This window comes from Perognathus longimembris, chromosome 1, assembly GCF_023159225.1.
Source record: "Perognathus longimembris pacificus isolate PPM17 chromosome 1, ASM2315922v1, whole genome shotgun sequence".
Lineage (NCBI taxonomy): Eukaryota > Metazoa > Chordata > Mammalia > Rodentia > Heteromyidae > Perognathus > Perognathus longimembris.
Window position 1 is genome coordinate 44,903,398 of NC_063161.1, and position 125,098 is coordinate 45,028,495.

General features: G+C 43.5%; 5 protein-coding genes and 1 pseudogene across 15 annotated transcripts; 4 read left to right on the plus strand and 2 right to left on the minus strand.

The window, feature by feature from the left end:
- Window positions 1–7,966: 7,966 nt before the first annotated feature.
- Sdr9c7 (short chain dehydrogenase/reductase family 9C member 7) lies at window positions 7,967–14,627 on the plus strand. Its single transcript, XM_048349965.1, has 4 exons — window positions 7,967–8,267; window positions 10,668–10,926; window positions 11,526–11,689; window positions 14,410–14,627. Exons 1-4 carry the CDS (start codon window positions 7,967–7,969, stop codon window positions 14,625–14,627), a joined length of 942 nt encoding a protein of 313 aa, XP_048205922.1.
- A 10,656-nt stretch (window positions 14,628–25,283) lies between these two features.
- On the minus strand, window positions 25,284–25,802 carry LOC125354373 (annotated as a pseudogene).
- A 34,092-nt stretch (window positions 25,803–59,894) lies between these two features.
- Window positions 59,895–74,721, minus strand: Hsd17b6 (hydroxysteroid 17-beta dehydrogenase 6). Its single transcript, XM_048361344.1, has 5 exons — window positions 74,575–74,721; window positions 70,232–70,560; window positions 64,360–64,618; window positions 63,033–63,196; window positions 59,895–60,371 (listed from the first exon to the last, which is right to left on the minus strand). Exons 2-5 carry the CDS (start codon window positions 70,542–70,544, stop codon window positions 60,154–60,156), a joined length of 954 nt encoding a protein of 317 aa, XP_048217301.1. The 5' UTR covers window positions 70,545–70,560; window positions 74,575–74,721; the 3' UTR covers window positions 59,895–60,153.
- A 7,311-nt stretch (window positions 74,722–82,032) lies between these two features.
- Prim1 (DNA primase subunit 1) lies at window positions 82,033–102,280 on the plus strand. 2 transcript variants are annotated; one of them, XM_048361353.1, is made up of 13 exons: window positions 82,033–82,211; window positions 82,738–82,895; window positions 86,315–86,421; window positions 86,492–86,565; window positions 88,504–88,640; window positions 89,292–89,350; window positions 91,363–91,472; window positions 92,634–92,725; window positions 92,895–93,024; window positions 94,508–94,577; window positions 96,250–96,341; window positions 99,424–99,522; window positions 102,125–102,280. In XM_048361353.1, the coding sequence occupies exons 1-13, from the start codon at window positions 82,109–82,111 to the stop codon at window positions 102,142–102,144; spliced, it is 1,251 nt and encodes a 416-aa protein (XP_048217310.1). In that variant the 5' UTR covers window positions 82,033–82,108; the 3' UTR covers window positions 102,145–102,280. The 2 variants fall into 2 exon arrangements, with proteins under 2 accessions (XP_048217310.1, XP_048217315.1); XM_048361358.1 differs by lacking the exons at window positions 89,292–89,350; window positions 91,363–91,472; window positions 92,634–92,725.
- A 3,834-nt stretch (window positions 102,281–106,114) lies between these two features.
- LOC125362606 (nascent polypeptide-associated complex subunit alpha) lies at window positions 106,115–119,739 on the plus strand. 2 transcript variants are annotated; one of them, XM_048361427.1, is made up of 8 exons: window positions 106,115–106,258; window positions 106,929–107,000; window positions 117,231–117,316; window positions 117,852–117,929; window positions 118,185–118,331; window positions 118,673–118,801; window positions 119,145–119,267; window positions 119,606–119,739. In XM_048361427.1, the coding sequence occupies exons 2-8, from the start codon at window positions 106,931–106,933 to the stop codon at window positions 119,618–119,620; spliced, it is 648 nt and encodes a 215-aa protein (XP_048217384.1). In that variant the 5' UTR covers window positions 106,115–106,258; window positions 106,929–106,930; the 3' UTR covers window positions 119,621–119,739. The 2 variants fall into 2 exon arrangements, with proteins under 2 accessions (XP_048217384.1, XP_048217388.1); XM_048361431.1 differs by having other exon boundaries at window positions 106,224–106,345.
- Window positions 107,007–117,224, plus strand: LOC125362542 (nascent polypeptide-associated complex subunit alpha, muscle-specific form-like). 9 transcript variants are annotated; one of them, XM_048361385.1, is made up of 3 exons: window positions 107,007–113,248; window positions 113,405–113,465; window positions 113,508–117,224. In XM_048361385.1, the coding sequence occupies exons 1-3, from the start codon at window positions 109,280–109,282 to the stop codon at window positions 116,099–116,101; spliced, it is 6,624 nt and encodes a 2,207-aa protein (XP_048217342.1). In that variant the 5' UTR covers window positions 107,007–109,279; the 3' UTR covers window positions 116,102–117,224. The 9 variants fall into 9 exon arrangements, with proteins under 9 accessions (XP_048217342.1, XP_048217363.1, XP_048217328.1 ...); XM_048361406.1 differs by having other exon boundaries at window positions 107,007–113,079; window positions 113,422–113,465; XM_048361371.1 differs by having other exon boundaries at window positions 107,007–114,022; window positions 114,104–117,224.
- Window positions 119,740–125,098: the final 5,359 nt, after the last annotated feature.

A 125,098-nucleotide genomic window follows, 5' to 3' on the forward strand; every position in this document is an offset into this window, starting at 1 on the left:
AGACCAGCTCACTAAAGACAAGAAGAAAAAAAAAGAGGAAAAAACAGCCCAACAAGAAAATGGAAGGAGAAAAAACACCCTTATCCTTGATCTCTTTAAATATAAATGGCTTAAACTCCCCGATTAAGAGGAGCAGACTGGCAGAATGGATTCGCAAACAAAAAGTTGACATCTGCTGCCTACAAGAGACCCACCTTACAGCAAGGGACAAAAACAGGCTTCGAATGAAAGGATGGAGCAAGATCTACCAAGCAAATGCACCCACCAAAACGGCAGGTGTAGCCATTCTGATCTCAGACAAGCTGGACTTCTCTTTAAAGTCCACTCAAAATGACAAAGAAGGACACTACATATTAATACAAGGAAAAATCCAGAATCAAGAAATCACGGTGATAAATGTATACTCACCGAACAAAAGAGGCCCGACATATATCAAGCAAATTCTCACAGAATTACAGAGCAAGATAGACGCAAACACAATTATAGTGGGTGACTTTAATACTCTCTCTCCAAGAGACAGATCCAACACCCAGAGGATTAGTAAGGGAGCTGAGGACCTAAATAACACCATTTCCCAAATGGATCTAACAGACCTATATAGAACCTTTCACCCTACAGAGACCCAATACACCTTCTTTTCAGCAGCCCATGGATCATATTCCAAAATAGACCACGTTATAGCCCACACAAAGAACCTCAGCAAATACAAAAGTATTGACGTCATCCCATGTATTATATCTGATCACAGTGGATTAAAGGTAACCCTCAACAACAAAGGAAACCACAGACACTATGCACACTCTTGGAGGCTAAACCCCACTCTGCTATCCAACACTTGGGCCACAGACCAAATTAAAGATGAAATCAACGAATTCATAAGCCACAATGACAAAGAAAACACATCACAAAGAAACCTATGGGACACAGCTAAGGCAGTACTTAGGGGCAAGATCATTGCACTCAGCACCCACATTAAAAGAATGGAAGCAGAGCAGGTGAATAACCTCACGATGAAACAAAAACAACTGGAGAAACAAGAAATGACAGAATCTAAAACGACTAGGAGGGGAGAGATCACAAAGATTAAAGAAGAGATAAATCTGATTGAAAATAGAAAGACCATTCAACAAATAAATAAGACTAAAAGCTGGTTCTTTGAGAAAATAAACAAAATTGACAGACCCCTTGCAAGACTTACCAAAAAAAGAAGAGAAGAGCCTCATATACGCAAAATCAGGGACTCCACCGGAAAAATTACAACAAGTACACACGATATTCAAACAATCATAAGGAGCTATTTCCAAAACCTCTACTCAGCAAAAAACAATAATTTTACAGAAATGGATCAATTCTTAGAGAAGTACAAACTGCCCAAACTGAACCAAGAAGAAATAAATCAACTAAATAAACCAATAACTTGCGGTGAGATACAGGAGGTAATCAAGAACCTCCCAACAAAGAAAAGCCCAGGCCCAGATGGATTCACCAACGAATTCTACTAAACCTTTAGTGATGAGCTAATACCAGTACTCCTCAAACTCTTCCGTGAAATAGAAACAGAGGGAGAAATCCCAAACTCATTCTATGAAGCTAATATCATACTCATTCCCAAACCAGGCAAAGACCCAACCAAAAGAGAGAACTACAGACCAATATCACTAATGAACACAGACGCAAAGCTCCTCAATAAAATATTAGCTAACAGGATCCAGAAACTGATCAAGAAAATCATACATCATGACCAAGTAGGCTTCATCCCTCAGTCACAAGGATGGTTCAACATCCGTAAATCAATCAACGTAATTCACCACATAAACAGATCTAAAACTAAGAATTACATTGTTATCTCAGTCGATGCCTAAAAAGCCTTTGACAAAATACAACATCCATACCTATTAAAAGCTTTGGAGAGAACAGGAATAGATGGAACATTCCTCAAAACAATAAAAGCCATATACAACAGACCAACTGCTAATATCATATTAAATGGAGAGAAACTTAAATCATTCCCCCTAAACTCAGGAACAAGACAAGGATGCCCACTCTCCCCACTTCTGTTCAACATAGTGCTGGAATCCCTAGCCATAGCAATAAGGCAAGAGGAGGACATCAAAGGGATCCACATCGGCAAGGAAGAAATCAAGTTATCCCTATTCGCAAACAACATGATCTTATATCTGAAGGACCCAAAAAACTCAGTACCCAAACTCCTACACCTAATAAACCAATTTGGCAAAGTAGCAGGATACAAAATCAATCCACAAAAGTCATCAGCTTTTCTGTACACCAGCAATAGACAAACAGAAAAGGAAATTATGGAAACAATTCCACTTACAGTAGCCAAAAAAAGAATAAAGTACCTAGGGATCAACTTAACCAAGGATGTGACGGACCTATTCAATGAAAACTACAAAAATCTAATAAGGGAAATCAAAGAAGACACAAGGAGATGGAAAGACCTCCCATGCTCATGGGTAGGCAGAATCAATATAGTGAAAATGGCCATATTGCCCAAATTGTTATACAAATTCAATACAATACCTATCAAAATCCCAGCCACATTCTTCACTGAAATAGAGAAACCAATCCATAAATTCATATGGAACAGCAAAAAACCTAGAATAGCCAAAGCAATTCTAGGCAAAAAAAATAGTGCAGGAGGTATCACACTACCAGACTTCAAGCTCTACTACAAGGCCATCATAACAAAAACAGCATGGTATTGGTATAAAAACAGATTGGAAGACCAGTGGATTAGAATTGAAGACCCAGAAATAAAACCGCACTCTTACAGCCAACTGATATTCGACAAAGGAGCTAAAGACATACAATGGAATAAACATAGCCTCTTCAACTACTGGTGCTGGGAGAACTGGGCAGCCATATGCAGAAAACTCAAAGTAGACCCAAGCCTATCACCATGCACCAAGATCAACTCAAAATGGATCAAGGACCTCAACATCAGACCTGAATCCTTGAAACTACTGAAGGACAGAGTAGGAAAGACACTAGAACTTATCGGCACAGGAAGGAACTTCCTGAATAGAGTCCCAGGGGCACAACAAATAGGGGAAAGACTCAACAAATGGGACTACTACAAATTAAAAAGTTTCTGCACAGCTAAGGACATAGCCACCAAACAGAAAGACAGCCAACGATATGGGAAAGGATATTTACCAGCACAGCAACAGACAAAGGCCTGATATCTGTCATCTACAGAGAACTCAAAAAACTAAGCCCCTCCAAGCCCAATAAGCCTATTAGGAAATGGGCAAAAGAGCTAAAGAGAGACTTCACAAGAGAAGATATAAAAATGGCAAAGAAACACATGAGGAAATGCTCAACATCCCTGGTAGTAAAGGAAATGCAAATAAAAACAACCCTGAGATACCACCTCACCCCAGTTAGAATGGCCTATACTCTGAACTCAGGAAACAACAAATGCTGGAGGGGCTGTGAGGAAAGAAGAACCCTTCTCCATTGTTGGTGGGAGTGCAAATTAGTACAACCACTTTGGAGAACAGTATGGAGGTTTCTCAAAAAGCTCAATATAGGGGCTGGGGATATAGCCTAGTGGCAAGAGTGCCTGCCTCGGATACACGAGGCCCTAGGTTCGATTCCCCAGCACCACATATACAGAAAAAACGGCCAGAAGCGGCACTGTGGCTCACGTGGCAGAGTGCTAGCCTTGAGCGGGAAGAAGCCAGGGACAGTGCTCAGGCCCTGAGTCCAAGGCCCAGGACTGGCCAAAAAAAAAAAAAAAAAGCTCAATATAGACCTACCCTATGACCCAGCCATACCACTCCTAGGCATCTATCCTAAACAGCAAAACCCAAGATATCAAAAAGACGTTTGTACTTCCATGTTTATCGCAGCACAATTCACAATAGCCAAAATATGGAAACAACCCAGATGCCCCTCCACAGATGAATGGACCAAAAAAATATGGTACTTATACACAATGGAATACTACATAGTGATTAGGAATGGTGAAATATTGTTATTCGCAGGGAAATGGTCAGAACTCGAACAAATAATGTTGAGTGAGACAAGCCTAGAACACAGAAAACAAAGGGGCATGATCTCCCTGATATATGACTGTTAACAAAGGGAGACGGAGAGACAGTAGAGACCAAGTCTGTGAACACTGTATATGTGCTTGATACATTGTATATTGCATATGTGTCTACCTGACCTAGACAAGGGATGGAAAAACAGGTTGTAAGATATCACAAGAAATGTACACACTGCCCTACTATGTAACTGCACCCTCTTTGCACAACACCTTGTAAAAAATTTATGTTCAATTAATAATAAAAAAAAAAAAAAGAAGAAGAAACTAAAGCCAGAAAGGTAAGACTCTCAGCTCTTTGCGAACTGTAATGTCTGGGGCCTGCCTTGAGGAACATGAATAGATTAGATTTGGGGTGTATTGCTGTGGGGCCCAGGGAATCTTAGAAACTTTCCTCCTAATTTGGAATTGTTACTAGAAGTAGAAAAATTACATTCAACATTTTGTTATCCTAAATAGAGTTCAATCTATACGAAAACATTTTGTAAAGACACAAGAGAATCTTCCAGAAACAATAGACTGCACAGACTGTGGAATATTTACCTCTGGTAATCATCTGGCTGGAACACCTGCCCCCTTGAGCTATATACCTCCCTTCCTGGTAGAAGCTATAGTCTACTGGAATGCCCGAAGGCCAGTCCGGGGCTCTGAGAAGTCAAAACTGGGATGTGCCTGTAGGGCTGGTGGAATGCTAGGGGAAAGACAATGTGTTGTGGGAAGGGAATCTCTGAAGTCTCTAGGGTTTTGTAGGCCTCCTACCTCCTCCCCTCTGTCCCTATTTTTTCCTGGGACACGAGGGCAGGGGATGGGGACTTAGGTCACACAGGCTATACCCTGTCCGCCTCCTCAGGGGAAACCTTGTGGCCATTCACACTCTCCCACAAAATGGAAACATCCTGGAGCAGAGAGAAAGGACTCTGTCCTTTGAAGATGCTTGCAAATAGAGAGTGGGGAGTAGAGGGGCACCCATAGCCTGATCACTCAGGCTTCAAATGCCAACTGAGTGGGGAGAATGTTATTTCATGGTGTGTACGTTGGGGGGCTTCCCAGACCTGCAGGAGACCCCCACATTCCTGCTTCCATGGCCTGAATTTTTATATTTGAGCTCAGAACACTGTGTTGGCCAGACTCAACAGAGAGGCCCAGGAGGTAGCTCATCTTGGCCCAGATCTATGTTGGATCATTTCTGAGTCATCTTTCTCTAGAGTCAGAGCCAATCCCTAGATCTCACCTGTGACCTCAAGAACGGAGGGGCCCACTGCCCCTGGGCCTGTTCAGCCCTTTAGGGTCATTGATTTCTCTCAGTCACAACTTCCTTGTTTTCATATCCAAGAGGCCCAAGACATGAGGGCTGCCTCTCAATCCAGGACAGGATGTGCTGAACCTCAGGGAAGGAATGAGGGCCATGTGTTTACCTTGCACAATTCAGAGACGGGCTCATGATCTCATAACCCCCCCCCCCACCGCCACCGGCCTGCTTGCAATACCTCATCATGTAATGACCCTCTCTGAAGCGACAAGTGCTTATCTGATTCTAGAGAGTTAATAAATAAATGGGCAAGGTAATGCAACCTTTGCCCATCCGTGTAGGAAACTTTTGTGACCTCAATTGTGTGTGTGTATGCACACGTGTGTGCCCATGTGCTGCTACTAGGGCTGCTACTAGAACTCTAGGCCTGGGCATTGTCCCTGTGCTTTTTGGCTCAAGGTTAGTGCTTTACCACTGAACTGCAGCACCACTTCTGGCTTTTTTGGTGGTTAATTGGAGTTAAGAGTCCCGTGGACTGGATTCCTGCCTGGGAGTGGCTTCAAACTATGATCCTCAGATCTCAGTTTCCTGAGAAGCTGGGAATACAGGTGTGAGCCACCAGTGCCCAGCTGTGACCCTATTTCTATGTCAGACCCTTTAAACAGGAAAGCTATAATCTGGTGAGGAGACTCATCCTGAGGAATGGTGACTCTGGAAGTTAAGCCACAGACCCACCCTACATCCCAGCATCATTCTGTCCCTGTCATGTTATGTAATCCTGGGTGAGGTCCCTCATAACTCACACTTGGCTTATTTTCCTATGCTTTAGCAGGTCCCTCCTACCTTCTGTGAGTTATCTGCCCGTCACCTGGAATCTCTACTTCCTTGCAAGTCCTAACTCTGACATTTTCCAAGTCTTGGCCCTCAAATGCAGTAGCCTCTCCCACTCCTACATTTCATCCTTTTCAATGCTTAGGGCTCTGCCCATGTCTTCCCTTCCTCAGATGCATGAACTCACCATCACTGGGCTGGACCCCAGTCTTAGTGATATTCAGACTAAAGCCATCTACTCCCTGCCTTCTTTTTTTCCCCCTCTAGTCCTGGGGCTTGGACTCAGGGCCTAGGCACTGTCCATGAGCTTCTTTTGCTCAAGGCTAGCATTCTACCACTTGAGTCATAGCACCATGTCCAGCCTTTTCTGTTATGTGGTACTGAGGAATGGAACCCAGGGCTTCAAGCATGCTAGGCAAGCACTCTACCACTAAGCCACATTCCCAGTCCCACTTGCGCTGCCTTCTTGCCTGATGAATACCAAAGTTTCCTGCCTCTTGATTTCGCTTACTACCTGTACTTTCTGTCTCTCCTTGGCTCTGTACCTTCAAGTCACTGACTGCTAGCCTTTCTTCCCTCTGTGAATCCAATTAGTCACAGCATCAGAGGCTTCAATAATCCCTTCCTCCCAGGTTTCCACTTCCCTCCAGGCTGCTTAGCTGGTGTCCACTCAGAATGTGCCTGGTCCCTAAGATGGAAGGAAGATGCTCTGCTTGGGACTCTATCTGAGAAGCTGTGGGCTTTTAGCCTGGTGGTGTCTCCCTATTGACCTGGTCACCAAGAGCTGCGGGATGGGTAAAAAGTTGAAATAGTTTGGACTAGAGAACCTTTGTTGATGACCTAAGGATCCAGGTCCTGATTGCCTCAAGTCTTTCTGTTTCCTGGAGGTTGGGCCTTTTTTTTTTTCCAGAGTTCCTTGTAGAAGGCTCCTCCTGCCTCTGACCTCAAGACAAGAGAGACACACCCAGTCTGGTGAAATCTGTGTTTTCTTCACCTCTCCTAATGGAGAGACTCACTTCAAATCTCCCAAGAGCTGACCATCTGGGCTGTCTTTCCTCTTGGGGGCATGGAGGACATAGTCTGATTTTTATTTGTTTTTGCATTGATGGATTCATCTTAATTTTCCCCTCATAATAGAAATCACTTTTAAGTGCCTACAATGATGACCAGGGGTGGGTTTTTTTTTTCTTTTTTTTTTTTTTTTTTTTTTTTTTTTTTGGCCAGTCCTGGGCCTTGGACTCAGGGCCTGAGCACTGTCCCTGGCTTCCTTTTGCTCAAGGCTAGCACTCTGCCACTTGAGCCACAGTGCCACTTCTGGCCGTTTTCTGTATATGTGGTGCTGGGGAATCGAACCCAGGGCCTCATGTATACGAGGCAAGCTCTCTTGCCACTAGGCCATATCCCCAGCCCTTTTTTTTTTCTTGTTTGTTTGGTTGGGTTTTTTTTTTTTTCAGTGTGGACTGAATCCTCTTCTCATTCAACCTCTCTTGCCACTTGAGTGAATGACCACCTTGCATGATCTTTCCCAGTTTGAGTCCCTTCACCCATCAGAGCAAAGGATGAGAAAGAAGTAGTCCCCAGGACTGTCAGAGGTGACAAGGCTTCAGGTTGGACTTGAATTTCTCGTATCTGGGCTAATTGGTGTGGTGATGCATCCACCTATAAAATTATAGAGTGGCTCACCCAGGGCCTTGCTTGCATCTGTTGCAAAGACTAGAAACTCTCCTCTCTCGTGGGTTCCAGCACCCTGTCAGCGGGCTCCCAAGGACCATCCTTTCTGGCTGTCTCTTGAACTATCAGCTCCCCGCTAATCAATGGCGGCACTCACGGACTTCTCTTTTATGTATCGCTGGTTTAAGAACTGTAACCTGGTTCGCAATCTGTCAGAGAAGTATGTTCTCATCACTGGCTGTGACTCGGGCTTTGGGAACCTGCTGGCTAAACAGCTGGTTGATCGGGGCATGCGAGTGCTGGCTGCTTGCTTAACTGAAGAGGGGGCTCAGAAACTTCAGCAGGATACTTCCTACCAGCTACAGACCATCATCCTGGACGTCACCAAGACTGAGAGCGTCAATGCAGCGGCCCAGTGGGTGAGGGACCAAGTGGGCGAACAAGGTGGGGTGAACTGCATTCTTTGGCTTTTTCTATTTATTCTCTTTCTACATGGTGTGGTGAATTGCATTCTTTGGCTTTTCCCATTTATTCTCCTCCTCCTCCTCCTCCTCCTCCTCCTCCTCCTCCTCCTCCTCCTCCTCCTCCTCCTCCTCCTCCTCCTCCTCCTCTTCCTCTTCCTCTCTCTCTTTCTCTCTTTCTCTCTCTCTCTCTTTTTCCCTCCCTCTTTCTCTCTCTCTCAGCATCTGACAACACCAGAGCCATGGATGTCCAAATGAGGTGGCAGAGGTGATGTAGGGAACGGGCAATGGGCTGGGAGGCCGGGCCAGTGGGATTGGAAACCACTGCATGGCTTGGCATTTTCCCATGCAGAGGTGATTATGAAAGAAAGGTATTTCTCCCAGACATTCAGAGGGACAGAGCAGAAGTCTCAGTAGGAATTGAGGCTGGGAAGATATGTTCTGGATGTCCAAACCCTTGAAGATGAAGTGTCTCTCAGAGACTTAAGTCCTACTATCAAACTGTGGTGGCTTGAATGTGTATAGCTAGTTACTCAGGATGCTGAGATCAGTAGGATCACAGTTTGAGGCCAGCTGGGGCAAAAAAGTTCATAAGGCCCTATCTCAGCCATAAAAAAGCTGGGTGTGGTGATGTGTGCCTGAATCCCAGCAACACAGGAAGGATAAATTTGAAGATCATGATCCAGGCTGGCTTGGGCATAATTGTGAGATTCTTTAAAACAAAAATAAATAAATAAATAAAGGAGAAAGGACTAGGAATGTGGCTCACATGGTAGAGAGCCCAGCTAGTAAATACAAGGCCCTGAGTTTAAATCTCAGTATTTATTTAAAAAAAAAAAAAAAAGCAAAATATCAGCACTAAAGAAGTACAAATATATCCTTCTTTCTGGGCTGGGGATATAGCCTAGTGGCAAGAGTGCCTGCCTCGGATACACGAGGCCCTAGGTTCGATTCCCCAGCACCACATATGCAGAAAACGGCCAGAAGCGGCGCTGTGGCTCAAGTGGCAGAGTGCTAGCCTTGAGCAGGAAGAAGCCAGGGACAGTGCTCAGGCCCTGAGTCCAAGGCCCAGGACTGGCCAAAAAAAAAAAAAAAAACAAAACCTTCTTTCTTCCTTTCCTCCTTCCTTCTTTCCTTTCTTTTGTTGGACCTGGGGCTTAAACTCAGGGCCTGGGCTCCTTTCCTGAGCCTCTCTGTGCTCAAGGCTAGCACTCTACTACTTGAGCCACAGCACCACTTTTAGCTTTTTCTGAGTAGTTTATTAGAGATAAGAGTGTCACAGACTTTCCTGCCTGGGCTGACTTTGAACCACAATCCTCAGATCTTAGCCTCCTGAGTAGCTAGGATTTTAGCTGTGAGCCACTAGTGCCTCACACAAATACATTTCTTATAGGGATCAGGCTAGGGGCAGGCGCAAGGGAACAAGAGGCTGGATCCAAGAGTAGGGTAAGGGAGAGGCAGATCTCTTCCTAATGTCACTGTGGATGCTAGCACCCCCATCTAAGTGACTGTTGCCATTGGGAGCTGAGATCTGAGGGTCGCGGTTAAAAACTGGCCTGGGTGGGAAAGTCTGTGAGACTCATCTCTAAGATAAGAGTAGAGCTGTGGCTCAAAGTGGTAGAGTGCCAGCCTTGAGCAAAAGAGCTCAGGGGACAGTGGCCAGACCCTGAGTTCAAGCCCCAGGACTGACTAAAAAAAAAGTGGGGGGTGGGGGCGGGGAACAACCTATGGGATGGGGCCAGAGCAAGATTGTGTGAGGACCAGAAGACTTCTAGCATACAAGGTGTGGGCAAAGGATAGGAAAGAACAGGTGTCCAGAAGGAGCCAAACAGTAGCTCTTTGCCTTTTTTTCTTCCTTAGCATTTATCCTTTTCCAATATATTATACATTAAACCTATTTTTAAATTTTTTATTATGTGTTTTCTCTACTGGAATAAAACTTCCACCTAGGAAACTCAATATATAGTTGTTGAATGAACTAATTAAGAAATAATTCCTGGGGCTGGGGATATGGCCTAGTGGCAAGAGTGCTTGCCTCGCATACATGAAGCCCTGGGTTCGATTCCCCAGCACCACATATATAGAAAACGGCCAGAAGTGGCGCTTGGCTCAAGTGGCAGAGTGCTAGCCTTGAGCAGAAAGAAGCCAGGGACAGTGCTCAGGCCCTGAGTCCAAGCCCCAGGACTGGCAAAAAAAAAAAAAAAAAAAAAAGAATTCCTCAAGGGGGAACCCCTCCTCTTTCCACCTGCTTTCCCAGCCTGTTCCCTGCATTCAGCCCAGACCATTCTTGGTGGCCCTGAGCTAGTATGTAATGGTCCCTTGTGTTTTTCTAGAGATGCTGCTGATTTCTGTGTGGTTCTTTCTCTCTCTATCTCACCCCCAGGCCTCTGGGCCCTAGTGAATAATGCTGGTGTGGGCCTGCCCAGTGGTCCCAATGAATGGCTAACCAAGGAAGACTTCGTAAAAGTGATCAATGTGAATCTGGTGGGACTCATCGATGTCACTCTTCACATGCTGCCTCTCATCAAGAAAGCCCGGGGCAGGGTGGTCAATATGTCCAGCTCTGGTGGTCGTATAGCTCTCATTGGCGGTGGCTATTGTGTCTCCAAGTTTGGTGTCGAGGCCTTTTCTGACAGCATCAGGTGATTGGGCCCTGGTACTGCACTGTCTGGGTAGTGATCTTGAGGGGAGGGGCTGGGGGGCCAGCTCAGAAAAAGAGGGCTGAGGGGGTCATCATACAAGTACAGCAGCTCTGGAGAGGAAAATTCAAACCGTAGAAGGAAGATAGACCTCAGTGAGCTTTCGCCAAGGACCAAAAGCTGAAGGGATGAGGAGAGAAGGTGGGATGGATGGGCCCACTTTTGATCCGGTGTAGAATGAAGGAAACTGCCTTCTTCCCCCAAGAATAAGGGAGACACATTCCCTAAACAGAAACTATGGTCTCGGGCATAGGTGCCCGATGTAGATGGAGCTGAATGGGAAGAAACCTGTGGGAGGCAATACCTTGGACTAGATTTGCACTGATTGTCTCTTTGCTGAGTCTGCCTAATCTAGATTACACAAATTACTGGATCTGCCTGGGCAAAGAGACTGAGCCCCAAAGGCACGGTTGTTTGCATGAAACAGCTACCCGAGGGGGAGAGGTACCTTCCAAGTTCCTGGAGAGACAGGTCCCTTCCAGAGTGACTTCCTGGTGACTGTCATATTGATGCCTGGACTGAGTGCCCCTCTAACTTCCCAGGCGTGAGCTCCATTTCTTTGGGGTGAAGGTGAGCATCATTGAACCAGGGAACTATCGGACATCCATCCTGGGCACGGAGGGCATGGAGTCACGCATGCGTAAGCTCTGGGATCGGCTGCCTCAGGAGACCCGGGACAGCTATGGAGAGGAGTATTTCCGTGCCTGTGAGTCCCTGGACGGGAGCGGGGGCTATCAGAGGGCCAAAGTTCAGGAGGCTGAGATCTGTGCATCACAGTTGAAAGCCAACCCAGGCAGACAAATCCAAGAGACATTTATTTCCAATTAACCACCCAAAAGGTAGAAGTGGAGCTATGGCTCAAGAGGTAGAGCACCAGCCCTGAGCCAAATAGCTAAGGGGCAGCATTCAAATCCTGAGTTCAAGACAAATGTCAGTTCAGAAAAAAAGAAGTGAGAGCAAGAAGATCTTGGGGTCGTTGACTGGCATTCAGCTCACAGCTGACAGAGCAGAGGCTCCTAGGGTGTCAGTACCTGAGGCCATAGAGCAGTGAGCAGAGCAGGACTGAGGTTTGAGACTTAGAAGCCAAGAGGTAGAACAATGGCTACTGGAGTGATGAGGAGGGTCTGTAGAGAATCTGTTTCTGCCGGGCACCTGCTCCCAAACACCATGAGCAGGTGAGCCAGGTGAAAATATACAGTGATAGTATAGAGACGTGATCACATTCATGGCAGATGGAGCCAGAATGCTTGGGTTCAAGTCTTAACTCTGCTGCTTATTTGCTGGTCTCCCTATGCTTCCATTTTCTAGTCTGTTAATGGAGTTACTAATGGTGCCTGCTTTACAGGTTACTGCGAGGATTAATGTGTGAAGCTTTTAGCACTGCACGCTTGTTAAATACCAAGGAAAGTAAATACACAGGTCCCTTGGCAGCTTGCTTCCTTTCCCTGAACAGATGATTGCCTGTGAAAGTTGGGGTCTTGGAGGCTGAAGGAGGGGTGACTCAGCTATTTATGGAGCTGCGTAGACTGTGCTACACAGTTTGAGGATCACTGGAATGTCTACCCAATGGGAAACATGAGAAGACAGGGCCAGAGGGGCAGTGGGGAAGGATGGCCAGCGGCTAGACACATCCTCAGGAGAGAGACGGCCACACTGAGGACCAAAAGGTCTGGCATTCCTTTGGAGTATCTACCACTTTAAGCTACTCCTCCACTTCTGGGTTTTTTTTTTGTTGTTTGTTGTTTTGTTTTGGTTTTTTGGTGCTTAATTGGAGTTTCATGGACTTTCCTGCTTGGGTTGGCTTCAAACTGAGATCCTCAGATCTCAGCCTCCTGAGTAGCTAGGATTACAGGCACGAGCCACCAGTAAGCACCCAGCTTCACTAGGTCTTTTTGAGTCATCATTCCTGGGGCCTGAGGAACCTCTAGAAGCCTCCTCTGTGGTGGCAGAAACCAGCTCTGGCACAATTAGCCAAGATAACCTTGGTGGGCATCTTTCTTCTCCTGTTGCCTATCTAGTGGGGAATGTAGAACTTGCACTGTGCTTGTCTAATACTTTCTCTTTCTCCAGAGCAAAACAACTGCACACCCAGCTTACCCCTCCTCCCTCCAGGCCTCAGTAGCCTACTCCTGAATTTCTCTAACACAGTTTTCTTTATCTATCTTCCTTGCCTGCATAAACATGTCCAAGAAGCAAGTTTCAGCCATGGCTAAGCTAGCTCTAGGCTGCCCAGGTATAGCTTATCTACTAGCTTTGGGCAAATTACACAACCTTTCCATTTTCTCATCAGCAATTAGTTATGAGAAGTAAATATAAGTCCCCAGAAGAACAATTGGAATGGCAAGTTTGTGGCGGTGGTGCCAAGCAATCTTTTTTTGGGGGGTGAAGTTGGCTGTTATCAATTTCAGGTTCTTCAAAAGACTGGTAAGTTGGGCACAGGTAGCTCATGCCTGTAATTCTAACTCAAGAGGCTGAGATCTGAGCATCAAGGTTTGAAGCCTGCTCAAGCAAAAAAAAAAGAAAAAAAAAAGTCTGTGAAACTCTTATCTCCAATTAACCACTAAATATACAGAAGTAGAGCTGAGGCTCAAGTGGTAGAACACTAGCCATGAGCAATAGTGCTCAGGGACAGCACCCAGGCCCTCCGTTCAAGCCCCAGTATTGGCATGTGCATATGTACGCACACACAGTGTTTTGTAGTGCCTGTCATGATTGAGATTCTTCCACCCACTACCTGGGAGACTCCTCTCCATCCTCCTGGCCCCAAGGAGTGCCAGAGCCCTAAATACCCTGAGCCTGACCTTGCTGGTGAAGAACTCACTCCACGTTCAAGGTCAAAGGCATCCTAGGACATTGTCACTTATAGACAACTCTGGCTTTTGACAGTGTGACTATTTTGAGGACCTCAAAGTATAGCTTAGTGTTATCACTCCAATGATTATTCTCTCCAAGAAGAAACAGGGGATTCCTCAGAATCGGAATGTTAGCATGTGAGTGCCTCTGTCCTGTCCTCTCCCAGTCCCAGAAGGTTCTGGACCCTGAGGATATGAGTTCACTGCCTGCCTGGACCACTCCATCCAGGACAGCTTCTACTCCCAGTCTTAATTCTTTGTCAGGGAGGTCTGCCTCTCAGGATCTCACTGAAATCTGAGTCCCCCCAACATGTCCCAGAGTCCCAGGGTGGGTCCTGGTGAGGGGTTGTATGGCCTGTGAATCCTGGCAGGCTTGTACCACCAGCATACTCTACCCTCAAGGGTCTCCACCTGGGAGTACACTGTAAGCTCATCTGTTGGACCCCCAAGTGGGTTTGCATCTGTGATGTCCTTATGACCGAGGACTGGGTGGAAAGGGGAAAATTCAAAAGAAACCATCTTTTATGAAGACTAACAGGCTCTCCTTTCTCTCCCCATCTGTACTCTGAAACAGACACCGACAACTTAGTAAACTTTGCCCGTCAGTCACAACCAAGAATCAGCGATGTTACCAATAGCATGGAGCACGCCGTCGTTTCCCGGAGTCCCCGTATCCGCTACAACCCTGGCCTGGATGTCAAACTCCTCTACCTCCCACTGGCTAAACTGCCAACTGCTGTGACAGATTTCTTCCTCTCCCGATACCTCCCAAGGCCAGCGGACAGTGTCTGAACCTGGGAGGCTCAATAGGTGATCAGCAGGGGGGGTGGGAGGAAGGATTGTGGAGTCACAAGAGGTAAAATCAGACCTCCCAAGGGTATTGACTGTGAAGGATGCTGTTCTTGGCTGATACCCACAGGGACAATGCCTCTTCCACCCACTGGAACCCCCAGAAACTTGAGATGGCCTTTACAGCTTTAAAGACCAGTGGCCTAGCCCCAACTGTCACCCAGGCAGGGTGTGAATTTTTTCTGGACTTAAAAAAATCAAGGAGGGCCAGGTGCTGGTGGCTCACACCTGTAATCCTAGCTCCTCGAGAGGCTGAGATCTGGGGATCAGGGTTTGAAGCCAGCCCAGACCAAAAAGTCCCTGTGAGACTCTTATCTCTAATAAACCATTTAAAAAACAGAAGTGGAGTTGCAGCTCAACATAGGAGAGCACTGGCCTTGAGCAAAAGAGCTCAGGAACAGTGCCTAGGTCCTGAGTTCAAGCCCCACAAATGACAAAAAAATAAATTAAAAAACAGGAAGAAGGAAAAATCAAGGAGGGGAAAACTGGCTTCTGATGAATCACAGTTGTTGCCCTCTGGGAAACTCCCTGGAGAGTCTAATTCATGAGGGAACCTCACCCCTTCCCACAGGCCTCTCAGACACTAACTTTATGCACACGACTACTATGAAGCACATAGTAGGACATCCAGAAGTAAGCACATATCTGGCAAATCTAAAATCCTTTTTTCCTCTTTACATTTTTCTATTGTAGGTGACTGGGATCCACTTGAAATAATATTCACTTATTTAATCGCCATTGATTAATAATTCTTCAAATATTTATTGGGTGATAACTACCTACCAGGCACTATGAAAGTTCTGGGGGTAGATGAAGATGATAAAACCATGGTCTTGGCTTTTTTATTGTTTGTTTTGTGTGGTTTTGTTTTAGCATAATGTGTAGCCTCTGAGATTAGGTACTACTGGTAGAAAGAACAGAAATCAGCAAACAAATTTTAAACAGAGCTGGGGTGCACAAGTAGGCTGCACAACATAGGCACCCAATTAGTGCAAAGTATCTATGGGACCCAATGACAGAAATCCAATTCAAGTAACCTGAGATAGGGCCCAGAACTAGGTATTGGTTTCAAGGACCTAAATGATTATGATTACACCTGGGCACCTGGAAGTCATGGATAGTTCTATAGGAGAAGTAACTAATACTCAGAGGGAGAAATGATCTACCCACCCCATTTCACTATTGTATCTGTGGCCAAAACAGAGGCGGAAGTCAAATATTCTCAGGACAGAGTTATTTTTTAGTTCCAGGAGAGTAAATTAACAAAGTTACTAATATCTTCAAGTAATCATGGAACTAACTGATGTGCGTGTGTGTATGTGTGCGCACGCGCACATGCACACGTGCACACACTTGTCCTGGGACTTAAACTCGGGGCCTGGGTGCTGTCTCTTAGTTTTTTCACACAAGGCTGGTATTCTACCACTTGAGCTACAACTCTACTTCTAGTTTTGTTTGTTTGTTGATGGATAATTGGGCTTTTCTGCCCAAGCTGGCTTTGCACTGCGATCCTCAAAGCTCAGTCTGAACAATCCTCCCATCTCAGTTTCCTGAGCAGCTAGGATTATAAGTGTAAGTCTTGGCACTGGCTGGAGCTTTTTTTTTTTTTGTCAGCGATGGGTTTGAACTCTGGGCGTGGGCACTGAACTCTGGGCATGGGCACTGTCCCTGATCTAGCTCTTCAGCTCAAGGCTAGCGCTCTGCCACTTGAGCCACAGTGCCACGTTAGGTTTTCTGGTAGTTAACTGGGGATACGAGCCTCATGGATTTTTCCTGCCCAGGTTGGCTTTGCACTGCGATCCTCAAAGCTCAGTCTGCTTAGTAGCTAGGATTATAGGCATAAGCCACTGACACCTGTCCTATTTTTTTTTTTAATTAAACTTCTGGGTCATATAAAGTTCTGTTAAAAAATTTTTTTTCAGTGGTGCTGGAAATCCAGAACTGTAAGCATGCTAGGTAAGCACTTTATCAATGAAATATAACTACAGCCCTTGTTTGTTTGTCTGTTTTAGGTAGCTTAGGCTGTCCTGGACTTTACTATGTAGCCTAGGCTGGCCTCACACTTAAGTTCCTCTTGCCTCTGCCTTCTAAGGGCTAGAATTATGGGTATGTACCACAATGCCCCATGGGAAAAAAATTATTTGGGGTGTGTGTGTGTGTGTGTGTGTGTACACTTAAGGCCTTAGGCATTCACTCAGCTTTTTTACTAACAACTGGCTCTATTCCTCTTGAGGCACATCTCCAGTCTGGCATTTTGCTGGTTATTTTGGAAATAGAGTCTCACGGGCTTTTTTTCCCCAGGCTGGCTTTGAATTGCAATCCTTAGTTCTCAGCCTCCTGGGTAGCTAGGATGACAGGCATGAGCCACTGGTGCCCAGAAAATTATTTGATCTTGATAAGTGGTCATATAATAAAGGTCAAATATATTTTTAATTAAAATGTCTATAGCTCTGCAACATCTGGCTGAATCTGAGAATAGTAAAATGTAACTTAATTATATCTGTAAACATACAAGGTAATTTCATTGGTTGCAGGGCCCAGCATGCAAGTGACTAGGCTGTTTGCAGCACTTCTGTTCATGGTGCCAAATTTGAATCAAGTAGAATGCACTGAGCAATGTGTAATGGAAAACCACACTCCCTTTGGCTTCAGCAATACTGAGGGAGGCAAAGCCCAAAGTCTGAATGATGATCTCAAGTGTGGAGGCTCTCTGCTCTGCGATTTAGAGTTTGGCAATGGCAATAGAAATCTTAGGCTTCCTCATTCCCCAGAGCCTTTTTAGCATTCATGATAGAGAAAGGAGCCAGAATCAAGGCTCATGCTTGTAATCCTAGCTAATTGAGAGATAGAGGTCAAGAGGATCACAGTTTGAGGCCAACCTGGGCATTATAAGAGAAGCTCATCTCAATCAACAGATGGATGTGGTGGTGTGTACCTGTTATCTTAGCTATGTTGGGAAGTGTAAATAAGTGGATCATGGTCCAGCTGGCCTGAGTGTACATTCAAGACTCTAGTCAACAAATAATAAAGGCCAAAATGCTGGGTATATGGCTCAGGTGGTAGAATGAGTATCTAGCAAGGGAAAGGTCTGAGTTCAAACCCTTATACCGAGGCTCATAAAAAGAAGAGACAGAGGAAGGTGTTTTCCCAGAGCCCTCATCTAGACTCTCCTTGAATCCTACAGACCTACATTGGCTGAGGCATGTCCTTCTCTCAACCAATCACTGACAAGGGTTGGAGGTTGCCATGAATTGCTTTAATTTATCATGGAACAAAATAAGGATGTGGAAGCACCAGTCACAAAGCTTACTGATCAAGCAAATGAATTTTAAAATAATAATAAAAATCCTCAGATATAAGTGGGTACTGATGGCTCATTCCTTTAATCCTAGTTACTCAAGAGGCTGAGACATGAGACTCAAGGTTCAAAGCTAGCTCAGGCAGAAAAGTCCATGAGACTCTTAAATTGACCACTAAAAATCTAGAAGAGGAGCTATGGCTCAAGTGCTACAATGTTAGACAAAGGAGATTGTCCTGATCCTGAATTCAAGCCCAGTACTCAAACGTGTATGCTATGGCAAGAGTTGAACAAAAGTTAAAAATAAATTTGAAGCCACACACCATTGGTTCATGCCTACAAGCCTAGCTACTCAGAAAGCTGAGATCTGAGAATTATAGTTTGAAGCCAGCCTGGGCAGAAAAGTCTCTAAGACTCTTACCTCCAATTAATCATCAAAAGTCTGTAAGTAGAGCTCTGGCTCAAGTGGTATAGAGCAGCCTTGAGCAAAAAAAATCAGGGACAGTGTCCAGATCTTGTGTTCAAACCCAAGGACTGGCATAAATAAATAAATAAATATTTTTATTTGCGGAGAACATAATACTTTTTCTAGGGGAAATTATAGGTAGGTAATATTCTAAAATATCTGTTTATACTTTTCTTTTGCTCCTTGCTTTTCCATTCCCCTTTTCTCTATTCAAGTAGGTAGCTGACTCAACACTTTCCCTAGAGTGAAATGTTTAACAGGTGGTTCTGAGAATGATAAAATGGATCACATTAGCATACCATTTGGAGCTATAGCCATTGATAAATTTTATTTTCCTTTTTGGCTGTATTGGGGTCTGAACTTGGGGGTCTCACACTTGCTAGGCAGGCACTCTACAGCTGAGCTACACCTCCAGTCTCCTGCTGATGGATTTTAATCAGTGATGGATTTAATCAAGTCTGTCAAGAGAATTTATGGTGATCATTCTATGTGTCAGACATGAGTATTAGTCACTTTTGTTGATATAACAAAATTCCTGACAAAATCAGCTTGAAGGAAGAAGGATTTATTTGTGCTCATGATTTCAGAGGTTTTAGTACATGGCCAGCTGGCTTTGTTCTGTTGGGAGGCAGAGCATACTGTGTGACAGGAGAGGCTGCTCACTTCACTGCTGCCAAGAAGCAGAGAAGAAAGATCTGGGAACAAGATACATTCTTCAAAGGCATACCCCCAGTAACCCATTTCCTCTTACTAGGCTCCATCTCCCAATAGTCCACTAGTGATGAACTAACTCAGCAATGAATCAATCCAGTAAATGCACACTCTTGTGATCTAATCACCTCTCAGTTAGTCAGGAGACCAGGACTTTGACCCCTGTGGAGCCTGTGAGGTCACTTCATATCCAACTCAAAGAGCACAGTTCTAGATTCTGGTGTTACACTAGGAGATAGCACAGAGCCCTTGTCCTTACAGTTTATATTTTAATGAAGGGAGGAATTGGGCAACAGACATGTGGACATGACAGAGATAACTTTATCTGTTCATCCTAGCCAAGGGAAAAACTCAGAATAGCAAAGAAAAGGTTCCTTTGGGAATTTCTGACCTGGATCAGGAGATGAAAACGTACTTCAAGGGAAAATTCTGAAAGCAGAATTGAGGGCTTTGTATTAAGAGATGAGAACTACTGACTCCTCCATCATTTGTCAGGGAAAGGAAAGATCTGAGCTTGTCTCCCTACTGAAGGGAAGGAAGAAGCACCTGCATGACACTCTTTTACCTCCTATTCCAGGAGAGGCAAGTGATGGCTGAGCCATCTCTGAGTCAAGGACAACTTAAGAGATGTGACTCAGCCCTTGAGTACCTGCTGATCAGATGTTGGCCTGTGTGGCTTGAGATGCTGGCTGCATGTCCATGGGTGGAACTGATGAGGGGTCAGATGTCACACAGGCTGGGAAGAGTGACCAGTGTCACCAAAACAGTGAGCATCCTTGTGGCCACCCAGTGGGTGAAGGAATATGTTGGGGGACAGAATTATGACTTAGATTTATTTCTCTCAATCTGGATGTCTTCTTGCTAACTTTTCAAATAAGAGAGAGAGACATCCACTTACAATGTTTTGTTTTGCTTTGCTTTTTATTTTATTTCATTCTCAATACCAGCAATTGAACTCAGGGCCTCCAGCTTGCTAGGCAGTTTTTTTTTTTCCTTTTTTTGGTGGGGAGAGGGGCAGTCCTGGGGCTTGAACTCAGGGCCTGCTCAGGGCCTGGGCCCTGTCCCTGTGCCTCTTTTGCTCAAGGCTAGCACTCTACCACTTCAGCCACAGCACCACTTCCAGCTTTTTCAGAGTACTTCTTTAGAAATGAGTATCAAGAACTTTTCTGCCTGGGCTGGCTTTGAACCACAATCTTCAGAGCTCATTCACCACTTTGATGCAGCAGCTAAGTCTATTTGGACATGCCCTGTGGTATATAGCCTGAGGCATATGCCTGATACAAGTGTAAGCTATTCAGTAACCAAATAATCTTCGTATCACATATCACATCTTTACAAAGTTTTCATACATAGATCACCCCAAGTCTTGTTGACTGAAATCTGGTTTCACCCCAGATTGCATGAACCTATTTAGATATTTATTATTGTTCTGGTGTTGGAACTTGAATTCAGGGCCTGAATGCTGTCCCTTAGGTTTTCTGTTCAAAGCTAGTCCTCTACCACCTGAGCCATAGCTCCTCTTCCAGATTTTTGGTAGTTAATTAGAGATAAGAATCTCATGGACTTTCCTTCCCAGGCTGGCTTTGAACCCTGATCCTTAGGTCTCAGCCTTCTGAGTAGCTAGGATTCCAGGTTTGAGCCACCAGAGTCTGGCCACTTGAGCATTTTTGACTGGGTTCTGCCATCCCTTCAGCTCTTTACCTATAGCTCTGACTCACTGGTGCTATGGGACATGGGAGCTGGAATCTAGATACCTGAGGTACAGTTCTGGCTCCACCCTTCGTGACCTTGGGCAAGTCATCTAATCTGTCATGATTTAGAGTCATTCCCGATAAAGTGGGAATAAATAATGCTTCCCCAAGAGATTATGGTAAATTGTACATGAGCTAACACACATGCCAAGGAGAAGTAGAGACAAACAATGGAAGTGGAGACTCTAGGCCAACGTAGAAAATTCGAACTTTTGACTTTGATGCATTAGAGTCACTGCATTAATCTCCCAAATTTCTTCTGTCCATTCTGAATCCACCTAATTTCTAGGATTCTAGTTCTTTGTGTATTGATGAGTAATTCAAAGAGAAAATAAGTTGTTGACAAGTAGCTGCAAACACCTCAATGGTCTCAGACTTTTTCAGAGGAGGGACACATGAAAGGCAATTAGGTTGGATTGTGTGACTACATACTTATTTTGGTGCTGCTTTTGCATGACAAGCCTTATTTGCCTTTCAAAGGATGGTTGAGGGGGTGGATAGGATAGATAGGCAGATAGATGGGGGGGAGGACAGTTAAAAATCATAGATCTGGAATCAGACTTCCTAGAGTTAGATTTCCCTATGCCATTTATTTAACTGTGTGACCTGGAACGAGCAATGTTTTAATCCTTTTGTGCCTAATTTTCTTCAGATGAAAAATAGAGATAATAATATTATCCATTTCATAGAATTGTTATGAAGAGTAAATGACAATATGAGTAAATTACATAGATTAAGGCCTTGACCTTAGTAAATGCTACACAAATTGTTATGTCATTATTGTTTTAGTGCTGTTTTCTATTGACTTGGAGTGGCTTAAATCCCAGCTTATGTTTAGCTTTTTGAGAAATCTCCAAACTGCCACCCAGAGTCATTGTACTAGTTTACATTCCTACTACTAATGCAATAGGATTCCTTTTTCCTGTATCCCACTATCATTTGTTAATCGTTCAAATTATCAATGTTGACCAATCTAAGTGGGATGAGATGGAATCTTGGTATTGTTTTGATTTGCATTTCCTTATGGCCAGGGATGTTTAGCATTCCCTCATGTGTTTATTTTCCATTCTTACTTCTTCTTCTGAGAAGTCTCTCTTTAGCTCCTTTGGCCATTTATTGATTGACTTATTAAGGTTGGGGAGGAGGTTAACTTCTTGAGTTCCATGTATGTTTTGAAGAAAAGTAACATGTTAAAGTTGTTACAAACCAACAGATGAATTAAAATAGTATACTAAAAAGTGTTTGAACATAGGAGTTATCAGTTAACAAGAGCAAAAGGCATATAAGATTTATAGAAAACATAGCAAAACTGGAAGAGATAAGCTAACCACACTGATAATTTTACTGCTTTAAATAGACTAAACATCCTAATGAAAAGTTAGAAATCTTGGGCATGGATATAAGACCAAGACCCAACTGTATACCATGTATAAAAGACTTTGTTTAGATCCAAAGACACAGACTTCAATCCAAGGTATTACAAAAGATACATTATAGGGGGCTGGGAATATGGCCTAGTGGCAAGAGTGCTTGCCTTGCATACATGAAGTTCTGGGTTCAATTCCTCAGCACCACATATATAGAAAAGGCCAGAAGTGGCAGGGTGCTAGCCTTAAACAAAAGGAAGCCAGGGATAGTGCTCAGGCCCTGAGTTCAAGGCCCAGGACTGGCAAAAACAACAACAACAAAAAGATACATTATAAAAACAGGAATTGTCAAAGAGCTTCATCTGATATATTAATGGATCTTATGAAAAGAAATATTGCTAGAGACATTCTCTGATGATGTCAAGGCCAGCTGTCAGAAAGACACACCTGTAATCCTAGCTACTCAGGAGGCTGAGATCTGGGGATTATGGTTTGAAGCTGGGAGTGGAGGCATGGTTCAAGTGGTAGAGTACTCAAGCAAAAAATCTGTGCATACAAAAAACTGTTAATATTCACAAAATTATAAAAATTATCATGTAGCCAGGCACAAGTGGCTCATACCTGTAATCCTAGCTACTCAGGAGGCTGAGATCTGAGGATTGTGGTTCAAAGCCAGCTTATGCAGGACAATCTTCTATTAACCACTAGAAAACAGGAAGTGATGCTGTGGCTCAAAGTAGTAGAGTGCTAGCCTTGAAAAAAAAAACTCAGGGACAGTACCTAGATTTTGAGTTCAAGCACTACAAACCATATATATATATACATATATAATGTATAGGCACCTAATGATAACACCCCAAATTGCATAAACTAAAATGAACAGAATTATAAGGAAAATAGATATAACAATAAATATGTACAGGGGCTAGGAATATGGCCTAGTGGTAAAGTGCTTACCTTGCATACATGAAGCCCTGGGTTCCATTCCTCAGCACCACATATGTAGAAAAAAAGCCAGAAATGGCACTGTGGCTCAAGAGGTAGAGTGCTAGCCTTGAGCAAAACGAAGCCAGGGACAGTGCTCAGGTGCTGAGTTCAAGCCCCAGGACTGGCAAAAAATAATAAAAATAAATATGTACAGAGATATCAATATTCCTCTCTTGAGTAGTGATAAAAAACAATTAGATAATTAACAAAGACATAGCAGACTGGACTGGAACATCAACCACTTTGATCTGATATAGAACTCTTTACCCAGAAGCATTTCATTCTCTAGAGCTGATGATATGCCAGGCTTTAAAAGAGTCTCAATAAATTTTAAAAGATTAAAAGGATAGCCAGGGGCTGGGGATATAGCCTAGTGGCAAGAGTGCCTGCCTCGGATACACGAGGCCCTAGGTTCGATTCCCCAGCACCACATATACAGAAAACGGCCAGAAGCGGCGCTGTGGCTCAAGTGGCAGAGTGCTAGCCTTGAGCGGGAAGAAGCCAGGGACAGTGCTCAGGCCCTGAGTCCAAGGCCCAGGACTGGCAAAAAAAAAAAAAAAAAGGATAGCCAGGCATAAGTGGCTGACACCTGTAATCCTTGCTACTCAGAAGGCTGAGATCTGAAGATCACTGTCTGAAGCCAGCCTAGTCAGAAAAGTCTGTGGGACTCTTATCTCCAACAAAATACTCAGAAAGCTGGAAGTGGTGTTGTGTCTCAAGTGATAAGAGTGCTAACCTTGAGCATGAAGAGCTCAGAAAGTGCACCCAGGCCCAGAGTTCAAGACTCAGGGCTAGCAAAAAAAAAAGATTAAAAGCATATAAAGATTATTTTAGAAATTAAATTAGAATTTAATAAGGAGAAATAACCAAACTCCCAAAACTGATTTTTTTCAAAGTTGAAAATTAAGCAACATATATCTAAATAATTGGAGTTTGTGTGTGTGTGTGTGTGTGAGCGCGCGCGAGCGCTTGGGCTCAAACTCAGGGCCTGAGCTCCATCCCTTAGGCTTTCTGCTCAAGGCTGGTGCCCTACCACTTAAGCCACACCTCCACTTTGGTGGCATTTTGGTGGTTAATTGGAAACAAGAGTCTCACAGACTTTACAATCCTCAGATATCAGCTTCTTGAGTAGCCACCAAGTGAGCTACCAGTGCCTGGCTTAGGACTCCACTCTTATGAATGGATTATTCCATTCATATGACTGATGGATGAATGAATGGGTGGATGGGTGGATGGAATGGGTTATACTGAGAGTAGGTCTGCTGTTAAAAGTTTCTTGCCATGTGATATTCTGCACTAGCTTGGGACTCTTGAGAAAGACATCACCGGATAGCTTTTGACCTAAGTTGTTTTGGTTTGTTTTTGAGACAGAGGTATCCTTATATATCCCAAGGCTAGTTTCAAATTTGTAATCCTCCTCTTTCAGGTTCTCTTTTTTTTTTTGGCCAGTCCTGGGCCTTGGACTCAGGGCCTGAGCACTGTCCCTGGCTTCTTCCAGTTCAAGGCTAGCACTCTGCCACCTGAGCCACAGTGCCCCTTCTGGCCGTTTTCCATATATGTGGTGCTGGGGAATCGAACCGAGAGCTTCATGTGTAGGAGGCAAGCACTCTTGCCACTAGGCCATATTCCCAGCCCCTGTTTCAGGTTCCCAAGGGCTGGGATTACACCCATACACCCATACACCATCATGCTCAGCTTCTAGAAGTTCCTGAATATGTATAGACTGTCTTCTCTCAACAATCAGTGAAATGGATTTTTGCTGTTGTTTTGTTTTTTAAGCTGAAGAAGAAATAAACAGCATTTACTGCCTTGGTATATCATAGTGATCTTGTTGTTGTTGTTCCTTCACACATTTACGTGGTTTTGTCGCCCTCATTCCTCCCAACCTGGCTATACTGTACATCCTTGAATGGTTAGCCCACATGGTTAGCCCACAGCAATAACGGCTAATTTCCATATTTCTGACACCATTCATTCAGAGTCAAGGTTCTGGTCCACAAACATGCCCCAACAGGAAGTTCAATGCTTGAGGAAGGATTTGTAATAAACCAGGCCTCCCAGGATGGCTGTCTCCAACAAGATAACAATGGAAAGCAGCAGCATGTTGGTTGTCACTTTTCTGGACAATGAACGAGGTTTTCGACTTTTGCTCAAATGTTCATTTGTATTTACCGATCTGTCCTTGGTTCGTTCCAACTGCTCTAGTTGCTCCCCCAGCTCTTCTGTGATTACAGAGCCAATCTGATCAGTCTCCGTGGCAATCCAATGAGAACGCCCAGTAGTTCGGGTGGCCTGATCAGGCTCTCAGTGCCTTGCAGAACCAATGCCCTTTGAGATTGTAGCATGTGTGGCATATTTTATGTCTCCTTGGGCCCCAGGTGTGCTGTCAAAGGTGTCGCCCTCACCTCTCGAAGGAGTTTGGCACTATCCTTCCGGAAGTTTAGACATTGTGGGGTTACGCAAAGACAGGGGCGCACACCACGGTTCCTCCTCCATTTCTACCAGCGTTTCGTCCGCTTCCTGTTGCTTTTCATCCCAATCTCTTGGATCCCGGCCGTCGCCAGTAGCAGCTCGGGCACTGCTCGTGTGTCTTCGTGCAGCCTCGGGAAGCGCTCCGAGAAGGCGGCGCAGGTGGCCTTGTTGCGCCGGGGCCGCACCGGGGCCGCGCCGGGGCAGCGCTGGGGCAGCGCTGGGGCCCACTCCTAGCCTAGAGGTCAGCCGCCCAGTCCAGGTTGCCGCGCCCAGAAAAGTGTTTTTGACCTTCATTCAGAACAAGTTCCAAACCCCAAACAGAACTCTGATCCTGGGGACACCTCCCCAGAAAGGTGTCATGCTGTAGTAGCTGCTTCCAGGAGCACAGTCTCCATTGCCTGGCCACACCGTACTGGCCTTCATGCACACACTGCAATTTGCTTTGTAGATTCTGGATAGAAGCTACCGCTGATATTTGCCATCAAGTGCCAAAATTTAGGGGCCATCTTTCATCCATTCATTCACCTGAGGGTTGGGTGGGTTGAAGGGAGGCACTTGCTGTGAATCCACACCAACGGAAGCCCCGCCTCTCACCCTACAGGAATTTCTAGTTCCCAGGAAGACAGGCCCAAATGAGCACTGAGAATGAAGTGTGGTAAGCTCTCGGGCAAGTGCAGAACAGGCTGTTACCGGACAGGGGTGGGTGGTTAGTCTAGACTTGGAGGAATCAAAGACTTCTTGAAAGCAGCCATGACTAAAGCAACGCTGAGGGAGGAGTTAAGAGTTCAATGGGCCACTAGCTGTTTTACACTGTGCATTCTTCACAAATGGCCAGTGTTCAGCAGATTTACCTCAACCCCTTACTACCTCACCTTATGGCATCTCCTCTATCTGTGTCCACACCTCCCCTACCCATGTTATTTGCTATATGGTATTCCAGGAAGATTACTGTTTTTTTTTTTTTTTGGTCAGTTGTGAGGCTTGAACTCAGGGCCTGAGGGCTGTCTCTGAGCCTCTTTGTGCTCAAGACTAGAGCTCTACCACTTGAGCCACAGCACCACCTCCAGTTTTTGAGTGGTTAATTGGAAATGAGAGTCACTTGGGACTTTCCTGTCCAGGCTGGCTTTGAACCATGATCCTCAGATGTCAGCCTCCTGAGTAGCTAGGATTATAGGCGTGAGCCTCCAGGACCATGCTTAGACTAGCTTATTTTTGTAATCAATTCAGCCACATAGATTTAGAAGGGTGAGTCTCAGTAATAATAATAACAATAATCACTGACTTGATGATAAAGAAATAGTATCCTAAAGTTCCTAGCAGCTTCCGAGTATGGTCTGTAAAACCGGTCAGCTGAGTTTCTCTAGAGGATAACCCAGAATTTCTAATCCTGGGTCACCATTGAGGGTATAAGCACTTAATCATGTTGTATTTTTAACTCTTCAGGCTCTGTCACTTCTTCTCATTGTTATTATTACCAGCAAGCAATCATGAGAGAAGCACAAGCTAGCCTCTAGGTCCTTCCTCCTGTAGTATAAAGAGAATAAGGCCTGGTGCTGGTGGCGCATCCCTGTGATCCTAGCTACTCAGGAGGCTGAGATCTGAGGATCACAGTTCAAAACCAGAATGGGCAGGAAAATCTATCAGACTTTTATCTCCAATTAACCACCAGAAACTAGAAGTGGCACTGTGGCTCAAAGTGGCAGAGCACTAGCCTTGACAAAAGAGCTCAGAGACAGTGCCCGGGGCCTGAGTTTAAGCCCCATAACTCACCAGAAAAAGAACAGAGAGGGGAAGAGAGAATGAGAATCAGGAGCCAGAGGCCTGTGGCTGCTTGTTACTCTGGAGGCTTAGATCTGAGAATGGAGGTTTAAAGCTAGCTTGGGCAGGAAAAGTCTGTGGTTCAAGTGGTAGAGAGGCAGCCTTGAGTGAAAAAGCTAAGGAACAGTGTCCAGGCCCCAAGTTAAAGCCCCAGTACTAGCACACGCATGCACATGCGCACGCACACACACACACACACACAAAGTATAAAATAAAATAATAAAGAGAATTTGGTTTTCTTCAAAGCTAAGAGGAAACGATTCTCAATTGTGGGGTATGTAAAAAGTGAGCTGAGATTCTCACTACAATGAGCTGAGGTTCTACCTAATGCCACATGGAGATTTAGAAACAGAGATGGGGTGGGGTGGGGGAAATCTTACACCTGCCACAGGCTCAAATGTACTCTGCCTTCTCTTTGAGTTCTTTTTCCTCCATACCATGTATCTATGACTAGTAAAGCTATACTTAACATCTGTTATTGACAGAGATGGATCAGATCTGTCTCTAGAACAGACACACAGCAAGAGATAGTTATTGGCTTTTTCTATTTCTCTTGCTTCTCTACCAAAGTATGTTCTATTCCTCTCTTACTAACTAGATTTCCCTGAACAAACCCTTGCTTCTCAGTGAGTCTAGGTAAACCCTGCCTGCTCCTGGGTCCCACTCCAGGTGTCTGATGCTAGTGGTACCCAACATACTTGGTGACCACATCCTTTTCTAACAAGTCCCACAACAAAGTGCATGTGATCTGTGGATAGGTGGTATGTGTGTAGAGTGGGTTTCATTTCATTTGGTGAAATGTGAATGTAAATGATGAGCTATTCCTATCTGGTACAGGTATGCTTATGGGAGTGCTTACCAGGGATCCCTCTCAATTGTGGATGGTGTCTTTTACTATAAAGTAAATGGCAGGAGGGAGGCTTTCCTATTGCCTTAATTTGGAAAGCCACTACTCTCTAGACTACGCACTTGTATACATGTATTAAATACATTATTATGGGCTGGGAATATGGCCTGGTGGCAAGAGTGCTTGCCTTGTATACATGAAGCCCTGGGTTCGATTCCCCAGCACCACATATATAGAAAACGGCCAGAAGTGGCGCTGTGGCTCAAGTGGCAGAGTGCTAACCTTGAGCAAAAAGAAGCCAGGGACAGTGCTCAGGCCCTGAGTCCAAGGCCCAGGACTGGCCAAAAATAAATAAATAAATAAGTAAATACATTATTACTTGTAAATTTATGCACAATATTTTCTCTATTTTGTATAAGAGGAACAGGCTCAGAGAAGCAATGCAATTTGGTCCAAATCACAAAGCCAGTGGCTCTGATCTGAGCCAGCTTGCCTCAAGCAACTCTGGCGGCACTGTATGCTGTCTCCATGAGCAGATACTCGGTGGCGGGGAGCAGGTGGAGGGGCACCCTAACCTTTCAGTCTATGGGACTGGCCCTTCCATGTGGGGACAGAAAGTCAAATAGCAGCTATGCAATGTCATGAAAGCGCATGTCATTTCCCAAATATCACAGGGGAACACGAGGACAGTGATGATGTTTTGTCTCCTCACATTGCGGTGAGGTCAAGTGAAATGAAGTCGTGTGTGTGTGTGTGTGTGTGTGTGTTCTGGTACTGGTGCTTGAACTCAAGGCCTCATGATCTTGCTTGACTTTTTCACTCAAGGCTTGTACTCTACCACTTGAGCCCTATCTCCACTTCTGGCTTTTTGGTGGTTAATTAGGGATAAGAGTTTCACAGACTTTTCTCCTTGAGAAAGCCTTGAACCTTGATAACCTTGATTCTCAAATCTCAGCCTCCTGAATAGCTAGGATTATAGACATGAGTCATCAGTGCCCAGTCCAGGCAGGATGATCTTCCAGACTCTGCCCTCTCAGTACTAGGGGCTTGAATTCAGGGCCTGGGTGCTGTCCCTGAACTCTTTTGCTCATGGCTAGTGCTGTCATGTACCAGATACACAGGTGGGCCTCGAACCCACGACAATAGTCACCAGCACTCAGTCAGCTGGGCTAGGAGTCTTTATTTAGCTGTGCACAGCGTCTGCTTGCCACCACTGGGATGGTAACAAACTGCACTGGGGCTCAATAGGGCTGGGCTTTTAAAGGCAATCATCACATGTACCACACGCAGGTTGTCATGGCTAAGAATCACGTTTACCACACATAGGTGGTCATGGGGTAAGAATCACATTTACCACACACAGGTGATCTGGCAAGTTAGGCAAAGCAAGACAGCAAACATACAGAAGCAGAATTGCTGTTAGTGATTATAATTCCAGTAAACGCCAGTAAACAAAGCAATCAAAGCAATACGATTCCAGTAAACTCCGGTAAACAAAGCAATTCGATTCCAGTAAGCTCCGGTAAGCAAAGCAATACAATTCTTGGTTCTAGATGTGACTGGGCTTAACCTTAAATCTTTCTCTTTCTAGAACTTCCCCTAAACTGAGTGGTCGGCTTTTGGCTCCTGTTATTCGGCTTATGTCTAAGTCTGCTGTTTCTAGGGACTCAAAAAAAAGGGGGTTTTCCCCTACACCTTTCACTTGGTTTCCACAGAGCCACAACGCATTTGGTTTCCACAGAGCCACAACATCTTCCGGTTTTTTGGTGGTTAATTAGAGCTAAGAGTCTCACTGGGACTTTCCTGCCTTGGCTGTTTTTGAACTGGTATCCTCAGATCTCAGTCAGAATTCTGAGTAGCGGGGCTGGAAATGTGGCCTAGTGGCAAGAGTGCTTGCCTCGTATATATGAGGCCCTGGGTTCGATTCCCCAGCACCACATATATAGAAAACGGCCAGAAGTGGCGCTGTGGCTCAAGTGGCAGAGTGCTAGCCTTGAGCAAAAAGGAAGCCAGGGATAGTGCTCAGGCCCTGAGTCCAAGCCCCAGGACTGGCCCAAAAAAAAGAAAGAAAAGAAAAAGAAAAAGAATTCTGAGTAGCTAGGATTATAGATGTGAGCCACTACTCCAGCCCTTCTCTTTTCTTTAAGTATCATCTACTCCAGAAGTACTCCAGAGCCCCTCCCAGGTGAGGTAGCTGACCTCTCACCTCCCACAGCCTGCATGCTGATCATCTGACTGCTGTCAGCCCCATCTTCTGCACCCTTATTGCTGGAGAGAGGGGTGTTGTTTTTCATTGTGCTAATGGCACAATGCTCTGCTCACAGCAAGCGCTCAGTCATGTCTGTGGGATGAATGAATGTCACAGACTAACTTGCTTCCAGAAGAAAGAGGGCATTAATCAACATATCTTCCCATACACAGATCTAGTTTTTTTGTTTGTTTGTTTTTGTGTTTTTTTTGGGTTTTTTTTTTGCCAGTCCTGGGCCTTGGACTCAGGGCCTGAGCACTGTCCCTGGCTTCTTTTTGCTCAAGGCTAGCACTCTGCCACTTGAGCCACAGCGCCACTTCTGGCCGTTTTCTGTATATGTGGTACTGGGGAATCGAACCTAGGGCTTCATGTATTCGAGGCAGGCACTCTTGCCACTAGGCCATATCCCCAGCCCACAGATCTAGTTTATGTTGTTCCTGAGCAGACAGATTAAAGGTAGGACTTGATTCTCATTTTAGTAAACTTCATTGGTAAAAATAAAACCTAGAATCTCCTCTGCTTTATCCATGTTAGCCTTTACTTTATAACTAATGAACAAAGATTAGAGTGAAAATTAAATGGTAGCATGCCTGCCTAACAAGCTTGAGGCCTTGAGTTCATATGTGTGTATGTATATACACATATTACACAAGTAACACAAATAATAATGAACTTAATTCTCCCACTAAGAGGGAAGCACTATTTATACTTTTGTGACAATAATACAAAATTTTCCTTTTTTCTGTCAAATGTGAGGCTTGAACTCAGAGCCTGGACACTGTGCTTCAGTGTTTTCACTCAAGGCTAGAGCTCTACCACTTTTAGCCACAGCGCCACTTCCGGTGGAGATAAGAGTCTCCACTGGAATGTGGCTTAGTGGTAGAGGGCTTACCTAGCATGCATAAAGCCCTGGGTTCAATTCCTCAGCACCACATATATAGAAAAAGCCAGAAGTGGAGCTATGGCTCAAGTGGTAGACTGCTAGCCTTGAGCGAAAAGAAGCTAGGGACAGTGCTCAGGCTCTGAGTTCAAGCCCCAGGACTGGCAAAAAGCAAAACAAAAATGGGTTGGAGCTGGGCGCTGGTGGCTCATACATATAATCCTAGCTTCTCAGGAGGCAGAGAAAGCCAGCTCAGACAGAAAACTCTATGAGATTCCTATCTCCAATTAATCACAGAAAAAGCAAGAAGTAGTTCTGTAGCTCAAGTGGTAGAGTGCTAGCTTTGAGCAAAAGGAGCTTAGGGGACAGCACGTAGGCCCGTAGTTTAAGGCATAGGACTGGCAAAAAAAAAAAAAAAAAAAAGGAAGGGGGAGGGGGAGATTGGACACAGGGGCTTATTCCTGTAATCCTAGATACTCAGGAGGCTGAAATCTTAGGTCAGAGACTCAAAGCCACCCTAGGCACATAAATCCAAGAAATGTTTATCTCTAGTTAACCAGCAAACAAGCAAGAAACTGGAAGGAGAGGATTGGCTCAAGTGGTAGTGTCAACCTTGAGGGGAAAAAGCTAAGCAAGTGTGCAAAAAAAATGGGTTATAGTGTTCATATGATTTTGTTCTTCATGTATATTTAAATATATTTTATGTATTTTATATCATGTTTAGAACATCTTGTTTTTATTGTATGAAAGTACTGCATTTTGTGTATTTTGGCTGGCTGGATTGTTTCCAATTTTTAGCAATTATCCACACAGCACTGTGAGGATACTTATAAATTAGGATACATTTATGAAAATTAAAATACTAATATAGCATATATGGCTTATTTTATGATTTTAAAACTTTTCTTTTTTCTTTTTTTTGCCAGTCCTGGGCCTTGAACTCAGGGCCTAAGCACTGTCCCTGGCTTCTTTTTGCTCAAGGCTAGCACTCTGCCACTTGAGCCACAGCGCCACCTCTGGCCATTTTCTATATATGTGGTGCTGGGGAATCGAACCCAGGGTTTCATGTATATGAGTCAAGCACTCTTGCCACTAGGCCATATTCCCAGCCCCAAACTTTTCTTTTTTGTGCAAGTCCTAAGGCTTGAAGTCTGGGCCTGGATGCTGTTCCCTGAGCTTTTTTGCTCAAGGCTAGCATGCTTGGTGCCACAGTTCTACTGGCTCTTTTCTTAGTGGTTAGTTGGAGATAAAAGTCTTATGGCCTGGGCTGGCTTTAAACCTCAGATCTCAGCTTCTGGAGTAGCTAAGATTACAGGTATGAACCACCAGTGCCTGGTTTAAACCTTTTTTTTTTAAGCTCTTGGGCCTCTAATGACAGGAAAAAAAGAGGTCTTTTTTCTGTCCATTACAAAGGTTCCTGGCCAATACTCCTATTAGATTAACGAGAGAAAAACCATACATTTATTTGATCATAGCCTTACATGGTGGTAATTTTCCATGGGGAGCCTAAAGCCCCACAGCCTCTGGGGGACTATGTGTTTGTTTGCTTAAGTCTAGTGAAGGAGAACAGTCATGTTGAACTTGGCACATGCAATTGGAGCAGAAGAAGGGTCTGAAGCAGTGCAGACAGATTGAGGGGACACCCAGCCAGGTCTGTCCAGATTCTTCAGGCTTCAAGACTTTTATCTCAAGCCAGGAGAGCTGGACATGAGTATTTGTATGATAGGAAACCTATTATACCCAGATCACAGCTCAGGTACACCTTGGCAGGAAGTGAAACCTTATATCAAAATTAACCACAGGAAAACGAGGCTGGAAGTATGGCTCAACTGTAGAGCACCCGCCTACCAAACACCAGTCTCTAACTTCAAGCCCTAGTATAACAAACACACACACACACACACACACACACACACACACACACACACACATACACACACACAATCAAGAAACAAAAATCAAGGTAGGTGATGGGAGGCTCAGGCCAGAGAGAGGATCATTGTCTGAGGCTGGCCCCAAGCAAATCTGAAAAATAGACTAAAGTAAAAAGGGCTGGAGATATGACTCAAAGATAAAGCATTGCAGATAAAACCTGCATGCACAGATGTTGGGGATTTAGTTTGGCCTTAATGGGGGATGGGCGACAAGAGCCAGACGCTGCCCTTCCCTCCCCAGCCCTGGGGCAGTGTGGGAGGGAGCCCCTCCCACCTTCCGGCCTCAACTGGAAAAGAAGCCCCCCGCCCCTGGGGGGCGAACATGTGCGTGCCACCATGATAGGGATTGTCCAGCCCACAAAGGAAGTTTCATGACATCACCTGATGGGCAGCCCAGCTTAGCCAATGGCCCAAGTCCCTCCTTTCCCGCCATTACCGCTATATAAACCCCCCTCCCAATTAAATCCTTTGAGACTCATTCAACCATCCAACCGTCTCCCTGTTATCTTTGTTCTGCGGCTCCTGACACATTATGGGGGGCCGAGGAAGGGATTTCGGCATCCCACTTCAGCTTAGAGCAGTCCAGTAAGGACACGCCTTACTCCTTCTGCCGGTATAAGGGGTAGGGCGGAGTTTCTTTCATAATTGAGGTTCAGGCATTCCCCCGGGTGATAGGGGAGGAAAGGGGTCCTCAGAGGCCCCGACACACAGAGCCTTGAGTTCAAACTCTAGTGAAAAAAAAGAAGAAGGAGGAGGGAGAGAGAGAGACAGAGACAGAGAGACAGAGACAGAGAGAGAGAGACAGAGACAGACAGAGAGAGAGAGGTGTGTGCTGGGTTGGGTTTTTGGTTTTGGGGGGTTTTTTGCTTGTTTTTGTTTGGCTTTGGGAATTTTTTTGTTTTGTTTTGTTTTGTTTTTTTGCCAGTCCTGGGGCTTGAACTTGGGGACTGAGCACTGTCCCTGGCTTCTTTTTGCTCAAGGCTAGCACTCTGCCACTTGAGCCACAGCGCCACTTCTGGCCTTTTTTATATATGTGGTGCTGAGGAATCAAGCCCAGGGCTTCATGTATATGAGGCAAGTACTCTTGCCACTAGGTCACATTCCCAGCCCTTGGGAGTTTTTTTGGCAACAGTTTCTCCCTACATAACTCAGGCTGATCTAGAACTTACTATACAGCGTAGGTTGGTCATGAGTATCCAGCCTCTGCCTGGGCCTCATAAATGCTGGGACTATAGGCTTCAGTGACCACACCCAGTGCACATTCGAGTTTTAAAAATCCTCTCTAGGCCAGGAAGCCAGGCCAAGGGATTGCCATCAGACTGTGCCTGTAAAACTGTCGCTCCTGTAAAACTGGATCACTTCTTGGTCTTCTCAAGTGCCCCAAATATCTTGGGGTTCTAGGTCTTTTTATTTATTTATTTTTGTTTTATTTATTTATTTATTTATTTTTTGTACTGGGGATTGAACCCAGGACATTGCACTTGCTAGGCAAGTGCTTTGCTACTGAGCTACATCCCAGCCCCCTATCTTGAGGTTCTTAGGCCTACCGGGAAGTGACTGGAATCCTGCAAGAGCACCACCTTTCACAGATAGCAGCACAGTGTCCCCAAGGATGAAGCAGGGGGCTCACCTCTTAAATGCAATATAGTCAGATCTGAAAACAGGACATCCAATTAAAGTTTGGAGATGTAACCAGTGCTTCCAACTGTTTTGTTACAAAGAGGACAGACTCTTGAGCAAAAAACCATCTTGCTGCAACAATAAGAACTTTTAGGGCTGGGAATGTGGCTTAGCAGTAGAGTGCTTACCTAGCATGCATGAAGCCCTGGGTTCGATTCCTCAGCACCACATAAACAAAAAAATCCAGAAGTGGCGCTGTGGCTCAAAGTAGTTGAGTGCTAGCCTTGAGCAAAAAGATGCCAGGGGGTCTGGGGATATGGCCTAGTGGCAAGAGTACTTGCCTCGTATACATGAGGCCTTGGGTTCAATTCCCCAGCACCACATATACAGAAAATGGCCAGAAGTGGCGCTGTGGCTCAAGTAGCAGAGTGCTAACCTTGAGCAAAAAGAAGCCAGGGACAGTGCTCAGGCCCTGAGTCCAAGGCCCAGGACTGGCCAAAAAAAAAAAAAATGTACGTTTAGAACTTTGGAGAAACTGAAGTAAAGGAAAGGGGAGAGTCTCATGGACTTTAGCCCAGACTAGCTTTGAACTCCAATTCTCAGCTCTCAGCTGAGGCACCAGGCTTTTCCTTTCTATTTTTATTTTATCTTATTTTTCAGGGCAAAGGTACTCCCTAGGTGACACAGAACCAAAATCAGTAAGTGTGTCTCAGCTAAGACTACATGGAGCTGCACAGGGACACAGCCACACCTGCTGAGGAAACAGAAGGAGGACCAAGTCCCTGAAGTTTTGCCAGCCCCGGACTCTTGTGAAAACCAGGACAAAGCAAACCAACCACTTGCTATTACAAAGTCATTCTTGTTTTCTTTAGAATTTCTTTAATCAGTGGGGAGGTTAAATTTCATGCTTTCTGATTTTTTTTCTCTTTTGTACAGTAAATATTCCAATTGTGCATGTTTTCCTTTTTATTTATTTGTTTGTTTATTGCCAATCCTGGGACTGGAACTCTGGGCTTGGGTGCTGTCCCAGACCTCCTTTTGCTCAAGGATAGTACTCTACCACTTAAGCCACAGTGCCATTTCTGGCTTCTTATGTGATTAATTAGAGATAAGAGTTTCAAGGACTTCCTTGCTCACATTGGCTTTGAATCGTGATCCTCAGATCTCAGCCTCTAAGTAGCTAGGATTTTAGGTGTGATCCACCAGTGCCCAGCTGCTCCATAGTTTTGAGTATTGTTTTCAATTTTTTTCCAGAGATTTAATAAAAGATTAATTTTCCTTGCAGAAAAGTTAGCTATCATTACAAAATTGCCACCTTGCTAACCAAACTACTACCATGCACTGATTTCTTCCAATGAAACTTCTTGCCATAAAGCTGGTAACTCTCTACTTACCATAGACTCTGGGAAGTCTCTCAGGACACTAAATCTCTCCTCTTACCTGGGACCATTTTCAGAAGAAAAAGCTGGTTTCAACAAAACATTTAATATTATTTATTTATTTATTCACTCATTCATTTATTGCTTGCCAGTCCAGGGGCTTGAACTCAGGGCCTGAGCACTGTTCCTGGCTTCTTTTTGCTCAAGGCTAGCACTCTACCTCTTGAGCCACAGCACCACTTCTGGCTTTTTCTCTTTAGGTAGTGCTGAGGAATTTAACCTAGGGCTTCATGCATGCTAGGCAAGCACTCTTCCGCTAAACTACATTCACAATTTACACTTTACTTTTAACTCTGGGTCAAGGTGCTGTCTCTGAGCTTTTTCACTCAAGGCTAGTGTTCTACCACTTGCACCACAGCGCCACTTGCAGCTTTTTGGTGGTTAATTGGAGATGAGAATCTCAGGAGCTTTGCTGCCTCTGCTAGCTTAGAACCATGATCCTTGAATCTCAGCTTTCTGAGTAGCTAGGATTACAGGCATGAGCCACGGACACCCAACTAAACTCTCTTATTTTGTTCCTTCTCGTGCACTAACTCTGGAGTGAAGGCGAAACGTGTTGTTACTTTATAAAACTAAGATCTATACACTCACCCCCTTGTATGAGTGACAAGTATGAAACATCGAAACAGCAAAAAAAGATGGCTTTGAAATGCTGCCTCTGACAGGAAGTGAATTGAATGTTGCTATATGATTGTACTGCTTATCATATGCAAAATATAAGATTAATAAAGGCCTGGAACTAATAAGCAAGGATTCAAAGGGGGAAAGATTCATCTAGACAGAAGCCTTGGCCCAGACCAAATTGAGTGTTTTAGGATTCTGTTTAGTTTTGGCAAATTCCCTGCCCAGTCGCTATTTTCCTTAATGCAGCAGGTCCCTAGTGATCTATTCTCTCTGAGACCCAAATATACTTTTCTATGTGTTTTGTGTTGCCAAACCTGGACTCTGCAAACCATATTTCCCCCATTGCTAGTACTCCTCAGAATCTTCTAATATGGGCTTCAAAGGAAGACTAGTAGGCTGAAAGAGGTGAGGGATTTCTGTTCCTGTCAGTGTCACCCAAGCAACCATTCTTTTGAGTGTGTGCGTTTGCCAGTACCAGGGCTTGAATGCAGGGACTTATATCCTAACCTGGCTTTTTCCCTTAAGGCTGGAGCTCTACCACCTGAGTCACAGCTCTATTTCTGGCTTTTTAATGGTTAATTGAAGATAAGAGTCTCACAGACTTTCTTGCCTGGACTGCCTTCAAACTGGAATGTTTAGCTTTCTACCTCCTCAACAGTTAGGATTACATATGTGAGCCACCAGCAATGGTGAGCCAGCATTTCTTCACTCTGGCTTCTCTCTATACTTGGTTCCAATGGAAAACCTGATTGCAAGCTGGAGTACCTGTCTACACATATCCCCAGGTAGCACCACCTCCTTCCCAAAGGCCTAAGTCACACTGTCTCCAGGGAGTTCCTAAAGTTCCAGCACCAATCAGCCAGTGTCTCATTCTAGTGGTCAAATTCCAATTCTCTTGCAGGGGATCTCAACTTGAAGCATATAGATTCAAATAACCCCAGTCCTGAGTGGAAATTCTCCTTGTAGTCTCTACCTCCATAAAATTGGGCTTTTAAAAAAATCTTTTCTGGGGGCTGGGGATATGGCCTAGTGGCAAGAGTGCTTGCTTCGTATACGTGAGGCCCTGGGTTCAATTCCCCAGCACCACATATACAGAAAATGGCCAGAAGTGGCGCTGTGGCTCAAGTGGCAGAGTGCTAGCCTTGAGCAAAAAGAAGCCAGGGACAGTGCTCAGGCCCTGAGTCCAAGCCCCAGGACTGGCAAAAAAAAAAAAAAAAAATCTTTTCTGGGGCTGGAAATACGGCCTAGTGGCAAGAGTGCTTGCCTCATATACATGAAGCCCTGGGTTCGATTCCCCAGCACCACATATATAGGAAATGGCCAGAAGTGGCGCTGTGGCTCAAGTGGCAGAGGGCTAGCCTTGAGCAAAAAGAAGCCAGAGACAGTGTTCAGGCTGAGTCCAAGGCCCAGAACTGGCCAAAAAAAAAAAAAAGTCTTTTCTGTGCTGGGAATGTGGCTTAGTGGAAGAGTGCTTGCTTTGCATACACGAAGCCCTGGGCTGGATTCCTCAGCCCCACATAAATAGAAAAAGCTCGAAGTGGTGCTGTGGCTCAAGAGGTAGAGTGCTAGCCTTGAGCAAAAAGAAGCCAGGGACGGTGCCCAGGCCCTGAGTTCAAGCCCCAGGATTGGCAAAAAAAAAAAAAAAAAAAATCTTTTCTGTTCTTCTAGTTACTGGTTTTAAGAATTCCTTAAATTCTTTCCATTAAAATGCTTGTGTGGTTTTCTGATTCTCCACTTAGATACTAACTGATCATTATACCCTTGGACATTCTGATATACTTACAAACTCTTGGGAAATTAGACTTTTTCCCTAGATGAGAATTGCTGCAGTAATTAGGGCAACCATATTGTTAGCAGTTAAGTGTGACAGACACCTTAGGGACAAACTCCTATATTAACTCACTCTCAAAATGTCCTTTGCCTTGGCTGCAGCTAAAACTTTTTTGAGGTAAAGGCAGCTGAGCATGCTGGGAATTATTCCCCATCAGCTATCTATAACATTAGCTAAATGTATCCAGAAGAGTTCCTGTCCACCATCTTTTCTTCTTGAACTATGACCTTAAATTGAGCATTCTTGGGAATGTGCCCAACTCCAAAGTGTTTTCCTATATGAAAATGTATAAGTTTCTTGAATAAAATCCCCGTGCTTTATTTGTTCTCTCCTTACCTACTACAGGTAGTAAATCTCTTTATCATATAGCAGAACACAATGTTGCCCTCAAATATTAAACTCAGAATAGGTTACTTGGTACAATTTCTTAAAATGAACATACCAAAATTTAAAAAAGAATCCAATCATAGAAAAATATCAAAGTAATTCGTTAACTATTATCTAGTTAGGAATGAAATCCAAAGCCAAAGAATGACTTTACTGACAAAAATAAATAAATACTACAAACATATGTAATGTTATAAGATTTGGCTCAAATACTATATACAGTAAAGTTAATGGAGCCAAATGACACAGGTGCTTTGGAAAATCAATTGGTAGAATTTCCCAAAAAGTTAAACGTAGACTTATTATATAGTTGAGCACTCCTGGGTCTTGAAAGAGGATCAAAAACATGTTTATGCAAAACCTGTGCACAAATATTCACAGTGGCACTACTCATAATGGCAAAAAAGAGCAACCAAGATGTCCAGTAACTGATGAGTGCATAAGCAAAATGTCCTATGTCTAAATAACCCACATGATTCAGACAAAAATAAGTGGAACAATAAGCCAGGCATAGTGGTTGACACCTGTAATCTCAGCACTTGAGAGGCTGAAGCAGGAGACTCTGTGTCATTCAAGAACCAGCATGAATTATACAGTTCCAGATCAACCTGGGATACAAAATGATACCCTGTCTCAAAAAAGAAAAAAAGGCTGGGCACTGGTGGCTCAAGGCTATAATCCCAGCTACTTAGGAGGCTGAGATCTGAGATCTGGCAGTTCAAAGTCAGTCTGGGCAGGAAAGTCCAGGAGACTCTTATCTCCATTTAACCACCAGAAAATGTGAAGTGAGCTGTGGCTCAAAGTGATAGAGCACTAGTCTTGAGCAAAGAAACCTCAGGGACAGTGCCCAGGCCCTTAGTTCAAGCCCCATGACTGACCAAACAAAAAAAAAGAATGAAACAATGATCTATACTGTAACATGGATGGATTTTGAAAATACACTAAGTGAAAGAAACCAGATACAAAAGGTCAATTTTCATTCTTCCATTTATATGAAATGTAAATGAAATTCAAGGCCATAGTAATAAAAAGTAAGTTAATATTTGTCTAGGGCTAGGGCAAAGAATAAAGAGTGACTGTTAATAAGTATAGAGTTCTCTCCTGGGTAGAGAGAATGAGCTTGTGCCAGATGATTATAATGTTTCCTCAACCTTGTAATAAACTAAAAACAAGTGAACTATATACGTTCAAGATTGGATTTTACAGTATGTGCAACAGATATCAGTTTAAAAAGTAAACAGAAAGTGGGGTGGGAATGTGACTTAGTGATAGAGTGATTGCCTATCATGTGAGATGCCCGGGATTCAACCTCCAGCAATACATGTACATACCAAATAGTTACTTTAGAAGTAAACACAAAGCATAACAATAAATAAATACTTGCCAACTGCCAGTGGTTTGCTCCTGCAATCCTAGCTACTTAGGATGGTAAGATCTAAGAATCAAAACTCAAAGCTAGCCTGGGCAGGAAAGTCTGTGAGACCCTTATCTCCAATTAAGCACTCAAAAAAAGCCAGAAGTAGAGCTGTCTGTCACTCAAGTGGCAGAACACTATAGCCTTGAGGCAAAGAAACCAAAAACCCTCAGGAATAGTGCCAAAACCCTGAGTTCAAGCCCCTGGGCTGGCACCAAAAAAAAAAGGAAGGAATTTAAGGAAGGAAGGAAGGAAGGAAGGAAGGAAGGAAGGAAGGAAGGAAGGAAGGAAGGAAGGAAGGAAGGAAGGAAGGAAGGAAGAAAGAAAGGAAGGAAGGAAAGAAGGAAGGAAGGAAGGGAGGGAAGAGGGAGGGAAAGAAAGCTCCAGTACCAGCACGCATGAACACACAAATTTTTCCAACAATTCCTTCTCTAAATCTATGCACCCAAGTTGTATATTGAGGCTGTTTCTGGGTCAAAATGACTCAGCGTCAACAGTGGGATATTTGTGCTTACTGATACACTGAAGGATTTCATAGTTTGTGTTGCTAAAGAACACAAAGTTTCAGTGTTGGGGATGTAGCTAGGTAGAGTATTTATCAAGAAAGCACAAGGTCCTGATTATATGATTATATCTAAAGCAGTGAGAGAAAGAAGGTCCAAAGAAAAGTCAATGAAGGTCAAACAAAGAGGTCCAAACAATTTATAGACACAGCATGCATTGGAGACACACACACAAAAAGTCTTTGACCAGAATTTCAATTCTGTACTCATAGTAAATTCTCTCTCTCTCTCTCTCTCACTCTCTCTCTCTCTCTCTCTCTCTCTCTCTCTCTCTCACTCTCTCTCTCTCTCTCTCTCTCTCTCTTTTTCTCCAAGTCCTGGGGCTTGAACTCTGGGCCTGTGCGCTGTCCCTGAGCCTCTTTGTGCTCAAGGCTACTGCTCTACCACTTGAGCCACAGCACCACTTCCAGCTTTGTCTGAGTAGTTTATTGGAGATAAGAGTTTCAGACTTTTCTGCCCTGGATGGCTTTGAACCATAATCCTCACATCTCAGCCTCCTGAGTAGCTAGGATTATAGGCATGAACCACTGGCATCTTGCTTAATATTTACTATCTAAAGGAATAAAGCAGGACATGCCAGAACAAAGCTGTGGTTGGCAACAGGAACAAGACTTGGTTAAATTGTGGTTTTCTTTGTAATTCAATCTTATAAACTACCTTTTATTTTCCTTACTTTCCATCCCTCCAGTCCTATGTTTGGAAGGGAAACAAATAGAGAGTTACTATTGTCTGTCTGAGCCCACAGAGCTCCATCCTCAATGGCCTTGGGCCCCAGCTAATAGGATAGGAACTATTTTAGTTCTGCAGCTCGTACTGTTTGAGGAAAGTGAAATGTCTTGACCTTTGCCTAAAACATCATGGGCATCTCATAGTGCAAAAATGTACTTAATCCATTGCCAAGTGTCCCCAAAGTCTTCACAATTCCAACACTGTTCAAAAGTTCGAGCTCAGGGCTGGGGATATGGCCTAGTGGCAAGAGTGCCTGCCTCGGATACACGAGGCCCTAGGTTCGATTCCCCAGCACCACATATACAGAAAACGGCCAGAAGCGGTGCTGTGGCTCAAGCGGCAGAGTGCTAGCCTTGAACGGGAAGAAGCCAGGGACAGTGCTCAGGCCCTGAGTCCAAGGTCCAGGACTGGAAAAAAAAAAAAAAAGTTCGAGCTCAAAGTCTCCTTTGAGACTCAGGGCACACTTGTAGCTGTGAGCCCCACAAAATCAAGAACAAGCTTCATATTTCCAACATACAATGACATAGAGTAATTACTCCCATTCCAAAAGTAGGGAAGGGAGCATAGAAAGAAGAAGGGAGACCAAAACTCAGCAGAGCAAACAGAACATCCTATAGCACCATGCCCAGCATGCAGGACACGTGTTGTGGTGATGTGAGCTCCGCAGAGCTTGGGCAGCCCTGGCCCACTGTCCTTTCCAGCTGCAACTAATCTGGCCTCTCACTTGTTGAGAACCAAACAGTCAATACCTAAGTCTGTGGAGGACATTTCATATTCAAACAATAATAATCACTATAATGAGACCCAGAGATGAAGAACTTCTATAGAAATGGTTTACTCTTTATCACAGTTTTGGAGGCTCCAGATTGGGCAGACCCATTTCTTTGGGACTTTGATGTGAGTGCTATATGGCAGTTGTGGAGAGCATGTGGTGGACTGCTTACAAGTCAAGTGCTAGTGGCTCATGCTTGTAATCATAGCTACTCCAGAGGGTGAGGTCTGAGAATCATGGTTCAAAGGCAGCCTGAACAGAAAAGTAAATGAAACTCATATCTCCAATTAACCACCCCAAACCTGGAAGTGGAGGGGTAGCTCAAATGACACAAGTGACTGAAAAAGCTAAGAGACAGCACTGAGTTCAAGCCCCAGTACTAGCTCCACCCCACCCCCAAAGCCATCTGCTTATATTGTTATGCCAAGTCGCGAAAATGACCACCAAGAAGGCCACCAAGACTCAGACGTTCTGAAATGCAAAAGCAAGGCAAGGCTTTATTCAAGCAGGCCGCAGCCCGGGCCTCTTCCTACCCACCGACACAGCGGAGGTTAGCCGGAAACCCCGAGCTGCGAATCCACAGAGCTTATAAAGGCAAAAAAACAAAGTTACAGCAATCAGGTGTTCAAGCAAGCAAGATTAGTAAAAATCTGATTGACTCAGGGCTCAAGGCATTCTGGGGGCAGTTAGAGTTAAGCATTCCCAGGCGGTTAGAGTTCTTCACCAGCTGGGCCCTAATAAACTTGCCCTGGGTTTGCTCATAGTTTCATTCCCCCCTTCAATTATACAAGCCAGAAGAGAAGATAAATGAGGAAAAAGGAAAGCTCTCACAACTCCTTTTAAGGATATTACCCTAATGACCTAAAGACCTCTCATTAGGCACCACCTTCCAATAGTCTAACACCTCCTAATAGTGCCATTCTGGGAACTCAATCTTTAACCATGGGCCTTTAGGAGACATTTATTCAAACTATAGCACTCTCTAATCATGAACAAGTGATTTACTTGTTTAATATACACTTCATCTTGAGTAAGTTATAAACACTTTGTGACAAGTGCTGTGGTCTGGAACAGAGTGTTGTGAGAACTGGTGGTTGATAATTTATTGGTCATAACACACTTGTAAATTTTGAAAATATCTTAGTTACTATTAGTACCTTTGAACTTGAAGTAGGAGGAGAGAGACTCGGTAAATTTAGGGGTAATCAACCTTGCATTATCAGTTTCAGGCTAACATTTCTTAAATGATTAACATATCTATTTACAGAGCTGAGCAGAAATCCACCCTGAAGTTTAAAGTACAAATTACTCAGCTATGTGGCAACTAAAATGAGTGAATTTTCACCTGTTTGTATTTTTGAAACCAGGTCTTTTTAGATAGCTCAAGCTAAACTAATTATCTAAGTTAAACTATTATCTCAAATTAATTATCCTCCACCCCATCAAGTGCTAGGATTACAAGCAAGTTCCAAAATGTCTGGCATAGAGCTAGTGACTTTTGTGTATGTATGTACAGATTCTGGGGCCTGGACTCAGGGCCTGGGCACTGTCCCTGAGCTTTTTGGCTCAAGGCTAGTGTTTTACCACTTGCCACAATTCCACTTGACTTTTTTGGTGGTTATTTGGATATAATAGTTTGCAGACTTTACTGCCTAGGCTGGCTTCTAACCACAATCCTCAGATCTCAGGTACCTGCATAGCTAAGAATTACAGATGTGAGCCACTAATGAGCAACCAACTAAAGTAATGATTTTTAAGGTCAACTAAAAGCAAGAGTTGGGCTGGGAATGTGGCTTCGCAGTAGAGTGCTTGCCTAGCATTCATGAAGCCCTGGGATTGACTCCTCCGCACCACATAAACAGAAAAAGTGGGAAGTAGCGCTGTGGCTCAAGTGGTAGAGTGCTGGCCTTGAGCAAAAAGAAGCCAGGAACAGAGCTCAGGCCCTGAATTCAAGCCCCAGGACTGACAAAAAAAGAAAAGTAAGACTTTTCTTTAGTTCAGGTTAGCTACAGGTCAGAAATCAAAGCAAAACTCAGCTATAGAGTGATTTAATAACAATCATTTGTCCTGTTTCCCAGACCAGCACCCTGTGTTGTCTTCTCCAGATGCAAGAGGTTTAAAGAGAAGATTCTGGGAGCTGGGAATATGGCCTAATGGCAAGAGTGCTTGCCTCATATACATGAAGGCCTGGGTTTGATTCCTCAGCACCACATATTTAGAAAAGGCCAGAACTAGTGCTGTGGCTCAAGTGGCAGAATGCTGGCCTTGAGCAAAAAAGAAGCCAGGGACAGTGCTCAGGCCCTGAGTTCAAGCCCCAGGACTGGCAAAAAATAAAAAATAAAATAAAGAGAAGCCTCTGAAAGTACCAGGATGTGCCACACCCAATTGGTAGAATATCAAGACATTAGTTAATAAAGTCATTATTGTATCAAGCCTAAGAGCATCAATCTCATTTGATCTTTTTTGGGAAGGAAGGAGGAGGGAGGAAGAGGGAAATGGGGGGAGAGAAAAGGCTGCAAGAACACTAACTGGTTATGGCTGGTGATGTTACGACCAGAGGCCCAACTCTAGAGTTCCCAGTGGGCCACATCCAGCCACTTGCTCCAACAGGCCAGTCAAAGAAATGAATACCAGTAAAGTCAGGAAAGGAATTTATTCTCCATGTACCCAGAGGGAAAGAAAAACAGCAATCTAATGACAAAGTTTCTCTCTCCCAGAGGCTAATCAGTAGTGTGGGGTTGTGTGGCAAGTGTCAGGGCCTTGTACTGATTACTATCTCGGGATGTACCAACCAGACCTTGTCGATAATGAGAATGTTACTGCTGCCTGAAGGGTAGTTTTGACTCTTGTCACAAGATATTTATCCTTCAGACCTGTTGTCTCCAAAATTGATGTGACTGTAGGAAAGAATGACTCAGACCAAAGAACAAGTCAGGAAATCAAGATGGATGCACATCCACACATAGAGTTGAACAGGAATCTGACCCAAGGTTGAAGATAGAAAAAGGAGACGTGATAGAAAGCAGAGATGTCAAATTTTTGTCTTGTTTATTTGTTACCCATCAGATATTTGTATGCCTCAGAGGAGTCAGTGCTTTTAGCAAACCTGCTTTTAAGTCCCTGTAATCCTGATAGCCTCCTCTCCCATAGTTTAGCATGCTCCTTTCCTAAGCAACACTAGGCCCATCTAGTAACGGCAGTAATTAATTAGCCTCCACCCCCTCTTCCTTGAGATTGTATCCCTTTAGGGCAATTATGATCATAGAAAGCAACAAGATCCCCTTAGAGTGACCTCCAGGCCTGGGCAGTTGCTGGACCCCCCTTATCTACCACTTGACAGCAGCCATCAATCATAGCCAGACATGGTGAAGCCCCTGGTTCCCACATCCACACCGAGGTCCCCACCTCCAAGACCTCCTAGATTATATATGTCACCTCAGACAATAGATCACACTTCTCACTTCTGGTGAGAAGGGGTCTTGCCGGCCCCTTTGCTGACAATAAACCTTTCCTTTGTTCTTCTGTACCTGGATGTCTGTGTGGCTTCTGGCAATGTCTAATATATTCTAACAGTCCCTATTACAGTCACATTGCCTGGAATTATGCAAAGATGAATGTATACAGCATGTGTGGCCACTGCCTTTCAGAAAAGGACAAGTTAAGATTCAAAGGTTAGGGCTGGGAATGTGGCTTAGTGGTAGAGTGCTTGCCTAGCATGCATGAAGCCCTGGGTTCAATTCCGTAGTACCACATATGCAGAAAGAGCCAGAAGTGGTGCTGTGGCTCAAGTGGTAGAGTGCTACTCTTGAGCACAAAGAAGTTCAAGGACAGTGCCCAGGCCCTGAGTTCAAGGTCTAGGACTGCCAAAAATAATAAATAAATAAATAAATAGACTTTTCTGCCTAGTTTGGCTTTGATCTGGGATCCTCCAGGTCTTATCTTCCCACATAGCTAAGATTAAAGGTGTGAGTCACCAGCACCAATCACTCTGCTTACTAACCCAAGGGAAAATCTGAATCAGCCCTCTAACTTCACTCAGTTTTCAGTTACTTGGTTTTGTCACCAATTTTAGAGGTCAGGTGGCTAATCAGTATACTCCTATTGACTTTGCTGTTGATAACACCTCTGTCACAATGTCACAGTTGTGTAAGCTGTTTTTCAGGAGCTTAGATTTGATTTTGTCTATCTCAAACCAGTCAAAAGTCAACCTTTCACTTGAGTGTGTGCCAGTGCAGAGACCAACATTTCTATCTTATTAGAGCTATGACGTTCCATAATCGTATAGGAATTTCAATGTCATTTGATGTCACTGGGCTCTTACTGCTTTAGAATGCCTGGTATTCAACTGGACATTTGGGAAATGATTATTATATTCATCTATTTAGCTGTCTGAGGCCCATATAAAGGTGATAGGGTGGGCCACCTGTAAAATATCATTGTCTGCATCCACTTGAGTTTGAGGCTCAGCAAACAAGACCTGAGACTCAGAAGCTAACTTTGCCTTGTGCAAACTAATGATTAGTCACTGAAATCACATCTCTGAGGAAGCAACAATAACTTTCCCTAGAAGCTGGCCCAAGGCCTGGCCCAAGTGTCCAACAAATGCCTGTGGGAGAAAGGAAGATGAATGTGTGTTGAGGATCAGTGAGAAAGCCACTTCAACTCCCTTTGTCAGTGCATCATCAAAGGGCTCCCAGAACAGCTAAGCTGCAAACAGAGAAGTGGGTAATAAGGGGTTCTGATATTCTAGGCAGAGAGAACAGCCTGTGCAAACACACAGAAGAAGCATTTAAATAAAAGAGTTGAACATGCATAGCAAGTAGCTATGACACGGCTGCAGAAGAGGTATGCAAAGCTGGGAAAGCAAGAGGCAGCCCAGTACCAGCCTCTGCCTGCACTTCCTTCAGATCTGGAATGGAAGCCCATTGCTGGTCTTGTGCCTTTGAATATTTCCTAACGCATCTTCTCCAGTTGCCTAGACTTTGTTCTTTTGTTGTGCCAAGTTGCAAGACCACCCCCAAGAAGACCACCGAGATTCAGACACTCCGAAATGCAAAAGCAAGGCAAGGCTTTATTTAACGAGCTGCCAACTCGGGCCTCGTCCTACCCACCGACACAGCGGAGGTTAGGAGGAAGCCCGGAGCCATGATTACATAGGGCTTATAAAGGCAAAGAACAAGGTTACAACAATCAGCTGTGCAAGCAAGATTAGAACACAGGTACAAATCTGATTGGCTTAGGGTTCGATTCTAAAATGGGGTTCACGTGGTGGGGCCTGACTTCAAAGTCTGGCACCTCATTTCCCCCTTTTTCTTTTTGGTAGCTTGGGAGCCAATCATGGCTCCATTCTGTCCATTTCAATGGCTTGCATGTCTAGGGGATGATATAGAGGTAAGGCATGGGCCAGTAGGGCCAAAAGTAGTATCCAAAAATAACTCTGGTCCCTCGGTTTTAAAGGGGGGCTGATGGGTGAAGATCATCTATCTTCTGTAATTTCTTCAGGCTGACTCAGGGGCGTTGACCTTACCTAGCCAGGAACCTATAACCTTAGTCTACTTTACCAAGGGACTGCAGGATTCACCTCACTTTGGAGTGAGCTGCCAAAATAACATTAACACCAGCCAGGGTAGTAAGGAAAGAAGGCAAAAAGAAAATTATAACAATATTCAGTCTAACTTTCTTTTCTTGAGGCGAAGGCGAAGCGGCTGAGTTGGGTGCTTGGAGACCTCCCATGTTCCACCACGGTAGTTATCCAGGGCAAAGGGGTCAGCTGGCCTGGCGTGGAAGCAATGAACCCAAGTGGCGATGCCATCTAGGGTTCCTTCCACCGTGGTTCTTAGGATTTCAGTCCCCTGGTCTGAATAAATGGGGGGTAGGGACAGAAGCAGAATCATATCTTTTAGAGTCCAATTCATTTTCTCTACCTGTCCTGCACTCTGGGGTCTATAAGCACAATGCAATTTCCAATCCGTCCCCAGTGCTGCAGCTATTCCCTGACTTACTTTTGAGACGAAAGCCTGTCCGTTGTCTGACCCAATGGTGGATGGGAAGCCATACCTGGGTAGGATTTCTTCCAGGATCTTCTTAGCCACTACATTCGCAGTCTCATGCTTTGTTGGATAGGCTTCAACCCATCCTGAAAAGGTGTCTACAAAAACTAGCAAATATTTGTAATTTCTGTGAAATCTACTTCCCAATACACACCTGGCCTATTCCCACAGAGGCAAGCTCCTTTAGTAATCTGTTGATTGGGGGCATTGGCAAGCTGACAGGCCTTTAACAGATCTCAATAAGGACACAATCTCAGGTCTACAAGCTTTCTTTACTAAACAGATGTATGAGCTTAAAATTCTCACTGCCAGTCAGGGCTTTGAGTAAATGCGGGGGGTGAGATTTTAATCTATCCTCTCATTTGACAAACTTACCCTTACTAACCACTATCACAGATGACTGGTAAATTCCTGCCCAGTAGACAGACATGGGCATTGGAAAGGCATGCTTATGAACTATTCTTCTAGGACTTCCCGGCTTTAACTTTTGAAAGGCCAACAGTAGTGACTCTAGGATCTGACACCATCTCTGCCATCCAAGCAGTGGCTTACTGCCTCTGGATGCTCCATCACTTTTGTCCCAGGAAGAGTGACTTTCCACTGGACTTGGACTCAGGGCCTGAGTGCTGTCCCTCAGCTCTCCAGCTCAAGACTAGCACCGTACCACTTTTGAGCTCCACACCACTCCGTTCCCAGCACTCTGCTGGCTGATTAGAGACAAGTCTCTCACAGGGACCTTTCTTTGCCCGGGCTGGCTTCGAACCGCAGATTCAGATCAATGAGTCTTATAAGGGCCACTTTACTCCAATTATAAGCAACAAGGTGGTCCACATAGAAGTAGTTTTTAAGCATGCTCTCTTACCTGGAACTTAAGGGTCAGTATTAGATCTTGACAAACTTGTAGGAATCACCTGTGCTTCTCTGTGGGCCTGCTGGAAACTGTTACAAAAAACCTACAAAGAAGCTGGAATGGCAATTAAACATTTTGGTAGCCATAATTCTCCCTTTCTCACTTTGCAATAATTATTTAGGACAATTTTACTTCCAAATTTCTTATCTAGAAATGTATTCTTGATTTCCAAAGCCTTTTTAACACTAACACAACACTTTAGCTTTTATCTGCATCGGAAAAACTGAAGCTCACAGGCAATCTGAAACCAGGTGCCGCCCTTTGCTTACGGGCTGCTTGTTTCAAAAGAGCCTTTTTTTTTTTTTCTTCAGTCCCAGTTACTGCATGGCATGAAGACCTTTGAATTTAAACTTAGTTTTGCATCATACTGCAGTCTTGAACATGTTCACACTCACACATGCACACACACATTTTCAAAAGATCTTAAAGCACGCTGAATAAGCATCGGCCGTACATTTTAAGACAAAAACCTTTAACAAATGATTTTAGCATTCTCCAGCCTCATTTTCCAGGGCTTGATAGTTTTAGTAAAACATTTTAGTGCACCAAACAATTTTCTGCTTAAGAAGGCTGGGTGGGGGTCCCCCTAGAGTTCTTTCTGTGGACATTCTCACTGATTGACTGATTGTGGGCTGTCACCTGTACATCTTTCCAATGAGCTATGCAGGTTTGACACAAAAGAGACTGTTAGACTTACAAACAACACAGAGATGACAACGCAGCATGGTGAGGTCACTCCCTGCCACCTGTGGGTGGCTTGGGCTGGCCCTACATCCACCCCGTCGGCGGCTGCGGGTCAGGACTTGGACTTGGGGCTGATGTGTCTGTGTCCTGGGCTGTCGGCAACGGCGAGTTGACTGGGCAGGACCCTCCGGAGCGGAGGGCACAGCTGAAACATTTTCCTCAGAGTCCTCCTCTTGTAGAGTTAACTGGGATGGGGAGTATGGAGCGGGAAACATTTCCTCCTCCGTGCTTCCTCCCTATGTCAAAGCTCCCTCAATTTCCTCAAAGGTGGACCATTCTGACTTGCACAGGGTGATCCACTTTTCCTTTTTAAGGGCCACACCTTGGTTAACCTCCCTCCAGTGAGCTAGGATCAAGTCTAGGGGGCTAGATGGAGGTCCTCAAGATAATACAAAAAGAGGAAAACACACAGGCCTAAGAAAAGCTACGAGTTGGAGATATCCCAAGCTGGCCCACAACCTCCTACAAGGGTGCAGAAGGAATGGACCCGAGTTGGCCCACAACCTCCTGCAAGAAGGAGTGGACCCGAGTTGGCCCACAACCTCCTGCAAGGGTGCAGAAGGAGTGGACCCGAGTTACGAGTTGGAGATCTCCCAAGTTGGCCCACAACCTCCTGCCAGGGTACAGGAGGAGTGGACCCAAGTTGGCCCACAACCTCCTGCCAGATAAGCAGAAGGAGCAGACCCAAGTACAAGGTGGGCGGGTTGAGTCTCGTTTAGGAGGCCCTCCTGGTCAGTTCCAGCCAAAAACCAAACTGACTCGCGCCCTACAAGTATAAGCAAAAGCAAAACAGACAAACAGACAAATTACAGGACAAGACAAGTGAACAGCGCTGTTTTCTTACCTTCGGAGTCTGGGGTCTCGGGGTCTCTGGGGCCATCCCGGACGAAACCCCAAATGTTGTGCCAAGTTGCAAGACCACCCCCAAGAAGACCACCGAGATTCAGACACTCCGAAATGCAAAAGCAAGGCAAGGCTTTATTTAACGAGCTGCCAACTCGGGCCTCGTCCTACCCACCGACACAGCGGAGGTTAGGAGGAAGCCCGGAGCCATGATTACATAGGGCTTATAAAGGCAAAGAACAAGGTTACAACAATCAGCTGTGCAAGCAAGATTAGAACACAGGTACAAATCTGATTGGCTTAGGGTTCGATTCTAAAATGGGGTTCACGTGGTGGGGCCTGACTTCAAAGTCTGGCACCTCACTTTCAGTCTATTTCCCAGAGTTCTCTGCCTTGAGCATCTTTGGGAGGACAGGGCAGGATTGTCAGGAGTTATTGCCTTGTTCTGCAAAGGAAGAGAAATTATGCAGGCAACTAACCACGTGTAGCTTGGATTGATTACTTGATATCCTTCCCTCAGATCTTCAGGGAAGTCTTTGATTCATTTACTTAAAAGTAGAACAACTTCATATCTACAACCCTAGCTCTCAGATGGCCCAGATAGGAGGCGATTGCAGGTTCAAAGTCAGTCTGAGCTACCTAGTAAGGTCCTGTTTCAAAAAAACAACTATAAAGCAGGCACCACTGCTCCTAGCTACTCAACAGGCAGAAATCAAGAGGATAATGGTTTAGGGCAGAAATAAGCAAAACATCTATGAGTATGATGGGGTTCAAGGGAGGTGATTCCCCATCCCTTCAAGAATCTATCACAGAGACAGTCTCAAGCAAAAAGATGGATTTATTTGGGAAGTAAAAAGCAAACTGACTGGCCAGGTTTGCAGCACAGACTCGGGAGCTCAAATGCAACAGTGCAAAAGTGGGCTGACTGGCCAGGGACACAGTGCAGACTTGGGAGCTGTCACCATAACCCCAAGATGTCCTCAATTGTGGCTTATAAAGGTAAAAGCATAGCACAGATGTAGGGGGTTGACGCATGGGGTAGAGCAAGCAACAAACAAGTTAATCAAGCCATTTACAGAAGCAGAATTTTGGAGTCAGGTTGACCTAATCTATTCCCCCCCACCATTTCCTACCATGTTTCCCTAGTCAAGATGGAGTCAGCTGGGCTGGGGATATAGCGGCAAGAGTGCCTGCCTCGGATACACGAGGCCCTAGGTTCGATTCCCCAGCACCACATATACGGAAAACGGCCAGAAGCGGCGCTGTGGCTCAAGTGGCAGAGTGCTAGCCTTGAGCGGGAAGAAGCCAGGGACAGTGCTCAGGCCCTGAGTCCAAGGCCCAGGACTGGCAAAAAAAAAAAAAAAGATGGAGTCAGCTGTACTCCCTACAACAATGAGGACTTGTCTCAACAGGAAAAACCTAGGTACAGTGATGCCTGCCTGTTATCCCAGGTATGGTAGAAAGAATAAACAGGAAGCTCATGGTCCAGGTTTGCCTGGCCAAGAAGTGAGAATTTATCTTAAATATAACCAGAGCAGAAAGGCTGGACGAGTGGCTCAAGTGATAGAGTGTCTACTTAGCAAGTGTGAACTCTTAAATTCAAATCCCAATACAGACAAACAAAATAATAAAGAACAACAAAAATATGAACTACCATACACAATAAGGGTTTTTTTTAATAGATCTATTTTTTACTTTAGTAATAAGGTATTTAAATACATTAGTTTTCTGCAGTCAAATTATCAGGTATGTTTAAAATCACTCCATATTTTAAATGTTTATACCTTATAACAGCTTATTATTCAGATACATTATCTGATTTATCTGTTGGGTTATATTTTTAAACTCTGAAGGATCCTAATTCTGTAATTTTTAAAGTCATAGATGTGTATGTTTGCAAAAAATATGAAGATGTATGTGTTTTTACAAATTTTTCTTTATTGATCTAATTAAAGGTTAAAGATTTAAAAAAACTATAATAATCAAACAACTTAGTAATCAGTTTAACAACAACAAAACCACCTTAAAACCATTCCACAATACTGTGTCCTCACTAAACCCAAGACTGGAACCATCCCAAGCAAAACCCAGAGAGCAGTCAAACCATGCAAGACATCACCAGCTGGAATTCCAAAGAGAGAAGTACTAAGTTCCAAAGAAAGAAGCACTAAATGCCTGGTGCTTTCTCCAAGTGTATTACTGGAACACACCCTGAGGCCTCAGCAGTCCTTCCCAAGGACAGGAAGAAAAAGCCATCTTCTACCTAGATCTGCTCACAGCAATCAGGGCAGAGTCAGGCAATTGAGCTCACAAGAGGCTTTAAGGAATTTGGCTTAGGGCCAAAACTAAAAACATCTGCATCTCCAAATACCTACAAATGTTTCAAGTTCAGGGTTGAATTCAAGCCCAGCCCCTGAAAATATCTAGCCAAGGACAGGTGGTGAAAACCCTCTATTCCTCCATCAGGGCAGAGAAAAAAGTGAGAGAAACCGGAACATTTTACCAAAACATAGGTGGAAATGGATGCAAAGCCTTCATGTGAGAAATTACTTGTTTGTTGTTGCTGTTTGCCAGTCCTGGGGCTTGAACCAGGGCCTGAGCACTGTCTCTGGCTTCTTTTTTGCTCAAGGCTAGCACTCTACCTCTTGAGCCACAGCGCCACTTCTGGCCATTTTCTATATATATGGTGCTGGGGAATCAAACCTAGGGCTTCATGTATATGAGGCAAGCACTCTTGCCACTAGGCCATATTCCCAGCCCTTCCAGCTCTTTCTGTTTATGTGGGGCTGAGGAATTGAACCCAGGGCTTAATGCATGCTAGGCAAGCACTCTACCCCTAAGCCACATTTCCAGCCTTCACTTGTTTTGCTTTTTGTTTGGTTTTTGTTTTGTGGAGCTTACTTAACCTAAGTTCTATTTCCTTAAAAAGCAGTCACCTCACAATCAGTGTTGTTATCTTAATTACCTGGCATATCTTTCCTCTATTCTTCCCTCTAATCTGTGCCCTCCCAAGTCTCTCCCTCCCACCCAGCCTACCTCATTTCATAGAAATGAGAAAAGGATTATGATTTTGCTTTCACTCTATAGGTTAGGCAAAAAGTTCTCTAAGTTCCCATCAACTCTGGATTTTTGTCAAGGACGTATGCTGATCATTCTCTTAAATCCCATCCTAGGTTGCACTAATGGCCATGGTGGCAGAACTAGGACACTGAGCTCGGTAGAAGAAAGAGGTAGACTTTGGGAGTGGGCCCAAGGCTGCTGTAGGAGAATTATACTTTGCCCTGGGTTAGAAAGCAATAGATTGCATAAAAGCAGCTTTAGCTGGACAGTGGTGCCTCATGCCTGTACTCGAGATCTGAGTACTGTGCTTCAAAGCCAACCTGGGGAGAAAACTTCATGAGATTCTTTTCTCCAGTTAGCCAGCAAAAAGCCAGAAGTAGAGGTGTGGCTCGAGTGGTTGAACACCAGCCTTGAGTGAAAAATCCAAGTAAGAACTCAAGTTCAATCCCCAACATTTGAGACTCTCCTCTTTCTCTCCCTCCCTCTCTTCTTCCCTGCCCACCCCTCTCTCTCTCTTCTCTTCTCTGTTTCTCTCAGTCAGAATTTCTTTTCCACTCCCATTATACTGTGGGGATTGAATTCCTATGTCATTTTCCTCAACCATCTCAGAGATAGATGAGCCTCAGTCTTCAGTGGGAGTGACTACTTTCCTTTTACCCATTTCAAATCCTTACAAATGAGCATCAACAATACCCTATTGTTTCCCCCAGTAACTTCTTATCTCATCAGCTGCTGTTTATACAGCCTTCTCCTACACACACACACACACACACACACACACACACACACACACACACACACACACCCAATGGTCAGGAAATTCCTACTTCACTTTGGTGGCCTAGTTCACCTGGTACTTTCTCTGAGAAACTTTCTCCCAAATTCATTCCTTTCTTCCTCCAGTGTCTGGCTCCTTTCTCTGAACCCTGCATTCCCAGCCCCACACAGATGGCAGTTGTTCGCTGCCTGATAAATTCTGGCCACTCTAAAGGCAGGGCCTGCCTCAGGGGAGCTTAGTGGTGTTCATTGGATGCCAACTGGAAATATAAAACTAAACCTTAAGAAAAGTTCAAAGGACATCTGATTCCCTTGCATCAAAACTGAGAAGACCTCAGCACCGGATAACCTGGTTACATAATCACATCAGAAGTTTTTCAAGACCCTTTCTTCTAGTTGCTTCTGTGTCCTGCATGTACTAGTTTATTACCATTTCCACCCACACCCAAAACCTGCAGCACATCTCAATGAGAAGCTCTCCACTCAGATAAGGACATGAAGTAGCCATCTCTGCTCTATCGTTCAATGAATATTTATTAAGCAACTATTATGTGCAAGGAACAATCTGTTTTGGCAGTCCCTCCCGGGTCCTACTGCAAGGGACAAATAAAGGCACTATTAGAAATGCAAGCCTCAACTCAGAATAATAATGGGTAAGGAGCATCCAGTTTTATTTCTGCAAGCTCATGCCTTCAGAATCATTATGTCCTGCTCTAGCTTTCCTGTGCCTTTTAAATCTTTATAACTTGAACTGACAGCATGGTACATGCCATCTAGAAGCCACTTTCAAACTTAAGGCTATTAAAGTTGGGGAAAACTTTGTTCTTTATGATATCTCCCACAATGAATGAGAAGTGGCTACAGTCAATGAGGAGAGTGTGAACTCAGAATCAGTGAGGACAGTATGCTCTCAGACCTGCACGACAGAAGGCTTTATCTTCTGTAACGAAGTACATCTTTCTTCCTCATAAAACTAAATCACACAGAAGTAGAAGCTCCATTTTGAAACTGAGAAGGCAGGTCATGAAGAAGTGAGTCATGGCAGAGAGGGTCTGCATTCTTCTGTCTGAGAGGTGGTAGCAGGAAGAGAACTAGTTCAAGGCCAGCCTGGGCAACACAGCAAGTTTCCAGACAACTACATGGTAAGATAAGCCAATCTTAAAAAAAAAAAAAAAAGTTTTTTTTAAGTGAAAAATAAAAAAAGCCAGTGCTGGTGGGTCATACCTGTAATCCTAGCTACTCAGGAGGCTGAGATCTGAGGACCAAGATTCAAAGCCAGCCTCAAGCAGGGAAGTCTATGAAATTCTTACCTCCAATTAACCAGCAAAAAGCCCACAAGTCAAGGACTAGGAATGTGGTTCAGTGGTAGTGTGTTTGCCTAGCATGCATGAAGCCCTGGTTTCAATTCCTCAGTACCACATAAACAGAAAAAGCTGGAAGTGGTGCTGTGACTCAAGTGGTAGAGTGCTGCTAGCCTTGAGCAAAAGAAGCTCAGGGACAGTGCCTAAGCCCTGACTTCAAGCCCCAGAACTGGCAAAAAAAAAAGGAGTCTGGTGGGCTTGTCTGCTTGGGCTAGCTTTAAACTGTGATTCTCCAATCTCATGATTCTACATAGCTAGGATTACAGACATGAGCCACCAGCACTAGCAACGGTAGGAATTTCTGAGAGATCTTTTGCTTTCCCCATAGAAGAGGATAAGTGAAGACATCATCTTTTCCCTCTTAAGCCTTTTGCACTCTTAATCTGTCTTGAGAATTGATGTGATGTCTGGTTCTGCAGCTACCATCTTGCAACCGTGAGGTGACAAGCTAGAGGAAAAGGCCATGAGATTCTCAAACACGTTAACCTTGACATAGATATCTGCTAATACATAAGAAAACAAATGCTTATTTAAATCATACTACTATCTATAGCCAATCCTTCCACTCTACACAAAACCAAATCCTCTTACCTACCAGGCAGATACTCTACTATTTGAATCACACCTCCAGCTCCTTCTCTTCCCTACTCATCAGTTCAGAAATTCTCTGATCTCTCTCCTACCTTTGTGGCTTGTGCTGAACACCCAGCACAATAAATGAAAGGAAGATTCTATCACTGGGAAATTTTAGAACATTTGCAATAAAAAGATTCAAAAGCTCCCCTAGAGTGGGAGCTCACACACACAGAGTCAGGAATCAGAATAGCATTTAAGTTCTTAGTGAAAAAAAAAAAAGAGAAATGTGTTCAACACCAAGAGAAAATAATTTTCAACCCAAGAATTCCATACTCAGCCAGTCTTTTATAAGAATGGTGGCTTTGCCACACATGCAAAGACTTAGCACTAAGAATGAGCTCTGCCAACAGGCCACAGACTCCAACAAATAGGACCAAATAGTAGAAAGGAAAAGGAAGAGAGGTAAATGAGCAATTTACCAGAGAGGTAAAGAACAGAACAGGAAGGGGGCTTTCAGGGGCAGAAGGGAAGGAGTTGAAATGAAATTATCTGTTTCATTAACTGGAACTGGTGGTGTTGGTAATAATCTTCTAATAGACCTAAGAGAGGAATTTTTTAATAAAAAAGGTAAACAAAAAACTTTCATAAGTGAAATAAAAAGCAATGCAGGGGGCTGGGAATATGGCCTAGTGTAGAGTGCTTGCCTAGCATGCATGAAGCCCTGGGTTCGATTCCTCAGCACCACATATACAGAAAAGGCCAGAAGTGGCACTATGGCTCAAGTGGTATAGTGCTAGCCTTGAGCAAGAAGAGCTCAAGGACAGTGCCCAGGCCCTGAGCACAAACCCCACGACTGACCAAAAAAAAAAGCAATGCAATAATAAAACCCAACCCAAGATACATACTGTAAACGTTACTACCAAGGAAAAAAATTTGACTAAACAATAAGCAATATTTACATATCAGTAATGAAATACTATTAACATAATGGAGAATGTAATAAAAATTATACTAAAAATATAAGGACAAAGAAAATGATAGGAAAGAGGACAAGGAATGTGGCCCCAAGACTGGCAAAAAAGAAAAGAAAGAAATAGAAAATGATAGGAAAGAATGTAAATAAAAATCCTCTCTTGCCATAAAAGGAAGTTAGCCAATACTAAGTTGATTAATGTTGGAAATTAGTAAATCAAGAAATATAGTAGGGGCTGGGAATATGGCCTAGTGGCAAGAGTGCTTGCCTTGTATACATGAAGCCCTGGGTTCGATTCCCCAGCGCCACATATATAGAAAATGGCCAGAAGTGGTGCTGTGGCTCAAGTGATAGAATGCTAGCCTTGAGCAAAAAGAAGCCAGGGACAGTGCTCAGCCCCTGAGTCCAAGGCCCAGAACTGGCCCAAAAAAAAAAAAAAGAAATATAGTATTCAGCTGGGCGACGGTGGATTGTGTCTATAATCCTAGCTACTCAGGAAGCTGAGCCTGTAATCCTAGCTGCTCAGGAGGCTGAGATCTGAGGATTGCAGGTCAAAGCCAGCCCTGGCAGGAAGAGTCCATGAGACTCTTAACTCCAATTAACCATCAGACAACCGGAAGTGGTGCTGTGACTCGGTGGTAGAGCATTGGCCTGGAGCTGAAGAGCTCAGGGACAGAGCCCAGGCCCAAAGAGTTCAAGCCCCATGAACAACAACAAAAACAAGAACAAAAAGCATTTGCTTTGAGGGATAAGAATAAATTGCCTTGGCTGGGGATAGGGCCTAGTGGCAAGAGAGCTTGCCTCATATACATGAGGCCCTGGGTTCGATTCCCCAGTACCACATATACAGAAAACGGCCAGAAGTGGCACTGTGGCTCAAGTGGCAGAGTGCTAGCCTTGAGCAAAAAGAAGCCAGGGACAGTGCTCAGGCCTTGAGTCCAAGCCCCTGGACTGGCAAAAAACAAACAAACAAACAAATAAATAAATAAATAAAATTTAAAAAAAGAATAAATTGCCTGTTTTCATGCTATGCTAATGGAGTTTAATCAATCATATTCATTTATTTTAAAATAAAAAGTGATTTATGTTTAAGTTATAAAGAAATATTTATTTATTTATTTAGCCAGTCCTGGGCCTTGGACTCAGGGCCTGAGCACTGTCCCTGGCTTCTTTTTGCTCAAGGCTACAACTCTGCCACAGCACCACTTCTGACCGTTTTCTATATATGTGGTGCTGGGGAAGCAAACCCATGGCTTCATGGATATGAGGCAAGCACTCTTGCCACTAGGCCATATTCCCAGCCCCAAGAAATATTTTTAAATGAAAGCTAGCAAAAGAGAAGGAAAAGTGTTAGTTTATTATATTATTTTAATAAATATTAACAGTTCTGTAGTCAATCCATTTCAAAGAAAGATAAACAGTCCCACATGATTCTCAGAAGTCTCTGAGTAAGGGCACAGCACAGCATTCTCCATGTACATAGAGAAATGACATCATTAAGTCACGTGTTAGTTGCTAACCTTTAACCCTAACAACTGAGATCCAGAGAGTAGTGACTCAAAGCCAGCCTGGGTAGAACAGTCTACAAAACTACATCTCCAAAATAATTAGTAGGAAGTTATGCTCAAGGCATGGCCCATGCAAAGGCGAATAAGCCAGGAGCCAGCAAACTGAGTAAGTGTGAAGCCCTATGTTCAAACCCCTTTTGTTAAGGGGGCCCCATAAAAAAAAAAAAAGACAGCAAACAGATTGGATTGGTTCATGTAACTGTTTAATAGAAAGAATAGTCCATGTTGGAAACATTCTCATTTTAAACTTGGGTAAAATAATAGTGATCCATCACCTAAATGTAGCAAACTATGGCTATCTAGAACTCAAACATGATGCCAGCTAAATGATTTTAGGCAAGAAATCAGTTATGCCACAAATACTTGATTGCTGAGACACTAGCAACAAGTTTCTGATTTATTCTTCATCCATTCCAAGAACAACTGAATCAGGCTGCTGTTGTTGGTTTTTAGGTTGCCTCAGCTGGTTTGGGCTTGGATATAGTCAGTATGTAGTCTGACACTGATGTAGGTAAGTAAGAGAGTGGGATGAATACAAAATAAGCATCCCAGCCAGCCAAATATCGAGTACGGGGGTGTGCCGAAGTCACAGCGTGCTCCATGCAGTCAGTGACCAGGTGCAGGTCTGAGCTACATTTTAAAAGTCCTTTCTTAACCAACTTGAAATCTGTGTGCAAGAAGGATAACAATGTCAAAAAAAACCTCAATTCCATCACCAGAAAACATTAAAGTATGTTTGAAAAACAACATAGGTATATGAATTGATCTTTTCCATTGGAATTTTTGTATATATTTTTATTGAAATATAATTCATACATACTAAAATTCAATCAACTTAAACCAATGTCTTTCATACAAAAATGAATAGTAGTCAGAATTGGGCAACTATCACCATAATCTAAGTTTAGAAATTTTTTATCAACCAACTAAGAGGCTAAGATCTGAAGATTTCTGAAGCCAGCCTGGGCAGAAAAGTCTTTGAGACTTTCATCTCCAATTAACCAGCAAAAAAGGCAAAAGTGTAAGTATGACTCAAGTGATAGAATTCCATCTTTGAAGGGAAAAAAAAGCCACATGAGAGCATGAGGCCTTGTGTTCAAGCCCCATTACTGGCATGTGTGCGGGCACACACACATAGAAATAAAGAAAGAAAAGAACATTTTCATCAACCTCAAAATAAACCCTGTGGCATGGGAATGTAGTTCTATGGCAAAGCACTTGCCTAGCATTAGGAAGCCCCTTGGTTTAATCTTCAGCACTGCAAACATACACTAACACTTGTAAGCTAGGCACCAGTGGCTCACACCTATAATCCTAACTACTCAAAAGGCTGAGATTTGGGCTGGGAATGTGGCTTAGAGGTAGAGTGCCTGTCCAGCATGTATGAAGCCCTGGGTTGATTTCTCAGCACCACAGAAACAGAAAAGGCCAGAAGTGACACTGTGGCATAAAAGGTAGAGTGCTAGCCTTGAGCAAAAAGAAGCCAGGGACAGTGCTCAGGCCGTGAGTCCCAAGCTCCAAGACTGAAAAAAAAAAAAAAAAAAAAGGCTGACAGAAGAGGATCAAGGTTGAAAGCCAACTGGACCGGAAAGCCCAAGAGACTTTTATCTCTAACCACCAAAACAACAACAACAACAAACAGAAATGCAGACTAGGTGCTGATGGCTTATCTCTGTAAACTGAGGCTGAGAGTTCAAAGCCAACCTGGGCAGGAAAAGCCCATGAGACGTTTATCTCCAACTAAGCACCAAAAAAGCAAGATGTGGAACTGTGCCTCATGTGGTAGAATTTCAGCCATAAACAAAAATGCCCAGAAACAGAGCCTAGTTTCTGAGTTCAAGCCGCAGGACTGGCACATGCCCCTCCCTTCCCTCCCAGCCCCCTAAACCATTAGCAGTCACTCTCTTTTCTCCCCCACAAATCCTACCCAAGGAATCACTAATCCACTTTCTTTTTTTTTTCTTTTTTTTCTTTTTTTGTGCCTATACTAGAGTTTGAACTCAGGAACTGAGAGACATCCTTTAGCTTTTTCACTTAAGGCTGGCACTCTTATCAACTGAGCCATAACTCCACTTCCAGTTTTTTTTGGTGGTTAGAGATGGACAGTCTTAAGAACTTTCCTGGCTGGCTGGCTTCAAACCATAATACTCAGATCCCAGCCTCCTGAGTAGCTGAGGTTATAGAAATAAAACATTGGCACCAGTTCTCATTCTTTTATGTCCTCAATGATATTATTTCATGAAACTGAGTGATCCAGTATCTATGAGGCTTCTGTGACCAATACCACCTGCCCAACCATGCCCAGTAGGACCCTCGAAAGCTGGCCTTCACCAACTTATGCCTTCCCTTCTTCCACAATAAGAAACAGTCTATAGTCAAGTTCTTTGTTACCAAAAGAATAGCCCACACTGAAGACTGCACTTTAGTCCAGCAAACAACTCATAGCAGCCTTATCATCAAAGTTCTATGCCTCTGCACATGGAACACCACCTAGAGCTTAGTGTCCAATCCACAGGGCAGATTGTCTATGGCCCCCTCCTCAACTGACACCTTCTTTTCTTTTTTTTTCTTTTCTTTCTTTCCTTCCTTCTTCTTCTTTTTTTTTTTTTTTTTTTTTTCTTAATGCTACTCCTGGAGCTTGAAACTCAGGGCCTGGAGATGTCCCTAAGCTTTTGTGCTCAAGGCTAGCACTCTACAGCTTGAGCCACTGCTCCATTGTCAGCCTTTTGGTGATTCATTAGTGATGAGAATCTCATAGACTTTCCTGCTGAAGCTGGACTTTGAACCAAACGCCTAAGATCTCAGCTTCCTGAGAGCCACAGGCACTCAGCATTGAGATTTTCTTATTTTTACTTTTGCCAGTCCTAGGGCTTGAACTCAGGGCCTAGACACTGTCCCTGTGCTTCTTTTGCTCAAGGCTAGCACTCTATCACTTGAGCCACAGTACCACTTCCGGCTTTTTCTGTTTATGTGGTACTGAGGAATTGAAACCAGGCTTCATGCATGCTAGGCAAACACTCTACCACTGAGCCACATTCCTAGTTCTTGAGATCTTCTTAACCTCGCCTTTTGAGGAGAACTTTGGTTATGGAACAGTTTGCAGAGGATCTAGCAGTGAATTTTCCACTAATTTCTCTTTCATATACATCTGCACACACACTCATGCACGTACATACACAGAGAATTTTTTTGGTGATACTGGGGTTTGAAGTCAGGACTTCATACTTGGTAGCCAAGTGCTCTACAATGTAGGCTAAGTCTCCAGTACTTATCTTTTCCTTTCTTATACAACACTACCCATTATCTCTGTCAAAAGAAAACAGCTTACAGAAGTCAAAGGATTGCTCTCCATAGGACTCCTTAATATGCATAGGAGTTTCTTCCCAGACTTGCTTCATTCTCTCCAGAGATGACTTCACATTGGTTATTTCTGTTTGGAAGCTACCAGGTGTAATTATGCTGACTTTTACTCCAAAACCTTGAAGTTCACGCCTGAAATGAAACTCCACAAGTTAGATCCTTTGGACTAAAAGGCATCACTATTTCACTGTTCCCAGGGAGGAAAACACAAAACATAGTAAAAATATTATAAAGACACATTTACTGAAAAATTTCAAGAATAAAGAAATAGAAAGAAAAAAAGGTAAATATGCTTAGAGCCAACAATTGAAATATGAGTGTACCGAACACTAAACCACTGTAACCATTTGAGTGTGTGTGTGTGCACGCGCTAATACAGAAGCTTAAAATAGGGTCTCACACTCTCACTAGGTTTTGTCAGTCAAGGATGACATTCTACCACTTGAGCCACACTTCCACTTTGAGCTTTTTGCTGGTTAGCCGGAGATAAGAGTCTCTCAGCCTTTTCTGCCTTGGGCTAGCTTCAAACCCGGATCCTTATATCTCAGCCTCCTAAGCAGCGAGGATTACAGGTGTGAGGCACCAATGATACCTACCAGCAGATACCTACTCTTTAAATGAAGAGTTAAGTATCCAGAGTGCTAGATACTGGAGGTATAAAGAAGACAAATAATAATAATAATGAAAATCAACATTTATTACAACAAGGATATACACAATCTCCAATCAGTCCCTCACCTCAAAAGCTCACAGGAGGAAAAACTCAATAACTATGCTCAATATAACAAAAGAATTATAGAAGCATGTATAGCTGGGTTTGACTCCAGCACAAGGTAGAAAGAAGAGGAAGAAGGGAAGACAAGGAGGAGGAAGAGGAAGAGAAGGAGCATTGAAGGAGTTATGGAAGTAGAGGGGAAGTGCAAATAGATTTTTTAAGAGAATCAAGCTTCAGTAAAGAGAAGACATTCCAAGCTGAGCCTGGAAGGATAAAGGCCAAATCTTCTTGTGAAGAAAGGGGAGGAATTAGCTGGGTACTGGTGGCTCATACCTGTAATCTCAGCTATTCAGGAGGCAGATCTGATGACTGAGGTTTGAAGCCAGCCCAGGCAGGGAATCCATGAGATACTTACCTCCAATTAAACACCAAAAAGCCCGAAATAGAGGTGTGGCTCAAGTGGTAGAGCACCAGCCTTTAGAGAAAAGCTAAGGGACAGTGCCCACGCTCTGAGTTCAAGCCTCAGTAATGACACCAAATAATAATAATAATAATGATAGTTGTTGTTTATTTTCCTTACCTTAGTGTATCTGAAAACGCTTCAACTCCAAACTTGGACATAGAGTAGAATCCTCCATATATAGCAAGTCTTCCCATCACACTAGAGACATTGACAATTCTCCCCTTTGCTCTCCTTATCAAGGGCAGCATGCTCAAGGTCACCTGGACCAAGCCAAGGAGGTTCACGTTGAGGATGTTCATACCATCATCAAACTTCTGCCATTCAAAGAAGGCCATTGGCCGGTAAATGCCTGCATTGTTGACCAAGCCCCAAAGCCCTAAAATAATAAAACTCAGATCACAACTTGTGTTTCAGACAAAAATGACAACTGTTTACATGACCTGTCTTCCTGATAATAACAACTATAGATGGTAGAGAGAGAAGAAAAAATTTAATATATTTAAATGTGTCTATGAGTTAACAACAACAAAGCCAAATGAACTTGGTACTACTCAGAAGGCTGGGAATTGAAGATCATGATTCAAAGCCAGCCCAGGTGGGAAAGACTTTAGGATTCTTATCTCCAATTAACCAGAAAAAAATTAACCAGAAGTGGAGATGTGGCTCAAGTGAGTGCTAGAACTTGGGTAAAAACTAAGGGACACCGCCCAGGCCCTAAATTCAAGTCCTGTACTGACACAACACACACACACACACACACACACACACACACACACACACACGTTAAATAAAAAACTAAATACTAGATCTTCTTTTCTTTTTTTGAGTGGTACTACTATGCTTTGAACTTAGGACCAGGCACTTGCTGGACAAGTGCTATTCCCCTTGAGTCATGTCCCTGCCCTTTTTGTTTAGTTTATTTTTCAGATAGGGTCTCACACCTTGTCTAGGGCTGTTCATTAATCAAGACCTTTTTTTTTTTTTTTTTTGACAGTCCTGGGGCTTGAACTCAGGGCCTGAGCACTGTCCCTGGCTTCTTTTTGCTCAAGGCTAGCCACTTGAGCCACAGCGCCCCTTCTGGCCATTTTCTGTATATGTGGTGCTGGGGAATTGAACCCAGGGCCTCATGTATACGAGGCAAGCACTCTTGCCACTAGGCCATATCCCCAGCCCCCCAAGACCTTCTTATCTTTCCCTCTACTTGTCCATAACTGGGATTCTATGCTCATGTGTTATTGAAATCAGCTTGTTTTATAAAATAGTATCTCACCAACTCTTTTACAAGGCTTGTCTTGAACTTCTACTGATCTTCCATTTCTGATTTCTGCATAGCTGATTGCTGGCTTTTGATCTGATAGAACTTGCCAACCAAGGTGAAATTGGAATTCAACATATATATGTGTGTATATATATTATATATATATATATAATATATACACACACACACACACATCCTCAAAAGAAAGGGAAGGGGAAAGAAGGGGAAAAGGAGAAAAGGAAAAGAAGAAACAAAATCTAGGAGTCTCTTAAGTTATGGAATGTGATAAAAGACACTCTCATCGGGGCTCCAGTGGCTCATACTTAGAATCCTAGCTCCTCAGAAGGCTGAGATATGGAGGATTGCAGTTCAAGGCCAGCCTGGGCAGAAAAGTGTGCTACACTCCATCTCCAATTAACCAACAAAAATCAGGGATGAAGCTACGACTCAAGTAGAAGAGCACCAGCTGAGCAAATAAGCTGAGCATGCACATGACCCTGAATTCAAACTCTGATACTTCCAAAAAGAAAACATACTTTCTTCATTAAACTGGTATTTGAACATTCCAAGGGCCTTGGAGAAAGATGTCAATAAGTTGATAAGTTAAATAAGCAGTTAACATTTCTGAAAAACCCACTAAGAAAATAAACATGGCATATAATATTTTCAATAGTAAAAATAGTTGCAGAAAACAGAGCATCAAAAATTAAGTGTGGGGGCTGGGGATATGGCCTAGTGGCAAGAGAGCTTGCCTCGTATACATGAGGCCCTGGGTTTGATTCCCCAGCACCACATATACAGAAAACGGCCAGAAGTGGCGCTGTGGCTCAAGTGGCAGAGTGCTAGCCTTGAGCAAAAAGAAGCCAGGGACAGTGCTCAGCCCCAAGTCCAAGGCCCAGGACTGGCAAAAAAAAAAAAAAAGGCAAAAAAATGAAAAAGTAAACATCTTTTGAATACCTGTTCTGTGCCAGGTACTGTGCTGATTGTCCTCTGGTAATATTTTAAATTCCATAAACTAGGAGAGGGGGGCTGGGGATATGGCCTAGTGGCAAGAGTGCCTGCCTCATATACATGAGGCCCTGGGTTCGATTCCCCAGCACCACATATACAGAAAATGGCCAGAAGTGGCGCTGTGGCTCAAGTGGCAGAGTGCTAGCCTTGAGCAAAAAGAAGCCAGGGACAGTGCTCAGACCTTGAGTCCAAGCCCCAGGACTGGCAAAAAAAAAAAAAAAAAATTAAGTGTGAGCCTCGAGCTAGTAGCTCACCTCTGTAATCCTAGCTACCCAGGAGGCTGAGATCTGAGGATCACAGTTCAAAGCCAGCCCAGGCAGTAAAGTCTATGATTCTTATTAACTACCAAAAAAGTAAAAAATGGCACCGTGGCTTCAGTGCTAGAGTACCAGCCTTCAGTGAAAAAGCTAAGGGACAGTACCCAGGCCCTAAGTTTAAGCCCAGTACTGGCCCAAAAATAATAAATAAAACAGAAAGGGGAGGGCCAGGATGTAGCTCGGTGGTGAAGCACTTGCCTAACAAAAGCAATGTCCTACATTCAATCCCCAGAACCAAAAAAGGAAAGAATTTATTTATTTATTTAAAATAACTAGAAAATGACTGTGAGGTAACAAATCTTTGTGTATGAAGGCAAGGGATAGTAGCATCGTTCACTTAGAGAAGGAGTAGGAAGAAAAGCAGAATTGCTGAAGAGGAAATAGGAAAATGATTTGTTAAGCTTAAAGCAGCAGCATATTTCTAGATTTCTCTCATCTGGGAGAAATCAAGAAAACAGCTGGGAATTCTACCAGGCGCTGGTTGCTCACACCTGTAATCCTAGCTAAGCAGGAGGCTGAGATCTGGTTCGAAGCCATCCAGGGCAGAAAAGTCCCCGTGAGACTCTTATATCCAATTAACCACTCAAAAACTGCAAGTGGTGCTGGAGCTCAAGTGGTAGAGCACTAGCCTTAAGCACAAAGAGGTTCAGGGACAATGGGTAGACAGAGTACAAGCCCTGCAGTAGACAGAAAAAGGCAATCTGGGATCAAAGGCATAATGGTATATGGGTAGCTGGGCTCCATTCTGCTTTTGTTGAGCCCTTAGCGGGAACCAGACAATGTGTCAGAAACTGGAAGTCAACAGGCCATGTCCTCCGGAAGCTCACCCATGTAATAGATGGGAAAACCAGAGCAAGCCAGGAAAATAAATGGCTATGCACAGCACAGATGTAACAACTTCCTGTGACTCCTGACTGCCTGGGAAAATCAAGAATACCCTCTGAAGGAAGTATCATTTTAAGTAATCTTGAATGTCAATTTTCAAATGTAAAGCAATTCCTTTTTTTCAAAGTAATGAGTAAAGCTTGTGGGCCAAGCCAAGTAATCATGTTGCTACCTTGCAATTCTTGGAGTGAAGAACTATTTAGGAAGTCCAATTACTTGGGATCCACTGATTCATAAAACCAATAGAAAAGGAGAAAGGGATCAAAGAGGCGTTAAATAATACCTAGGGAAAACAAATTTGTTTTAGAAGATAAAGCTAGGTGCTGGTGACTCAGACATACAATCCTAGCTACTCGGGGGGTTGAGACCTGAGAATTGTAATCCTAGCTACACAGGAGGCTCATTTAAAGCCAGCCAATGCAGGCAGAAAACTCTTTGAAACTCTTATCTTTAATTAAGCAGCAAAAAGTCTAAAGTGGAGCTGTGGCTTAAGTGGTAGAGCACTAGAAACCTTGAGTAAAAAAGCCCTGAATTCAAGCTCAAATACTAGCACAGAAGAGAGGATGCGAAGAGGGAGAGAAAGGGGAAAAGATGAGAATTTATTCCAGTTTTGTGGGGTAGCTCAGCAGTAGAACAATTACCTAGCATACACAAGACCCTACATACATACATACAAGCATACACAGACGCTAGGTTTAATCTTCAGCACTGCAAAAGTGAGAAAGGCAAAGAAAAAGAAATTTTATTCACAATTGTCAAGGGCTAGAATTTATTAACAGGTTATAAACAAACTAGTACACATATACAATGGAATATTATAGAACAAGGAAAAGATATATCAAGCCATAGATCAAGAAATAGAGGAATCTTAAATGCATGTAGTTAAATTAATGAAGCTAATCAAAGACTAGATGTAATATTATACTAATTATATGACATTCTGAAAAAGGCAGAACCATGGAGACCACAGCATAGAGCTTGCCCAGGGTTGGGAAGGAGGATAATAAATATATGTAGCACAGGGATTTTTAGCAAATCACAATATTCTACATGATGCTACAATGGCAGATATATGCCATTTTTCCCAACCAAAGCAAACAACACAAACCAAACCCTAATGGAACAGATCAATATTGATTCATCAATTGTCATAAACATCATGTCCAATGCAAAACATTAATACTAGGAAAAACTGGGGAGGGTGTTTGTAGGAATTCTGTTTTCTGTTCAGTTTTCTACAAACCTAAAACTGCTCTAAGCCATTAATAAAATGAAATTGTAAAGAGAACTAAAGATTATTCAAGAAATGTGTGTATTTTACATAGCAATCAAGGAAAGACCAATCAGTTTCTTAAGGACATCTTAAAACTCTTTAAACATAAAGAATTATATCTAGCAAGGCACTGGTGGCTCTGAGGATAGCAGTTCAAATCCAGCCCAGACAAGAAGCCTCAGGAGACTCTTATCTCTAATTAATCACAGAAAAAGCTGGAAGTAGAGCTGTGACTCACGCGGTAGAGGGCTAGTCTTGAGCAAAAGGAGTTCAGGGACAGTGCCCAGGCCCAGAGTTTAAGCCTTAAGACTGGCATTTTAAAAAGTGGGGAGAGCTGGGAATGTGGCTTAGTGGTAGCATGCTTGCTTAGCATGCATGAAATCCTGGGTTCAATCCCTCAGTACCACATAAGTAGAAAAAGCTGGAAATGGTGCTGTGGCTCAAGTGGTAGAGTGCTAGCCTTGAGCAAAAGAAGCTCAGAGCCAGTGCCTAGGCCCTGAGTTCAAGCCCCAGGACTGGCACCAAAAAAAAAAAAAAAAAAAAGTCAGTGTTTAGCCAGGTGCTGGTGCTGGTGGCTCATGCCTGTTCTCCTAGCTACTCCAGAGGCTGAGATTTGAAGATCATGGCTCAAGCCAGCCCAGGCAGGAAAGACTGTGAGTTTCTAATCTCCACTTAACTACCAGAAAACCAGAGGTGGAGATGTGGCTCAAAGTGATAGAGTGCTACCCTTGAACGAAGAAGAGTTCTAGGACTGTGCCTGGACCTTGAATTCAAGCCCCATGAACAAAACAACAACAAAAAGAAAAGAATTGTATCTAAAGCCCAGCATGGCAGTGGCCATTTATAGTCCCAGCCATTCAGAAAGAGGATCCAGGACCAACATGGTATAAGGCTAGCCAGAGCAAAAGTTTAGCAAGATCCCAACTTAACAGATGATAACCTCAAATGTATGGATGTCATTTTTGCATGAAAGCATCGTTAAGGAAATGAAACATTGTAATGCATCATGACATCCCTTCAAATGATAAAGTCAATATGGCCTAGTGGCAAAGTGCCCAGTGGCAAGCCCCAGGACTGGCAAAAAAAAAAAAAAAGATAAAACCAACCTTTTAAACTCTGTTAAACTGAGGTTTAAACAAGGGACTTTGAGCTTGCAAGATAAGCAATGGACAGCTGAGCCATACCTCTAATTCTAATCATTTGTATCTCCCTGCCTAAATAAAAGGAGAAAATCTTTTTTTATACCTCTGTCCCCCACGCGCTCCTTCACCCACTGGGTGGCTGCAGCCACACTCTCTGCCTTGGTGACATCCAGGATCACGGTCTCCAGCCTTTCTGACGTCTTGTTCCTCAGCTGCTCAGCCCCCTTCTCTGTCAGACACGCAGCCAGCACCCTCAAGCCTCGCATGTCCAGCTGTCTGGCCAGCAGGTTCCCGAAGCCCGAGTCACAGCCTGTGATGAAGACATACTTGTCCTGGAGGTGGCTCACCACCTGCCTCTCTCGGTACCAGCGCAGCAGGTAGTGAAGGCCCACAAGGGCCACCAGGTAGAGCCACATGGCCAGGTTTTATCCTTCAATAGAAAGAAGACAGCTTTCACTGGGTGTGGTAGTGCCCATTTGTAATTCTAACTACTCAAAGCCTGAAGGAGGAAGACAAAAATCTGAAACTAGCCTGAGCAATTTAGGGAAATGTGCCTCAAAATAAAAATGTTTTAAATGGCTAGGGATATAACTCAGTGGCTCTCTTGCCTAACATTCAGGAGACCCTGGGTCATTCCCTAGTATCACAATTTTAAAAAAAATTTAAAGAGGGAGGGCTGGGGATATAGCCTAGTGGCAAGACTGCCTGCCTCGGATACACGAGGCCCTAGGTTCGATTCCCCAGCACCACATATACAGAAAACGGCCAGAAGGGGCGCTGTGGCTCAAGTGGCAGAGTGCTAGCCTTGAGCGGGAAGAAGCCAGGGACAGTGCTCAGGCCCTGAGTCCAAGGCCCAGGACTGGCCAAAAAAAAAAAAAAAATTTAAAGAGGGAGAGGGAGGAGGGAAAGAGGAAGGAAAGGAAGGAGGGAGGAAGGAAGGAAGGGGCTCATGCCTAGCTACTCAGGAGGCTCAGATCTGAGGATCACGGTTCAAAGCAGAAATGTCTCTAAGACTCTTATCTCCAATAAACTAATCAGAAAAAAATTGAGAAGTGGATCTGTGGTTCAAGTGGTAAAGTGCTAGTCTTGTACAAAAGAAGCTCGAGGAGAGCACCCAGGCCCAGAGCTCAAGCCCTAGAAACAGCACAAAAAAGAAAGAAAGAGAGGAAGGGAGGGAGGGAGAGAGAAAGGGACAGAAAGAGAGAGAGAGGGAGAATTGAAATAAATTCCTATATTTAGGAGCTGGGAACGTGGCTTAGCAGTAGAGTGCTTGCCTAGCAGGTGCACACAAACAGACTTGACCACATGGCTGTCTGCAGGCAGGTTATTCCAATCTGCGCCTGGCCAAGGACATCACCCTGGGCCCCCCAAGAGACCATAACCCATTTTCTATTTTCTTCTCCCTTGTTAAACCCTATATAAGCCCACCCCAAAATCCAGTCCTTGGGGGCTGGGGATATGGCCTAGTGGCAAGAGTGCCCTGGGTTCAATTCCCCAGCACCACATATACAGAAAATAGCCAGAAGTGGTGCTGTGGCTCAAGTGGCAGAGTACTAGCCTTGAACAAAAAGGAGCCAGGGACAGTGCTCAGGCCCTGAGTCCAAGCCCCAGGACTGGCCAAAAAAAAAAAAAAATCCAGTCGTTGGCACAACCTCCAATCCCATGGGAAGGTCTGTCTGTGCTCCTTGCTGTTGAGGAGTGAGTCTGGCCTATTCCTTTTCCATTCTCCTTCATTTTCCTAACCAAGAGAACTTATGGATACTATAAAAGCAACTTGAATAGTAAACTTCATAGCTATGAGCACCTAAATTTAAAAATTGGAGAGAAAGCCAGGCAGCAGTGTCTCACGCCTGTAATCCTAGCTACTCAGGAGGCTAAGATCTAAGAATCACAGTTCAAAGCCAGTCTAAGCAGAAAAGTCCCTGTGAAACTCTTATCCTCAATTAACCACTAAAAAAAACAGAAGTGGAGCTGTGGCTCAAAGTGGAAGAGCATGAGCCTTGAGCAAAAGAGCTCAGGACAGTGCCCACAAATGACAATAATTTTAGATAGGTATAGATAGATAGATAGATAGATAGATAGATAGATAGATAGATAGATAGATAGATGAGAAAACTGAGAACTGGTTGTTCATATGTATAATCCTAATGAGATCTAAGTATCAAAGTTCAGAGCTAGCCAGCCAGATAAATCATTGAGACTCTCCAATTAACCAACACAAAATCTTAAACTTGTGAAACTAGAGGCTTTGCTCAAGAGATATGTGGCAGGAAGGGGAGAGAGAGAGGACAGGATGGGAATAGAGAGGAGAAAGGAGGGGAGGGAGAATAGGGGATAGAAGGAGGGAGAGGAGAGAGTTCCTCCATATCTTTAAATAAATCTTAATTTTGTGAAAGAAGAAGACTTGATGTCACATTTTGACTTAAAACTTACTATCCTTTATTTTAAACAATTTGGGGAGAAAGCTCCAAAGAGTATATAAAGTTTTTTGTTTTGTTTTGTTTTTGATCTAGTATTGGGACTTGAACTCAAGGTCTGAGTACTGTCCCTTAGCTTTTTCACTCAAGCTGGCTCTCTATCACTTGACCCACAGCTCTACTTCCAACTTTTTGCTGGTTAACTGGGGATAAGAGTCTCACAGACTTTGCTGACCAGGCTGGCTCTGGTAGGGCCAGGTATCTGTGGCTTACACCTGTAATCTTATCTACTCATTGAAGAATTGACTCCTGCCTAATTCCTCCAGGTCAAACAAAGCACCACGTATGCACTGGAGTGCTTTCTGCAGGCAGGTCACCCAACTTTGGCTTAGCTGAAAGCCCCCACCATTCTAGGCAAAGCGTTCCACTCTGAGCCTGGCCCAAGATAACGGCCTTGGCCCCCAAGAGATCATAGCCTATTCTTTTATTTTCTGCTTCCTTGTTAAGACCCATATGAACCCATCCCCAAATTCAGTTCCTTGCACAGCTCCAAACCCACAGGAAGGTCTGTGCCCCTTGCTGGCAATAAACAGTCCTAGACTGTTGATGATCCAGTCCCACCTATTCCTTTTCCATTCTCCTCCATTTTCCTAACACTCATGAGGGTGAGATCTGTAGACAGGGGTTCAAAGCCAACCAGTGCAGACAAATCCAAGAGTATCTTATTTCCTGTTAACCAGCAAAAACCTGGAACTGTGGTATAGAATTCCAGCAATAAACAAAAAAGCTGTAAGGAAGATTCCCTCCACCCCAGTGTGCATATGCACATGCACATGCACACGTGTGCACACACACACACACACACACACACACACACAAAATCTGGTAGAAAACCAGTCACCAGAGAGTTGTGCCTATCATCTTAGCTACTTGGGAGTTTAATTGGGGAGTGGGAGTAGTCATAAAAGTCATATGTGGATAATTAAAAGGGAAAAGAGTGGTCTCTTTAAATGAGAAGAGACCAGGCATTCCAGGAGCTCCAGACTCATAAAAGTCAAAATGATGTCTTTTGTGTCTACCCTATACAAATAACTAAAGCTAAATAACTAAAGTTATTTTTTTTAATGGTCCTTACATATGGTAAGTATCATGTGTAACTCAGAAAAGACTGTCAGCCCATGAACTTGGACCACGGCCTTCACAATCTATGAAGCACTGCTACAAAAACAGCTGCTGGATTACTGTCTGCTCAATCTCAAACAGTATCCACTTTTTGTCGTTAGTGTGGCCTAGGATTATTGTTAGTTTGATAGTTCAGCAGGTACAGAAAATATCCTATTCTATTACTATTTTAATCTATATTAGTTAACAGGTAGGTTAGTTTACAACTTAAAATTTTTTTTAATTAAATTTCCTGTCAGATGCTAGCAGTTCATTCTTGTAATCTTAGCTACTCAAAAGTCTGAGATTTGAGGATTGAGGTTAGAAGCCAGCCCAGGCAGGAACATTTGTGAGACTGTGTTTTGTTGTTTTTTTTTCTTTTTGGCCAGTCCTGGGAGTTAGACTCAGGGCCTGGGTTCTGTCTCTGAGACAAGCACTCGACCACTATGCCACATTACCAGCCCTTGGGAGACTTTTATCTCCAATTAACTACCAAAATACTGGAAGTGGAGCTATGGCATAAGTAGTAAAGTGTCAGTCTTGAGAGAAAAAGCTGAGGGCTCTAAGTTCAAGCCCCAGTACTGGCACACTGAAAAAAGAAGAAAAGAAAAAAGCACCTGAAACATTGCATTACACTTATTTGTACCTGTTGTTAAAACTATGTTGTTTCTTCTCCCCTTTTCCAGAGAAAACTAATAAGGTAAATAAAAACTGATAGATGAGATTCATTAGAGAATTGACTCACACAAGTGTAGAAACTGAGAGAGATATCCCACAGTAGTGATCTCCTATGATGCGAGTAGCGTGGCTCAGCTCAAGACCAAGGCCTCAGGACCAAGAATCTGATGGTATGACTCTCACTCACTCTAAGGCCCAGACACTAGAGAACCCAGGAGGCCACAGATATAAGTCCTGGAATCTCAAAGTCCAAGAGCCTTCAGTTTGGAATATTCAAGGTAGGAAAAAGTGTTTCAGCTCCAAAAGAGCTAATCAACTTCCGTCTGACCTTTCTGGACTCTGTGGATCCCTTAGCTGATTGGATGATACCCTGCCACAGGAGGGTGTTGGCTCTTCCCCCATTCAGTCAACCTACACCATCTGGAAACACCCTCCTAGACACACCCAGCAGTAATGGTTATTAGTTCTCTAGGCACTAGTTCTCTAGTTGAGGTGATTATCTATAATGGAATAGGATATTTTCTGTACCTGCTGAACTATCAAACTAACAATAATCCTAGACCACACTAACAACAATGTAGTTGAAGTGATTATCTGTTATGCATAGGCTCCTTACCTATTTGTAGAATAAATGAACCAGTGACAGACAGGAAGACTAGCCAGGAATGGTGGACCACACCTGTAATTCCAGCAACTTGGGGGAGTAGTCAGGGGCTGAAGATTGCAAGTTTGACCCACCCTGGGAAACACAGCAAGACCCCTTGATAGATAGATAGATAGATAGATAGATAGATAGATAGATAGATAGACAGATAGATAGATAGATAAATGGAGCTGGGAATGTCGTAGAGAGCTTGCCTAGCATACATGAAGCCCTGGGTTCGATTCCTCAGCACCACATAAACAGAAAAGGCCTCAAGTGGTGCTATAGCTCAAGTGGTAGAGTGCTAGCCTTGAGCAAAAAGAAGCCAGGGACAGTGCTCAGATCCTGAGTTCAAGCCCCAAGACTGGCAAAAAAAAAATGTTGAATGAACCATACCTATACAGTAAATCAATCTTCTTCTTTCTTTCTTTCTTTCTTTCTTTCTTTCTTTCTTTCTTTCTTTCTTCTTCTTTTTCTTTCTTTCTCTTTCTTTCTTTTTCTATTTTATATTTATGCAGTACCAAGGAATCCAACCCAGGGCCTCATGAATGCTAGGCAAGCACACTACCATTAAGCCACATTCCCTGCCTAAAACCATTCTTTTAAATACTAAAAATATCCAGAAATTGAACTGGAAAGGAAGTCCATGAAGAAGGGGGAAAGTGTGCAAAGAACTTGAGAGACTTAGAGCTGCTATGTTTACTCTGAAAGGATCTAGGATGGGATTGTCAGGTTACATAGGCTTCAACAAGGGACCAAAAGAATGGCAATAGTGTCCCCTAGTGGCAGTTGAAATAAAGGCATCAATGCCAGAAAGCACTGGTAAGAAATAGCTTTTTCACATTGGTTGGGGACTGCAGACTGGATTGCAGTCACTCCTTAGTTGAGTTAATGAACTTTCCCAACAACCTTTTGTAGACATGGCATGGAATTCTGGAGTTAGAGAAACTGTGAAATAAAGCTATCTGATTCTCCATTTAATGATTCTCACTTGCTTAGTTACCTTGGTCAAATATACTTCAATTCTCTGCTATTTCTCCATCTGGAAAGTAGGAATAATATTAGTACTTACTACGTAGAATTTTTTTTGCCAGTGCTGGGGCTTGGACTCAGGGCCTGAGCACTGTCCCTGGCTTCTTTTTGCTCAAGGCTAGCACTCTAGGCCATATCCCCAGCCCCTACATAGAGTTCTAATGAGGAATAAATTCCTAAAACAATACTTGGTAGCTGGGCAAAAGCTGCTATCATTTTACTTTTCCTGATAAGAAAATATATGTTAAGTAAATCATCCATTGTTTTAGTCCATTCAAGAAGCTATAACAATATGCCACAGATGAGGTAGCTTATAAACAGTAAGTTTCTTTTGACAGTTATATGGGTAAGAAGTGCAAGGTCAAGGTGCCAGTAGATTCAGTGCGAGGTAAGAGACTGCTTTTTGTACATGGTGCTTTTTTTCTGCCAGTACAGAGGCTAGAATTCAGAGCCTCACATTTCACACAGATTTCGCTAGAGTTGTACCACTTGAGCCACACCTCCAGTCTAGCATATTGCTAGTTAATTAGAAAGGTGAGTGAGTCTCGAGGACTTTTCTGCCTAGATTAGCTTTGACCCTCAATGATGCCAGTTCTCAGCTTTTTGAGTAGCTAGGATTACAGCTGTGAGCCACCAGCAAGCAGCTTTCACTTGCTCTCCATTACTCACTTTTATCATGAACTTGAGCAGTCATGCCTCTAAGCAATCTACTCCCATTACCTTTGGTGTAAGTAACACCTCTGATGTAGAGGTCATAATTATAATCGTTGTCTAAGTTATTTTTAGGAATGTAGAAGTAGTTCAAGTTAGGTGCTAGTGGCTCATGCCTGCCATCCCTAACTATTTAAGAGGCTGAAATCTTAGGGTTGTTATTCAAAGCCAGCCCAGGCAGAAAAGTCTGTGAGACTCACTTGTTCAATTAATCGCACACACACACACACACACACACGAGTTCAAGTTGGTCACTGGTGGCTCATACCTATAATCTGTAGTACTTTACTACAGAGGCTGAGACATGGAGGATCGTAATGTGAAAGCCAGCCTAGGCAGAAAAAGCCATAAGACCTTGTTTCTAATTAAAAGGCTGATAGAGCATCAGCCATGAGCAAGAAATAAGAGTGACTATGAGGCCCTGCGTTCAAACCCTAATACCAACCAAAGAGAAGGAGGAGAAGAAGGAAAAGGAGAAGGAGAAGGAGAAGGAGTAATGGCTCACACGTGTAATGCTAGTTATTCAGAAGGCTGAGATCTGAGGATCGCTGTTCAAAGCCAGCCCTGGCAGGAATGTCCATGAGACTTTTCTCACCAATTAGCCACTGGAAAACTGGAAGTGGTGAGGCTTAAAGTAGTGGAGCACTAACCTTGAGCAAAAGAGCTCAGGGACAGTACCCAGGCCTTTAGTTTGTTCAAGCTCCATGACCAACAATAACAACAAAAAGTAGGGGCTGGGGGCTGGGAATATGGCCTAGTGGCAAGAGGCCCTGGGTTCGATTCCTCAGCACCACATTTACAGAAAATGGCCAGAAGGGGCGCTGTGGCTCAAGTGGCAGAATGCTAGCCTTGGGCAAAAAAGAAGCCAGGGACAGTGCTCAGGCCCTGAGTTCACGGCCTAGGACTGGCCAAAAAAAAAAAAAAAAAAAAAAAAGTAGGGGCTGGGGATATGGCCTAGTGGCAAGAGTGCTTGCCTTATATACATGAGGCCCTGGGTTCGATTCCCCAGCACCACATATACAGAAAACGGCCAGAAGGAGCGCTGTGGCTCAAGTGGCAGAGTGCTAGCCTTGAGCAAAAAGAAGCCAGGGACAGTGTTCAGGCCCTGAGTCCAAGGCCCAGGACTGACCAAAAAATAAATAAATAGTAAAAAAAAAATAACAACAAAAAGTAAATAAGGAAATAAATAAATAAATATACTGTTAAAGCCACTGATGTTTCACTTGGGCCTTCTCAATTGTCTGATGGTGACCATTTGACATTAGAGAGCTAAGGCCACCATATTTTTGAACATGACTTCTAGACTTTTGTGCATATATAGACCTTTGATTATTTCATCTTTCTCAGCTTTAATCCTCTCCCCATGCTTCATACCATCCCGTTCCCCTTATCCTATACATACCCTAAACCTTAGCCTTGAGAAGATCCCCATCTTATCACATTTGGCCACCTGTTGAATAAACTTGCTTTTGCAAAACTCCTTTCTTCAGTGATAGGCATATGTGAAGCTGGCAACACAAGACTCATTTGCTAACAGGAACTGAATAAATATAACTTCCTTTGCTTTCTCTCCTTATGTCTAAGCTCCTTAATGTGTTGATTCAAAGGCCTGGAATTTAAATATAGAACTTCTATAAAGCCCAAACAAGTCAGTTTCTAAAGGCAGTAACAAGAAAGCTGAGGAGTCTCCATTATAAAGCCCCAGGACACTGGTGGCTCATATCTGTAACCCTAGCTACTCAGGATGATGAGATCTGAGTATCATGGTTTAAAGCTAGTCCAGGGGGGAGGGGAAGGGGGGAATGAGAAAGGAGGTAACAAACAGTACAAGAAATAAATCCAAGGCCCAGCATATGAAACTGTAACCTCGCCCGAGTTGCAGCTCGCTTAAATAAAGTCTTGCCTTGATATTGCAAAAAAAAAAAAAAGAAAAAAAGAAACTGTAACCTCTCTGTATATCACTTTGACAATAAGAAAAAATAATAATAATAATAAAAATAAAGCCAGTCCAGGCAGGAAAGCCCATGAGACTCTTATCTCCATTAACCAGGAAAAAAAAAAGCTTGAGCTGTGGCTTAAGTGGTAGAAGGCTAGCCTTGAGAAAAGCTGAGAGACAGGATTCAGGCCCTGAGTTCAAGCCCTATTGCCAACATACACACACAGTCTCAAGAATAGGCTAGGGACGGGTCTGGGAATATGGCCTAGTGGTAAAGTGCTTGCCTCGTATACATGAAGCCCTGGGTTCTATTCCTCAGCACCACATATATAGAAAAAAGCCAGAAGTGGCGCTGTGGCTCAAGTGGTAGCCTTGAAGGACAGTGCTCAGGCCCTGAGTCCATGCCCCAGGACTGGCAACAAAAACCAAACAAAACAAGAATAGGCTAAGGATACAGTTCAGAGGTACAGTACCTGATATGCATAAGGGCCTAAACTGAATACACAAAAACAAAAACAACAAAAATCCCAGGGACTGAATATGCCTATAATCTCAGCACTCAGGAGACTGAAAGAAAAGACCTATATAACAAAATCCTTCTAAAAATAAAAACAAAAACAAAGAAGTTGCAAAGGGTGCAGATTTAGAATTAGAAAAGAAGTAATGCACGTCACCCTCCATACTATACCCTTCCCAGCAATGTAATTCACCCTACCCAAACAGGAAATTGGAAAACTATGTTTTCTTAAGGATGCCAGATGACTAAGGCCTATTTGACCAGTTGCTACAATAAATATTTCCAGAATCAAGCCAGTAGTAGTTTAGTATTTACTAGAGACTCTAGTCTGTCTGTCTGTCTCTCTTTCTCTCTCTCTCTGCCCCCCCCCACCCCATTTGTGTATGGCTGGGGATGTCCCAGTACTGGGGTTGAACTCAGGGCCTCTACCACTTGCTTAGCTTTTCTGCTCAAGTCTGGTTCTCTACTTGAGCCACCTCTCCACTTCTCAGATTTTTTTTTTTTTTTTGGCCAGTCTTGGGCCTTGGACTCAGGGCCTGAGCACTGTCCCTGGCTTCCTTTTACTCAAGGCTAGCACTCTGCCACTTGAGCCACAGTGCCACTTCTGGCCGTTTTCTGTATATGTGGTGCTGGGGAATCGAACCCAGGGCCTCATGTATACGAAGCAAGCTCTCTTGCCACTAGGCCATATCCCCAGCCCCCTCAGATTTTTGCTGGTTAATTGAGTCAAGAGTCTCACAGAGTTTTCTTCCCAGGCAGCCTAATCTAGTCTCTTCGTGTTGTTCTACTATTACTGTAAAAATAAAATTCACCAAAATGATAACTTTCAAGTGACACAAGTCTGATGTGACTATCATATTACCCATCCCAGTCCATAATTACAATAAGATAAACCCTTTTTAAAGTTTATTATCTGGGGCTGGAAATGTGGCTTAGTGGTAGAGTGCTTGCCTAGCATGTATGAAGACCTGGGTTTGATTCCTCAGTGCCACATAAACAGAAAAATCCAGAAATGGCTCTATGACTCAAGTGGTAGGGTGCTAGCCTTGAACACAGAGAGGCTCAAAGACAGAGTGGGCCATGTGTTCAAGTCCCAGGACTGGCAAAAATAAAGTTATTCATTCATATTAATTATAGAGTATAAAATTTCATTGTTACAGCAATAAGTTAATTTAGTTTGTTTTCTTGTGGGTCATGGGGCTTGAACTCTGGGTCTGGGCACTGCCTCTGAGTTTTTTTGTTCAAGGCTAGCACTCTACCACTTGAGCCACAGTGCTATTTCATGTTTCCTGGTGGTTAACTAGAGATAAGAGTCTCATGGAGGGGCTGGGGATATGGCCTAGTGGCAAGAGTGCTTGCCTCGTATACATGAGGCCCTGGGTTCGATTCCCCAGCACCACATATACAGAAAATGGCCAGAAGTGGCGCTGTGGCTCAAGTGGCAGAGTGCTAGCTAGCCTTGAGCAAGAAGAAGCCAGGGACAGTGCTCAGGCCCTGAGTCCAAGCCCCAGGACTGGTAAAAAAAAAAAAGTCTCATGGACTTTCCTGCCCAGGCTGGCTTTGAACCAAGATCCTCAGATCTCAACCTCCTGAGTAGCTAGGATTAGAAGCATGAGCCCCCAGCACCCGGCATGAGTTAATTTTTTACACAGCAAAACTGGCAGTTCTGCACATCAATGGTATACAGGCTTCCTTCATGTTTGTAAAGTGCTCTATGATTTCATAGCCTTCTTCTAATTCATATTTTAGTATTCCTGGGTATTCTGTTTGAGAGACTAAATATACAAACACATGATGGCCAAACCATATATAAAAATAGAATTTGAAATGCAGTGGAATTGAGAACCCAGAAATAAATCCAGACATTTACAGCCAACTGATTTTTTTTAAGTTGCCAAGAACATACTCTGAAGAAAAGATAATCTCTTCAGTGAGTGGTGCTGGGGAAACTAGGTGAATAAACTAGACTCATATCTTTTATTAAATGCAAAAACCAACTCAAGATAAATTCTGATACCTCATACCTGTAATTCTAGCTACTCAGGAGGCTGAAATTGGAGCATCTCAGTTCAAATCAAGCCTGGGCAGAAAATTCCATAGGACTCTTAGCTCCAGTTAACCAGCAAAAAAGCTGGAAGTGAAACTGTGGCTCAAGTGGTACTGATCCAGCCTTGAGAAAAAAAAGCCAAGTGAGGTCAAGGCACTGCTTCCCTGCCCCCAAATCAACTCAAAATGAGTCAAAGACTTAACTGCAAGACTTAACAACTAAAAAACTACTAGAAGAAAATCTAAAGAAAACCCTTCAGGATATTGATACAAAGATTTTTAAAATTCATTTTTTGGATGACCTCAAAAGCACAAATATAGGGGCTGGGAATATGGCCTAGTGGCAAGAGTGCTTCCTTTGGATACACGAAGCCCTAGGTTCGATTCCTAAGCACCACATATATAGAAAATGGCCAGAAGTGGTACTACCCTTGGGCAAAAAGAAAACAGACCGTGCTGTTCAGGCCCAGGACTGTTCACTCCAGTTCAAGCCCCAGGACTGGCAATAAATAAATAAGTAAATAAGTAAATAAATAACATCCCTAAGTCTTGCATAGGACACCTGTTTCACTTTACCTTAGTAGCGTACGTCAATATGCTACAGATCAGCCCATCCCAGAGAAGACATTCGTCCAGGAATATACAGGTTTCCAGCACCCAAGAGGGCAGGTGGGTGGAGACCTCCACCTCCTGGAGGCGGAAAGAACTACCATTCCCGGCGCTCCTTGCAGCCGGCGCGCTACAGCCTCAGTGCGCAGTGCGCCTGCGCAGTGGCGATCTTGTGTGGCGGTATTCCCGCCAATTCTTGGGTTACTCGTTTGGGTCCAGATCAGTTGACTATGGAGTCGTTTGATCCTGCCGAGCTGCCGGAGCTACTCAAACTTTATTACCGGAGGCTCTTTCCCTACGCCCAATACTATCGCTGGCTCAACTATGGCGGAGGTAATGGAGGCTGCGCCTGGGGAAGGGAGTGGGGTCGGGAGTGTGGGGCCGGTGTCTTCCAATGACTGTATGGAGCGTCCCCGGGGCGCCAGTCTTTTTTGTCTTGTCTCCGCCCCATCCCATCACCTTTGAGGTGCGGCAGGGCCGAGAGTCACCTAACGACCCGCCTGTGGACAGCCATGAGGGGCCACTTGGCACCCGGATGCTTCCGCCGAGGTGGATCTGCACCGGGTCCCCAGGAGCCTCCTGAAAGGAGTTTTTCTTCTTTCCCACAGCAATCTCTTAACCCAGGCGAGGCAGATGGCATTGCATATTAAAAGTGTTTCATCCCTCTTTCCTTTTTCTCCCCAGCCAAAGTGGAATGGGAAACCCCTTTCAACTCAGGGACTGGGACCTGGCTCTTTTCTCAAGTAGAACGGTGTTGGGCATAAGGGATCGTTAAAAGTGTTTTCCTACTGGCAAGTGGTATAATGCCTTAAACCGAAGCAAGTATCAAATAACTTTTAAATGTCCACTTCTTTTCCAGTGGTAAAGAATTACTTTCAACACCGTGAATTTTCATTCACACTGAAAGATGATATTTACATCCGTTACCAGTCCTTCAGTAACCAGAATGAACTGGAGAAGGAGATGCAGAAAATGAATCCGTACAAGATTGATATAGGCGCTGTATATTCCCACAGAGTAAGATTTTTTTTAATGGATTTTGTTGTTTTATTAGCCAAGAATGGGTTTTAAAGCTTTAGTTTTAGTTGAAGATCCACACTTTTAACATTTCTCAAGTGAATCACTGTCTTTTTTTGTTGTTTTTCAACACTACATTCCTGACTAGAAGTAACTGGGAAGTTAGTTAGTGGTTAGTTGTATTCTCAACAGGACAAAATATTGAATATCTTGATAAAAGGACAAATAAAAAAGTCAACATGGCTTGAGAAGGAAATAAAAGAGAACTGCTTTATCTCCCAGCATTTACAATTATTCTTGGTTTCTGTCTTTTGCACTTCCACACTGGTTTCATTAGGAAATCCCTTTGACACTACATATATATGTATTCAGGGCTTGAATTTGGGGCATAGGCACTGTTGCTTAGCTTTTTCACTCAGGCAAGCACTCTACCACTAAGCCACATTCCCAGCCACTGTTTAGCATAATTTTTGTTACCTGTTTTCTCTGGTCTCTTAAAGTCATCTATCTATACATGGTATATATCCCAATACTGAGGAGATGGAGGCAAGAGGGTCATGAGTTCAAGGCCAGCCTGAGCTACATACTGATTTTTGCCTCAGCTACATAGAGAGATTATGTAGTTCCCCAAAAAAGAAGAAGAGCGTAAATTCAAAACTCAAATGTTGGGCTTGGGCTGGGAATGTGGCCTAATGGTAGAGTGCTTGCCTAGCATACATGAAACCCTGGGTTCGATTCCTCAGCACCACATAAACAGAAAAGGCCAGAAGTGGCACTGTGGCTCAAGTGGTAGAGTGCTAGCCTTGAGTAATAAGCCAAGGACAGTGCTCAAGCCCTGAGTTCCAGCCCCAGGATTGGTTTTTTTAAAAAAATAGTTGGGCCTTTTGGACTGATCATCTAATATTCCCAATCTCTCTTTTTGCTTTATTTCCTGGCACATTTTCTAAGGTTTTCATTTCTACTATATTTTAATTTCCAAGAGCTTTTAGAGTTTGTGGTTTTGTTTTTGCTAATACTAGGGCTTAAACTCAGAGACTCAGTTTTTTCCTTTCTTGGCTTTTTTTTTTAATCTTTGAAGCAAATGTTTATTATAGTTGTTACAGTGTGACACATGTAATCACATTTTATTCTGTAATTCAATTTTGTTGACAAGGTGATGTACAGAGAGGGTACAGTTACATAATAAGGTAATACATTTCTTATCATATTTGTTATACCTTCCCTCATTTTTCTTTCCCTCCCTTCGTTCAGATGTTTTCTTAGTTATTTTTGCCCACAACTGGTGTTCTACTACTTGATCCACACCTCCAATTCTGGCTTTTCAGTATTCATTTGTAAATAAGAGTCTCAAAGATTTCTTTGCAAAGGCTGGTTCTGAACCTTGATTCTCACATCTCAGCCTATTTGAGCAATAAGGATTATAGGCATGAGCCACCAGAGCCATTTCCAAGAGATGTTTTGGTTTGGGGTTTTGTTTTTGTTTTGTTTTTTGCCATCTTGGGCCTTGAGGCTAGCATTTACCACTTAAGCCACAGCACCATTTCTGGATTTTTCTGAGTAGTTTATTAGAGATAAAAGTCTTAGGGCCTAGTGGTAGAGTGCTTGCCTCACCTACATGAAGTTCTGGGTTCAGTTCCCCAGCACCACATATATAGAAAAGGCCAGAAATGGCACTGTGTCTCAAGTGACAGAGTGCTAGCCTTGAGCTTAAAAAGAAGCCAGGGACAGTGCTCAGGCCCTGAGTTCAAGCCCCAGGACTGGCAAAAAAAAAAAGTCTTATGGACTTTCATGCCCAGGATGGCTTTGAACCAAGATCCTCAGGTCATAGCCTACTGAGTAGCTAGGATTACAGGAGTGAGCCACCAGTGCCCTGCTTTTTTGCCAAGTCTGTTTTCTTTGAGTAGCACTTTTTGTTTTTGTTTTCCCTTTCTCTTTCCTCTTGGAGGCTTTCCTCATATTTTGATATTTTGCTTGTTTCTATTTAAGAATGGATTACTAAAAAGCTTAGAAAGATTGGCACAAAGTCTATTTTTTTATTTAGTGTGTACTGGTACTGGGCTTGAACTCAGAACCTGAGTGTTATCCCCTAGTTTTCTTACTAAAGGCTAGCTCTCTACCACTTGAGCCTCAGTTCCACTTCTAAATTTTACAGGTTATTTGAAGATGAGAGTCTCATGGACTTTCCTGCCTAGGCTGGTTTCACACTGCAGTCCTCAGATCTCAGCTTCCTGAGGAGCTAGGATTATAGGCACAAGCCACTGGTACCTGGCTTCAAAGTCTATTTTAAAAGCAATATCTCTGTGCCAGATACTGTTTTAGTTATAAATTAGTGACCAAAGCAAAGATTTCTGTGCTAGTGGAATTTTCATTATATCAAGATCTAGAGAAAGTGACTTCATACTCCCTAGTAACATGGCCAAACCAAATAAGTCTTGAGCTATGTATACAGAGTTTCCTATCAGAAACCTAAAATAGCTTTGTTTTTTCCCATCAACCAACAAATATTTCCAGTAGATATACATTTGTCAAATCTAATTCTGGATTTGTGGGATCGAGTAATGAACTCATTCATTGACATGGACCTGGAAGTAGGGTTTTTTTGTTTTGTTTTGTTTGTTTTTGCCAGTCCTGGGCCTTGGACTCAGGGCCTGACTGTCCCTGGCTTCTTTATGTTCAAGGGTAGCACTCTACCACTTGAGCCACAGCACCACTTCTGGCCATTTTCTGTATATGCAGTGCTGGGGAGTTGAACCCAGGGCTTCATGTATTTGAGGCAAGCACTCTTGCCACTAGGCCATATCCGAGCCCTAGACCTGAAATTAGTTTCTTCATTTCTCTTTGGCCACTTTTTCCATGTGCATAGAAAATAAGACAGTAGAGACCAGGTCTGCAAAACAAAAAACTTCCTGTCAAATGGTATTTCCCACAGGTTTGGGTCAGCGACCTTACATTATGTAACTAAAACCAAGCAACTACTCAACATATAAAGGTCAAAAATAGACCTCTCAGTGGATCACAATAGCTCAAAAGCTATGTATGTATGATCAAGAAGACAAGGATAAGCAAACTCTATTGTTGACATTATATTTAAAGTCCTAGGTGAATTTCCTTTGGCGTATGCCACGTGGCTACTGTATATGGTTTTGGTACACTGTGTATTGTATATATGTCTACCTGATCTAGGGAAGGGAAAGAAAAACAGGGTGTAAGGTATCACAGGAAATGTACACACTGCCCTATTATGTAACTGTACCCTTTTTGCACACCACCTTGTCAAAAAATTTAATAAATAAATAATTTTTTTAAAAAAGAAATAGAGGAGAGAGAAAAGAGACAGAGGAAGAGGGGGAAAATAAAGAAAATAAGCAAACATAGCATAACATCTGTCACAGAGACAGAACATTATTTTGTATTTGTAGCCTAATCAACACAATACAGTGAAGCTGGGAGCCTTCCAGGCTCAGGAAAAAGAACTGGTGTTTGACATTGACATGACAGACTATGATGATGTGAGAAGATGCTGTAGGTAAGTACCACATACTGTACTGCTAGGGTGGGTGACATCCCCAACAGTGAGTAATGGTAACTCTGCTCAGTTCTGCAGACATATGTTCTAAGTGTTGGACCCTCATGACTATGGCCATACGCATCATCGACCGAGCCTTGAAGGGCAAGTATTAGCAGTCTTGGAGTGGGGTCAAATGGAAGAATCTGTTTTCCTCTGAATATTAGTACCTGTGTTGTTGTTGTTATTATTACTGTTGTTGTTATGTATGTGTGTGCGGCTAGTAAAGCTTGAAATGAGAGCCTCAGTGGTCTCCCTTAGCTTTTTTGCTCAAAGCTGGTATTCTTCCATGTGAGCCACAGCTCTATTTCCACTTTTTTTTTTTTTTGCCAGTCCTGGGCCTTGAACTCAGGGCCTGAGCACTGCCCCTGGCTTCTTCTTCTTCTTTTTTTTTTTTTTTTTTTTTTTTGCTCAAGGCTAGCAAGAGCTCTACTGCAGGAGCCCATAGTGCACTTCTGGCTTTTTCTATATATGTGGTGCTGAGGAATCAAACCCAGGGCTTCATGTATATAAGGCAAGCACTCTACCACTCAGCCATATTCCCAGGCCCTACTTCCAGCTTTTTGATGGTTAATTGGAGATACAAAGCTCATGTTGCATTTCTACCCAGGGCTGGCTTTGAACCATGATCCTCAGATCTTAGCTTCCTGAGTAGCTAGGTTTCCAGGCATAAGCCATTCGCTCCCAATAAATCCCTATATTTTTTGCTTCATTTTATTTTTTGCCAGTCCTGGGGCTTGGACTCAGGGCCTGGGCATGTCCCTGGCTTCCTTTTTGCTCAAAGCTTGTATTCTACCACGTGAGCCACAGTGCCACTTCTGGCTTTTTCTGTTTATGTGGTGCTGAGGAATCGAACCCAGGGCTTCATGCATGCAAGGCAAGCACTCTACCACTAAGCCATATTCCCAGCCCCTCTCTGTATTTTATAATCAAATCTCATAAATTCCTATTTCCGTGTAATATAAAGAGAAAATAAAGAAACAAAGTTGTAATGGAAACTTTAATATGACTGTTGAACAAATCTGTGTGCTTTTTCCAATTCAGTCTTTTTTTGAGAAACAGGTATTGTTCTCGATGAGGAAAATATAAAAGCTAGCTGTTCTTACCTCAAATAAGTTACACAGTCTAAGAAGACATCTAAGAATGTCAGAACAGCAGGTGTACAAAGATCAAGTTTAAAAAGAAAAAAACTCATCTGAGCCAGGCATTGGTAGCTCAGGCATGTAATCTGAGGTACTCAGGAGGCTGAGATCTGAGGATCTTGGTTCAGAGACAGTCTAGGCAGGAAAATCCATGAGATTCTTATTTCCATTTAACTAGCAAAAAGCCAGAAGTGGAGCTGTGGTTCAAGTAGTAGAGCACCAGCCTTAAATAACAAAGCTAAGGGATAGCATGTAGGCCCTGGGTACCACCACAAAAGAAACAACAAGAAACTCAGCAGGACATGGTGGCAACACACTTGTAATCCTAGCACTCACAAGCAGGAGGATCTAGAGTTTGAGGCCAGCATAGACTACCTTGTGAAACACTGTTTTCACATTTTTGTTTTTAATTTTTTTTTATTTTTATTTATTTATTTATTTATTTATTTTTTGGCCAGTCCTGGGGCTTGGACTCAGGGCCTGAGCACTGTCCCTGGCTAGCACTCTGTCACTTGAGCCACAGCGCCACTTCTGGCCATTTTCTGTATATGTGGTGCTGGGGAATCGAACCCAGGGCCTCATGTATATGAGGCAAGCACTCTTGCCACTAGGCCATATCCCCAGCCCTTGTTTTTAATTTTTTAAGGCTTTCTAGAAGTTAGTAATGGTTGTGCTGATATCTCTTACATAGAGAGTTATTGTATATCAGGCACTATTCTAAATACTATGAATATTATCACAATTGTCAGGAGTTCTTAAAGATAAATAGCAATTGGTCAGGGATAGAGTTCTGGTTGTATAAGTGTACATGTGGAAAATAGGTAAAATGTGAAGGTAACAGTAAGCAAGAACTATAAGTGTATAGATTTGTCCTAAAACCTGTTATTTCTCCCCTCCTCAGAGGACTTTGGATTTAAGCATCGTCTTTGGGTATACTCTGGAAGGAGAGGTGTTCATTGTTGGGTGTGTGATGAATCCGTTAGGAAATTTTCCTCTGCAGTACGTTCTGGGATAGTTGAGTATTTGAGTGTGGTAAAGGTAAGGTCTTATTATCATTTACATTTCTTTGTTTACTAGATGTTAACAAGCCTGTATGTTTAGTAACAGAAAATTAAATTGTCCTGATGCATTTTCATTGTAGAGTTGATGGTCTTACCAATGATCATTTAAAATCATAGAAGCCAAATATTTTAAAGAGTATTTTAGCTGAGCACTATGCCTGTAATAATAGCTACTCAGGAGGCTGAGATCTGAGGATCACAGTTCAAAAAGCCAGCCCAGGCAGGAAAGTTTATAAAACTCTTATCTTCAACTACCTACCAAAAAGCCAGAAATGGAACTGTGGCTCAGGTGGCAGAGCACTGGCATTGAGAGGAAAAGCTAAAGGACAGAACCCAGGCTCAGTACTGGCGCAAAAAACTTTTTTTTTTCATATTTTACTCTTATGTATCCTTTGTGACAAAAGTAAGATTAGTTTACTTTTCTAGTTCGATTATGTCAAGTAAAGTTAATCCAGAAAGCTACAGGTATTGAGATGATGTAAAATAGCATCTATATCACTGACAGAATTTAGACACTTTTTGAATTTATATAATTTTAAATAAAGTAATAGGACACATTAACGATTTCATTTAATTATTTTACTTATATAATGTTCATAAAGTTCTTTTTTGATGGTTTATTTTTCAGGGAGGACAAGATGTTAAAAAGAAAGTTCATCTAAGTGAAAAAGTTCACCCTTTTGTCAGGTCTGTTGGAAAAGACTCAGACACAGTTTAAGTTATACCTGATCTGCTTGCACGTACTTTTAGAATTTCTTTCTAGCTGGGCATCTCATGCTTGTAATCCTAGCTATTCAGGAGGCTGAGATCTGAGGATCACAGTTCAAAGCCAGTCCCAGGAAGGAAAAGTCTGTGAGACTATCATCTCCAATTAACCACCAGAAAATCGGAAATGGTGCTGTGGCTCAAGTGGTAGAGCACTAGCTTTGAGCTGAAGAGCTCAGAGACACCACCCAGTCCGAGTTCAAGCCCCACTAACAACAACGACAAAAAATCTTTCTATCAGTTTTGTGTTTTTGTTTTTTTTTTGCCAGTCCTGGGGCTTGGACTCAGGGCCTGAGCACTGTCCCTGGCTTCTTTTTGCTCAAGGTTTCTATCAGTTTTTAACAGCTAGGTAGCATTTTATAATAATAGCTACAGGTAATTAAATGCTTATTTTATGTTGCAGTATTCTTGATCTATAGTCATCCGCATTGGTCTTTACTACTTTGTGAGAGATATGACAGTATTTCCATTTACAAATGAAGAAAGTGAGCTTTAGAAAGGTTATATAATTTCCTTGGCTTCACACAAGTAATTGTGAACATATAATGTAATTTTTATCCTGGAATGCCCAGTTCCAAAGCTTATGATTTTTACATTGAATTACATAGAATGGTGGAAATAGTATTCATTACATTGGGAAGAAGAATCCCTATTCTTTCACTTCCTTATTTGCATGATATAGAGAACAATATCTGCTAAACCTATCACAGAGTTGTAGGAAAGATGAAACAATAGGTGTGAAATACACTTGCAGGCTGCAAGCTTAATTTTTTGAGTTCTGTTTGTATTTTGTTCTTGGTTTGTTGAAACAGTGTATGTAGCGTGAGTTGGCCTGGAACTTTATGGGTAGCCCTTTCTGGTTAGCTGCTTTCAAACTGTCATTCCCTTGGCCTCCCAAATGCCTGGCTTACTTGAAGAGATTTTTTTTTTTTTTTTTGCCAGTCCTGGGCCTTGGACTCAGGGCCTGAGCACTGTCCCTGGCTTCCTTTTGCTCAAGGCTAGCACTCTGCCACTTGAGCCACAGCGCCACTTCTGGCCGTTTTCCATATATGTGGTACTGGGGAATTGAACCCAGGGCTTCATATATACGAGGCAGGCTCTCTTGCCACTAGGCCATATTCCCAGCCCACTTGAAGAGATTTTAAAGCTCATTTTTCAGAGTAGAAACTGTAGAACTATATCCCACATTGTAATACTGATATGTTATCCTGGGCTGGTTGCTTTCTACCCTTGTTGCTTTTGTATGATGCTACTAGCCTTTTAGGTTGTAAAGTTTACATTCGGGCTGGGAATATGGCCTAGTAGCAAGAGTGCTTGCCTTGTATACACGAAGCCCAGGGTTCGACTCCCCAGCACCACATACATAAAAAATGGCCAGAAGTGGCAGAGTGCTAGCCTTGAGCAAAAAGAAGCCAGGGACAGTGCTCAGCCCCAAGTCCAAGGCCCAGGACTGGCAAAAAAAAAAAAAAGCAAAAAAATGAAAAAGTAAACATCTTTTGAATACCTGTTCTGTGCCAGGTACTGTGCTGATTGTCCTCTGGTAATATTTTAAATTCCATAAACTAGGAGAGGGGGGCTGGGGATATGGCCTAGTAGCAAGAGTGCTCACCTCGTATACATGAAGCCCTGGGTTCAATTCCCCAGTACCACATATACAGAAAATGGCCAGAAGTGGCGCTGTGGCTCAAGTGGCAGAGGGCTAGCCTTGAGTAAAAGGAAGCCAGGGACAGTGCTCAGCCCCTGAGTCCAAGGCCCAGGACTGGCAAAAAATAAATAAATAAATAAAATAAACTAGGACATGGGTATTATTTTTACTTTACCTAGTTCTAGAAATTCAGGAAAAACAAGCAATAATCTCCCACCCAGTGGCATTAGTATCGATGTAATACAGGTTGCTAATAGTATTGGCATCTTTTTTATTGTTCTTCCTACAGAAAATCTATAAACATAATTAAAAAATACTTTGAAGAATATGCCTTGGTTGATCAAAATATTCTTGAAAACAAAGAAAGCTGGGATAAAGTTCTAGCCCTTGTTCCTGAGAATATCCTTTCCTGAGACCATTGCTGTTAACTAGTTATATCAGTAGTATTTTAAGTATATTTGCTTGCATATTACATGTATGTAAATTTAATCTTCTTGCACAAAAATCTCCTGTTTTTACATTTTTATATTTCTTGTCTAAACTCTAATGAAAAATGGGGTCATTTTGTACGTTTCCTCATTTTGAAAGCTGGTCCTAGGAGTTGAGGCATGATTGAGGTGGTAGAGCACCAGCTAATGAGCAAAAGCATCAGATAACAAGTTTGAGTCCCAGTCTCAAAGAAAGTTTGTCCGAGAATTAATGGCAAAAGAATGGTGAGCTAGTGGCTTATACCTGTAATCTTAGCTACTCAGAAGGTTGAGATCTTAAGGATCCAGTTTCAAAGCTAGCCCAGGCACAAAAGCCATCAAAAGTTCATCTCCAATTAACCAACAAAAACCTGGGTTGGGGCTGGGAAAATGGCCTAGCAGTAGAGTACTTGCCTCGCATACATGAAGCCCTGGGTTCAATTCCTCAGCACCACATAAACAGAAAAGGCCAGAAGTGGCAGAGTGCTAGCCTTGAGCAAAATGAAGCCAGGGACAGTGCTCAGGCCCCAGGACTGGCAAAAAAAAAAAAAAAAAAAAAAAAAAAAAACTTGGGTTGGAGGCATGGCTTCAATGGTAGAGTGCCAGCCATGAGTGAAAAAGCCCTAAGGAGTGTGAGGCGCTAAATCCAAGACCTGGGACGAAATAACTAAATAAACGTGAATCATTCAGTTTAAATACTTGGAGACAAGGGAAAGCTTTTACTTGATACTTTCTAATTACCTTAGCATTCTTTAATGTCACTACTATGTTTTTACACGGGAATATTTTAAGGATTTTAGTATTTAACATTATGTTTCAGAATACTGTGTTTGATTTCTCAGCACCACATAAACAGAAAAAGGCAGAAGTAGGGCTGTGGCTCAAGTGGTAGAGTGCTAGCCTTGAGCAGAAAGAAGCCAGGGACAGTACTTAGGCCCTGAGCTCAAGCCCCAGGACTGGCAGATAGATAGAAGATAGATAATATAGTTACATTCTATATATGTATATGGTTTAGATGTCCTTGTAATACATATTAAAAACAGTTGTTCTTTGATAAACCTGAATGAGAGTGTGTTCCTTAACAACAAGTCACCAATTCATGATGAACTTCAAAGAGAGTTCCAGAGGTCTCACAGTTCAATTCAGCGCTGGGATCAGTTAAAGAAAATAGTCAGTACATCTCAGATATATTCTATTGAAACCTATTTGTAAATATAATTATGTAGTTCTTTAATTAGGCTCTGATATTTTGCTTGGTCAGTTAAAAATGATATAAGATTTTTTTTTAACTGTCTTTAAAGAAATATTCAAAAGTTACTATTGATCCTCATGCTGGCTTTGTATCTGCTTTTAGAGTAGCAAATGTGGATCCTTGCTGGAGTGGGAGATTATGCTGCAATATTGTTTTCCACGGCTGGATATCAATGTTAGCAAAGGAATCAATCATTTACTGAAGAGTCCTTTTAGTGTTCATCCTAAAACAGGTACATTGTAAAAATAAAACCTATTGTTTTCCCAAGCATGTCATTAGCTGTAAATGCCTTTGTTTGTGATGTTAAAGGTGGAAGAATTGGGCTGGGAATGTGGCTTAGTGGAAGAGTGCTTGCCTAGCATGCATGAAGCCCTCTGGGTTTGATTCCTCAGTACCACATAAACAGAAAGAGCTGGAAGTAGGGCTGTGGCTCAAGTGGTAGAGTTCTAGCCTTGAATACAAAGAGGCTCAGGGACAGAGCTCAAGCCCTGAGTTCAAACCCCAGGACCAACTAACCAAATAAATAAAATAAAGGTGGAAGAATTGCTGTGAGCTCATACCTAAATTATTATTTTTATTTTTTTGCTAGTCCTAGGGCTTGGACTCAGGGCCTGAGCACTGCCCCTGACTTCTTTTTGTTCAAGGCTATCACTCTACCTCTTGAGCTGTGGTGCCACTTTCTGGCTTTTTTTATGTGGTGCTGAGGAATCAAACCCAGGGCTTCATGCATGCTAGGCAAGCACTCTACCGTTAAGCCACATTCCTAGCCCATCTTTTTACTCTTGAAACAACAATTTCTAGGTCCCTTATTTTATATGTTACCTGGTATTCTTTACTGTTGTCATGTCATTTTTGAAATAAGGCTTTTTCCCCACCTGTTCTAAGAAGTGAACCAAGGGCCTCACACATGCAAGTACACTTATCACTGAGTTCCATCCTTAGCCCCTAGATACGATGACTTTTATGTAGCATCCAAGATGTACTATAAAAAGATGATGGGCTGGGGATATAGCCTAGTGGCAAGAGTGCCTGCCTCAGATACACGAGGCCCTAGGTTCGATTCCCCAGCACCACATATACAGAAAACAGCCAGAAGCAGCGCTGTGGCTCAAGTGGCAGAGTGCTAGCCTTGAGCAGGAAGAAGCCAGGGACAGTGCTCAGGCCCTGAGTCCAAGGCCCAGGACTGGCAAAAAAAAGTAAGATGATGTTATCAAGGGTAGTGCTTCACTTAACAACAAGGATACCTTCTGAGAAAGATGTCATTAGTTCATTTTGCCATTGAGCCAAACATTACAGTATTTCTATACACAGACAACGATGATATTACTAGGTAATAAAAGCTTTCTTTTTTAATTTTGTTGTTGTTGTTGTTTTTTGCCAGTCCTTGAGCTTGTATTCAGGGCCTGTGTACTCACTGTTCCTGAGTTTTTGTGCTTTAGGCAAGTGCTTTACCACTTGAGCCACAGCTCCACTTCCAACTTTTTTGGTAGTTTATTGGAAATAAGTTTCACAGACTTTCTTCCCAGTGCTGGCTTCAAACTGTTATCCCCAGATCTCAGCCTCCTGAGAGGGTAGGATTATCAGCTTGTGCCACTGGTGCCTGCCTTCTCCCCCTATCATAATTTGTAAAATTTCAACCAAAAATAACTCATAAAAGACAAACTATATGGATTTATGTTCTATAACCATCAATTTATAACTTCTGGTTCTTACAGGTCGCATTTCTGTGCCTATTGATTTACAGAAAGTAGATCAGTTTGATCCATTTACTGTTCCAACTATAAGGTATGTTCTAGATCATTGATCACTCCTTATTAGTGAATATTATTTTGAATTTAAAGGTTATATTAGGTACCTTCCTAGAGAGCTAGCTATACTGGAATAATATATTTGGTTAGTTGATGATGCCCTACATAGAATGGTACAAGTTGTCAGTTGTTTTGCAAGAAAGAGATTTTAATAAGTCTGGGAATATTTGGGGTGTAACTCAGAATAAGGCCCTGGGCTCAATGTTCAGCACCCAAAATAATAATAATAATAATATGAGGAGGAGAAATGCTATCTTAAACATAGTTGGGGCTGGGAATGTGACTTAATGGTAGAGTGCTTGCCTAGCATGCATGAAGCCCTGGGTTAGATTCTACATCACCACTTAAACAGAAAAGGTCAAAAATGGTGCTGTGGCTCAGAGGTAGAGTGCTAGCCTTGAGCGGGAAGAAGCCAGGGACAGTGCTCAGGCCCTGAGTCCAAGCCCCAGGAGTGGCAAAAAAATAAATAAATAAAATTAAAAAACAAAACATAGCAGAAGTTTCAGGCTGAGGATATAGCTCAGTGGTATATAATTTGCCTACCATAGACAAGGATCTAGGTTCAATCCCTAGCACAGCACCAAAAAAAAAAAAAAAAATCTTTACTACAGAATTGCATAGTCTTTAATAATACCCTTGAAAAAACTCCTAGGGTCATTTTTTTAGCTAGGATTGGTGGTTCAAGCCTATAATGCCAACAGGAAGGACCACATTCCTAGCCTAGCACATCAAGAATTTGAAAGGCCTTAGTGGTAGAGTGCTTGCCTAGCATGCATGAAGTCCTGGGTTCAATTCCTCAGTACCATATAAACAAAAGGCTGGAAGTGGCACTGTGACTCAAGTGGTAGAGTGTTAGCCTTGAACAAAAAAAGAAGCTCAGGTACAGTGCCCAGGCTCTGCGTTCAAGCCCCAAGACTGGGAAAAGAAAAAAAAAAATTGAAAGGCCATTCTGGTAAGACCCTGTTTAAAAAGAAAGAGCTCAGGGGCTGGGGATATGGCCTAGTGGCAAGAGTGCTCGCCTCCTATACATGAAGCCCTGGGTTCAATTCCCCAGCACCACATATACAGAAAATGGCCAGAAGGGGCGCTGTGGCTCAAGTGGCAGAGTGCTAGCCTTGAGCAAAAAGAAGCCAGGGACAGTGCTCGGGCCCTGAGTCCAAGCCCCAGGACTGGCCAAAAAAGAAAAAAAGAAAGAGCTCAGCCACCCAGTAGCTCATACCTATAGTCTTAGCTACTTAGGATTGAAATCCTGGTTATTAAAATCTGAAGATTGAGGTTCAAAGCCATCCTGGGCAAACAAATTCAAGAGACTCTTACATCCAGTTAACCAGCAAAGAGCTGAAACTGGAGGCATGGCTCAAGTGGTAGATAGAGAAACAGCTGAGGGAAGCTAGATGTTGGAGGTTCACACCAGTAATCCCTAGCCACTCAGGAGGCTGAGATCTGCGGATCAAAGTTGAAAGCCAGCTAAGGCAGGAAAGTAGATGATACTCTTAGGCTGGGGGTGGAACCCATGGCCTTGCATATGCTAAGCAAGTACACTATCCCTGGGCTACAGCCTAATCACATAATTTTTTCCACAGAAAAACATATGGAATTCATATGTAGCTTGCACCACCTTTAAAATTCTCTTCTTCTACCCCTTGTAGCTCTATCTGCCATGAGTTGGATGTCATTTTCACTAATGAAAAGGAAAAGGGGGAAGGTGAAGCTGAGTCTGATACCAAACATAGAATCAGAAGTAAGTAAACATTTTATGTATTGAAACTTAACTTCTTTTTTGAGCCACTACTGGGACTTGAATCCAGGGCCTGGACACTGCCCCTTAGCTTTTTCACTCAATGCTGGTAGGTACTCTTATTACTTGAACCACTTCCAGCTTTTTGGTAGTTAATTGGAGGTAAGAATCTCATGGACTTTCCTGCTCAGGCTTGCTTTGAATCAAGATCCTCAGATCTAAGTTTCCTGGGTAGATAGGAAGGATTACAGGTGAGACACTGGCACTGTTTCAAGCTTTTCATGTAAATATCCATCTGCATTCCAGTAATCAATTCTCCTTAGAGTCAGAACAGAATGGTGAATGAATGTTGTGGAATCTGCTCTGTAATATGTAATGCTATAACAGTGTTCTGTTCATCAGTGGCCTAAGTGATCATACCAAATCAAATGTTTCAACATATATTTATTGGGCAACTTCTAAACACTGGAATCTGTACTGAAATATTAAATTGTCCATTGACATTTATAATTATTTAAATCTCACTTTTTTGTGTGAGTGCTGGTCCTGGGGCTTGAACTCAGGGCTTGAACACTGTCTCAGCTTTTTTTGCTCATGGCTAGTGCTCTACCACTTGTACCACAGTTCCATTTCAGCTTTTTGGTGATTAATTGGAGATAAGAATCCCACCGGGCTGGGAATATGACCTAGTGGCAAGAGTGCTTGTCTCCTACACATGAAGCTCTCGGTTTGATTCCCCAGCACCACATATATGGAAAACGGCCAGAAGGGACGCTGTGGCTCAGGTGGCAGAGTGCTAGCCTTGAACTGGAAGAAGCCAGGGACAGTGCTCAGGCCCTGAGTCCAAGGCCCAGGACTGCCCCCGCCCCCCCCAAAAAAAAAGAATCCCACAGACTTTCCTGTCTGGGCTAGCTTTGAACCTCGGGTCTCAGCCTCCTGAGTAGCTAGGATTACCACTTAATCTTACTCTCAAATTCAGCAACTTCAACACCTACTATGTATTCAGTATTTTGGTTCTTTTGTTTTTGACCCAAATGGGTTTGTGGTGTATATATACACACATACACTATTATTGATTGAATTGTGTGTTCAAGTTTTTAAGAAGCTGGAAAATGTCTAAATCTTCTGTTAATGGGAGTCAAATTTTCTAACACTCAAATGATACTCTCTGGCAATAGAATACAATGGTACTTTCTGTGAGAATGAAAATGTTACTGCTCAACATGATAGTCATTAGACACTAATAAGACAGCCACTAGATTGGCTTGTCTAAGCTCTCATCCACCTGGAGTCACATTGCCTTACCAGTTCTTTGAATACCTATCATTATCCATCTACCTGTTTGGCCTTTAATTGTATTGTTTTCCTTAAATACATATAGGTCTTTTTTCTTGTTTTCAATTCTTGTTTGTGTGTATGCAGGTGTATTGGGGTCTGATTCATGGCATTGGTGCTGTCCTTAGGTTTTTTGCACTAGGTTGGAACTCTACCACTTCCACTTTGGCTTTTAGGTATTTTTGGTTTTTGCTTTTGGGTTTTTTCTCAAAGCTAATGCTGTACCACTTGTGCCACAGTTCCACTTCTAACTTTTGGCTACTTAATTGTAGATGAGCATCTATGGACTTTCCTGCCCAGGCTAGCTTTGAACTGCAAACCTCAGAGCTCAGCCTCCTGAGTAGCTAAGATGATAGGTATGAGCCACTAAAAGCCACTGGCTTCCAATTAACTTCTTAAGATAAAACATTATGACTTACACTTTTTTAAAATTCAGTATAGGGGCTGGGGATATGGCCTAGTGGCAAGAGTGCTTGCTTCGTATACATGAGGCCCCAGGTTCAATTCCCCAGCACCACATATACAGAAAATGGCCAGAAGTGGCGCTGTGGCTCAAGAGGCAGAGTGCTAGCCTTGAGCAAAAAGAAGCCAGGGACAGTGCTCAGACCCTGAGTCTAAGCCCCAGGACTGGCAACAAAAAAAATAAATAAAATTCAATATAGGACTTAACATATACTCAGTGAGTAACTAAATAATTATATATAGTTAATCATATATTTATAGAATATTTAATTCTTTACACACTTATAAATATTTAAATTACTTGTACAGTTATTTAAATGAAATTAAAATTAAGTTATTTAAATAATAGTTTAGTATATATTTTGAATAGTGGAAGATGCTCTCTAGACATTCACCTAAGGAGATGACTGAGTATTGAGTTGGAGGTTCGGCCTGTGCTCTGAGACAGGGCTACAGAACAAGATGGCTTTCCTGTTTGTGCTGCAGTGTGAGCTGCAGTCAGCTGCCACAGCAGCCTCCACCACACATACAAAATTTTCTGGACAAAAGGTGTGAGAGTTGATCCAATAGTAGGGAAAAACAAATTGGAAAAGCTTACAAAGTTTATTATATGAAAATTCATGGTACTGATTAGAGTACAATTTAGAGCAAAATAATAATATATTATAATTACCTTGGCTCAGATATTCTTAATAATCTTGTCAAGATTTTTTTCTAGTCCCAAACTAGTCAGATAATATTTACTAAATCTTTTTTTTTTTTTTTTTGCCAGTCCTGGGGCTTGAACTCAGGGCTTGGGTGCTGTCCCTGGGCTGCTTTTGCTCAAGGCTAGTGCTCTACCACTTGAGCCACAGTGCCACTTCTGCTTTTTCTGAGTAGTTTATTGGAGAAGAGTTTTACAGACAATCCTCAGATCTCAGCTTCCTGAGTAGCTAGGATTACAGGCATGAGCTACCAGCACCCAGCTAATATTTACTGTCTTTTGAAGAAGGTAGGAGATATTTTTGTTTGTTTTTGTGGTGCTGGAGATCAAGTCTAGAGCCTTCAACCCTTGTGCTCTACCAATAAGCTACACCCTAGCCCTAGAAAATTCTTTTTTTTTTTTTTCAAGTAAAAAGATGGATTTATTGGGGAAGTAAAAAGTGGACTGACCGGCCAGGGTCACAGCCCAGACTTAGGAGCTGGGACTGCACACTCTTAGAAAATTCTTAAGAAAACTTTAAATTATATTTTCATGTTACTTTTGGTGCTAACATGCTAATGACAGTTTACCTCCTTCATAATTCAGATTATAAGAAGACCAGTCTAGCACCTTATGTCAAAATATTCGAACAATTTCTTGAAAACCTGGATAAATCTCGGAAAGGAGAACTTCTCAAGAAGAGTGGTAAGACGTGCTCTCCCCCTTTCCCTAGCTGGATTTTTTTTTTTAATTATAAAGATGATGTACAGGGAGATTACAGTTATATAAGTCAGGTAAAAGTATATTTAGGGCTGGGAATGCAGCTTAGTGGTAGAGTGCATGGATGAAGCTCTGGGTTCAATTCCTTAATACCACATACACAGAAAAAGCCAGAAGTGGTGCTGTGGCTCAAGTGATAGAGTGCTAGCTTTGAGGAAAAGCTCAGGGACATTGCCCAAGTTCTGAGTTCAAGCCCCAAGACTAACCAAAAAAAAAAAAAGTATATTTAGCTGGATCTTAATCTGAGCTATGAAAAGCAGCCAGCAAATGAGCAAGGTTTGAGCTCTACTCTTTGTCCTCCCCCCAAAAGTACTAATTTATTTTTATTCTTAATGTTTTTTAAATTAAGTCTCCTTTACTCCATGTAACACCTATTTATTGAGTGTGATCTGTATGTCACGTACTACGACAAAAAAATATAAATTATTCAAAAACACATTTTATACCTTGTTTTCTTGTCCTTAGGAAGTATTAACTTGGAGCTGGAATATGGCCTAGTGGCAAGAGTGCTTGCCTGGCATACATGAAGCCCTAGGTTCGATTCCTCAGCACCACATATATAGAATAAGGCCAGAAGTGGCACTGCGGCTCAAGTTGGCATAGTGCCAGCCTTGAGCAAAAAGAAACCAGGAACAGTGCTTAGGCCCTGAGTTCAAGCCCCAGAACTAGCAAAAAAAAAGGAAGTACTAACTTGGTATAAACAAAGGAAGCACAAAATGCTTGGAAAGAGAGTTATCTGATTGTATCTGACATTTCTCATGAAAGGCAGTATTGATATTTGAACTCCTTTCAGAGAACTTCTATAAGAATTCAAATCCCTGGAGGTGTGGTAGCCCAAGCAGATAACCTAGGAGGCCTAGTCAGGAGGATAGAGGTCAGCCTTACATAATCCATTCTAGACCAACCTAAGGTATACAAGACCTATCCTAAAAATAAACATATAAATAACTGAATCCCTAATTGCCAATTGAGGTCTAGAGTAAGACAAGTAGAAATTTTACAAGGGTACAGCATTGGAAAATAGCATTGCTCATTCTTTTCTTTTTTCTCCTCACCATGGTAGGGATGAACCTAGGCCTTGCACATTCTAACTAAGCAATTCTTCTACTACTAAGCTACAAATCCAGCCGGCTCAGGATTTATTCTTCTTTTTTTTTTTTTTTTTTTTTTTTTGGCCAGTCCTGGGCTTTGGACTCAGGGCCTGAGCACTGTCCCTGGCTTCCTTTTTGCTCAAGGCTAGCACTCTGCCACTTGAGCCACAGCGCCACTTCTGGCTGTTTTCTGTATATGTGGTGCTGGGGAATCGAACCCAGGGCCTCATGTATACGAGGCAAGCTCTCTCGCCACTAGACCATATCCCCAGCCCCTCAGGATTTATTCTTGAAGCACAGCAAGAGCAAAGGCAGAGACCAGGAAAGCATCACTTTCCTCTAGAGGTCATCAAGCTAGTACAACCAACCTGGTCAGAAGCAGCAGACCAAGGAATAGACTTTGCTCAGGCTTATTGCAATAGGAACAGGGAAATTTGTTAGATTTTTGAGGAAGAGAGTGGCATGATTTGTACTTCCTACAAAAGGTAAATCTGAGGAATTAATGAGATAGAAGAGAGCCCTGAGCAGCCAGTTGGGCCATTGCCTTTAGGACAGTAGCATTAGAAATCTCAAAAAGGTACCAATACTGGAAGTATCATTGAAGCTTAATTATTATTTAAAAGTAGAGAGGTAAAAGATTGAAGGGGACAGTTTCAAGGAATATCAAGTGTCAAATGCAGTAGAAGATCCTAGAGGATATATAATCAGGAAAAGGTTCACGGAAGTAGCAGTGTCATTGAAGTTTTCCAACTTGGAGAGACTTCACAATGTGGAGCCAAAAGGGGAAAAACCAAGGAGAGCATTATTCAAAAAATTGGATTTCCTGGAATGTGGCAGTATTAGAGAAATACAAACTCCCTTCCCACTTCATTTTTTAGCTCAATGTGGTGCCTAAGATGTTTTACTCATAACAGACACTCAGATATGTGCTTATCAAATACAGTGATGACTCTGAACTTGAAAAGCCTAATTGAAGCTGCCTGCATTAAGTCCTTTGTGTTCTCATTCTATAGTAGCCCACCTGTAGTGTGGGCTTCAGAACCAGTGAAAGTAAGTTTCTTGTTGTTGCCTTTTTTTTTTTTTAATACTAATACTAGGCTTGAACTCATGACAGGGCCTAGTGTTGTTTAGCTTTTTTTCCTCCCAGGCTGGTATTCTACCATTTGAGCCACACTTCCACTTCTATCTTTTTGATAGTTAATTGGAGATGGTTCCAGGTTTGTCTGACCAGGCTGGATTTGAACTTTGATCTTCAGATCTCAGTCTTCTGAGTAGCTAGTATTATAGGCCTAAGCCAGAGATTCCCTACAGGAAAGCGAATCTTTATATGTGATGTGAATTTCATGGTTGCCTTATGCCAAGCAGAATGTGGAAAAAAATAAAATGCTCTTTCCCTTTATTGCTGTGTGTGACAAAACCCCCCCTTTTTTTTTTAGACTTACAAAGAGATTTCTGAAAACAACTCCCCTCAGACAAATGTGGATATCTTCTACCTTCAACCAAGGATCAGATATTTCGAGAGCTATTTAATGTGGCAGAGCTGTCTATGGTTCTAAAGACTCAAAATAGAATTCTCCTTTCTTGAGAAATAATTTGTGTTCAAAAGACTTTTTTAAGACTACCAGAAAGGGCTGGGGATATGGCCTAGTGGCAAGAGTGCCTGCCTCGTATACATGAGGCCCTGGGTTCGATTCCCCAGCACCACATATACAGAAAATGGCCAGAAGTGGCGCTGTGGCTTAAGTGGCAGAGTGCTAGCTTTGAGCAAAAAGAAGCCAGGGACAGTGCTCAGGCCCTGAGTTCAAGCCCCAGGACTGGCCAAAAAAAAAAAAAAAAAGACTACCAGAAAGTTGGGCTGGGAACATGGCCTAGTGGCAAGAGTGCTTGCCTGGTATACATGAAGCCCTGGGTTCCATTCCTCAGCACCACATATATAGAAAAGGCCAGAGGTGGCGCTGTGGCTCAAGTATCAGAGTGCTAGCCTTGTGCAAAAAGAAGCCAGGGACAGTGTTCAGGCCCTGAGTTCAAGCCCCAGAACTGGCAAAAAAAAAAAAAAAAGACTACCAGAGGGTGACAAGATTCTGAAAAGAGTAAAAATAAAGCAAGGAATAAGTAAGTTGCATATGATTATGTAAAATTAATATTATACAAAGATAATTCTCAAAGGCTTGAATACTCAGTTCTACCAGTTGCCAAAGTAAGTGAGCAGTAATATGTCTAAAACTTCCATTTCAGCTCACAACTACTTTAGTTATAGCTTTAACTTTTTCCCTCAGTGAGCAATTGGATCAGCCTTCATAAAGTAGCAGCTTAGGAAAATTAACTAATTTCACCAATATAAAACCTATTGTGTTTGTCAAAAAACACTTTGAGGGGCTGGGGATATGGCCTAGTGGCGAGAGAGCTTGCCTCGTATGCATGAGGCCCTGGGTTCGATTCCCCAGCACCACATATACAGAAAACTGCCAGAAGTGGCGCTGTGGCTCAAGTGGCAGAGTGCTAGCCTTGAGCAAAAAAGAAGCCAGGGACAGTGCTCAGGCCATGAGTCCGAGGCCCAGGACTGGCCAAAAAGACAAAAAACAAAAAACAACACTTTGAGTCTTTCTATATATCTATTTGTATAAATTTTAAAGTTGTTTTTTTTTTCACTTTTTTGTTTTAGGGGGTAATGGGTTGTAAAAGGTCAAGATTTCTTGGCTGGTTTTACAATCTAAACAAAACTGTTCTAGTTTACATGTTGTCTTCTGGGAATTGAGAAGCAAGCTGTCAGGCTAGTGCTCTCTGTGATGCCATGAAAATTTTCCTTCGTCTTGCCTTTAACATTTTCTCCATTGTTACTATCTTTTTTGTCTTTTGCTTTGTATCAAACAGACTATAATGCAGTAACACACTGAAATGTTTTGTATTGTTTTCCTCCTCTCCTACTTTTTAAGAAAAAATATTAAAGTCTATTTTGCAAAAATCCCCATTATTTTAGTTTTAGGTGTACTATATGTTATTTAGTCTAGAGTTTTGTTTTGTTTTTTGCTGGTCCTGGGGCTTGAACTAAGGGCCTGGGTGCTGTCCCCAAGCTGCTTTTGCTCAAAGCTAGTGCCACAGCACCACTTTCAGCTTTTCCTGAGTGTTTTTTTGGGTTTTGTTTTTTTATGTGTGTATGTGTTGGTCGTGGGGCTTGAACTCTGGGCCTGGGTGTTGTCCCTGAACTCTTCAGCTCAAGGCTAATGCTCTACCACTTGAGCCACAGTACCACTTACCGTTTTCATGGACTTTCCTGCCCAGGCTGGCTTTGAATCACAATCCTCAGTTCTCAGCCTCCTGAGTAGCTAGGATTACAGGAGTGAGCCACCAGCACCCAGCTGTAATTAATTTTATGGGTTAATATTCCAGCTTTTATCCAAGGACTTTCAAATTAAAGATTCAAATACAACTAGCAACTAGACATTTATAAAACTATATAGAAGTCTAAATTGTCTCCTTTTGAAAGCATATCAGTCTTCTTACTCTCTGAGCTCTTGAGATGGATTAATGAACCTTTGTAATTTTGTGCTCAGGAGTCTGACAAATTGACTTCAGATTTCAGCCAAAGACTAGCCAGGTATGGTGGTGCATGACTGTCATTACCAACCAATCCAGAAGCTGAGAAGGGAGGATTATGAGTTTGAGACCTGTCAGAGACCCAGTAAGATCCTATTGCAAAATAAAAAACAAGTTGGGTGCTGGTGGCTCAAGCCTATAATCCTAGCTACTCAGGAAGCTGAGATCTGAGCATGACAGTTCAAACCCAGCCCAGGAAGAAAAGTCCAGAGAAAGCCAGAAGTGGCCCTGTGGCTCAAGTGGTAGCCTTGAGCAAAAGAAGTTCAAGCCCCAAGACAGGTTAAAAAAAAATGTGGGGAGAGGGGTAAATGTTAGGAGTTGGAGGTGTGGCTTAGTTGGTAGAGTGCCAGCCAATGAGTGAAAGTGTCAGGTACCAAGTTGCAGTGCCGGTTGGACCAAAAAAGAAGTCCATGTTTGCTTCCTGAAGAGAAAAGAAACATGCTCTTGACTTCCCTTTTCCCTAATTTGCCAACTCACTGATAAAGAGTGAAAACAAAGGAAAAGAATATACAAACTTCCTACTTAAATAAAAAATGGCTGGGCATCATTCTATAGTCACATCTTACTTTAGGGGAGTGGGAGTGGGAAATAATGAAGACCAACGTTCAGGAAGAATGTATATTGAAAATGCACTTTTTACAACTTGCCATAGGTTTTCAAACTTCAAATCTTAGGACAGTTTATCTTTAAATGTTATATAATAATGAAAAATAAAAACTTCTTACAAAGCTAAAAAAAGGGGGAGGGGCTGGGGATATGGCCTAGTGGGAAAAGTGCTTGCCTCGTATACATGAAGCCCTGGGTTCGATTCCCCAGCACCACATATATAGAAAACGGCCAGAGGTGGCGCTGAGGCTCAAGTGAAGCTTTTGAGTAAAAAGAAGCCAGGGAGAGTGCTCAGGCCCTGAGTTCAAGCCCCAGGTCTGGCCAGAAAAAAACTGGGACTTTTCAATACTTCCTATGAAAAACTTCATCTCCAAACCATGAAGCCAAATGCTGCTGCTGCTGCTATAGGGGTTAGTATTTTTTACATGCTACTTTTCAAGAATCCTATATAAAGTATGGGTCCTCAATTTAGGGTCCTAAAGATTTTAGAATATCTAAGAATTCTACAAAATAGGCAAAAAAAGAATTCTTTATGTGATTCTCTCCCCGCCCTCTAGGGTGGGGATTAACAGCAAAATAACTTCAACGCATCCTGTCGTCCAAAAACAAAATTGGGGCTTCGACTTTCCAATTATGTGAATGTAATCTGTGGCATTCGCTGCTTTTTTTTTTTGGGGGGGGGGGGTCGGTTGTGGGGATTGAACTCAGAGCTTGGGAGCTGTTCCTTGGCCTCTCAGTGCTCAAGGCTAGCACTCTACTTGAGCCACAGCGTGGTTTTTGAGTGGTTAGTTGGAGATAAAGAGTCTCATGGGGACTTTTCTGCGTGGGCTAGCTTTGAACCGCGCGACCCTCAGATCTCAGCCCCCTGAATAGCCAGGATTACAGGCTTCTAAGGCATGGTCTCTAAATGTGGCACACGCTGGTGGCCTTCTTACCTCAGCCTCATCAGAGCTAGGATTACAGGTGTGCACCAGCACACCGGCTGCAATCACTTAATAAGGTCTTCTTCCTGAATTAGTAGAAGGGAAATGGGGACTGAACCGCCGTGAGCACTGCGGGAGGAGCTTGGGCCTCCCGCGGGAAGGAAAGGGCGGCGGTACTCCGCGCGGGGGACGGCCATGGCCAGCACGTCCGGTTAAGAATTGTTAGCCTTATTTAGACCTCGCCCGCGTCCCGTCTCCGCCCCCACTCCCTCCCCGCGAACAACTTGACGAGTGCCCCGTTAAAGGAAGGGTCGGGCCTGGCGCTCGACCCGGAAGCAGATCAAGGTCCCGCCTCCTCCGCGCCAGCTTCCTGCTGCAGCACAGCCGTGGGTCACGCTCTCACCAGTTCTCTCTCTGCCGCCATCTTGGCTCCGCGTCCTTCGCGCAGTAAGTGCTGTCTGCGCCGCCACTCTATCCGCAGCCATCTGCCTTCCTTGAAGGCTGGGTCGCCTGGAGGACTTAAGAGTTCGGAAGGTTTGGAGGTTTTGGGAGGGGCTTCAGTGTTTCTACTTGTCTCTGGGCCTCTTGGGCAAAATGGGGTCTGCGGTTGAGAAGTAGGACATGATAAGGGCCGCGGGCGGGCTGGAGCCGAGTGGAGGCTGCTTCTGGGGTGGCTTCCTAGTCGCCGCGATGAGGTTAGGGGGAGTCATAACATTAGAACATTAGAACTCCCCTAACGCCGTTCCCATTGTGACTTAAGGCAACTTCTGCCCTCCCTTCTCTTGGAAGTGGTCCAGACAGAGTTCTGGGGCGTTAGAAGGAAAGAGGGCTCAAAGTAGGGTCTCCTGGGTCCGGAGCCGCCACACACCCCCCCGCGGGGTCGAGAACGCAGTAGGCTCAGTAATTGGAATACAACGAGCCCTGGACATTGCTACCGCGGGTGAAGTAGCTCTGTGAGAGGTGATACCGAGAGGAGATCCCTTATTCCAAGGTTGTACCCCCGGACCCTTGTGATTTGTTCTTAGCCCTTCGCAGAGATCTTAAAGGATAATTGGCTCTGGGTTGGACTGGTTGAATGTATGCCAGTCAATTCAGGCCTTCCTTTTATTCCCTTCAGAAATGCCCGGTGAAGCCACAGAAACCGTCCCTGCTACAGAGCAGGAGTTGCCACAGCCACAGGCTGAGACAGGTAGGTGCCACCCCCACTTGCTCATAATATCATTTGGTGGGTAAAAAGAGGACATAGACTTCTACTTTGCGGAGTTTCATCATTAAAGTGGTAATGACAGGGGCTGTTGCTTTACCAGGGCAAGAAAGACCAGGAAGTTAACTGCTGTCTTACAAGAACTTTAGGGGGCTGGAATAAAAATTAAGACAAGTTCTAGCTTGCTTTGTGAATTATGTCAACTGTCTCAAAAGAAGTTCTCAGGACCCTCCACCTCCAGGAAAACTGAGGGGAGAGACTTGGAGAGTCTTAACCTATTGAGACTGGATGACACATAGGCAGGCCAAGAACTGAGCTTTGGGAAGTTCAGCCAGCAAGTTGCATCAAGGTTTTAGATAGCAGGGCTTGGCATTGTGCCTTCATCACATGTCTGAGTGAGCTGGATGTGGTGGTAAATGTGTCCTACCCAGCCCCAGAGTCCTGCTAGGTCAGTGAGCTATTTCTATGTTGAAATTGTGCCTAAACCTTTGTATGGAACCCAGGATTGAAATGAGGCCTTTTTGTTTTGTTTTCTAATTAATGGGTGTAGAATTGTGTGAAAGCAAGTTTTATATTCTAGTTGAACCGTGTCTTGATAGGAAGAAAAGTAGTGGGGAAGAAATGTAAAATGGCAGTGTTACTGAGTCAGTCGTAGAGAGCTGAATGGAGGGTATCCCTAGAACTTGATTCTTTGTTTTTTTGTATGGCAAATTTGTATGTATATGTTCCACCTGTCATTCTAGGACAACTTCTATCAAGTTATTTATAGTTGAAAGTATTAAGGTTCTCCCTCCACACCTGTCTGACTTTAGCAGCTGAAGGGATTAATACAGCTGCTAGGAAAGGAAGGAGTCCTCGTTGATGCCTTAGTGAGACTGTCTCATTGAACTTAATTTTAGAAGTGTTGAAATTTAGGTTGGATTTAGAAATTCTGGTTTCCAGCTTAAAACTCTTCATAAGTATTGTTAGTACTGTTAAACATTCCTTATTAGTCTAAGCTTGTGCAGAAGGCTTATATTAAGGGAGTGACTAACTATATTGTTTCTCTAAGAAACTAGCTCAGAGAATTGGCGAAGGTGTCAACACAAGTAATTTGGACTGCATCCCATCTTTGGGTCCATTAAGAAGACAACATCCCATGTTTTAAATTCTAGTTAATATGTTTGAAAGTATTTGCACTGTGATTATGTCTTCTAGTTCTTCAGGAAAAACTAGTTCAATCGCTTCTCTTTCCCATAGTCTCATACTGTATAAGAGCTTCAGAACTACCTGGTTGAGTGAGTCATGTGGATTTGGGTGCCATGAGCTTTACCTTTTCTTTTAAACCTACCTTCCGTATTTGTCACTGTAATCTAATATTATCTTTTGAATGACAGGCATGGTATTTTTTTCCCCTCCATCAGAAAGCTTTTTGTTTGTTTTAATATAGTGTCCAATGCTGGTCCGTTTTGCTTGAATGAAATACCCACATTAAGGGGTAGGAATCTGGAATATTCTCTTACTCTTAGCTCTCTCCACTTCCAAAATAGAACTACAGGGTGGTTTAATAAGTTGGGTTAGAAATTCATAATGTGATTCCCACCCTAGTGACTAAGCGCCCTCTCTGGAGATCTAATTCATTGTGGATTCCTGAGGAAGGGAATATGAAATTCAACCCATTTGTGTGTTTTTTTCCCTTTCTGATTTTGCTAAGTAAACAAACTTCAGGAGGGTGATGGTATTGTATGAGCATGAAATTATGGGTTTTCCACAGTATTAAAAACCTGCTTTTTTCGCATTCAGCTCTAGCTCCCCACCATTATCAGTTCTCTCTTCTCTGCCTTGTTCAGTTTTCATTTCAGTTATTTCAAGACCCTTGGGTAGACAGGGTAGCACACATGTTCTTGTGGTAATTCTATTTGCTGTAAGAAAAGACTTGGGAATGCATGGAGAGTTTGTTTCAGTCTATTCCCTCTCCATTCAGGAGAGAAGGCACAACTTGAAAAGGGCAGAATGCAGGTTCCCAATCTACTCCTGGTCCTGTGCTCCTTATTTAGAGATAGTCTAAGGCTTTCTTGCCTATCTTCAAATAACTAATTTTGGTAGAACTTGGGGAATGAGAGCTAGAATGATGTACTTGGCACTTGACCAATGAAGTATGTTCGGGAAAGTTAAGTGTTGCTTGTCACCTTCCTTTGTCTAATCCTGTGTGGTGACCTTCATTCTCAGATTTAAACTACATTGTTTCCTATGAGGCATGTTGTACCAATTGGGCTGCACAACTCATGTTTTTCCCCCCCTCCCTTTATCTCCTTTTTTGCTTTTTCCCTCCAGCTGTGCTTCCTATGTCTTCAGCCTTGAATGTCACTGCTGCCTTAGGGCAGCATGGGCCTTCCCTTTCCCCTCCCTGCCCCCAGCCCCCCCAACAATGTCCTGTAGCAACTGCTAACCAGCCTTCCCCATTCCCTTCATCTAATACTGCCTCAACTCCTTTTGAAGTTCCTTTTCCCCAGCCATCCTCTGGAATGTCTATGGAAACTGCCCCTGAAACCCCAACTTTCCTGCCACACCTAATAGGGCCTCCCATCTCCCCAGCTGCATTAGCTCTGGCCTCTCCAATGATAGGTCCATCTCTGAAAGGTGCCCATTCTCCTTCAGCTCCCTTGTCTCTGGTTGCATTGGCTCCCCACTCCATTCAGAAGAGTTCAGGCTTCCCATCTAATCCTTTTAGCTCACTTTCACCCGGTACTGTAGCTAAATCAGGGTCAGTGACACCTCTGTCAGCTCCCATTGCTCCCTCAGAACCAAAAACCTCCGCTACTCAGGATCCCTCTCAGGTAATCCTTAATCCAAAAGGTACAACTCCAAATTCTCCAGGTATAGTCAGTACCATTCCTTCCCACCTTGTAACTCCTTTGGCCTCTGTTCAGTCTGGATTGACCTCCTGTGCTAAGACACTACCCACCAGTCCCCTAGCCATCACTGGTCCTCAAGTTCAAACTGTCCCCGTCTCCTCAGTTCTGACCCCACAAAGCATGTTAAGCCTCAGTCTAAAGGGACCTATCTGTGCACCTGCTCAAAAGACTATGGCTCCCAACATCCCCCCACCTTCTACCACTTTGGGCTCTCCTATAGCTGTACATCAGAGTCCTTTGGGTTCTCTTCTCCAGCCTTCAGGTCAAAGGAGTCCCAGTACTGTGTCAGATCATGCAGTGAATACCATTTCTATAGATAGTTCTTCCCTCCAGGGAGCCTCTTGCCTATCTCAGAAATGTGTGATTTCTCCCCTTCCTTCCAGAAAGGAGCTGGTTGCTGATACTATGATTCCTCTTCCAGTGGGTGTGACAGCTTCTGCTAGGGCTCAATCTGTTGACAAAGACCCCTCTATCACAACCTATAACCCTTCTGAATCCCCAGATAATGCTTTATCCCATACAGCCTCTCTCACTCTCAAAGGCTCTTCTAATACCACATGTCTTCAGCCTTTGATGACCCAGATTCCAGCTTCTTTGGGAACAGGCTTGAAAGACGCTTCTGTCTCTTCTGTTGGAACCACCCCTGTTGTGATGACTAACACTTCAATGATTTCTGTGTCACCTACTGCCTTTGAGATAGCTACTTGTGTGTCTTCTGCAAATTCATCAGGTCTCATAAGTAGTAAAGAATCAGCTTCCCCTGCCAACTTCATTCTACAGCCTGTGGTTTGTAATGAGCTTCCTACTCAGGTACCATCTACTGTGGAGGTACCAGTCTCTCCTCTGCCAGCTTCTGAAGACCTTAAAACGACTTCATTATTGGCAAACATTTCTCCAACCCAGGTAGGACTTCCTGCCAGGAAAGACCCTACTCTACTGCCTTTAGCTCTGACATCCCCTAAAATTTCTCCCTCTCTTGAAAGTACATCATCTCTGGAGGAAACTCCTGAATCCACTCCAGCAATGAAAAGTCTTTTAGGGCCTCTCCCTGTGGCCAAGTCAGCTGATTCTACTGCTTGTCTGGGTATCACCTCCCCAACCTCTATAAGCAAGACCAGTCCGAAAACTATTCCAGGTTCTACTAGTCTGCTTCTCAAAAGTTCTATTACTGCTCCAACAGTAGCTGACTTTCCTTTGGGAAGCTTTGATCCTGCAAGAACTACCAAAGTTCCCTCCACTCCTGCAACTACAGCCAGCCTTTTTCTAGAAGAAATTTCTTTAACTCCTAAAAAATATACAGCTAAGGGTACTTCAGCTGATACTACTTTATCTTCGGTTCCTCCAGCCTCTGAAAGTTGTCCTGTGGCTTTAGCCCCCCATAATGCTACCATGGCACTGACCTCTGAAATTCCCAAGTCTGTTCACTTTCCCACTCTTCTCCCCATTGAGATCGCTCCTACAGGGGCAAAGAAAGTTGATACTTCACATATGGCATTGGCACCTTTGACTTCCTCTCCTGAAGGGCATCCTAATGACTCTGTTGTTTCTGTTACTGCATCTTCCAAAGGAACTCTGACAGGCCTAGGTGACTCCCCATCTCCTGTAAGAACTAATGTGTCCTCTCAGGCTAAAATACTGCCATCCAAGAAGGGTTCTGCTGTTCCTGCTGAGAGTCTCTCATCTCTTCCTCCACTTGAGGCTTCTTTCCTTCCAGAGGCCAATCTTTCTTCTCCAGGCTATAAAGATTCACTAAACAGACATTCTTCCACTCCTCCATCCCCCAAAGGGAGCCCTACTTCCTCAATTTTGATTCCTCTCTCCCCAGAAGGAGCAATCCCATTGTCCAAAGACATACCCACTCCTTCAGCCTTGCTTCCTCCTTCTCTCAAAAAGTTATCAGACACACTTTCCCCTAAAGAGACCCTGAATTCCCTGGCTATTACTCCTCCCTTCCCCCAAAAGGTGGCAGCAATTCCATCTCCCAAAGGAGCCTCTATTTCCCCAACCAAGATTTCTCCCTTCCCCCAAAAGACACTAGCGGCTATGGCCCCTACTCCTACAGCTGAAACTCCCACCTCCGAAGGAGCCCCCACTGCCCTAGCTGAGATTCCTCCTTGCCCCCCAAAGACCCCAGAAACACTGCCCCACAAAAAGGCCGCAGCTGCCAAAGATACTCCAGAAACTCCACTTCCCAAAAAGACCCCAGCCACTGTAGCACCCAAAGAGGCCTCAGAAACCCCACCTCCCAAAAGAGCTCCAGCCACTACAGCCCCTAAAGAGGCCCCAGAAACCTCATCCCCCAAAAGGGCACCAGCTACAGCCCCTAAAGAGGCTCCAGAAACCTCATCCCCAAAAAAGGCCCCTGCTACTGTAACCCCTAAAGAAGCCCCAGAAACCTCATCCCAAAAAAAAGCATCAACTACTGCAGCCCCCAAAAAAGCCCCAGAAGCCTCATCCCAAAAAAAGGAACCAGCTATTGCAGTACGTAAAGAAACCCCAGAAACTTCATCCCCCCAAAAGGCGCCTTCTGCAGCCCCTAAAGAGGCCACAGAAACCTCATCCCAAAAAAAGGTCCCAGCCACTGCAGCCCCTAAAGAAGCCCCAGAAACCTCATCCCCAAAAAAAGCATCAGCTACTGCAGCCCCTAAAGAGGCCGCAGAAACCTCATCCCAAAAAAAGGCCCCAGCCACTGTAGCCCCTAAAGAAGCCCCAGAAACCTCATCCCCCAAAACAGCTACTGCAGCCCCCAAAAAAGCCCCAGAAGCCTCATCCCAAAAAAAGGAACCAGCTACTGCAATACCTAAAGAAGCCTCAGAAACTTCATTCCCCCAAAAGCTGCCTTCAGCCCCTAAAGAGGCCCCGGAAACCTCACCCAAAAAAAAGGCACCAGGTACTACAGCCCCCCAAAAAGCCCCAGAAGCATCATCCCCCAAAAAGGAACCAGCTACTGCAGTACCTAAAGAAACCCCAGAAACCTCATCCCATAAAAAGGCACCAGGTACTGCATCCCCCAAAGAGGCCCCAGAAACCTCATCCCCCAAAAAGGCACCAGCTACTCTAGCCCCTAAAGAGGCCCCAGAAACCTCACCCCCCAAAAAGGCACAAGCTACTGCAGCCCCCAAAGAGGCCCCAGAAACCTCATCCCCCAAAAAGGCACCAGCTACTGCAGCCCCAAAAGAGACCCCACCCCATAAAAAGGTACCAGCTACTGCAGCCCCCAAAGAGACCCCACCCCATAAAAAGGCACCAGCTACTGCAGCCCCCAAAGAGACCCCAGAGACTCCACCCCATAAAAAGGTAGCCCCTAAAGAGGCACCAGAAACCTCACCCCCAAAAAAGGTACCAGGTACTGCAGCCCCCCAAAAAGCCCCAGAAGCCTCATTCCCCCAAAAGGTGCCTTCAGCCCTTAAAGAGGCCCCAGAAGCCCCACCCCATAAAAAGGCACCACTTACTGTAGCCCCCAAAGAGGCCTCAGAAACCCTGTTCCATAAAAAGGGACCAGCTACTGTAGTCCCCAAAGAGGCCCCAGAAACCTCACCCCCAAAAAAGGCACCAGGTACTAAAGCCCCAGAAGCCTCATCCCCAAAAAAAGAACCAGGTACTGCAGCCCCCAAAGAGGCTCCAGAAACCCCACCCCCAACGAAGGCACCAGGTACTGCAGCCCCCAAAGAGGCTCCAGAAACCCCACCCCCAAAAAAGGCCAAGGTAACAGCCCCCAAAAGAGCTTCAGGAACCCCAACCCAGAAAAAGGTCCCAGCTACAACTCCTAAAGAGACCCCAGAAACTGCACTCCCAAAGGCCTCAGCTACCACAACCCCCAAAGAGACCCCAGAAACCCCGCCCCGCAAAAGGGCACCAGCCTCTGCAGTCCCTAAAGAAACCCCAGAAATCTCATCCTCCAAAAAGGCTCCAAAAGCATTGTCTCCCAAAAGGGCTCCTGCTGCTGCAGCTCCCAAAGAGGCCCCAGAAACCCCACCCCAAAATAAGGCTCCAGCTGCAGCCTCCCAGGAGGACACTGCAGCTCCCAAAGAAGCTCCAGAAGCCCCATCCTCCAAAAAGGCCCCAAAAGCTTTGTCTCCCAAAAAGGCTCCTGCCACTCAAACTTCCAAAGAAGTCTCAGAAATGACACTCCAAAAAAGTACCCTAGCCATTGTAGCCCCTAAAGAAGCCCTAGAAACTCTGTCCCCAAAAAAGCCCCCAGCAGCCCCCAAAGAGGCCCCAGAAAGGTCATCTCTCAAAAAGACCCCACCTTCTCAAAAGGTCCCAGCCACTGCAGCTCCTATAGAAGCCCCAGAAAATGTATCTCCAAAAAAGGCCCCAGAAACACCATCTCCCAAAAAGGTGCCTGCTACTGCAGCCCCCAAAGAGGCCTCAGAAACTCCATCCCCCAAAAAGGCTTCTGCTGCTGCAGCCCCCAAAGAAGCCCCAGAAACTTCATCTCTCAAAAAGACCCCACCCTCTAAAAGGGTCCCAGTCACTGCTGTCTCCGTAGAGGCCCATGAAACCCCATTGCCCAAAAGTCCCCCAGCCACTGCAGCCACCAAAGAGCTCCTAGAAACACTATCTTCCCAAAAGATTCCTAAAGACACTAAAAAAAAAACACCTTCTAAAAAGGCCCCAGCCATTGTATCCCCCAAAGAAGCCCCAGAAACCTCACCCCCAAAAAAGGGCCCTGTCCCTGTAGTCCCCAAAGAAATCCCAGGAACCTCACCTCAAAAAAAGGCTCCTGCCACTGCAGCTCCCAAAATGGAGTCAGAAACCTTATCTCCCAAAAAGGCATCAGAAATGTCATCCTCTAAAAAGATTGCTACCCCCAACAAGGCTTCAGAAACCCTACCCCCTAAGAAGGTTCCAGCCAGTGCAACCCCCAAAGAGGCAGAAGAAATCCCACCCCCTAAAAGGGCCCCAGAAGTTTTAGCTTCCCATAAAAAGGCCCTTGCCACTGCAGCCCCCAAAGAGGCCCCAGAAGTTTCAGCTCCCAAGGTGGCCTCCATTTCCCCACCGGAGACACTTCCCTACCTAGAAAAGGCCTCGGCCACCCTACCCACCAAAGGGGTCCCCATTGAGATGTCCCCTCACAAGGCCTCAGCAACTGCAGCCCCCAAAGGGATCAGCAGTGACCCAATTATGACTCCTTCCCAACAGAAGGCCAGAGCAACTGCAGCCCCCCAGGAAACTTCAGCATCTATTAAAGGCACTCCAACTGCCCCAGTTGTTACTCCTCCCTCCCCAAAAGAGGCTCCAGCATCCCCGTCTCCTCAAGGTACCCCCACTGTCCAAGCTGGGACTCCTTCCCCTCTTAAAACCCTTTCTCACAAAGAGGCTGCATCCTCAGAGTCCTCCATTCTCTCAGCCATTGCTCCTCCCTTACCCAAAGGTTCCCCTATTCCCCCAAAGTCAGTCACTTGTACCATGGGTGATGCTGCCCTTCAGGCATCTGAAGAGCTCCTAACAAAGAAAGGTCCTATATCTCTCAAAGGAGGAGTACCTTTTGGCCCAGCTCCAGAAAGTGCTGCCGGCATCACTGCTCCTGCTCAGAAAGGCTCTGGAGGAGCCAAGAAGAATTCTACTTCACCTCCTAAGTGCTCAGATCCCTCAACTAAGAATGAAACTAAAGAACCCCTTTCTGCAGTGGCTCCAGCCTCTCAAGTGACAGTCCCCGTTCAGAAAGATTCTTCAAAGACTGCAAAAACCTACCCTATTTGTCCTGCAAAAGGCAAAGATTCTTTGGATCCTCCAAAAGGTCCCTTGTCTGCTAGTTCTGAGACATCTACCCTTCCAGCAGCAGTTGCCCCTAAGAATGTCCTTCCTAAAGCAGGGTCAACATCTGTCTCTCCAGAACCCACTCCACAGGTCCCTCTGTCTCTTGCTCCTTCCCCAGTTCCCCCTCTGCTTCCTAAACAGCCATTTCTTCCATCCTCACCTGGACTGGTGCTGGAATTGCCCTCTAAGCCCCCAGCCCCTGCTGATGAGGATGAGCTGCCGCCTCTGATTCCCCCGGAACCGGTCTCTGGGGGAGTGCCTTTCCAGCCGATCCTCGTCAACATGCCCACCCCCAAACCTGCTGGGATCCCTGCCCCAACCCCCTCTGCCAAGCAGCCTGTTTTGAAGAACAACAAGGGTATTTGCCTTGGTTTGCCGTGTGCATGGTGTGTCGCCCACACCCCTCTTGGGGCTACCCACCAGTACTAACCATAGGATGCGCCGCTTTGTCCAGTGTATCTGCTTGAGTTTGGACATAGTACATAGAATGATAGTTTTAAAGTGCAAAAGCCCTAGGAATGTGAAATTAAATCTTGGTTTTCATCATCTCAGATAGTGTATGTCTTGTACAATAATGTCCAGACTGAGGTCTAGATTTATCCTTTTAACCTAACTGATCTGACTTGAAAGCCAAGATCTACCAAATCTTTAATTTGCTCTAATCCTTACCACATCACTAACTTTGTCCCTGGGCCTGGGATTTACTAAACTATTGGGGAATCTAGAGTTAATACTTTTATTTCTTTTTACTTAAACATAGTAATGACCAGTTGCCCAGGGATGCCCTTTCCTTAAAAATGTAAAGGTCTGTTTTTTCTCACCTGAAAATGGTGCTGGTGTATGCTTTATGCCCCTCCCGTTCCCCTGTAGTATCTGTTGATGCTTGGCCTTCCAATTGTGAAACATAACTTATGTTTGGAAGAAATTGTGGGAGTCACACGACAGTGACTAGTGGAGAAGATGACTATTTGAACTGGACATAATTGAGAATCTTCCAGTGATTGTGTGATTCAATTGCTAGTGTGATTAGTCTGAAAGGGGGCCAGTGTGTATACAACTGCTTCTGACCTCCTCTGACCCAGTTTAAAAGATGAGGAAAAGCGCCACTGCCTGTTTTCCCTCTGCACTGTGATATTTATTGATTTGTTTACTTAATTATATCTAGATGTATCTTTTGGCCATAACTTTTCTGGGGATGGTTAGAGTATAAAGTAAATTTTACTCACTATAGAGTAAATTTTGAAATTAAAAGAGGGCTCGGTATGTGTACCAAGAAATGAACACCTTAAGGAAAAAAAGCAGTTACATAGATAAGCTGTTGGGCTAAGTCTTGTGACTGTCCCTCATTTCTGAGGCTAGGTCTTTAATGCATACCATTGGTTTATGACCTAAGTTGGAGACTGTAAAGTTGGCTTCAAGAAGCCATTTAGTTTACACTTAACTTTGTAAGGCCTAGCATAAAGCAATGCACTCTACTCTAGGCAGACCAGTATAAGATATCTTAAAGTCCTTAAAACCTCTGCTATATAAAAATAGTAAAAGTTGCTTGTCGTCTTAGGGTCTGGAACAGAATCTGACAGTGATGAATCAGTACCAGAACTCGAGGAACAAGACTCCACACAAGCAGCCACACAACAAGCCCAAGTAGGTATTCTCTTTGTTTGGTTGTTTTGTTTTTTTGTTTTTTTTTCCCCCAGTCCTGGGGCTTGAACTCAGGGCCTGAAGCACTGTCCCTGGCTTGTTTTTGCTCAAGGGTAGCACTCTGCCACTTGAGCCGCAGCGCCACTTCTGGCTTTTTCTATATATGTGGTGCTGAGGAATCGAACCCAGGGAGGGCTTCATGTATACGAGACACTTTGCCACTAGGCCATATTCCCAGCCCCCCAAGTAGGTATTCTCTTATGCTGAATAATTGCATCAAAATAAACCACCAGAAACACCAGATGCAGGCCTATATTTCAATACCTCGTGAGTATGAGGCAAGAGGATTTTAAGTTCAAAGCCAGCATGGGCTCCATAGGAGCAAGACTGCTGCAAAAGGAAGAACTAGAGAGCCAAAGTTGACCAGAGGTAGCTTTTGTATTTGGAATTTGGAATCTTTATAAAAGAAAACCACATGGGAGATTGTGATATACAGATGTTTGGTTTCATTTAACTTAGAGCTCTTCTATCTTTTTAGCTGGCAGCAGCAGCAGAAATTGATGAAGAACCAGTCAGTAAAGCAAAACAGAGTCGGAGTGAAAAGAAGGCACGAAAGGTAAGATAAGTTACACAGAAACTGGAAGCTGGTGATGAGCATGTCTGCTGTGATCCTGACCATTTAGGAGGCCAAGATCTGAGGGTCCTGGTTCAAAGCTAGTCCAGGTAGACAAATACATGAGACTTATATCTCCAGGTAAATAGCAAAAATCCAGAAGTAGAAGGTCTATAGTAGAAATCTTGGATTATTATTATGTTCCTTGTTTTCTAAGACTTCCTTCAAAAATTAAAAGCTTGGTGTCCTATTTTGTAGGCTATGTCCAAACTGGGTCTTCGACAAGTTACAGGTGTCACTAGAGTCACTATCCGGAAATCTAAGAATATCCTCTTTGTCATCACAAAACCAGATGTCTACAAGAGCCCAGCTTCAGATACCTACATAGTTTTTGGGGAAGCTAAGGTAAAAAAGTAAAGCTTTCTTGGGTATTGATCCAAACCAGCCCTATTGATATTATCTTGTAAATGAGTTATTTTGTGCACTATTGATGTTTAGCAGCTTTGTTTACAGTTAGGATAACTGAAAATCTCCAGATATTACCAAATACCCCTTGGGGAATGTATGTAATCACCCCTAGATGAGACTCTAAACCCAAGTTACTTTCTATAGTGAGAGTCTAAACGAGGGCAGCTTACAACTATGGAGAAAAATACCTGAAATTTTGAGTTTTGAAAAAGTATGCATGATTTCTTCTTAATGTACTGAAAACTGATCTCACATGAATGTATTTTTTTGTCCTGTAGATTGAGGACTTATCTCAGCAAGCACAGTTAGCAGCTGCTGAGAAATTCAAAGTTCAAGGTGAAGCTGTCTCAAACATTCAAGAAAACACACAGACTCCAACTGTACAAGAGGAGAGTGAAGAGGAAGAGGTATACCAGGAACTCTTGTAAAGTCTTTCTGTATGGCAAAATGTTTATTTTAGCCCGAAGCTGATGGCTTGTGTCTGAAATTCTGGTTACTTGGGCTGTGATGAGAATTGTTTCAAAGCCAGCCTGGTCAGGAAAGCCCATGAGACCCTTGGCTCCAGTTTACCACCAAAAAGTCAGAGGTGGAGGTATGGCTCAAGTGGTAGAGCTCCAGCCTTGAGCAGAAAAGGCCAAGTGAGAGTATTAGGCCCTGAGTTCAACCCTCTCAGTACTGGCACAGAAAAATAGTTTCAAGCACCCCCCAGAATTATATGGTTTTGGTTTATATGAAGAACTCCTCTTTTAGGTTGATGAAACCGGTGTGGAAGTTAAGGACATAGAATTGGTCATGTCACAAGCAAATGTATCAAGAGCAAAGGCAGTCCGAGCCCTGAAGAATAATAGTAATGATATTGTAAATGCTATAATGGTAAGTCTTCTTGTTTTTGTTTATTGAGTCTATCTCAGCTTAGATGTCCTAAAACTTGGTATGTATTGTATTCTGAGGGAGTATTTAACATTTGATCTTCCTGCCTCTGCCTTCAAGTATTAGGTTTTATAAGCATGCACCAACACAGCTAGTTACTATATCTAAATCTAATTTACTCCTTAGCTTCTGCCCTGGCTAATAATTAATGACTTTATTTTCTCTGTGTGATAATACCTAAATTAGAAACCTCTTTCCAAAGCCTACTTTTAGTAGCTTTAGGTTTTAATGACCACAATTCTCACTTTGTAACTATTTCTAATTGTGTTTTTCTTTTTCAGGAGTTAACAATGTAACCATATGAAAACAAGGACCCTTATTTTGTGTGTCTGTGTTTCAAGAGGGTAACTGAAGCTTGGTTTGAAATTTGTACTGTTTCTATCATTAATAAAGTTATGGCTTCTTGTTGGATGAACTTGATGTTTGATCTATTCCCCAAAAGTAATGTCAATGAAAAGCTATCTCATGAAGAGCAGATTTTTGACCATACTGCAACATTAGGCATGATTAACTGGAGATTAAAAAAATCCCTCAGATCTCACCCATATGAGTGGTAGGATTGCAGGCGTGAGCCATTGGCACTCAGCTCAGGTAGACATTGTGGTTTATAACTAAATATCAAAATTGTCTTTGAAATCTTAGTTCAGAAATGTATTCCTAAGCCAGGCGCTGGTGGCTCATATCTGTAATCCTATCTACCCAGAAGGCTGAGATCTGAGGATCCCAGTTCAAAGCCTGGGCAGGAAAGTCCATGAGACTCTTATCTCTAACCACTAGAAACCCTGAAGTGGCTCAAGTGGTAGTGCTGAAGAGCTCAGGGACAGCTCCCAGGCCCAGAGTTCAAGCCCCAAGACCAAGTAAGAGTGTAGGACAATAAGTGAAAGGTAGCACTGCTTGCCTTAAACTGTGTAATAGTATTTGATAACTGTTGTAAGTTTAAGTTACAAGAATAATTTAGAGGAATGCAGAGAGCTAAATATTTTTAGAATATATTCATTAAGCTGGGCACAGTGATTCAATCCTGCAATCCTATGGCACTTGCTTAGCATATGCAAAGATCTGGGTTTAATCCCCAGCACTCAAAACCCTGATATCATCCTAAACTCCTCCCACTTATTTGCTATTTTCTACCAATTTTACTTCCTAAATTTTATCTCTTTTTTTTTTTTTGCCAGTCCTGGGCCTTGGACTCAGGGCCTGAGCACTGTCCCTGGCTTCTTTTTGCTCAAGGCTAGCACTCTGCCACTTGAGCCACAGCGCCACTTCTGGCCATTTTCTATATATGTGGTGCTGGGGAATCGAACCCAGGGCTTCATGTATAGGAGGCAAGCACTGTTGTCACTAGGCCATATTCCCAGCCACGAATTTTATCTTCTTAAACCAATTATGTGAGCTATACTATCAATCTGTTCAGAATACCCCTATGCTTACCTCCATAGGTAGATTGAAAAATCATTTCCTGCTTAAAACCATATTGAGTAAAGCAGCAACTTTAATAGAGATGTTTGGGCTGGGGATATGGCCTAGTGGCAAGAGTGCTTGCCTCGCATACATGAGGCCCTGGGTTTGATTCCCCAGCACCACATATACAGAAAACGGCCAGAAGTGGCGCTGTGTCTCAAGTGGCAGAGTGCTAGCCTTGAGCAAAAAGAAGCCAGGGACAGTGTTCAGGCCCTGAGTCCAAGCCCCAGGACTGGCCAAAAAAATAAGAATAAAGATGTTAATAGGCCCATATAAGAGGGGGGAGGGGCAGGAAATGTGTATAATTGGGCAGTGTTGGTCAAAGGGTATGGTCTCAGGTTGGACTTGCAGAGCCTTGTCAGAAGAAAGCCTTTGGTTCCTGGAGGGGTTGATTTCACCTCTTGTCACCAGTTTAGCCCTCTCTCCAAGAGTCCTAGGTCACCTAGAGTCTTTTCCTAATTGGTTGTGTCTCAAAACATTGCCAAGGCTGTTTTGCTACACTTGATTTAGGCAGATCTAAGTCAATTCACCAAAACATGGGGTTCTACCATGCATTTTAGTAAGAGCTTTAGTAGGAGCTTTTGGCTCACACATGTAAACCTAGCTATTCATAGGCTGAAATTTGAGAATCGAGTTGAAAACCAGCCTGGGCAGGCAAATCCTCCAAACTTATCTCCAAGACAGAAAAGGCCAGAAATAGAGGTGTGGTTCCAGTGATAGAGCACTAGCTAGGAGCAAAAAACCTGAGGAGCTGCTGTATTTAAATCCCAGTACCAAAAAAAATTTTCATTGAAGTCTTATTTCTTTAGTGTTACACCTGGATGCTGTAATTTAAGCGTCCCCAGCAGTTAACAGATAACGATATCCTAATGAGCTCCTTGGCTCCTTGGGTATAATTCCAGCAGATTGATTCTCCAGCCTGTCAAGCCTGAGAGCTTCTCAGCAGCCCTAGTTTCTATTGCCTAGACTTCGCTTAGACAAGTTATTTCCTCTTCCTCTTAACCTCTTTTAGGAACATTTGGTCTCTACCACAACATCTGGATACCATAGTCTGTAGAGAGCCTGTGCCTACAGATACTGCAGGGGCCCTACAGTGGACCCAGTAGGTCCTCACACTAGATATTTTCTGCCTGGTGAATACACCATCATACCAAACCATTGGGTGGGGGCACTTGGCCATTTTCACTATGCAGACACCTAAATGTCCCCACTTTGCCATTTAGGAGCACACTTTATGGGTTCCAGGACTCATACTGCTCTTGGGTACATTCCCTTCATTTGATGTTACCTTCAAGCTCTCAGTCCTGTTCAGTCTTCCACCACTAGTCCTAGCATACTGTCAAGACTGGGAAGTTTTTTTTGGTTTTTTTTTGTTTTGTTTTTTTTTGCCAATCCTGGGGCTTGGACTCAGGGCCTGAGTACTGCCCCTGGCTTTCTTTTTGCTCAAGGCTAGCACTCTGCCACCTGAGCCACAGCGCCACTTCTGGCCGTTTTCTATGTATGTGGTGCTGGAGAATCGAACCCAGGGCTTCATGTATATGAGGCAAGCTCTCTTGCCACTAGGCCATATTCCCAGCCCCCTGGGAAGTTTTATAATGCTAAATTAACAGGCTTTTGTTTTCATGGTTTTGTTCTTTCTGGGGCTTGAACTTGGGTCTTCGGTACAGTCCCTGAGCTTTTCTACACAAGGCTAGCACTCTACCACTGGAACCACATCTCCACTTCTAGGTCTTTTAACTGTTACTTGAGGATGTGTCGTGGGATGGGAGCTGGGCGCTAGTAATTGATGCCTGTAATCCTACCTACCTACTCAAGAGACTGAGATCTGAGGATCGCTGTTCAAAGGCAGCCAGGGCAGAAAAGTCTGTGAGACTTATCTCCAATTAACCACCAGAAAACCAGAAGTGGTGCTGTGACAAAGTGGTAGCCTTGAGCAAAACAAGTTTAGATAGCACCCAGACCTTGAGATCAAGCCCCATGACCAGCCAAAAGGAAAACAAAAAAAAACTGACACGGGCTTTCCTGGCAGGGCTGGCTTCAGAAAGTGCTCTTTGTATCTAAGGCTTCTGATTACAGAACCAATGCCTGGTAGCTTAGGCATGTATTTTAAGTTTTGGGGGGGGGGGGGTTTGCCAGTCCTGGGCCTTGGACTCAGAGCCTGAGCGCTGTCCCTGCCTTCTTTTTGCTCAAGGCTAGCACTCTGCCACTTGAGCCACAGTGTCACTTCTGGCCGTTTTCTATATATATGGTGCTGGGGAATCGAACACAGGGCTTCATGTATATGAGGCAAGCACTCTTTGCCACTAGGCCATATTCCCAGCCCCTTAGGCATGTATTTTTATTCTAATAGGCCTCCAGCTTTTTTTGCCCAGGTCATAGGACATGATCCTTCTTGAGTAGCTCAAATAATAGTCATGGTTACCATGCCCACCCTTGTTTGTTGAGATGGGTTTACAGTTTTCCAAGTAGCTGGAACTATAACTGAGCCACCCAGGACCAGTGTAAGTACTGGGAACTGAATTCAGGGCTCTGCATTTTCTTGCTTAGCTTTTTCCTTCAAGGCTGGCACTGTACTAAAGTCACATTCCTACTTTTTGCTGGTTAATTGGAGATAGTCTGGAGGATTTGTCTGCCCAGACTAGCTTCAATGATCCACAGATCTCAGCCTCCTGAGTAGCTAGGATTATAGATATGAGCTACCAGCACCCAGCTTGGTACTGATAATTTTTTATGGCCCACAAATGATTTTATTTTCCAGCAACCCTTAGCATTTTGATTTTACTCATGTTAAGGTATTTTCCTCTGGCTGGTGGAAACCATGTGAAATTCAGATACTGTTCTCTTTAATCCTTTGAGGTAGTTCCTTAACCTGTTTACACACATGTACCAACCAACACTCCAATTGTTGACTCAAAGGGAACTCACAAAAGAGTTCCAGAAATCTCACAATGTGATGTTACCTTCTTTTTGAGTGAGCCCTGCACTCTAGCCACGTTGGCTTCCCCACAATGGAAATTCTCACAATGGAAAACCTGAATCTTAGCATAAAGTTCCATCACATTTGTTTCCCTGTCTTTAAAAGAATCAATGTCCTAGGGCTGGGAATGTGGCTTAGTGGAAGAGTGCTTGCTTAGCATGCATGAAACCTCAGTACCATTTAAACAGAAAAAGCCTAAGTGGTGCTGTGGCTCAAATGGTAGAGTGTAATCTTCAGCAAAAGAAGCTTAGTGACAGTGCCCATGCCCTGAGTTCAAGCCCCAGGACTGGCAAAAACAAACAATGGAGCTAGGAATGTGGCCTAGTGGTAGAGTGCTTGCCTAGCATCTATGAAGCCCTGGGTTCAATTCCGCAGCACCACATATACAGGAAAAGTCAGAAGTGGTACTGTGGCGCTGTGGCTCAGTGGTAGAGTGCTGTTTGCCCTGAGCAAAAAGAAGCCAGGGACCATGCTCAGGCCCTGAGTTCAAGCCCCAGGACTGGCAAAGACAAAAGTCCTTTGATACCTGATGTCCATTGTTTTGAAAACTATTGTTTTGTCTGGCCTTTATGTGTATGCCAATCTTGGGGCTTGAACTCATGACCTGGGCACTGTCTCTGAGCTTTTTGTGCTCAAGGCTAACACTGATTCTTGAGTATAACTCCATTTCTGGCTTTTTTTTTTTTTTTTTTTTGGTGCTTAATTGGAGATGTGAGTTTCCCTGGTTTTCCTGCCTGGGCTGGCTTCAAACTGTGATCTTCATCTCAGACTCCCTTGTAGCTAGGATTACAGGGGTGAGCCACTGGCACCCGGCTTTGTCCAGCTTTTAGTTTAATTTTTGTCAGTTATTGATTGGATCAGAACCCTTTTATTCCATCTTGGCCTGACCAGTAGTTCTTTGTGTGTCATTGTATCTTTGTGCATCATTGTACCTTAATTTTAATTGCCTCTGCTTTCACAAACTAGCCTGTGGCTCCCTCAGTTCAACCAGATTTCAGTGTCCTGCGTGGATTCTCTGTTCCTAAACTGATCGAAGTGCCTTCAAGATACAAAGCCAAGATGATCACAGTTTTCATCTTTATTTCCTTGCCTGTTGCCCAATGTCTACAACAACCTGACATTCATTTTTAGGATTATTCTGTAATTCTTTACCAGTTTCTCTCATTACAGATTAAAAACCCTATGACTTAACTTCACTTCCTCCCTTCCATGACCTTATCTTCCCTTATTTTCTCCTGCCTTATTCAAGATTGTTTTCCTGTCTTCAATTCTTCCCTTTCTAATGGCTTCTCTTCCCCTTCAAATGATGAAGACATTTCTCACCACACCCCACTCA

Bases quoted from the DNA above. Each gene is read 5' to 3' on its own strand.
- Sdr9c7 (XM_048349965.1), top strand. From the start codon at position 7,967: ATGGCGGCACTCACGGACTTCTCTTTTATGTATCGCTGGTTTAAGAAC. The intron at 10,927-11,525 runs GTGATTGGGCCC...CTAACTTCCCAG, and splicing joins GCCTTTTCTGACAGCATCAG to GCGTGAGCTCCATTTCTTTG. The intron at 11,690-14,409 runs GTGAGTCCCTGG...ACTCTGAAACAG, and splicing joins AGAGGAGTATTTCCGTGCCT to ACACCGACAACTTAGTAAAC.
- Hsd17b6 (XM_048361344.1), bottom strand. From the start codon at position 70,544: ATGTGGCTCTACCTGGTGGCCCTTGTGGGCCTTCACTACCTGCTGCGC. The intron at 64,619-70,231 runs GTATAAAAAAAG...TTATTATTTTAG, and splicing joins GGAGCGCGTGGGGGACAGAG to GGCTTTGGGGCTTGGTCAAC. The intron at 60,372-63,032 runs GTAAGCTGTTTT...TCTTGCACACAG, and splicing joins AGAGCAATCCTTTGACTTCT to ATTTCAAGTTGGTTAAGAAA.
- Prim1 (XM_048361353.1), top strand. From the start codon at position 82,109: ATGGAGTCGTTTGATCCTGCCGAGCTGCCGGAGCTACTCAAACTTTAT. The intron at 82,212-82,737 runs GTAATGGAGGCT...CTTCTTTTCCAG, and splicing joins CTGGCTCAACTATGGCGGAG to TGGTAAAGAATTACTTTCAA. The intron at 94,578-96,249 runs GTATGTTCTAGA...TACCCCTTGTAG, and splicing joins TTTACTGTTCCAACTATAAG to CTCTATCTGCCATGAGTTGG.
- LOC125362606 (XM_048361427.1), top strand. From the start codon at position 106,931: ATGCCCGGTGAAGCCACAGAAACCGTCCCTGCTACAGAGCAGGAGTTG. The intron at 107,001-117,230 runs GTAGGTGCCACC...TTGTCGTCTTAG, and splicing joins ACAGCCACAGGCTGAGACAG to GGTCTGGAACAGAATCTGAC. The intron at 118,332-118,672 runs GTAAAAAAGTAA...TTTGTCCTGTAG, and splicing joins TAGTTTTTGGGGAAGCTAAG to ATTGAGGACTTATCTCAGCA.
- LOC125362542 (XM_048361366.1), top strand. From the start codon at position 109,280: ATGTTTTTCCCCCCCTCCCTTTATCTCCTTTTTTGCTTTTTCCCTCCA. The intron at 113,466-113,507 runs GTACTAAAGCCC...AAAAAGAACCAG, and splicing joins ACCCCCAAAAAAGGCACCAG to GTACTGCAGCCCCCAAAGAG.